The sequence below is a fragment of the Populus nigra genome, chromosome 17, assembly GCF_951802175.1.
Source record: "Populus nigra chromosome 17, ddPopNigr1.1, whole genome shotgun sequence".
Taxonomy (NCBI): domain Eukaryota; kingdom Viridiplantae; phylum Streptophyta; class Magnoliopsida; order Malpighiales; family Salicaceae; genus Populus; species Populus nigra.
This window is the reverse complement of record NC_084868.1, coordinates 12,307,211-12,434,858: the sequence shown is the minus strand read 5'-3', so window position 1 is coordinate 12,434,858 and position 127,648 is coordinate 12,307,211. Positions and strand designations below refer to the sequence as shown.

Here is a 127,648-nt window from a genome sequence, read left to right as displayed (position 1 = left end):
TCAACTTGGTGATGGTGGTGGCGAGGCAGGGGGTCAAGTTGTAGTCTGTGAAGGGCCCTTTCTCAGGTGAAGTTGGGTTAGGTTGGAAAATATGCCATGGAATGTGAGTGACTGCTAGCAAACACAAAACAACAGCTACAGCTCTCTTTTCCACTTTCATGCTCGGAATAAGAAAGAAAAGAGACAAACTTTGACAACAATATCAGCAAGTAATTATCTATATATTTCTTTCTACACAGGAAATAAATTAAAATTTGAGCTGAAAGAATCAGGGCACAAACACAAAACAGGCCACACAAGGTAAAGTCGATCGTCTATCATTTATCAAAAAAACAAAGCTGCAATTTCAGCAGTATATGATTGCATTATTTGCTTGAACGCTTACACTTTTTCTTTTTCAGTGATGTCTTGCAATCTACCCTATCAACTAGTGCATTTCTTTGGTTTGGATTCAATCTTTCACTCATGATATTGAAGGAGCCGTTCTTTTGTGTAAGAGGGGGAGCCGTTCTTTTCTTCTTTTCCTCTCACTTGCTTTTGAATGAACCTTGAAGCGAAATGCTTACATGTATTAATCTATGAAGAGGTCCTCCAAAACCCTTAAATGCTAAACTTCACAACTAGCAACGTAAATATCATCTTATATGTTACAAATAATTTCATGAAAAAAATCTAAAAAGGAGTAATTAATATGTTTCTGCAAGTAAAAACACCAGGACAAGTCAAGGTGTGTGTGTGTTTATATATAATTAAAAACATGGCTATTCAGACCCTAGTCAAGGTAATCTTTTGTATCTTGCATTCTTTTATGATCTGCTTTTAGGAAAATCGAAGCCGGTAAAAACTAGGCATTAGTCTCTTTGAGAAATGCTATAGCTTAATTAATGCATTATAGTTGTTTGCCTGGTGAAATTAATTCATGGAATATTCTTTCATAAATTAAGGTGCTTCTGTAATTGAAACTTATTCAAGTTATCAACCCTATTGCTATGCTAATTTCTCATGTTTGTATTTGCCAAAAATTTAAATTATTAGAGTTAAGGGCAGAGCCAAGAATTTTTCCTGTCCTGGGTTATAAAATAAATATATAAATTTTTTTAGGATAAATTATTAACTCATGTACATAAATTTTTAAAGTTAATAGTAAAATTTTAATTGAAATACACTATTCAAAATATTAAAAAATAAATTTAAAAATATATAAAATTAAAGTCAAAGTAAAAATAAACTCACTATAAAAGTTATATCGTTTGATGTTTTGTGAAATATAATTAATCTATAATCGAATCTGAATCGATATTGTAATTAACAACCTTTTAAACGGGATAAAATAACAATCTCATGCCAACTGAAAAACAAAGTAATTAAATTTTTTTCCTCTCTCAATTCCTCCTTCCTTCACTTGATTATTCTTTAGATTAGTATTCTATAAATTGAACTTTGTATATTTACAAGGTTATTATCTCACTTTTCTTATTTTTTTCTTGGATTTTTTTTTATGTTTTTCCCTTACTTTTCTCTCTTGCCTTTTCTTTTCTTTCTTTTTCTATTATACTTTTATGAAAAAAAGAACTGATTTGTTTTATTTTTTAATGGAAAATAATCATTGTACCCTTAATGAGTTGTTTTGCTTTTATTTGATTTTTTTTTGTTAGAAATACCAAACTCTGTTCGTCCTAAAATTTTAACCAGATTTTATTCAGTATATTTTAAGATCCCTCATAAAATTTCAGCTAAATCTGATGGTCGGATTGAAAATTACACCCAATAACGTAAAACTGGTCAAATTATGATTTTTTATCAAATTTTTGAATTTCTTCAAAAATTATGAAATTTTAACCCAAGTTAAAGTATCATATTAAAAGGCTTGTTGTAAATTTTTAGAATTCTTTGATATCTCAATTAAGAATTATAAATTTTCTTTATATAAAACTAATAAAAAATTATTGATAAAATCTTAACATGGGCTAGAACCCACCCTAGCCCATGCATGCCTCCTCCCTTGATTAGAGTTTGTGTTTATCTGACAATATTCTATTCAATCATCTCTATTTCATGTCATTTTCAATATTTTTTTCTAAAGATACTTATCTATTACAATGTCTATTGTTCTTTTCTAACACACCAACAATATAAAGATGCATAGTTTCTTCTTTTTTTATGTCACATTCCTTTCATATCCTAATTTATGACACATGAACCAAACAAGAACCATAGATCGATGTTTTTTTCCCTTCCTGGGACGTGTTCTTTAACTTAGAATGATAATCTTCCATTAACTTACGTACGAAACTATCCTATTTGAGTGGAAAAACACCTTCTATAATTGAACCGAGTGAAGTCATGTAATTCCAAGAACTTTGATAAAGAGAACTATGATTGAAAAAAATTTGAAATAATCTACTCGAAAATGTTCTAGTCAAAGTTTCATTCCTCCAAACCTTTTGAAATTAATCTTTACATTGAACAGTCAATTGAAGCCGGTGCTTTAATTTGCAGATTTTTCCTGTGATATCTATGTATTGTATCTAATCAACTAAAAGTATTCAACATGCAAAGACATGAATGCCTGCTTGCTTTTCATGGAAAGCTAATTGAGAATGAATGTGAAAAACTTTTCAGTTTTTCAAAAAAAAAAAAAAAACAATGAATAAATTATTCGAAACAAACAAAAAACGTGTTTACAAATTGAGAATGGAAATTATTATTTAATTTTTCACTTTTTAGAGAATTGAAAAAATATCAAAATGGTTGTTCTTCAAAATTTCAGTACTATATAAAAAAATAACGACTTGTTTGGTTCATCTAATAGTTTATATGGTTATTCTTTTTAATGTTTTCAATTTAAGTCAAATAAGGCCCTCGTTTTTTATTTCTTAAAAAAGTGTATATAAAAGGGATATTTTCTTACTTTTTCATGAAAAAAAACTTTAGGATAAATAAGAAAATTAGAGATGAAAAAAAAACTATTTTATAAAAATAAACACAAATTAAATGTTCAATTGAAAAAAAGAAAAGCATCCTATTTTTTAAAATCTATCACACACGGTTGCTGATGGACTCCTCTCTGAAGCGGGATATTTAGCCATTGATTGTTGATCTTTTCTGTTTCGATGACAACTTATACGTAGTAGAGACGTTGATGATCACTATAAAGAAATGGCAAGGATAAAAAGGGATTTTCTTTTTATCATTTTGGTCGAGTGAAAACTTGTTGCGACAGACTTTCATGAAGATTATGGCCTACTAAGTTAAATGATCACGACAATCTTTTTTTTCCCTACGTGCTTTCTCTACACGAATGGAGTTTCTTTCCAAAAAGATGTAAGCAAGGAAAAACTTTGTGAAGTTCGACCAAAATAGTTGATCTTTTCAATGATAAACACAACATCTATTTTGGACAGAATTGCATGCATGCCCTCTTTTGAGACGTTAAGATGTTAAAATCTCAAAAGTGATCAGGATAATGTTAAGAGTATCTAATTAATCTTTACATGTTTGCAAGATAGCTAGCCATGGAAATGATTGATTTAAACTATATGTTAAGTGGTGCATATGTATTACTTTCCCTTGATTTAATCTTGAATAGGTTACATAAAAGCTCCAATATGTAAATATTCCAAACAAGTTACATAATCGCAAAATTGACAGTTTGGCTGATAGCAGCTGAGCGTGAGTAAAGGTAGATACATTGGACTTCGAAGGGAAAGAAAAAGAAGAGCAAGACATTTGAAGGGGACAAATTAATTTGAATATGGTGGGTGCGAATATGAAAAACATACTAAATCACAAGGACTACACTGAACTTTTTGAGAATTTTTGGGGCCATAGCCCCCTCATCAGAGGCTGATGCGCCGCCCCTGGTGGCTGAAATGAGCGGTGATAGCATAGTTGGCTCTCATAGTAAATTTCTCCTATCTAGATTGAGCAGAGTGTAGAGCACTCCTGTCTATGCCTTTGTGGATTGGCTTGCCCATGGTTTTGACTTCTGAGAACAATCTAGCTCCAAACTGTAGCAATGCTGCCTTTGGATCGAAGGATATGCATGCTTGCCTTTGGATGGGAGGAGAATTGTGGTTCGAAGCGGACAAACTCGTACATGAGATGGAGATTGTTGAGTGCTTTTATGAGAGTGAAAAATCTTATATTGGTAAGTAATTTTAAAAGAAATTAATGAGGTAAATATTGTATATCATATATTTAATATAAAATTATTATTAAGATTTTATTAAATATAATAAATATTTGGATTATGATAATCATTTGACAATATAAAATAGTATAAATTATTATTCAAAACTAAAAGGACTAATAAAATTATAAAACAATATCCAGAGATTAAATTATTCTATATATAAATTAAATCATCACAAATCAGATATGCATTTATAAAAATTTCAAGCTCAAAAGAACTCGTAAATGGCGTGATGGTATATAAACATAATAAAAAAACCTCATTTAACATCTTAAATGTTTAGAAGTGATTCCTGAAAGGTACTTTCGACCTTGTGAAAGATTGTAATACTGAAGTTCCCCCTATGGTGAAAAAAAATGATTAATTATTAGTATTAACTGAACCGTTTAAGAAAAAGAAAGGAAAACGATAATCATGGCTAAATTGTTTTTTAGGACGTTATAATTTTAGCAGTGTAACTGTTATATTTTTTAAAAGTGTTAAGGGGTGGATAACTTAAGAAAAATTAAAAAAAAATAAGGTTTAGGTACACAAGCTGTTCTAAGTTCGGATATCTAGATCTTTTTCTGGAGACCCAAAACCCTAGGTCTTTATATATTTTCAATTAAATAATATTTTTAAAAATATTATGTAACACAATACAAAACACATATTCAACCAAACTTGATTTAAAAATTTTTTATAATAAAAATCAATTCAAACTAATAACAAACTTGATAATAATTATATTACCAAGAGGTAGGTGAATGGGCTTAACTTTGAAGGGTTAATCTTGATTCAATTTTTTTAAAATTTTTTTGAGTTTATTATTTACCTAAAGAAGTCCAGATACATGTGCTTACCTCCTTTAATGAACTGTTCTTGACCTAGAAGTACAGATGTCGTAATATTAGATCATACTTCACAACAGCCAGAAGAAATTAACATAGACGTTCCTCCACATATACTATCTGGATGCTTATCCTAATTAGTCATGATGAACTCCATTAATAGAATCATAATAATTAATATTTTTTTAAACTTTGGATTTGGTACTAATGAGTAATGACTTTATGCGCGTGGGGATAAAAATAAAGTGATTAATTTCTCGAAAACAATCAAGTTTTCTGCATTGGTTTATGTTTGTTGTCTAATCACCAATCACTCGTTGATCCAATTAGCTAACAGCATATTAGTATTCCATTTAATTTCTTTTAATTCAATTGATCAGTCCCATTCTACCTAAGAAAACATGAAAGGAGAGAGAGATTAAGTTCATTTATCCAATCAGATCAAAAGCAAATTATCCATATTATAATTTAAAAACTTGTAAGAAAACATGTTCCATAAGGAAGTGCTTGATGATGGACTAGACATAATAATTTTCTTATGAAGTTGTTTGGTATACCAGATAATATAAAAATCAATTGGATAATATAAAAATTAATTTTTATCATGTCTAGTGTTGTCCTATCCAATGCTATACTGTTTTAATGGAGAATTTTTTTTTCTCCACTAAAAAAAATAAGAATAAGCTTGTCTAATTATATGTATAATAATTAACTGAAGTAGATCCAAGTCAACATAAAAATAAAAATAATTATTATCATAGTTTTAAAATCCGACTCGGGAGTCGATCTAGAACAAGACCCATGTCACAGGTCGGGTTGACCATCGATCTGAGTCAATAGAAAGATACAAATAATTATTATCATAATTTTAAAACCTGACTCGGGGGTCAACTTAAGATTAGAAATGATTATTATTATAATTTTAAAATTTGACTCGGAGATTTACACAGGTCAAAGCCAGAGTCATCGGTCAAGAGGGTCAACTTGAGTTCACCTAATTGCTTTGATTTTTTTTTTTAATTTGGGTCAACTTGAGTTGATCTAAATTAAAAAAAATCAAAATAACCTTGTTTTGACAAAAAAAATAAATAAATGAATTTTCTGTCCGTATTTTATCTCAGGTTGACTAGATTGCAGATCAACCAAGGTTTTTGATCGGTCAGGTTGGAACAATTCTTCCTCTATGTTTTTTTTAAACTAGAACCAATCCAAGTCACAAACTATCCAAGTTCTTTTTAGTGTTTATTAAATATAAAATAAAAGAAGTTATTCAGTCCAATCCAATCAAGTCCAGTTCAATTAATATTATCTAGCATACCAAACATTATCAAATTATCAACTTAAAATCATTAGATTTAATTTAAATAATTCATATTTTAGTTTTAAGGTATACTTAAAATAACATCGTTTTGGACAAAAAAAATTTATATATATACACATACTACAACAATATTTGGTTTGGATAAAAATTTATTTCATTGAAGTTAACTTGGCTAGGTATCATTCAAATTTAATCGGGTCCAAATCCAATCTGATGAGCTAGATTTAATTAGATTAACATCTAATTCGGTTTTAAAATAAAATTTAACCTGGATTAGACTCCTTGCCGACAGATTACTGAGTTTGCCTACCAGAAAAAGCTTAACAACGATACTAAAGCATGTGGATAGTGACCCAAAATCTCTTAAATAAGATATTGCCGTGTCTGTTTCTTTCTTTTTAGCTAAATTTCTGACCCATCTAGAAATTGTACTTCTTTTTATGTGGATTGGAGGATCACCTCTAGACTACAAATGAAGGAATGGTTACGTATGTTAGCTTGAGAATATAAGTGGAGGACAGCATTATCACCAAGTGACCATCTATTTTTTCACGTTTGATAAAATAATTTATTTTTCAAAGTTCGAAGAGGTGTTTTTGCATGATTGACAATTACAGAAGTCATTTCAGGGGTTTCTTAGGAGAGAAAAAGTCAATTTAATTAACAAGGGGTAAAAACGTGTAATGTTTTAGGTTTTTGTTTCGAGAATTCGATTCCAGCTTTCTTTGATACTAATATATTTTCCTGCAGATTCATTAATCAGATGATGACTACAATTGTATTTACTCACTAGTTTTATGGATTAGCTGCCATCATCTCAAATTTATACCTCACCAGTACTGCAGCAGGAAACTGATATGATGATATTAATGTTGAGAAGTATTAAAATGATGATGATCGTATGTACAGAAGTTAAACAGCATGTATAACCCCTTTCAAGCAATGATGTTAGCAGTAGAAATTCCCTACCAGGTACTATCAAATTCATCTGTATTCCACCACTTGAAATTCATGAATGTCTCAAAAGCAATCCATTGGAGCAAATTGATGGAAACTTCTTACAAAATTGTATGAATGGAGAGTTATGTTGTGTATCCCAAAAACAATAGATAATCTATTGTATGAATGGTGGGCACTTGCAACTGGAAAGATGCAGAAGAAGTTTTGGCAGACCTTTGTCATTTGGACTTGCCTGGAAAGACAGGCAGGAAGCGTGCAAGAAATGAAGCTTAGATTCTGATGTTACTGATATACTTTAATTAAACTTGTTTCCAATCCCTTTTTTTTTTCTTGATTTTCTTTAAACTCATCATGTTCTCCTGTCATTTATGAACGTTGTTTCATTAATAAATTAATAAATTATTATATATATAAAAAAACTTTTTACAACATGAAAGAAACTGAACATCTTAAAAGATGCCCCAACAACCCAATAAGTTGTTGTCGACTGTATTTAACAACGTAACTCTATTGATAATGTCAGATTCCACTGCAAGTCCCCCTCACAAGTTAATGAACCGACCGATCATCACTGGAATTCCTTCACGCTAAGAGGCAAGATTAGCGAGAGGTTAAGGAAAAGATAGTGGAATCCATTCACAGAACCATAACATTAAAGCAAATACGGTTTATTCCTTAGTGATGTTAGTCATTAGCACAACAAAGGTCATTGACAAAGAAATAATGTGTATAATATGTTGAATATGCATGGAATTTGTACAAGTCAATGCAAATAGACAAGATCTTTAGAGGTTGAAAAATATATATGGCATGCAATTAATCCTCTTTTCTTGATCAGCTTTTTGATGGGACAAGTACTAGTGCATACTCTTTTTTTTTTTTCCCATAGATTTGTAGAGAAAACCATCTTTGCTTAAAGCAAACGGCAACAATTTTCCACATATCCACCTTTTGGTGTCCAAATTGCATCAAATAAATTTTAAAAATCCAAGCTCTGCTTCTACTCAGATACCCACGTACGTCACATAATTAGCAAAAGTTCATTGAATTAATGAGACAAATAGTGAAGGATCCTCGAAGATGTAAGCAGAAAAGATCTGAAATGAAAAGAGAAAAATATATGTATAATACGTGTATGTGCATGCATCATGGAATTCATGAAGATATTATGTAATTTGAGAGAGACAGAGAGAGAGTGCTTTCCTTTTTTCTCTCTTGCTCATTTCTTTATCTGAGCAAGACTCTATCTCTGTCGAAAAAACTTTTCTAGTAAATATGCTAGTTCATAGAAATGGAGCTATGGAACTGATGGGAGCCAACCTTGAACTCTATTTAAAGTTTAATAGGTTTTATATATATAACATTTGCATCGCATTCTCAAATAATGTCTAAATATAAATATAAAAAATAATTTTAAACAAAAAAATAATTTATAAATTTATTTTTAACATCAACATATCAAAATAATTTAAATATAAAAATTTAATTTTAAACAAAAAAATAATTTATAAAATATTATTTGGATCGCATTCTCAAATAATGTCTAAATATCCAAGAAAGTGTTATGTCATATTGACTTTTTTATATATATAATAACTCTATATCATGATACATGGAAAAAATTTATTATACCAAGGGATAAGTAGTTATATTTTATTAATTATTCATTGAACTCATTTTAAAAAAAGAGATAGACACAGAGAGAAAGATAAGACCTATTAAAAGTGATAAAAATATCTTTATCTAATAATTTATTTTTTTAATTATATATTTTTTTAAAAAATATTATTTACTCCATAATAATTGTTTTTTGATATATGCTTGTCGCTAAGCTTTTTGAAAATTTACACGGATTTAATCCAGAGTGGTTGTGACGAGGTCTAGTTTGCTGAGGGCTTGAACGAGAGGGCTGGAAAGGCTATTCTCAATGGACAATAATCCCTGCCATTTAATTGTAGACTATCCTTCCTTGTCGCTTGCGTCTGGCCCAAACAGCTGGCAACCATGTCTTTCGTTTAACGGCAAGTTATCCATCATTCTTTCTTGGGCCAGGCCCAATCGATAAGCAATTATCCATGCTGTTTACAGCTATGTATGTTTATTGGGCTTGGCCCACAAGAGGGCTATCCATCACTGCGTTTAGGCATGGCCCAAATGACAAGAAGGTTTTTATTCTTTTTTGGTATCATATAACAGGACCCGAAGATAGATGTGATTCTCATTTATATTTGGATACATTGTTTTTTATTTTTTAAACAAATTAAATCATATTAATTTTAATAAGATTTTTTTGGTATCATATAACAGCTATGTATGTTGTTTGTGTTTTTTAAAATATTTTTTGTTTGGAAATCTATAAAAATATTTTTTTATTTTTTAAAATGAACACAATCTAAAATTGTAAAAATAAATATTTTTAAAATATAAAAAATAAAAAACTCAGCAATTATTAAAAAAATAAAAACACAACGCCACTCGAGAAACACGGGGTCAAGAGGGGCGGGATTTCTTTGTCATATCCGTCGAGTGGGTTCCACAAAGTTAAATGTCTGTGGAACACCAAACACAGTCTTGGCTTGGAGTGGGTTGGCATGTGGCGTGGAGACATTCTCATATTTTTGCATGCATAGAGTTGATCTCTTTTTGGGTAATCAAAACCCATATAAAAACTATGTGTTTCAAGTTTTTCGACTAAAACATACTAAATTCAATAAATATAATTATACCAATAATTAATAAAATTATATTTCACGCCTATCTATTCATATGTTAATTATTAGAATAGTACATTGGTACCAGATTTATCCCTTTTAAAATTAAAATGCATAATGATTTAAAACATTTGAAGTTAGATTATTATGAATTAAGTCTATCGAGAAATCATGGTAAGAGTGGTTGACCGGCAAGTAGAAAACCTGCCCCCTCCCATTATAAAGGACACATCCATCCTACGCTACCAGCCATAACGATTCCGGTAACAACATTCGGAAAGGAAGCTGAACTAGCCATGGCTTCCAACAAGAAAATTGTTGATGAAGTTCCTGGTTGGATTCGAGTTTTCGAGGATGGAACTGTGGACCGAACTTGGACGGGTACACCAGAGATGGAGCCCTTGTTGAAACCAGTCTCGCCCCACGAAGAATTCATAAATGGGGTGGCTGTTCGTGACCAAATTATCGATCCAAAAACAGGCCTTGCAGTCCGAATTTATGTCCCAGAAATGAAAAGCAATGTCCAAACCAAAGCTAAGATACCATTGATCCTTCATCTTCACGGCGGCGGCTATTGCATATGCCAACCTGACTGGAGCTTATACTACCACTTCTGTACACGACTGGTGAGCTCGGTTCAAGCTGTTTTGGTCTCCGTCTACTTTAGGCTGGCCCCCGAACATCGGCTCCCAGTTGCCGTCGAGGATTCTTATGCTGCGTTGCTCTGGCTCCGTGCCAATGCTCGCGGCGAATTATCTGATCAATGGCTCACGAGCTATGCTGATTTTAATCGAGTGTTTCTGGTCGGGGATAGCTCCGGTGGGAATTTAGTGCATCAAGTAGCAGCTCAAGCAGGGTTCGATGACATTGAGCCTTTAAGGCTAAGAGGCGGGATAGCCATACAACCTGGCTTCATATCGGACAAGCCGAGTAAGTCATATTTGGAAATACCTGAAAATCCATTATCAACAAGAGAAATGATGAAAAAGTTCACGTCATTGGCCGTGCCTATTGGTAGCACTGGGGAGCACCCAATTGTGTGGCCAATAGGTCTTCAAGCCCCACCACTAACCACTCTGAAACTTCCACCTATGCTCGTTGTGATGGCGGAGATGGATTTGCTTCGAGACTATGAATTGGAATATTGCGAGGAGATGAAGAAAGCTGGCAAAGAAGTAGAGATTTTTATGAATTATGGAATGAGTCACAGCTTCCAGTTTAATAAGCTTGCCATTGACACGGATCCAGAGATAGCTACCCAAACTAATAAGATGATTGAGGTGATTGTAAGTTTTATCAGTAGGAGCTGAGGGTATTGATCATCATGATGTTTTCGCTTCTAATTTCATTGCTATATGGCCATTTTGCCATGTTACTTGTTGCAAAAATGCCTAGCAACTCCATCTTTTAGTATTGCTGCTTGATCTTTTCCTGTTTTTGAATTGAAAATCATTTAACATGTTATTTGACGAATGTTTTTTTGGCAAGTGAATATTATAGGATAATTGGCGATTTTTCGTGAAATACAATTTACATTTTATTTTTTTGAAAAAAAAGCCTATTGCAATATTATCGTCATAATTTCTTAATTCTAACCTAACAATCTCTTACTTCATGGCTCCATAGGCCAATATATATATAGATTCCATCCACTCTGTTCCTATTTAAACGATTTTGTTTAATTAAGCCTTCAAGGTAACACTACAGGAAGGAATTTATTGTTTAGGATCTTAAGTGCGCGCAAGTGGCAATGAAACTGTTGGGAAAGTTGCTTATTACCCTCTATTGAATAAATTACAGTTTAGCAGCAGGAGGCTGTCTGAGAAGATGCTTTCTTACACCTGGAATGTGAACGCTTTTGATGTAATGCTCCCAATTTATGCTTTCTATATCGAAATTGAACCTCTTCCTCTCTTCAATGGACATGTCTTCAATCAATCTCTTCGTATTTGTAACATCGAACCTGACGACAAACCATATATAGATTAATTCCCACACTTTGGTTAGCTTTTAACATCAAAACAAAACAAAAACCTCGTTTGGTACTGTTGTGCTAATAAGTTAAGCATTTTCTCTCAAACTTTTAAAAGTAGAACGGTTCGGTAAGAAACTTGTTTTAAATATGTTCATGTGAAGTCCCATGACAGGATTAATCTTGACATTAGTATATGATTAAGTGAAAGTAAAGCCCTTACCTTCCTTTATAAAACATATAGGCCTTGTATAAATTAGCAATCCGCATAAATCTATGCACCGTCTTGAAACATGCCAATTGCATTCGAAGATACCGCTTGGGATCCGACATGTACACATTATCATCAGGTGTAAGTCCACTTCGTTGCGCTACTTCATTCTTTATGAAATCGGTAAAGCTATCCATCGAGACCAAAAACTTCATGGGACGGATAGCAATCTTCTTCCCTTTTGAGTCTAATAATGGTGAAGAAGAGAAATAATCATATGCGTAGTTGAAGGCATCTTTAAACGAATGCGGATTTGCCACGGATGTCGCGACGTGGTAAACATTTAGTTCTGGTTTTCCATCAATCCCATGCTTTGCTAAGGCTGTCAAAGTTGCATTCACTACCATGTCCATTGGAATCTACAATCAATATTGTTATCAAAATATGAGAAAGAACAAAACACTAACATGGGTTGGAGAATACACACACACACTCTTACTGTATCTGCAATTGTATCAGGGTCTCCGACAAAACCTGGCAGCTGACATTGTCCATAAGCTGCTAAGATTGGCACCCTGTTGTTTTCTCATTACATATCAAGAAATTGACTCATGGAGCACTTAAGAATTGATTAGAAATACACAAGTGGAGTAATATTACTTAGAGACAACAGAATGTCAAAAAATGGAAGCATACTTGTATCCTTGGATCCATCCCGGAAAAGGTTCTCTGTAGGTGCTCTCAATCAAGCTTGGACGGATGATGACAGTAGGTATGCTAGATCTCATGCTGTCTATTAGCATCTCTCCCATTGCCTTGGTCATTTCATAAGTGCTGCACCATCCATGGATTCTCGCCCTATATGAACAACCAGTAGTGACTTCAGAACAGTCCTATTTATTTATTCATGTTTTTGTAAGAAAATTCATGATCTGATATTATCTGTCACGTGAGAACTTCTTAGTTATGAATCTACGGATGCATGAGGTCCTAAAAATGATTTCTTTTTTTACTTTCTTCAATGGTCATGCATGTATATCAAGTTGTAAACCTTCTACATGCTTTAAACAGCTGTGTGCTCTGCATTGCAGGGGTTAATCTTCTAAATATTTTAAATATTTCTATGCCCAGCATTGCGGGATGATATAATTTTAGTCATTCGATTATTCATATACAATTAATTATTTAGTAATTCCACTATATGGCTATACTTTTTTTTATGTGTTATTATAGTTGTTATAATTATGTATATTGAATAAAATTATTAACAAATCACGTACCCATAAAAATATTTAACCTTAATTTAATATAATTTTTATAGTTTTTTTTATTTTTTCCCCAACTTGGTATAATTTTAAATTCTTTTATTGATTGAAATTAAATTTAGAAAATTTTTATCCCGAAACTAATATCAAAAGGTAGTAATTTTTTTAAAAAACTACATAATATAATTTATTTTCTCAAAGCACTTTAAATTTAATTTTTTAATTATAGCTTATTTTTAAGAAAAATACCATCGTATTCATTTGTTTTCGTAATATTATTAAGAAAAATGTTGTAATTAAAAGATAATAAAGAATCATATTGTACAGAAGTGATCTCCTCTAGTATCATAAGCTTTTGAATAGCTTGAATTAATGATCTTGATATTTATTGATATCGAGGTAAGAGATAGTTTCTAGATTTTTATGCTTTTATTTTTTACCAAAAATAAACGTATATCAAGAAATTGTTATTCAGAGTATTTCATTAAAAAACTTCTCATATTATTGTTTTCAACTTGATATTAATATTAATATTTTTATTATTTTTATCTAAATTTTATTGGTTAGATTTAATTGATGCATAAGCATTTCATATGTCATCATCATATCACCCTTACCCTTATAAATTGCATACATTTTAATAATTTTAAATGAGAAAAAAAAAGAATAATATTATATTGTATACTTGATATATATATATATATATATAGAAAGAAAGAAAGAAAGAAAGAAAGAAAGTGAATAAGATATCTAATTTTGATGAATTCAAGAAACATGTTATAGTTTCACTGTATGTATAAAATAGAAGATAGATGGGAACCTTTTAGCGCCTTTAAATGCATGGAAAGGACAATCTACGAATAAAGAACAATTTTTGAATGGTCTAATCTTATACGTACTTTAATGTTCTTCAATTTTAATTGATTTACTTTTTCAAATTGAGGAATTTCAACTTTCACGTGTCTTCATCCAATTAAAGGACTCTCAGTATTATATTCCTCATTTTAGTGACAGTTAACAGATAAATATTATATATATTGCATCTCATTGGGGTTTAATGGAAGAAAATGAATGTCTAGCTGGGGCTCATCCACTGCCTAAATCTAATGAATATAGGGTTAGATTGATGGATTTTACGTCACTGGGGCTCGACTGCCAATTTGACACAAACATATGCAGGTGCTCGAAGGGATTAAATCAATACCTTTCCATTCCCAACTCTCTCATGGTTCGATCTGCATTTCTGTCAATAGATTCGACTGCAACAGAAGCCAACTTGATTTCAGCGTCGATATCCAAAAAGGGGACAGAGATTTCTTGAGCTTTTGAGGTGATTGTGTCTCTCCTTGCAGTCCTTAGTTCCAAGCAGAAGGGCTTCTCAAAGAATACTCCTTGTCTTGTTCCGTTAACATAAGCTGTGTAATACATAATATGGTATATATTTACCCCCTTGATCCAGTTATTAATTAATAAGATTATAAGAATAATCAAATGAGGCTATTGATCTCCATTTGTACGCACCAGATGATACATGCAAGAAAAGTCCAAGTTTCTTGCATTTCTTCCCAAATTCCAAGACACGAGCAGGCCCTTTCGTGTTTATGTTGATAGCAACATCGTACCTACGTATTCATGTTCATGTAAATATACAAAAGTAAAACTAAATTTGCTATAGTAACATATGAAATTGAAAAGAAAGAAAAAATAGTGAACAACTTGGATGGCTTGGAAGATAACGCCATAAAATTACATGGCACTTAATTTCTTAAACTTTACTAGACATAAAATTAATACTCAGAATTTAAACTTTACTTATACAAAAAATAACCTCTTAAAATCTTTGATGACATCAAATTATAGTCTAATAAGAAATCTTAATTAATATTTTTGTTGTTTGATATAGTAGATTAATTTTTTTCTTTTTTTATATTCTTGTATTTTTCTTTGATTATTAGTTTTATGGCATTTTCAATATACTCTCGATGATTATTAAAAAAAAATAAAAATTAAGAAAACTTTACCTTGTATCCCAAGTTGTATTAGCTGCTGAGTTGATAATCACATCAATTTCTTTGGCAATTTCATTAGTTGTGTCAGCATCAATCCCTAAATTTGCTGAGCAAACATCCCCACACACTGGAACCAGCTTGCTCACCATAAAGGCTTCGTATGAACTTCCATGAATTGCTTTAAGGATCTTGAAAACTTCTGCATTTATGATCTAACTAAAATAGAGCAAGTCAAATTTCTTATCAAGAGTCTTCTATTGGAAATAAATCAAGAGTTTTGGGACTGAAAGTTTAATTTCGTTAAACAAGAATGATATACAAAACATACTTCACTTTTCAATCGCTTCATTGTAGCTTCCTTGTCTTTCCCCTTGATCAAGAGAAACAACTTTCCCACATCAGGAATTCCTCTCAACATCTTTTCAACCAAAGCTAAAAAAAGAGAGAGAGAGAGATTGAAAATACTCAACAATATGGTTATAAGTTTTAGATTATCAAGAAAGCATATTCAATTTAAGAGATTAAAATACGAGGGGGAGAAAATTATTAATGCTAGGTCCCTTACTGACCTTTTCCAAGAAACCCAGTTGCACCTGTAATGAAATAGTTCTTTCCTTGAAGAAACTCGACAATGCCAATACCATCACATGGTGGTGGTGATCCTTGATCCATGGAGTGATTTGTCCTCGAGGACTTTTAGCAACAAGGCAATGCTATTGCGTTAGTGTTTTTGAAGCTTGGCTGAGAAAAATGTGCCTCGAACTTACAGCAGGTTTGGAGGAGGATGGATTGCATTCAATACATTATGTTTAGATTAATTAATAAATTCCCATTGGTTTGCAAGTTCCAATATGAAAACAACAAAAGTGTACCAAATGAATAGGTGTGATTTCAGAATCCTTTCGCTGGTGCTGGTGCTGGTGCTGGTGCTGGTGGGGTCGACCACTCACAAGAATATCAGCTTTTTAATTTTTAATGACCAAAATATCCTTATTTTGTTTAGAATAAACTAGATAGCAGTCACGGGTCACTCGGCGGGGCCGGTCTAATTTTTTTCCTTGGTAAAATATTAAATATTAAGGTAATATAAGTGCTTTTTAAAAAATTAAAAAAAAATTAAAGGCTAGAGTTTTTGGCTCATCCATGGGTTTAATAAATTTAGCTAATTTAGTAACTTGAATAAAGCAAACTATATACCCAGTTTTTTTAAAAAAAATATATAACTCACAGCAAAATAAAAATTAAATGAATAGTAATTTATATTAAGGCAAATATTTGTAGGTAATATAAATTGAGTACTTAGTACAGAAAATAAATATAAATAGCGAGGTAATATAATGATAATTTTCTGACAAATTAAATAATACAATTTAATAATGTTTCATTTCAACTACAATAATATTAATTAAAAGATAATTAATTTTAAGAGATGTAATCAATTAGTTATGTTCTAAGTTTGTTCTTTAAAGATCATTGAATCTTATAAATTTTAAGATTATTGAAGATTTATATGATATATTAAATTGTACTATTTTTCTGATTTTTTTAAAACAGTTGTGTTGACTGTGCTTAAAAACAAAAAAATGGCCTCTGAAAAAAGTGTATTGTGCGGCAGGCATCTTGAAAGTGAATGCTATTCCTTTAAAAATTGAACAGCATCAAATCCTATCTCATATCATGATGTGTCGAGTACATGACAAAAATATAAATCTGTTGTTTTGTTTTTTTATTGACTTAGATAGTTTTTGAGAGTGCAAAAGTATATTTCACATAAAAAAGCATTTACTTAATTTATATTTTTAAATACTTTTTATATTTTTGATAAGTCAAAAATTAAAAAATTATTTTAATATAATTTCAAATGATAAATTCTTGAAAAATGGTTTACAATATTAAATACGAACTTAGCCTTACATCTAAAAAATGGACTGTTGGTGTATTTGTATCGGAATAAGACATAGGGTTTGGTGGAAATTGAACCTACTTAATTGTGTTTAGCATCTAGCTAGGTAAATTTATGTGGGGTGTAGCGTGGTGGTAAAGAGTTTAAAATTTGCACAGCATATCTCGAGTTCAAATCCGGACGTGCATCTTTTATAAGAGCCTCGGATAGCCGGAGTTTTACTCACTCATCTGAACCAACAAAATACGCTTTTCGAAAAATGAAGTTTTCTCGAATAAAAAGAAAATAATCTAACTAGGTAAATTACAAGTCCAGATCTCCAAACTTGCATGTAATTATAGACATGTCTTTTTCCCTTCGGTGAGGGCTTTATTCCTTGAAATTGTACAATAACATATATCTTTAATTATGCCTTATAATCTAGAATATGGCCATCCCTAATTTAATTTCTGGGGCCATGTCTATCAATTTTCTTATCGCAATTGAATATTATAGGTTAAGTGTCCATTTTACATAGAAAAATGTGTTATGATATATTTTTTTAATTAACATGAATGTTTAAATCAACGTGCACATTGATAAATAATAATATAAAAATTAACTAATATATTAAAAAATATATATAACTTTTACGGTATGATTTGGTCATTGTTGATTTTATTGTTCAGACATTACACTGTTTATTGAGCACCGTTGATACAAAAACATAGCCCCATTCATTCGGTAGTAATTTTGTTGTTTTTTTACTTTTAAGGACTAAATAGTAACTTTATTTTAGGATGTTTTCAGTCTTTGTTTTAGTCCTTCGATTTTATATTTGTTGCCTTTTAGTCCCTCATTTTTTTCCAGAGAGGGGTGAAACTGAGGAGAGAGAGATTGCACGATTATTACATTCGATCTATAGCCATGAAAAGCTCATATATATAGGTTAAGAAGATGCAGACTGAAATTGAGATCCTACAAAACCTATTGAACTCCAAAACAATGGTCAAAGAGAAAGATGACCAAGTTTCGAAGTTCAAAAAATACCTCTTAATTTCCTTTCGTGTCCACTAACCATCCATATATTATATATTTTCCTTCTTTCATATTTTCCGAGGTTGATGTTGATTCTTTTATATATATATATAGGGATGAAGGCTTCGAAACTTTATATCTTTTCAGCCAGCAGCATTAGTCAACATATTTTATATAGCAATTCGATCCTGTCCTTTCCATCTATAAAAAGCATCTATAACGGAGATGTTAAATGGAAAGTTAAAAAAAAATAAAAAATATTATTTTGATTTTTTAATATTATTTTACATGTTTAAGGAAATTGCTAAATAAAATGTTGTTTTATTAATTATTTTTACAAAATGATATTCCCACGTATCTTGAAAAAAAATACTAAAATACTATTTATTATAATGGTATTTTTTTCACTAATTTTAGTTTTTTTCCTTTAATTTATTTTTAATCTATGTTTTTTTTGTTATTTATAAGATTATTTTTGTCTTATGGCCCGTATCATGGATTTGACAGATTTATTCAAATTGACTCTGATGTTTTTTATTTTTTTTCTAATTGAGATTTTTTTAATTTTATTTTTTAATACTAGATTTATTGAGAATTATTCGGGTTATTTTTAGACTAGTTAAGTCAATTATATTTTATTGAGTTGTTAAAATAATTATGTATTAAATATTTTAAAATATAATTAATTTTTCTAAATAACTTTTTTACAATTAGAATGTATATAAAAAAAATACCAATTTGGATTTTCTAAATAGTATATTGAGATGCTTTAATAAAAGCCTGACATCGAACACATATCTTCAAGTTGCTAGCAAGCGACCACCCACCACAACTCATACGTCTTCTTGAAAATCTGTTGCTGCCGCGTTCACTCTCCCGTTTCTAACCATGGAAGTCTTGTCCCTTCAAATTCTGCTGATACTTTTCTTTCTTTCCCTCTTTTTTTACCTCTACGCTCTCTTCCCTTCAAAGAAGAACCCTGCGAACAAGGGCTTCAAGGTTTATCCCATAGTAGGGGCCTTACCGGAATTCTTAAGAAATCGACACCGGTTCCTTGAGTGGACTACAGAAACACTCAGTCATTGCCCCACCAACACTGCTGTTTTTCCCCGTCCTGGCAAAGTCCATGGCATCATCACTGCAAACCCTTTGAATGTTGAGTATATTCTCAAGACGAACTTTGAGAACTACCCGAAAGGAAACCGGTTTATCAAACTTCTTGGCGACTTCCTCGGTAGAGGAATCTTTAACTCGGATGGAGAGCTATGGAGAGTCCAGAGGAAAACTGCTAGCTATGAGTTCAATACAAAGTCACTCCGAAATTTTGTCATGGATAATGTTGAGGTTGAAATTTCGACAAGGTTAGTTCCGATTCTTGCCAAGGCTTCGAAAACAAAGCAGGTGTTGGATTTGCAAGACATATTGGAAAGGTTTGCATTTGATAATATATGTAAAGTGGCTTTTAATGTTGATCCTGCTTGTCTTGGCGGCGATGGGACCAGTGGTTGTGAGTTTATGCGTGCGTTTGAAGATGCTGCCACACTTAGCTCTGGGAGATTCATGTATGTTCATCGAGTTTTTTGGAAAATTTACAGATTTTTCAACGTTGGGACAGAGAAAACATTGAGAGAAGCAGTTAAAATTGTCCATGAATTTGCAGATGAGATGATACGGTCTAGAATGGAGCAAAAGACCGGAAAGAATGATGAAGATTTTCTTTCACGGTTTATAGGGAAGGATGAGAATTCAACTGAATTTCTCAGAGATATTGTCATAAGCTTTATTCTGGCAGGCCGAGACACGACATCCTCTGCTTTGAGTTGGCTCTTTTGGCTACTATCATTAAACCCGGATGTAGAAGGGAACATATTAAAGGAGCTTGAAACGATTCGGTCAAGCAACGGAAAAAATCTCGGTGATACTTACAGTTTTGAAGAGCTCCGAGACATGCATTATTTGCAGGCAGCTATTTCAGAGACATTAAGATTGTATCCACCAGTGCCAGTGGATTCAAAAGCTTGCCAAAGTGATGATGTATTGCCAGACGGTACATTTGTGGGAAAGAAATGGTTTGTAACCTATCACGCGTATGCCATGGGAAGGATGGAGAGTATCTGGGGCAAGAATTGCCGCGATTTTGTTCCTGAAAGATGGCTAGAGAATGGAATATACAGGCAAGAGAGTCCATTCAAGTTTCCTGTATTCAATGCTGGGCCAAGAATGTGTCTGGGGAAAGACATGGCCTATATTCAGATGAAATCCATTGCAGCATCGGTGATTGAGCGATTTGAGATTGATGCGCAGAACAAGGAAAAGTGCCCGGATCATTTGTTGTCCTTGACACTAAGGATGAAAGGTGGATTGCAGGTTAAGGTGAAGGAAAGATGAGTGGAAATGAGGATGAGCTCGACAAAATCTCTCCACGCATGATTAATAATGTTGACTAGCTTCACGGCAAGCTAGTATTTGGGTCAACTGCACTGGCAGCTAGTCCTATGTTCGTTTGTTTTCCCTTTCATGGTGTTTATGCTTTAATAGTACCCATAGAAATTTGCTGAATTTATATTTATTGTTGGATGTTTTTATATGATATTTAAACTCACTCCATGTTGGGCTCATGCGACAAGAGGAGGGCTGCATGTAATTATCATTAATGTAATTCTCTTTAAAAAGATATCAAGATTTAACGTCTACTTGAGAAACAAATAAACAAACAAAAATCAAGCCAAGATCATATTTTTTTATAAAAAATCAAATCAAATTTTATTTTTTTTACCCAATAAGTTAAATTCACGATTCAGTATCCTTATTAAAACTTAATTTAACTAACTTAATTTAACTTAAAAAAATTTCAAACCACACTTAAATTTTATTGATGCATAAACATTTCATATGTCATTGTTATATCACCCTTTTAAATTGCATCCATTTTAATAATTTTGCATTAGAAAAAAAAGGAAATTATAATATAATACACTTATAATATATATATATATATATATATAAAAAGAAAGTGAATAAGATATCTGCTTAATTTTAATGAATTCAAGAAAAATATTATAGTTTCACATAAAATTTTAATTCTGGTTAAATGAGGTTGCCAGAAAGAATCTCAGGTTAACCAAACCAACACAAATTTCAGTTTTGGTTAAAGAAAGTCGCCAAAAAAGATTTCAGGTTGACCAATGAACTATTACTATACTCAACATAGATTTTAATTTTGGTTAAACGGAGTCGCCAAAAAGATTACTCGACATATATTTGAGAGTAGACGATTGTCGTGACACGCCGCACACATGCAACAATTATATTCATGATATTAATTATAATCAAAATAGTAATATTTTTTTTCATTTTTCTTCTCTACAAGGTATGCAGACCCAGCCGCACGGGTCTGTAACCTCTCAGGGGGTCTGCAGACCCCAAGTGTAAGTCAGTAGAGACTCAAGCGTGCGGATTTGCATCCAACACGCAGTTCTACAGATCACAGTGAGCAAGTCTGCAGACCAATCACGTGGGCCCGCAAACCCACTCACATGGATTTGCAGCTAGGCGTGCGGGTCTGGTTCTAGCGCTCAAGGCATGGCAGCCCCAACACCAAGTGTCTACAGCCTCATCATGCTCCACCAAAATTTGCACTAACTGTTTTCTCCCAAACTATCATTTCAATGTCTAATTCATTTCAATGAAAAAATAACTTCACCTTGGTCTTTGTAACTCTGTGTGGCAAGAGCAACTCTGTCATTACACTATTTCAATCCACAGTGTACGTTTTGCGTTTAGACAAATAATAAATGGACATTTTGCTCTTTTAGTAAATTATATATTTTTAATATTAATACTTTTAATTATTATAATAATAATAATATTCAAAATAGAAAGAATAATATTTATTATATTAAAAATAATATTAAACTTTTATTATTATTTATAGTAATAGTTTTTTTTTAATTATTAACGATAAGAACAACAACAACAACAATAATTGTTATTATATTTTTTTTTCTTTGCTAGGTTTGTAGACCCAATGGCACAGGTCTCCAATCCCTTGGGATTCTACAGACCCTAAGTGCGCGGGTCTGCAGACTCAGGCATGCGGACTTACAAGCCCGCTCGTCTGGGTCTGCAACCAGGTGTACGGGTCTGGTCCAAGCGCTTAGGGATGGCAGCCCCAGCGCCAAGTGTCTATAGCAGTCGGATGCATATCTCATTTTATATTATGAAATATCTTGATCTTACTTGCATAGACTTTTTAATTTATATTTTATTTTTTATATAAAAAACATATTAAAACAACCTACATACTCGGTATTTAAAAAAAATTATAATCCACGGCTAAATGCAAGTTAAATGACACATTGAAGTAATCTATATATCCGTTATTTTTAAATAAAAAAATTAATACCCGCGGCTAAACGCAAGTTAAATGAGTAGTATTGTAGATGGGATAAATTGGGTAATTAGTATAAAAAATAAAAATAAATGGTAAAAAAATATATGATGAAATTTTTTTGACAAAAAAATACAGTATTCTCAACCGAGACATTAATTAACAAACCAGATATTTCAGAAAGCAACGGACATTTACTAAAAGAAGGCAAGATAATTTTAAAATGTTCTATTTCATCAAAAATAAAAATAAAAAATTGAAACAGTTACGTTGACTGTGTTAAAAAAAAAAAAAAAAAACTTTGGCGGTGACCTCTGAATAAAGTGTATGGTGCGGAGAGGCATCTTGTAAGTGAATGCTGTTCCTTTAATAATTGAACATGAAATCTATCTCATATCATGTGTCCAATACATGACAAAAATATAAATTTGTTGTATTATTTATTTATTTATTTATTTAGGTAGTTTTTTGAGATTGCAGAAAGTACTGTATTTCATATAAAAAAATAATTTAATTAATTGATATTTTTAAAATATTTTTTTTATAGTTTTGATATATTAAAAATTAAAAATAATTATTTTAATATATTTTTTAAAAAATAGAGTGTTGGTGTATTTGTATCGGAATATCACATAGGGTTTGGTAAAAATTGAAGCTACTTGTGTTTGACAAAGAAAATAACCTAAAAACATCAAAAAATATATATTAATTTAAAGTAAAATAAAAGAAAAATAAATAAATTTTTTATCCCTAATTTAATTTCCGGGCCCATGTCTATCAATTTTCTTATAGCAATTGAATATTATTGGATAATTGTCCATTTTACATAGAAAAATAATGTTCTATAGCCATGAATTGAAATTGAGATTCTAAAAAACCTATTAAACTCCAAAACACCATAAAATCGGTCAAGAAAAAAAAAACAAATAAAAAAACACCATAAGTTGTCATCACTAGAGATAGCCATGGATTATATTATATTTCCATGTAGGCACCCAAAAAAAAAACCCATCTAAATGAGAAAGAATGTGGGAAATTATTTATCATGTTTGTGGGAAATTATTTATCATGTTTTTCTTTATTTTTTTTTTATCTTTTGGAAACAAGCAGATGAATCCAAAAACCTTAAGCTCCGTATAAAGTGAGAGTATGCATGAAAATTAACACGAATATCGACACAAGAGGAGCCATACAAGACATGTGAATACAGCCAACCCTTCTTCTCAGAAAAGAAAAAACTCAGAAAGAACAAAGAGAAAAGTTTTTTAAAAAAAACCAGTAAGGCATCTACTTTCATGTAAACGGCAGAACCTTGAGCGCCGGCTCAGTACTTCCGACGCTCGGTGAAGCATACTTACAAACTGGTGGTGCGCGTAGGTCGAGGACATCACAAACCATATATTGCCAAATGGTGTCTTCATGTTCATATAAATATATACATGTATATATGTACTTCATTGTTTTTTAAAAATCATATCATAAAGCATCGTGAGGTTTTAAAAGACTTTTTTTAGATATCATTTAAGTATGTTTGGTATGGTAGAAATTACATTTCAAATAATTTTTTATGCCGAAATACATGTAAATGAATTTTTTTATTTTTTAAGAAATTATTTTTGACATCAGTACATCAAAGCGATCCAAAATATATAAATCATATTAAATTTTAGCATAAAACATTTGAATTTAAAAAAAAATGATTTCTCTAGGACTCAAAACCAACCTTTATACAAAAATATTCTTTGTATTCTAATAAAACTCGTGGCTCCAAGAAGGTTTTTTATTGATAGAAAAATTCAAATTTAAAACCTCGTAGCAAACCTCCGAGCCCCAACTCATATATATTAGACCAACACCTTGATGTTATATACAAAATACAATCATGCATAAATATCAAATATATATATATATATATATATATATATATATATATATATATAAACTTCTATGGCACAAGTGAATTTAAAATGGCTACTATAATTCTCTTAAAAGAAAAGGTCCTATGTTATGTTATAAAAGATCACGTTAATTAGTTCTTGCTTGTGAAATAAAGGAAAGGTAGTTTGCTCTACAGTGAAAACCCGCAAACCTGACGTGATTTCTGGGTTCTTTTCTTTCGAGTGATCCCCCAAATAAATAAATATGTGTATTGCACATAATTATTATCCGAATCATATCAAATCTTAACAAGTTTCTTTATTTTTATTAAAAAAATAATATAAATAATAATTTTTATTTTTATTTTTAAATTGAAACAATTATTTAACATGGTATCAAGATTTTATTGAATATATAATTATAAATTCAAATCTCATCCATCTATATAAATTTTAAATTAAAAAAAAATATCAAAAATATTAGCAACAAATTAAAATAGTGGATTGAGATTTGATTTTTGGTTGGCAATACATCCGCATCCCTATACAGTACTGTCAACTTCAATTGTGAGAAAAATTCAAGCCTGGAACACACGTGCTGAACAACAAATGGTGGTTTCCAAAGTTAAATTGATTGAAAACTTTTACGAAATAAATTGAGGGCCCAAAGAAATGGAATCGAACCTCTTTCCTTCCTTGTCCACTAACCATCCATATATATTTTGCTAAATGGAAAGTTAAAAAAATATATATATATATTATTCTGATTTTTCAGTATTTATTTTAAATGTTTAAGGAAATTGCTAAATAAAATGTTATTTTATTAATTGTTTTTACAAAATGATATTCCTTGTAAAAATACTAAAATAATATTTATTATAATAGTAATTTTTTCATTAATTTTCATTTTTTTCCTTTGATTTTTTTTAAAATCTACGTTTTTTTTTGTTATTTATAAGATTATTCTAGTCTCATCACTTGTATCATGAATTTGACAGATTTATCCGAATTGACTCATGTGTTTTTTTATTTTTTTTTTAATTAAGTTTTTTTAAAATTTTATCCTTTAATACTGAGTTTATTGAGAATCATTCGGGTTATTTTTAAACGCGTTAAGTCAATTAGATCACATCAAGTTGTTAAAATAATTATGTATCAAATATTTTAAAATATAATTAAAATTTTTAAATAACTTTTTTACAATTAGAATGTATATATATATAAAAAAACCTATATCGACACTGTTAAAAAAATTATATTACCATTTTGAATTTTCTAAATAGTATCTCGAGATGCTTTAATAAAGCCTAACATCGAACACATATCTTCAAGTTGCTAGTAAGCGACCACCCACCACCACTCATACATCTTCTTGAAAATCTGTCGCTGCCGCGTTCACTCTCCCGGTTTCTAATCATGGAAGTCTTGTCCCTTCAAATTCTGCTGATACTTTTCTTTCTTTCCTTCTTTTTTTACCTCTACGCTCTCTTCCCTTCAAAGAAGAAACCTGCCAACAAGGGCTTCAAGTTTTATCCCATAGTAGGGGCCTTACCGGAATTCTTAAGAAATCGACACCGGTTCCTTGAGTGGACTACAGAAACACTCAGTCATTGCCCCACCAACACTGCTGTCTTTCACCGTCCTGGCAAAGTCCATGGCATCATCACTGCAAACCCTTTGAATGTTGAGTATATTCTCAAGACGAACTTTGAGAACTACCCGAAAGGAGACCGGTTTATCAACCTTCTTGAAGACTTCCTCGGTAGAGGAATCTTTAACTCGGATGGTGAGCTATGGAGAGTCCAGAGGAAAACTGCTAGCTATGAGTTCAATACAAAGTCACTCCGAAATTTTGTCATGGATAATGTTGAGGTTGAAATTTCGACAAGGTTAGTTCCAATTCTTGCCAAAGCTTCGGAAACAAAGCATGTGTTGGATTTGCAAGACATATTGGAAAGGTTTGCATTTGATAATATATGTAAAGTGGCTTTTAATGTTGATCCTGCTTGTCTTGGCGGCGATGGGACCAGTGGTGGTGAGTTTATGCGTGCGTTTGAAGATGCTGCCACACTTAGCTCGGGGAGATTCATGTATGTTCTTCCAGTTTTTTGGAAAATTAACAGATTTTTCAACGTTGGGACAGAGAAAACATTGAGAGAATCAGTTAAAATTGTCCATGAATTTGCGGATGAGATGATACGGTCTAGAATGGAGCAAAAGACCGGAAAGAATGATGAAGATTTTCTTTCACGGTTTATAGGGAAGGATGAGAATTCAACTGAATTTCTCAGAGATATTGTCATAAGCTTTATTCTGGCAGGCCGAGACACGACATCCTCTGCTTTGAGTTGGTTCTTTTGGCTACTATCATTAAACCCGGATGTAGAAAGGAACATATTAAAGGAGCTTGAAACGATTCGGTCAAGCAACGGAAAAAATCTCGGTGATACTTACAGTTTTGAAGAGCTCCGAGACATGCATTATTTGCAGGCAGCTATTTCAGAGACATTAAGATTGTATCCACCAGTGCCAGTGGATACAAAAGCTTGCCAAAGTGATGATGTATTGCCAGACGGTACATTTGTGGGTAAGAAATGGTTTGTAACATATCACGCGTATGCCATGGGAAGGATGGAGAGTATCTGGGGCAAGAATTGCCGCGATTTTGTTCCTGAAAGATGGCTAGAGAATGGAATATACAGGCAAGAGAGTCCATTCAAGTTTCCTGTTTTCCATGCTGGGCCAAGAATGTGTCTAGGGAAAGACATGGCCTATATCCAGATGAAATCCATTGCAGCGTCGGTGATTGAGCGATTTGAGATTGATGTGCAGAACAAGGAAAAGTGCCCGGATCATTTGTTGTCCTTGACACTAAGGATGAAAGGTGGATTGCAGGTTAAGGTGAAGGAAAGATGAGTGGAAATGAGGATGAGCTCGACAAAATCTCTCCACGCATGATTAATAATGTTGACTAGCTTCACGGCAAGCTAGTATTTGGGTCAACTGCACTGGCAGCTAGTCCTATGTTCGTTTGTTTTCCCTTTCATGGTGTTTATGCTTTAATAGTACCCATAGAAATTTGCTGAATTTATATTTATTGTTGGATGTTTTTATATGATATTTAAACTCACTCCATGTTGGACTCATGCAACAAGAGGAGGGCCGCCAATGAACGATAATGTAATTATCATTAATGTAATTCTCTTTAAAAGGGTCTCAAGATTTTACGTCCACTTGGGAAACATATGAACAAACTAAAACCACAAAACCTAGTGACCCACCATCATATCCACTAGCCAAGACCATGATTTTTATTTTTATTTTTATTTTAAATCAAATCAGATTTGAATTTTTTTTTGAATCAAACATGTCAAATTCACTTCGGTAGCCTTATTAAAACTTGATGTAACTTTTTAAAAAAATCCTTCACAGATGGGTCTTCATCAAAGATGAGTGTTTTAACTTTGACACTGCAGATATCGGTTCTATAGCGCCAATGATTCCATTTCTTATATGGCACAGCAAAATGTCATTGTTGAACAGGTTATTGATATCATAAATGATGGAAGATTAAAGATGATGATAATGAGATAATTTATATTTTCCTTCTAGAACCAAACTATTTGCAAGCTTCGGATGACAAATGACACATACCTGCCCATAACAAGTGACTCAACAATACACTTCAAATATTTTCTTTCAGATTCCCATTTCCAGATTCATGATTGAGGTTAGTTTTGTTTTTCTCTTATTTTCTTAGCAAACATTTGCATACAAATTCTACTTGAGCAATCTAACCTTAAAAAGTGATGAACGTTCAAGTTGAGGATTCATCTCTGTAGATGAGGTTTTCCAATTCGAATGTGATTTTATGCAACAAAATCATAAAGCTCAATGAAAAATCGTAAGTAAATAGGATTCGGTATGTGTAAAGGATAACCATCGAAAAAAACAAGCAGACAATGCATGATAATATTGCAGCCCTAACTTTTTGCACAAACCTGCCTTGATAAACACTTAAAGAAACAAGACGGGTTTGGCGAGAATAGCAGAAATTATAGCAGCTAAATCAGACATCCTCTGAATGAAACTTTCCCCCCCCACAATGACAGGGTGTATGCTAACTGTTTCTACAGAAAAATCGAGTTGTCCTAGACCTATTTTTGCGACCTTTTAAGTAGCCTACAAAATTGAAGTCTAGAAAGTTTGGTGATATACATTACTATCAATTGTTGGGTGCCCTTACCTTCAGAACCAGCAAGGACATCTCCCGTTTAGAGTTAGCTTTGCCACTTGGTGCACTTCAATGCCTCCATGACCAGTATTTGTGTTAAACACAGAATAAAGCCTAGGAATCTGCAATACCCAACGTGATCAGAAAATTTCCATATTAAACTGAAACAGCTTTAATTGTTAACACAAAATTCATTGTTAAGGACAAGAGTATAAATACAATACATGATGGGTATGAAGCAGTGGACGTGGGAATCCAAGTAAAAACACAACTTAGTGGATCCACCCAAATGATCTCAAAAGATAATTTTGTAACCCATAGAGATTCAGATTATGGACTGCTGGTGATCCAACAAATATGGAGATGACCAAAAAATAAGTTACAGATACAAAATTTCAAGTTCTAGCTTTTTATGATGAGAATCCCATTAACCCTGAGTGCCTTTGTCAAAAAATGGAAAACCAGGTTTTATGTCTCCTTAGGTGTTGACATAAAGCATAGTTTACCTAGCATGCTATAGTTTTATAACAATTGCCCTAAGTGTTGCATGGTAAAACCCTAAGTGACTTGTTATTACCCCTGATTATTCTTAAAACCTAGAAAATGTCATAGTTTAAAACTTTGAGAATGCCATGTTGACCTTCTAATTCTATTTACCTTGGCCCTCCCCTTGTTTCTGTTTCAGAGTTATTTTGGTTGAAAATGAGATAAGGTATTTCATCCCCTGGCAATTCACTTTTAAAAGTAGAATTGTGCTTCAGTATAGGCCTGAAAAGGAAGCCCCCATTCGCTCAAAAACAAAAACAAAACAGAAAAAAAAGCAAGTGCCATCCTGGTGTAATTACTAGAAACCAAGACATTGTCTTCTACTTCTCATCCATCTGAGGCAGTAGTAAGTTCAGGCCCACCTCAAACAAACATCTACAGGTGGATTCAGTGGGGTACGGGTGGGGGTAATAAGCCACTTAAATGAATTTAGTTGCCCACTTCAGCTCCTTTAATAGTAAGCAAAGCACTCTCTCAGTATCAGGAACGTCCTTAATCAACTTCATCCAAATATTAGGTACTACTGCTTACCTACATGATCACATTGAGCAATGACTTGATATTTTTCCAATGGGAGATACCATTTAAGAACTTCAAAAACTTTAGAATGTCTATCTAAAAATAAGGGAATTCAATTACAAAAGGCTTGCTTTAAGTTGTATTTTGCACCCAAACCACATACCTTGCTTATTTGGCAAGAAGGAATGGCACAGAAGTTCACTTCAGGGATGAATCATTGTTATGACCAGTACCAGAATTTTCTCCATTGCTAATGGCATCACCTGTCTTCACCCTTCGATAAAAGAGAACATACGCGGCAGCTGACTTCACATCTTCTTCATTTATGGGTGATATGTGAGCATCATCAAAGTTGTACCACCTGTTCTCCTCCAGAAGCTGCACAACACAGATATAAATTAAGTTCAAGAAATGAACCAATCTATGGATAGCCCACTGCCCCAATATTAGATCTAGAAGCTGAAATTGGACTTATAGTAATGTTCAACAAGCTGTAGCTTCTAAACCTACTATCACAAAAAAATAAGGACAAGAACAGACTAACTTATCAAACACATGAATGAGTTGTAGAAAGGTCTCAATGCCCAAACATTTTATTTAACTCCAAACAATTAGTACCAACTATTCAAACCTTTCTTTAGCTTTTAACGAAGAATAATTACTGGGAACCACCTATCCATGGTCATGTATATAGTAATCCATGCAAAAATCCAAAATGTCCATGAACTGTCAATACTAGCCAATAATATGAGCTGCACACCAATCTTCTAAATTATGCACCTATTGCCAGTTCCTTCTATGCTCACCTTGATATGTGCAGTGTAGTGCCCACTTCCCATGCCACCATAATGGTTGGTCAATGCATATAGCTCATAGAGTTGACGTTGAGTGTTGTTCTTGTTGGCTATGTAATTTGTCAAATCAAAGTCACGGATAGGAAAGTTGACAAAAGTTTCTAGTTTATGCTTCATTGATCTGCTATAGGAAAACCTCTTCAAATGGATGACTAACACTTCTGGAAGCCTCCATAAATCAAGCTTTTTACTTGCTTGCCTCCGCTCCTTGCATTTTGGGCAGTACCTGTGTCAGATTTATTCACACTAATCTTTTAGCGCAACTTCTTTCCCTTCAACATGAAGGATAAATAATTCTGACATCCAAATACATAAGGAAAATGCCAACCAAAGATATATCCACTAAGGATTGGTCTGCATTGGAATTAAAAATTGTACGTTGGGGAAGAATAGACACTAACCACATATCTTCAGGCACCAAAGGCTCTTCACGCAGAAAACCTTCTAGACAGGTGTACAAGGAGAGAGGTTCAGTACGAGCTTTCTTATTCACAGGTCCATACTTGAACACTTCGGGCAAGTTTTCCAGATAATGAATGTCATACTTTTCTAAGAGCTCCTGTGACCAATCAACATATACCAACATTGATGTTGATGTTGAGGATAATTTAATTGTTTTGTCTTCTCCCACGGACAGATCAATGCATGCATTACTTTCCTCAACCAACTGAAGCGGTAGTTTGAATAATGTTACTGCCCTGGAACCGCTACTATCCTTGTTCATTGAATCTGATACAGGGTTAGTACATGCTTCATCAGAACTGCTGTGGTGGCACATATCTGATGCCACCAATGACGAGCAAGGCTCAGGAATGTCAGCTTGTCTCAAACTTTCAGATCTCAGCAAAGGTGAGAGCATTGTGTGAACTACTTTCTGTATATCACCTCTCGTAATTACATCATCATGTGAGATCAAAGAGACAAGAGGCGTTCCAAAGGGTTTCAACTTCTGTGCAGCCTTTGTATCACCTGTTTCCCTGTCAGCCAAAAATAAATAAGAGATCCAACATACAGATACATACATGTGCATGTACAAACAGATAAAATATAAAGCTATGTAATGTACAGCGCATTCCAAACTAACAAAGGCAATAATTGGTGCAAGGTATGAATACCCAAATCAGATAATACATACTGTTCTTGACAGCGATGAATCAACCTAAGCAGAAGTGTTTTCTTTAGCGACTTCGCTGTCTTGTAGGCAGCTAGGTGGTCATCATCTTTAATCGTGGAGAGGGATATTAAGGGGTCTTCTAGAAACCTTTGAAATAAATGGTTTCGTACCTGTGAACAACATGTTCAAATAGGTCAAGCCAAGGAATTGCACATCCATAAGTTTATGAACATGAGTGACAACAGTCAATGTCATAACCTCAGCAAGTTTAAGCTCTTCGCTATTCTTCAAGGAACAAGCACAGCTAAGTGCATTGATCAAGTCCCTGCATCGTCCCTGTTTCGGAACAGTCACTGTGCAAGCAAATGGCAAGGCACTTCCATCACATGTAAAAACCGTAACTGTCATAGAACGTGTAGTGGTGGATTGAAGTGGCAAAGAGAGGTACATGAAAGGATCAAATGTAACAGAGATTTTATTGCACTCTGGACAAACCAAAGTCGACTTGTATTGGCCCTGTGAACAGTGAAACAGTCAACAATTTTAGCACAAATACAGAACTACAAAAACAGTGGAAAGACAGCAATTTTGGCAAATGTGTCAACATAGAAGCATAACAATCAGCACATCCTTAATATGAAGCAAGAATACCAAGTTTCATGTCAAAGAATTCCACAAGAATTTAATAAAGGTTGGATCTTGTGGATTTTGGAATGACACTATATGCAATAACTCTGCACCAGTGCATCCTCATATGGCCCTGTCTTAACCTATCTTCAATGAGGGTTGCCTTGGCATATTATCTTAATATTCTCACTCTTCCTACAAATTGCAGCCTCTTAGTTGACCATTTCAAACATTCATCTTAATATTCCTGCATTTATATTTCATAACAAATTGCATCTTCACCATGAATCATACATTACCATATCAAGAATCGAGCTACAGGCCTCATCACAATGATACAGAAAACACCCTTCAACCAACCAGGATCCATGCTTGCATAATACTCCAGTAATGTTTCTTCATTTCACCACACTGAAGCACCTCTACTTAAATCAAGCTAACACCTCCATTCATGTTGCTAGTATTACAATAAATGCAGTCCATTTTATTCATGTTTAAATAAAACCTTGTACTATAAAGTACTTTTCCATAACTCTAAATCTCTAGTTTTCTCCAACTTTGGTTTCAGGGTTATCAAAACTATTTCATAAGAAAAAACCATGCACTATTTTTTGGAGTGTCTGTGTGGGTGGGCGGTGGGTGCGTGTGTTTTAGTTTTGCACCATCCAACATCATCCTAAATATGTCTAGTCAGTTCATCCAAGACCCAAAAAAATGAAGATTTGATGTAAGCAATCTTGAATGATCATTATAATACGCACCTGGCACACATCAACGATTATAGAATCATTACGAGCAATATGACTTGCCCAATATTCATCAGCAACTTCTTCATCTGGGCGACCATCAGCATCTTTTGACTTTTTATATGGCTTATGTTTAACACGATTCAGATCTTCATGAAGACCATCTAAAAGAAATGCTAAAAGCTCCTGCAACAATACAGACCACTTAGCTTATACAAACTGCACATAATCCATACAAAATGCAACACCACAGACCATTAGTGAAAAGTTTGTTGCCCTTGAGAACCTGAGAATCGTGCTGATTGTAGCCACTAAATTGAGGTGCAAATCGAGCCAACTTCATTTTAAATTGTCGAGGAGCAATTGCTGTTCGCCCAGGTGCCCATAACCTTCGAAGTAACTCACCAAATGCAAGAGCAAGCTCACCCTACAAAATTGCTAACTCAATTCAATAGAATATAAACAGAAAAGTTCAACAATGACTTACAATACTTAATATAGCTAAATGAAACTTCCATCAGTAAAATCACTCCTAATATGATCCATCTGTTAAAATAATTTTCATTCAGTCATTCTTAATGATAGATGAACTTCACATCTCAAGATTTGGCCTAGAGGTCTATTGATTGGCTGCAACTCATTTCCAAGGTAAGGTAAATAGGTATTCCAACAGCCATATCAATGTAAAGGAATGTGCTCTTCTAGGTTCATTTCAATTGTGTGTAGAAAGGCCAAGAAAAAAAGAATTCAATCCAGGGTGAATCCTTACAGCTTTTAAAATCAGCCTTTTATATTATCATTGATGTGCAATATCTTCAGCAAGCCAGAAAAGTGTACTGGACAATCAAAAAACAAGGACTCAGAACATCAAAATTTACGCAAATAAAAGTACTACTCAAACACTAAGATCTGGGATGGACAAAGAAATTCAAACCTATTCTTGTAGATTGCAGTGCACATACACGTACAAAATTTTGAGTGAAAACATATGAATTCCCTTTATAATTCCTATTAAGTAATTTAAAGAGTAGTTTGTATGCTTAAAAACATTCTATGTTGCTGCACTGATCAAGTTTGAAAGGGGCTTGAGTAATTTGCGATTAAAATTAATTAACATATAATGAATTCAAATTTAGTTGAGATCTTTGAAACCCAATTAGAAATAACATAACAACAGCTTGCCTGATCATCAGCATCAATTACAAGCTCTACTTGTGAACGGTAACAAATGAAAGGTTTTATCAGTTTTATACCTGACATAAAGTACCAAACTACAAATCAGTGCCACAAAAGATCTGATTAACAAACTCAAGAAAGAATAATAAATGTAAACAAGACCTGAGAAAGAAACAATAGATTGTACTTCCAAAAAAAGACAGTTATATCGATCCAACAAAAAATTGTCCCTCAATCAACATCTGAAGTCAGATCTTGCATGGCATGAAAGAAACTGTAATATATGTCAACAAACACACTTCCAAGACCATATCATTTAGATGAAATCGAATAAGCTCAAAACCAAGAGAATTTTAGCTATCCAGTGTGCCTTTACATTCAGCAAGTGTTTCAAAATCATGCTTAGAAGAAAATAAGCATAATTTATATTGTTCATCAATAATCAAACTTACCACCATACCCAGTGGGTTTTTCCAATTTATCTCTTGATGATAATCCTCTCGAAAATATTCAGCAAACTCTGATGTGTGAACAAGACATTGTATTGCACTATTCATAAAGCATGTGTTCCCTAGGTTCTGCAACCCAATCAAGCCACCAGAAGACCCCCTTGTAGTAACAGTACTGGTCCCATATGCATTATCCAGCTCCCTACCCTGATATGTCAGATTTGGACCCTGGGATGTCAGATTTGGACTTTGAGATGGCTCTGCACTGCAGCCTCTAGAAGCACCCTTGCTTGCAGATAAACCTCCTGCAATTGATAAGCTTGACTTAGAAGGCTCTAAATGAAAAGAACTAGCGTCCTTCACAGTTGGCCCATTGTCCTGAGCAGATCTTATAAAACGACTCAATGCAGTACCATTGGCAATGTCATGAACCTCCACCAGAATCTGTATACCATTATAAAACAAAAGAAAATTCAAATTTAAAACAAGAAAGTAACATGTATTTACACCATGGCACAGTACAAAAAGACTTACATCCTGATCCATCTGTAAGTTGGCATCATCAAGTGTTTTATCCATGTCATTCATCAGAGCATGTTTACGGTGGCCATAGTAATCCCAAATGCATACCTGTAAAAAAAATTACTAAATGATAAGAAATTGAGTATGAGGAATTGTTCAACAAATTTTAAACTAGAAACTTTCAATCTATATTTCAAAATATAAAAATAAATAGCTGAGGTATTTTCAAGCCTTGCCTGCTCTAAGTTCAGATAAAAAATCTCACAAGCTCTTTTGTGAAGCTCTCCAATTGTCTCCTGCGAAAATGATTCAGTTTTTTATGAGCAAACACAAGATATACTTGGAGAACATTTCATAAAATGGAAACTTACAGTTGAAACTTTAAACTATCACCACTCAAATTTTTGTATTCAGATTCTAAACACCATTTAGAGCTGATACAGCGGCCCTGGTTACTGGTTGGTTTTAATAACTCTTGGTTGAAACTGCATTTATTTGGTCAACAAGAGATGAATTTCACCACTTTCAGATTTATGCCGATATGGCTGCAAACAATCCAGCATGGTAGCTGTTGAGGTTGTCATGATGATGAATTTGATGGAGAGTGCGCAATTTTGTGGCAGATTTAGGGTAGCAGTGTTAGGGAAGTGGTAATGTGATACTTTCACAATGAGATAGGGCAACTTTGTGGTGATGACACACTTTTTAACGATTTTCTTCTATTTACTAACTTTTAAAGGGTTCCTTTTCTTTTCAAGAATTAGCTTATTTTCTCAAACACACTCAATACTGATTGCGGAAACATTCTCAAAGTTACTTAAAAGGTTAACAGTTGAGATTTTGTCAAGTCAATGCTAAATTGAGTGATCAACCATGTCCTTGGGTCAAGTTACAACAAAATAAGCTGCTCAATAAAGTAGCAAATCATGACAGATTTCAAGTTAATACCTTCTTGCTAATTCTTACTGCACTACGATCACCCTTCGGCATAACCAGTAGCTGAAGACGGAGAGGATATACCTCTACAGCAAACTCTGTCTGAGAAAGACCTGAACTGATTACTTTCCGTGACAATGCTGGACCACCTCCATACCTGTACCCAACAATACCATCACATTTATAAGAGCATTTCCCCCATTTAAAGATATAATTTAGCGATCCCTTATTGCCTGCGAAGAGAAGGCAATAAAGAAAACTCCTACCTATGTTCTCTATTCATGTTGGAAGTAGCTATTGAATATGGTATTGAGCATAAAAATCCTACCAAAAATTAAGGTTATAACTAACGGTCCTTGTGTCAAAAATGCAAAAAAGAAAAGCTAAAAAATGAGAAAGTAACGTCATAAATTCTATTCTTCCACAGTTTCATAACACAACTCACCAGGAATACAACTGGTTCCAAACTTCTTGCGGAAGCAATACATAATCACGGCCTTCTAATAAAGTATCATGAATCTCAATGCCAACATTAGACTCCTCCGAATTCACATCATATATCAAATCAGAATTATCAATACTAGCAGGCCTTTTTGAAGAACTAACTGTATCATAATTCTCTAACATAGATGACCCATCATTAGTAACATTTGTCTGGTCTTGGTTCACATAATCAATCCAATGTTGCCACCATCTATTATAAACCAGCAAAACAAAAAATATCACCAACATTATTATTCAAAATTTTAACAGCTCATTCTCAATGAAATAATAATAATAATAATAATAATAATAACTTCCATTCTCTACCACACACACACACAATGAACAAAATTGCTGAGTAAATTACTTAGTTCCCACTTGAAACTTGAACAATAATTGTCTCTTAATTCAGAAAACAAGAATTGAGATTTGCATTCTTTAAAGATTTCAGACAACTAAAAACCTTTCTTTACAGTAGAAAAATCAAAACTAAACAAACCCACTTTGCATTTTTACATTAAAAACTTGTTAACACTCTAAAAAATCAAGACATGAGAAGAAAAAAAAAAGACTTCAACTTTCACTCTAAAAACAAAGCTTTGAATTTTTTGAAGTCACGAACCTTTCAACACGAAAAACCCACACAGAGGAAAGAAAAATAAAGAAATTAATGTTACCGTTGAGTGATTAAATAAAAGCTATCGCCTTCTTTACTCTTAGATTCTGAAGTAATCGCAATGTCTCTAATCAAAACCCTCTCTTCTTCTGGTGTCAGCTGTGCACCGCCGCTGCTGTTGTTGCACGCCACCCTCACCTCCGTCATCAGAGAAGAAGAGAAGTGATTCTTTTCCTGGATCTACAGATTTGTGAAATTCTCTCTTTTGTTTTTGGTTTTCCTGAATTTTGTTGAGTGTTTTCTCGAAAACCAAACAAGGAGGGAGAAAAAAATCAGGTGGTTTTAGTGTAATATCTCAGCTAAACCCTTGATAATTCATTTTTTAAGATTGTTAGAAAACTTGTTTGGATATCTAAATGGGTTAGTTTTTTTCTAAATGGGTCGGTTTAGAGTGGATGGTTTACGAGTACTATCACACCCGATCCAAATGCAGCTGACATCCGTTTTGATTCATGTGAAAACCAGCATTTAAAGGATGGGACGATGAAGAGTTTCGATTTTATTAGAACCTTGTTATAAAACTCCTTCGAAATCGACTCGTTCAAAAAATGGATACCATGAATCTAAGTTTTTTAAAAAAACAAAAAACTTAAAACAAAATCATTTTAAAAAAAAAAATAGACTTTTTCTAATATCTCGGATTGATGAGTAATGATTCATTGGGCTAAATTTCAAATTAATATGTGAATTTATAAAATAAGCTTTGAATTAACTATCGTCAAGTTCAAGTTTTAAAATCTAATTTGGAATTTACTCAACTCAAAATATAAATATATAAAACTCAAGTTTTTTTTAAATTACTTTAAAATTAAATTATTTTAAAAAAAATCGAGTTTTTTCTATTAAGGAAGGGAGATTTGCTTGGATATCTAAATGGGTTTCCAAATTTGGAAGGTGACTCTAAATGAACCCTTAGGTTTTTTATGAAAGTTTGATAAAAAGCCCAACATAGTATTGCTAAAAATATATCCATTAGGCCCATATAGAACACCCTATTGGGCCCAAATGCTGTCATATTTTAAGAAAATTAAACAACAAAAGAGTAACAAAGAAATTTGAAAAGAAGATGATTGTTTTTATTTTCATTTTTTCCTTAAAATGAAGTTCTTTTAAGAGTGATTTTATTCATCCCCGAAATCATCTTGAAAATTCTCCTAATGAAGATACTAAATATATTGTAAATATAGTCTTAACTTAGAATTAGTCGAATTGGAGTCAATTAACGTGTTGATAAATTAACTTATCAAACCGAATCTTATAATTATAATAATAAATACTTATTTATTTAATTGGAAAATGTTTTCCTTATCCTCAAAACATGGTGAATGAAGGCGGTTTAAATTACATTAATCCATTACAACTAAAATTTACTAACTTCATCAACACCACTAGACTGAATCTTCTTCCATGACCTCGTCCAAGGGCTTGTAAGTGTAACACCAAGCACAAATCACAAAATACACAAAATTTATAGCTTGGATCCCAGTTACAAGCCAATAATAATAGTCCAACTTTCCTATGTTCAGGTTCCTGTCAGGTAACCAATTGTTCTTGTGTCCTGTGTACTCATGAATCAGTGACACCATCAATGTGCCCAAGTAATCTCCAACAGAACTTGCTATCCAAAACAATCCCAAGGCAATACTTCTCATGCTTTCTGGTGATTGATCATATAGAAATTCTAACTGTCCAACAGCCATGAAGACTTCTGACATTCCATGGAGGGAAAGCTGAGGAACAAGCCAGAACACACTTATAGGAACGGTGGCTTTAGGGTTATCCACTAAGTTATGATTTTCTGCCACTGTTCTTCTCTTTTTCTCAACCAATGCAGCAACAACAGAAAAGAGAATGTTGAAGAGTAGGCCTATGCCCATTCTTTGTAGGTATGTGATGCCTGCAGAATTTCTTGTGAATCTACGCACAAAGGGCACGAAGAGGCGTTCGTAAAGAACAAGCCCTATGATCACGGTCATGATGCCAAAGAAGGACATACTAGCAGGAGGAATTTGGAAGGAATTCGACAGACGACGATCCATGGTGCGAGCCTGTTGTGTATTGAAGCTGCCACTATGTGAATTTGCAGTGACAAGTAAAATCCCTGCTGCCCAAACTGGAAGCAATCTGAGGAAGGATTTTAGCTCCTCTACTCGATGCACGGTAGCTAGCTTCCACAGATTTGGTGTACTGGAATCTGTTGCCTCACCATACTTCTCTACTGCTGCTTTATCAAGCCACCTGCAAAATGAAAAGGCCAGTTTAGAAATTTTTCTGCAGCAAATTTAAGGTCAGTGACCACATGGTCGGCCCAGGACAGCTTCCTTTGTTATACTACGTCGTGAATTTTTGTTTTAAAACATAGCTTACTTGAACTGAGTGGTGTGTAAAAGCCTTCCATGGACAGATATAGCAGCATCAAGTTCTTGGTTTTGGTACAAGAGACTTGGATCTTCTGGCGCCACAGCTTTTCTCTTCCTTATAGCAGCAACAATCACTTGAATTACTCTGACCAATGGGCTTCCTCCTGGTTTCACTTTCTTATAAAGTGGAGAACCGGATAGAAAGACCATGAAAGCTACAGCCATGGCAATAGTTGGTATTCCAAGACCCCAGCCCCAGCTCACATTATCTTGTATGTAGACCACAATAGTCACTGCAGCTAATCTTGCTAATCCCAAGCTAAAGTAGTACCAATTGAAAAAGTTCCAGCTTCGAGACTCGACACCTGATTTGCTCATGTCCAATTGGTCTGCAGCATAGGTCATGACACAAGGCCTGGTGCCACCCAAGCCAATAGCTAAGAGGAATAGAGACAAGTAGAGGGTGCTTAGTTGGAAACTTGAAGCCTCTTTGCAGTCCACTAGTGATGGACAAGGTGGAGGATGCAGTGATTTCAGTAGTGCTGTTGTGGTGATGCTAATCAATCCCTGCGAGAACCAATTGCAATGTCAAATTAATTTTCAGCTCCCAGGACTAACTGGTTTGGACCAAAGGGTTTGTGTCATATAAAAGCCTTTCTATAGTCCGTATTTGAACTAGTGCATTCAAGCTAATTTTCTTTCTTGAAGACTCCTTAAATTCAAACCCGAGATGACGATGTCGAGAACAAAACCACATCTATATATCGACACATTCGAGGAAGATTCGATCTGAAGATTATATTGAAAGCCACAGGATATGCAAGTCAACACATGCATTAGAATTAGAAATATCATCTGGACCTTGAGATACGAAATCTGTACTGCAACATTATAGAAAATAAATATGCCGAGAGAGTGAGAGGGACGAACCAGTTCATAGATGATGGAACCAACGATGATGGTCCAGAATCGGCCAGCAAATGAGTCGGCAATTAAAGCACCGATCAAGGGTGTTAAGCTGGCAGTTCCGTTGAAGTTGGAGACAATATTAGAAGCCTTTACAAGAGGCAAGTTCAGCTGCTGAGTAAGGTATGTTATCATGTTGGCATGAAAACCAATGGTAGAAAATCTGTCGCATACTTCAGTTACTGCCAAAACATGAAGGTTAATTAACAAACAGTTCAGCACTTAAGCTCATAGTTTCAAACTTAATTAACTTTGGTAATGTAAACATCTGCTAAGTCCAGAACAAACTCACCAAGGATGAATGGAATTGCCTTCATGCCTCCAAGTTTTTTTTTCCTCTTATCATATTCCTTGATCTTCATCTCCTCCGGCTTCTCAGCTTCATGAGATTTGTTGTTGTCCTGAAACTCCATTTCTGATCCAATTCCCGGTCAAGAATCCAACCAAGAAAATGGATATGGGCAGGCTACTGTAGTGGAGACTGCTTATGGGTGGGGTGAGGTGAGGCTCATATATTGTATACTTTTTTTAACTATTTTTGTCTGTATTCATCATTTCCTAGGGATTCCTCATATTACCCCATCCTCCACTTGAGAATTTATTTCCATATCTTATCTTAAAATTCGTGTATTACTAGGTAATTGATAGGCAGTCTCGTTTATGGCTTTTTTATTTTTATTTTTTAATATTTTTCTTTTCAATACATATGAAAAGCTTAGGGAAGGTTTGCGTGACATAAAAATTAACAAAAAGCTAATGAAGAAATGATAAGTTACTGCATGCAGCTACAAGAACAAATCATTATTTATTGAAATAGTGATTTTAAAAAAATTGTTCTTGTTCAAACAATCTTTATACTATATTGTGAGGGAATAGTGATCTAAAGAAATATTAATTTAAAAATTATTTTTCTCTTTTAACATTAAATTATTTAATAATTAAATTTTATGATTTTATTCAATTTATTTTTGAGTTTGGTTACTCTAGTATAATAACTAGGTCAAAAACTTTACATCAGGTAAGGTCGGATCAAGTTTTTTTATTTTTTTTATTATATTTTTTTTCTTGATTTTTGTCTTATAACATTATTTTTGGTTAAAGATAGAGCTTCAACATTTTCTTTTTCATTTTACTTTTTATGAAATTATTATATTATCGTATGATTTATTAGGAATTGGTCCTTAAACTATTTTTTTATTTTTTTTTTCATGAGATTATCTCAATTTTATACTCGTGTCATGGTCATAAAGTTTAAGAATTAACCTAATTTAACTGAATTTTTTTGTTGTTTTTTATTATTATTTCAGTTTTGCCTTTCATTACTTAGATTTTCTTATGCTTCAAATGAACTAATGTTGGGTTCTTTTTATTATTATTTTTTGGTTAGTTTATTTATTATTTGTATATTATTTAAATTAACTCAGGTTTTTTTAAAAAATTCTTAGTATTTTTTCTATATTAAAAAAAATTGACCGGCCCGACACAAATCTAGTATGCTCTAACCACCTTTTTTAAAGTTCAAAACTTTCTTGAGATTAATTTTCGTTTTTAACGGTCTTTTAAATTGATCTTCAACGAACAAATTGGTGTGTTCATTAAAAAACAATGTTTCTCATAATCTCTTTTTAAATTCAAATAAAAAATAGTAACGTGCAATGAATTGATGTGAGCTAACTTGTAATTTTCCTATTTATAATATGTACTTAATTTAATATTTATGTATCAATATTTATTGTTTTTATTTGGATATGCCTCAAGAAGAATGATGAGAGAAAAAATAATAACCTCTCATTTATGGTCTTAATGCTTGCCAAATGGATCAACATTTATTATATCTATGGGTTAGTAGAATTATGAGACTCATTATCTTGGATTCAATTAAACAATAAGCATAGATATATATAAATTTAGTGAATTATTAGAACTATTATATTCGGGTCTAAATGACATTGAACCCAATTATATGTGAATTTGATAAATTATCAGATCTATTATTTATGAACTCAGCCAAACACTAAATTTTTACTCTTTTAATGTCATAGATATTTTATCCTAATATATTAGAAATATTTTATCATGAGAAGTCAGAATTTTTTTTATTAATACTTGAAAAGGAGATTCAGTTTTTCTTCCAAAAAAAAATGCAGGGGTGTTTTTTTAAATTATAATTGTTTTTTCCTCTTAAATGATACTAATTTAAATATTAAAAAGTTTCCAAATAAATAAGAAAGAATTTTTTGTAGGTATAAACATTATCCACCAACTATCTCACCAAAAATAAATAAATAAATTAGATTGTCAGAATAAAAAATTAATCAAATATTACAATACTTACTTAGCCCAGAAGCACATATCATAAACTCGGGATTCATCAGGAATGATCTTCCTTCTAATTTTATTAGATTTTCCCAAATTGATATTACAAGTTGTATATCATAATTGGATTGAAATAAATAAATATTTTTTGTAAATTTGTGATAGTTTGTTTAGTTTGTTGTTAGTATTTTATATATTATTTAAAGTGATTTACGTTTACTTTATCATCTTGTGTTTCACGTAAACTTGAAAGAAATGCTTGAAAAAACTAATAAAACAAATCTAATAGCCCACATAATTTGAAACTCTGATTCTACACTTGAGGTTATATTATCTATGTCCCAACTGTTTTCATTTCTTTTATTTTAAGACAATGAAATTCGAAACTAAGGAAGGTGCATTAACATCGATGAGACTCCGTTGAACAGTCAGATGAGCCAAAACAAAAATGGCACCATTGCTTTCTTTTTCCAATTAGGTGAACCATGGAATCCTTCTGGATGTTTGGACCTTATCGTTCTTTCTTTTTCCAATTCTTGATGAGTAGCCGCCATGGAAGTCTTGATCCACAGCCACAGTGGAGGTCACAAGCATGGCCACTTGGTTCTTAAATTGACAGAGACATCCATTTCCCTGAAACAACAGTAGTGTGCTTGGCTCAGTCTTTCCCTTTTTCATTCATCAACTTTTACATAGTCAGCTGCGCCACTTTGTGGGGCTCGTTTGTTCTTGGGATTTTTTGTGGCCCACTATAATTTTGGTGATTTTTCTTTTGGTGTAATTAAATTTGTTTTTGCAATATTTTTAAAATACAAAATCAAAAGAAATATATTAATTCGCGTAAACAAAGCATTCTCAATAGAGTTGTTTTCATGCCTAAGTTTTTTTCCTCTTATCATCTTCCTTGATCTTCACCACCTCCTGCTTCTGAGCCTCATGAGATTTGTCGTTGTCCTGAAACCTCATTTCTGGTCCCCTTACCTGTCAGGAATCCAACGAAGAAAATGGAAATGTGGGCAGGCTACTGTAGTGGAGGCTATAAGGGGCTAGTTGTAGGTGAGGTGGATCCCATATATTGATTAATATCAATGTCTGTATTTGTATTTGTACGAATTTTGAGGTATTATTGCCTAGGGATTGCATCTGACTTCCTCAGATTATCTCATCCATACACTTGAGAATTTAATTCCATATGTTGTCTCATAATTGGTGCGTTACTAGGTTGATAAGCAGTCACATTTATGGCTTTTTTTCAATATTTGTCATTTCAATACATATGAAAAGCTGAGGGAAGGGTTGTGTCACATTTATGATTGTTGTCGTCCTGAAACTCTATTTTTTAATTATTTATTTTTGTTGCAAAAAAATAAAATAAAAATGAAGATCTCTTTCTTGTTTTTTTTGTTTTCGAGAAAGATACAGAGCTTTTTAATAACAAGATCATAGGAAGAATATTGAATTAATTTTAACTAAGATCAAAATTTTGATGAATCCAGATTTTTGTGTCAGTTTTTCATAGTTTTCGTAGTTTGTAAACAATGTTTTAGGACATAAAAATGATGTTGCCTGTTATTATTACAGAGCTATCTGGATTGCAAACACTGAGGGATTCCTCTCATAACTATGATCAGACACTGTCCGCGCTAGAATAAAATGAGCATACCTTCAATAAGAAACAGAGAAAAAGTGGTGAGCAGAAGATCTTTCAGTTATGCGTTCGAGTATCGTCGAGGCCCTGAGAAGATCTATGTTGAAGTATGGGCAGCTGCGGCACCAACAGGACACATGTTCTTCAGAAGATTTTTTGCAAACTCCCTTTAGCATGCATACCACTCATGCATTGTTTCTTATACGTTCTACCTAAGAAAAAGCAAAACCAGCAATTCTTCAACAAAATACAGCGATAGGAGTAAAAACAAATGTAATGAAGGGTTAGAATGACATACAAGAAACTCGTACCATAGATATAATCTGGAAATACTTACGTAGAGATCTCTGATTAATTGATGAAGAGCCAAGCAAATGCAACACATCGCAGGGTAAGAAGGCAAACCTGAAGTATTAAGAATATGGAATTGCAAACGCAGAACGCTCTGGTGCTTCTCAAAACAATTGACTCTATTTTGTTTCATTTTAGTTTCAACAAGGAAATAATATAAATAAGACATGATGCAACATTGTGTTGTGTTAACAAGTATAGACATCCTCGCTCACAAGGTCAAAGGTAAATATAGAAGCTTTATTATAAGAATTTAATCGGTACAAAATTAAAGAATCCATTTCATTCTAAATCACAACAATGAGAAAAAAAAAGGGTAAAAAAAGGAAGAAAGAAGAGAACGTGTAATTGGAAGGAGATAGCCTAGAAAATTAACATAGAGATGCTACTTCTAATGCAGACAGATCCTGAAGCCTTCTCAATTGAAGTCCTTCAATCTTTTCTTCAGCATGTCCATTGATTTCTTCCGTGCACTTTGCTTCGTATTTCTGGTTGAAAGGCTACCAAAGATTCCATCAGGGGAATCCTTGAATTTCTCACAGATGCTGCCCACCTTCTTATAATCCAATGCATCATAGTTTTTCTGCCTTATCACAGGATTCATGAAGTTCTCTGGCTGGCTGCTTGACAAAAGGTTAATCAACTGTCGTGCTTCTATCAAGCAGCCTCTAAAGCTATCTTCCTTGTGTATTTCACTCAGCCCAGTGCTATGAAATCTGTCGTCAGCAAAATCCTCTAACAACTTCAAATCAATGTTGATAGATAGGACTGCATTAGCATTGAACCTCTTTACACTATCACTAAGAAATGCCCCAACAATGGAATTGGAAATGTGCTCAAGGGCACCACTCCCAACCTTATGTAGGGCATCCAAGGGCAGAATTTGTTGTGCTGTTGACAAAATGGTTTCCAGGTAAATAACCACCTCATTAATATAGTCATTACCATTTTGTGGCGTTTCCTCTGAGATCCAATTGATATTTTCAGTAAGTGCCATCAATCCATCTAACTTCTTGTTCACCAGATCCAGCAGAGCAATATAAGCTTCATCCCTTGAAGTTTTTAGGACCACCTTGGCAGTCAAACTAGCTTGAGGCCTCTCAACTGATCGGATAGGGATTCCACATAGTTGGGCTGCATGTCGAAGAAAAAAATCACAAGCTCTCTCAAGAACAGATATGTTGGCGGCAATCTGCATGGCTTGAGACACACCAACTGCACCACCATGGATTGTGCCAAGTATAACTTCATTTAACACATCAATCAAGAGCTTGTCCAAATATTTTCTCACAACGTCATAAATATTAGTATGCACCCCATATGACAAGTAATCAACAGAACCTTTGATGAAAGATCTAACGATGCGGCAAGTATCAGGTACCATGGAGGAGAATGGTGCAATATATGGGAAAGCAGGCATTATATCGGAGGTCTGAAGATGAAATGAGAGGACATTATTCTCATAATCAGCATCCTTTTTCATTACCATCTGCTCATAGGTGTCATTTCCAAGAGCATTAACAATTTGCTCCCGACATTCTCCCAAAAGAAGCTCATGATACTTATCTCGACTACTATCAAGAACCTCAAGAATTTGGCCAACTTCATACCCATATTGTCTAAGAGTTGCTCCGAGAAGAGTGACATAATCCTTCACCAGCAGAAGATGAGTCGCAGAATCCATATGGGAAAACTGTTCATCCAGAACAGATGTCAATTTAGCTACAGTAGTTTCCCACATTGTCTCAACCTGATTTGCTGACAAAAGATCCCTAGCAGTTCTTAAAACCCGATCCTCCACTATGAAGTAACCAGCAATTTGAGCCAAATATGTTTGATAATATTCAACAAATGGTTGAGTAGTAGAGATTTGCAAATCTGAATTGAGTTGCAATAACCTATTCTTATAGTAGTATTCACGGAACTGCTCTTGGATTCCAAGGCAAGCATGAATATGATAAACCCGAAAAACAGGAGTAAGATCAAACTTCACAACAGAATCTTCATCAGTTTCCACAACGTCCAGAGAATATACAAAATCTCCTAACCCTGGAATGTTCTGTTCCTCAGCTTTTCTCTGACGTTCCAGCATTTCCTCATCTCTTTGACGGGCTGATGAAGCATGACCTATTGCTGTTTGTCCAATATCTTTAGCAGAACTCCTTATTTGAACTAGCCATTCATTAAACTGACTAGTAACTTTCTTCTCGATATGCAATTTTATTACTGGAATTGTCTTCTCTATGGCCATTTTAAGTGCCTTCATAGGGATGTTGTGCAAGTAAGTCCTCTCAATCAGATCCACTGTTTTCAATGCTGGGTAAAACTGGCTTTCCAACATGTGGTTGTTACACTTGATACAGAGTTCCAGAACTTGAATGCATACCTTTGACATTTTAATAGCTTCGGCCACATTCTTCTTAATCGAATAAGATTCAAGGAGTTCCTCGAGTTTGATCAAAAGACCACTCCCAACTTCTTGCAATCTAAAATTCTCACTTGCAAGCTCACTTTTTAACTCTTCAGCATCAACCAATACACCACGAAGTTCATCAACCGCAAGAATGAATTCCTCGTAATGGCTTTTGCACAGCTCCTCAATTTCAACTTCCTTCTTCCTCACAACAGACTTGAGCTGATGAAACAGCGATTCAGGCCGCCCCATTTCAAATGCATGCCTGACAATCGGACCCAAATCCTCCCCATTTCCAATCAAAGTCGCAAGCACTAAGTCCTCTCCTCCATCCCCATTCTCTACAAAAGTTCTCCTCTTAGATTTCGCATCCATTGCTTTTATTAAACCCTGAAACAATCAAAACAAAAACACAAACACAAAAAAGACATCCACAAAGGTCCTTATCAACCATCTTAGACAAACAAGAGAAAAAAACTACAATAAATCATATCTAACAAAATTTATGCTAATTATCCAAATGCTTCCTTCAATAAACATTCTTGTATAAAGATTCAAACAGAAATAAATATTCAAAGACAGCACACCATGCAAAACATCTCAAGAATTGTAAAACCAATCTATGATTAATCAAATATAACAAACTATAACCAAATAAATCCACTAAACACAGATTTCTTCAATTCATAAACACAACGAAGATGAAAAACAAACCCACATTTCAAATTTAGCTAACTTCACAACTAATCAACCAGATACAAAAATGTGATCAAAACAAACAAATAAAAAAGACCCAGATAGCAAAAACGAAAACCCAGATGCAAAATCAAAAAAAATTCAAAATTGATACTTACAAAGAGTTACAGAGAGGCCTTCCTTTCGGGTCAAAATTGCTCTCTTTCAGCAATGTTGTACAAGAAATGAAATGGGTTTTCCTTGGATTCTTCACTCCTTGAGCTGAAACTGTTGTTTTCAATGAAATTTGTAATTAATTAAAGTACTTTTATTGTTAGTTACAATTCCTGTAAGAAAATTATGTCTTGTCTCCTTTCTTTCGCCGTCTGTCCTTTGTTCTATGGGGAATTGATATTTCCACTCCTCAGTTTGTTTTGATTCTTCCACGAAATGGGGTGTGATAGTTTGTTTTGGTGTACATTACTACTCTCATGCACCTTCTTTTTTATTGGCTTAATTATTGAATGGTGACGTGGCCGTATAATGTTGATTAGAGTTTTATCAAGGACGTAATTATGGGAACGTTAATAATCTGAGAAATATTTTGGGATCTTCCAGATTTGAATACCGAGACCAATCTAAAATATTTTGATTTTAAATATTTTTTAGAGGATAAAAAAATGAAAATATTTAAAATTAAAACCATAATAATTATATTTTTTTAATATTGTTTTTATCATGTCCTGGTCCGATAATCAAATGATTTTTTAATTATATGATTTTTTAACATTAATTCTATTTCTTTTTTAATCAAAATAATTAATTCACTCCTGATGAATTTATAGTTAAATAGTGCTCTTATAAAGTAAAACAATTGAGATTTCGAATTAGAATTTCACATTTTTCAATTTATTACTTGACTTAAAAAAGAAAAAAGAAAAAAAAATGCATTACTTTGCTAGAAGTAACATCAAATATTCATAGGGATAGGGGTTTGGGAGACACAGGGTATCATGGCTTAGAAGGCTAGCAAACTATGGCCATTATGTATTTGTTTTATTCTTTTCGATATTTATTAAGCAAACCATGCAATATTCTATTTTAATTTTTAAATTATTATTCTAATTAAATATTGTATACAAGGGGTTAAGGTGATGTTTTGCTTTTTATCCAGAGAAAAAATTATTTGATTAATTAAATAATTTTTATTTTTTTATTGGATTTTGTATATAATTACATTTTAAATTTTGATTTTGTAAAATTTAAAATAACTTATTTTTTATATAAAAAATCCAACCGTACAATCTACCACCACCTGTGTTGGTTTTTGGTGCCATCACTGTTCTTCAAAACACAATCAAAGTACCTAATCGGTCGCCAGAATTCCCTTTCAAGGCAATAATCATTTTTGCTTAGTTACTCAAACTCTTGGCTGCATCTTCATGTCTTATTTTCTTATGCAAGATTAAAACAATATGCTGTCAGTTGCTACTTTCTTCATATTTCTTTCTTTACATGAAAGTTATTCAGTGCACTCAATGTATTGTTTTCTTTCTTGTTTCTACTTTCGTTCGGACAATAATTATGATAAGTAAATTCTAAGAACAAAACATTCTTTTTTCCTTACCCCAATGTATAAAGATTTAGACACTAAAACTTGTTTAAAGCATATCGATATCAAAGCATATATATCAACTTTTGGAACATAGCCCAGTATTGGTATATATATACACAATAAATATTTGCAGAATCAAACTCATTACAGCACTGAGCAGGGGTGTGAGTGTGTGTGTATGCAGAATCAATCGTATATGTATAAATATATTCAGAATCAAAGTGACTATTGTATTGTTAATCCTGGGCAGACGACTGTTATATTATGCAGAATTCGGAAAAATCAATAACAACAAAAGTATTATGCAGAAATTAAGAGTGTTGTTGCAATGCTGACACGCACATGTAAAAGTAGGATCGGTGTCATATAGGCAACGGCCGTCAAGAACAGATTGATGAAGGATATTAAATAAAAGACTGCGGGGCAAAAGGAATTGTCTTTCAAGACAGTTCAATCTTTCATATGTATTCAATCTGTCAAAAAGAAGAGTGCTTATCTTTCTTTATTTGCCTTGCAATGCCTTTAACAGATGAGATTACCAGATACTGTAACATTCTATTTCACAAATACAAGGAGATGGATATTATTTGGTAGCTTTTGCCTTGTTTTTCCAACTCGATTCTGTCTAGACTGCTTGCTTTAGTGGATCAGTCTATCAAGACAATCTGTTTTTGTCTTTTTAATATATATAAACATGCAATAGGGTGGCAGATAGTTTTAAACAACTACTGGTGCTACTGTACAGTAAATTCAATTCAGTTTTAGAGTTTTTGACTGTCTCATGCTTTACTCAAATCTATAATTTGTAAATTTTGCTTGTGTAGCATTTTATTAATGAAACAATTCATAAAATTTTAGTCAACTGGGGCTGCTTGAACTAGTTTCTTGTGTTGGAAAATTCGATGCAAGTTTTCGTTGAAGCCATGGAATGAGGGTATTTTCTTGATGTTGGTTAGAGGGTATCTAAAGAAGATAGATTCAGCATCCTATTATTATGTGGACTGGCCTTACTTGCATGCCGGCTTAATGCTTGATTTATGGGATTGAATTGACCTGTGTCTAATATTTTCAGTCTCCAGTCCATGCCTCTACTCTCGCTCAATTTAATTTAAAACCCAATCCAATTTAAAGATTGAATTCGTGGGTCACCAAGTTATTTTAATAATATGTCAAAAAGTTTCTCACGGTACTAGCTAGTTATAATCCAGTGAACGTGAGCATACATGACCTGTGTCTAATACTCTTCTCGCTTCTAAAGAAAAATGGTAGACTAGGAAATACAAAAGGGAGAACCTATTGAAATATGCTTTGGTTCGAGCATCCTGCGTTGTTTAATTGTAGGTGAAAGCTGTTAAAAGCTTGGAGTTCTACATATGCTACTATGGCTGGGGAGACTATAAACTGAGACAAAATACCTGCAAAACCAATGATGTATAAAACACTTTCTACTTCATTATTGATTCCCTACTGGTCTCGTCTTCTTCAGGTATCAACTTGTTTCTAAAGTTCTAGATGCTTTAAAGACTCTTATTTTAGGCATTGGCAGTTGCAATTATCGTATTTCAGTGTCTTCGACGCCTTTATGAAGACAAGGACAAAATGCAGGGATATAATGGGCTTAAATTTTTCTGCACAATTGTTGCCATATGCCCAAGGACTGCGCTGGAAAATACTAGCCTCAATATTCTCAGTAATTGCTACATTTTGAGACGTAGTCCTGGACTGGGGGCTTTTGCAATCTCAGTCTAGGAACTGGTTATTAAGAGGCAAACTCCTTATCCCTCACAGAAGTGTATATTTCAGAGAAATAGTGAGTAAGAACAATACATGACAAAATCAAACTGAGACTGTGGATCTTATTGTCTTAATGAAATGAAATATGAAGAACAACTGTATACAGATCATAGAAATGTAAACCAGGTTTACAAATTATATGCATCAGCTCCAGATTCAGTCCTGACCAATTCTTATGATGCTGGTGAAGAATGCAGGTCCTGAATTTATTGTTGACATTTGCATGGTTGCAGACTGTCTTGAATTTCCAACTGCCTTCCCTACACAGGCAATCCTTTATTTCAATTGTAGCTAGCCTCGAGATTATTCCCCGCGGAATATGGAATTTTTTCACGTACTACTGGTTTTATTCAAATGCGCATAGAATTCTCAAATTCCTAATGAATTGAGTTTTCTGGATGATATAAAGAACAACATTGCCGATAGCTAATTTGGTTCACACTCTGTTTCGTTAACTAGGTTGGAGTATGAACATTTGAACAACGTTGGCAAGCATCGCGCATTCAAGTCTGTACCTCTACCTTTTGTCTACGACGCGGGCAATGACAAACATGAGTTGATTATTGCATCCGATCAAAACCAATAGACATGATCATGAAGTTAGTTAAACCAACAACAAAGAAAGATATGCAACATTGATAATCATCAGGAGGACATCAACTGTTTTTTCACTCATTTTTTTTGTTCGTATATTTAGAGAACATGTCCAAATTAAACTCAAAAGATTTTGTCTGGGATTTTTTTTTTATTTTTCTAGTTGTTCTGGTCTTCCTTTTCCTTTCTGGCTTAGGTCACTTTAGCTACTATTTAAAGCATTAACCTTTAGAGTTTATACAATCTGAGTTTTCTCTATATTTTAGGGCTTTAATTTAAGTTTGAGAAACTCTTGTTTCCTATCGTTCATTATATATATGCTGTGTCATTCAGGGATAGGGAGCGGCTCATTACCTTATATTTGTAATATTCTTTGGTGTGGATGCCATTAGCTTGTTATTGAAGTACCATGGAAGAATTTCCAATCCAGAACTCCAACTATTTCTTAAGGGCAAATGATCATTGGAAGTTGGAAAAACACGACATAAATAATGGCTAATTTGATTCTGTCCATAAAACTTGACAAGAAAAATTGGAGACATCAAACTCAGGAAGCAGTAATGACAACGATTCCTGAACTTGCAGCATAAACATGCCAGACTCAACAATTTTGGCCCTGAAAATGCAATGCCCTATTAACTACTTTTTTTTTTTTTTCAAAAATTGAAACTAATCTCAAGGATTAAATTCTAAAAGATTCTACCTATGTTTCCTAAAATCAATCGGATTTCTGCTGGGATCCCCATTTTGTAAGGATTTAATTGGAGAACTCCCACATACTCTCCGTTAAGCAATCGGATACAGGATCAAACTAGGATTGACCCTTCATGCCTATAAAAAGAAACGTTTCCATCACATGGTCCTCCATCTCAAAAGAAATTAAACCTACATTTTCAGTTTAGTCTTCTGTCTTGCCTTTTTTGTAGTTCTTTAGATTAAGCCCTAGTTGATAAGACCAGTTATCAATGGAGAAACAGTTTCTGTCGCTGTTTGAGTCAGCAAAAAAATCTGCAGCCATTGTGGCCACTTCTGCTTCAATATTTCCTGAAGTATATCGATGCCTAGATGCTTTGGACCAGCTTAAGAGGTTCCCCGTAACATCATCCAGGGTTCTTGTCTCCACTCCTGTTGCAAAAGAAGTTCAATATCTCACAAAACACCGTGTAAAGATGATCAGAAATACTGCTTCTTGCTTGCTGGATGCTTGGAGTAGGAATCTGTACGCAAGAAACCCTGCCATTGATGGTAAGACTCAGCCAACAAAATCTACAAGTGGGTCAAGAACGGGGACCCTTATTGTCAAGATACAAGGAAGAGTAATAGGAAGGGTTAAAGTTAACATGCCTATTCAGACAGAGAAGAAGATAAAAGAAGAGAAAGAAAATGGTTCCAGTTGTTTCAAGAAACCACCACAAGATCCTGCCATGCGCTGCACAAATCCAGGAAAAGTACAAAGTATCAGGCGCTGTTTCAAGAAACCATCTACCAAGCGCATCACGCAGCAAGAGAATGTGAAAGATTTCTGTAGTTTCAAGAAACCATCAGAAGAACCTGTCAAGTGCAGTGATGGCTTGCGTAGCAAGGTCAGGCACATTCTTGTGGAGTCATTGTGCAGAGTTGCAAAGGAGGTTAAAGAGGATTTGATGGAAGCAGTAAGATTGCGTGACCCAATTATTGTTGCTGCTGATGTTGAATCGCTGATGTTTGAAAGGATGGGGCTTTTCAATGGCACCAAACAATTGAAGTACAGGTCAATATTGTTCAACATGAAGGATCCAAAGAATCCAGATTTGAGAAGGAAAGTTCTTCTTGGACAGATTAAGCCAGAGAAACTCGTGACTATGACAGCAGAAGAGATGGCAAGCAATCAAAGGCAATTCGAGAATGATCAAATCAGGAAGAAATCTTTGTGGAAGGAGATGAATGCAGAACAACAGCACAAGTCAGTGGATCCAATGGAATATTGAGGCCTTAATTTGTTACTTGTAATCAACATTGATACAAGATTTAATTCTTATGTACAGACAATTCAATCCTAGTTCATGTTAGTTATGCTCTAGCTGCTGATGTAACTGAATCTCAGTGAATTTTTTTTGGGTAAATCATTTATTCATTCATCAATATAGTTCAATTACATAACTTTGTCAGTTTAGACGAGCTTAATTAACTTGTGGGGTATTGATTCTTTTCAGTTCTCACATTGTTGACAAGCCAAGTTATTTTTGAACTAGTCTGTAACCGGACGCTCTTTTGGCTAAGCGATCGTATTTTTATCCTCCAGATATAAAAGTTAGTCCAACTTGGTAACGCTGCCTAGAGCATTTCACCTTCTAGTCCCTTGATTGCCTTCCATGAAATGGCATATAAACAAAACATATATCCCAGTCACAACCCATTTGAAGGTATTATAAGGATTGAGGATCGGATTATCGACCATATATGAGAACAGTACAGTTATGGCAAGGAAATGTTAAGGATGATAAATAAGTTTTTGAGAGTACATGAGGTTAGAGTGGCTACTGATACTGTTATTCTCCTATATACAAAACTGGGTGCTGAAGTTGGGTAAGTTTACAGTAAACCCAACTTCTTGCCATCCTCAAGTTGTAACTAGGTGAGGACCAATGCTAGGAAGCACGCACGAATAAGTTACATATTTTATGCTGTCTACGAGCACGACTACAAAAATCCGAGAAAGTGACTTTGGGGTGATTACGCCATCAACGTCACTGTCGCCAGCCTCTCTAGGATCAACAAGGACAGAGACAACCATTGGAGAAACCGATTTATTACCCTGAAAGCTCTCCTTATGAGTGTTCCTTCCCGCGTGTTCTCCAGTGATATTGAGATCCGATCCCGCGAGAGGAATTGGAAGGCCACGGAGGATCCTTCTATTCCTCCCCTTGTTGAGGCGAGTAGAATTGTTCTTCTGGTGCTCTGCTGTCACATTGGCAACTGAGGACGCAGGAACTATGGCTCCTGGTGTTGGTGAGACATCAAACTGGAACACTTCAGTGCACATACCTGAACTCAACAATGGCCCTGAGAAGAAAATTAAGCAATCACGCACTGTTAATAAGTAGCAGACAAACAAAAAATGGAGTTACAAACTCCAGTTTCTTTAGTCCTGCAAGGTGCAAATAAATAATGTCCAGAGAATTGTCAAAAAGGAAATAAACAATCTTAAATCAATAAGCTGTGATTTAAAGGCAGAGCAAAGGTGCAGTAACTAAACACTCAAGTCCAACAATTCAAATTTCAGTCAATCAGTCAACGGAATTGCAAATGCATTTCCTTTAGAGCTCCCAAGTTTCCAGGATTCCCATACAGCCGCTCTCACATTCTGTCTTCTCTTCAACTCATCATCTGCCATTACTACAGCCGATCCTCTAATAACGTCCATTTTTCATTTTTTGACTTCTTTTTTATGAGCGAGAATCTATTGGTATCTTTGAACTTGAGAGATCGTAAAAGCAAAAATGATTTTGAATGTCCAAAAACCACCAAAATTAGGTTTGATCCATTGTTTGGCGCATGATAAACAGTACTACGTGAACAATGACAAGAAACATACATTAACCAGAATGCCACTGTCGAAAACAAAATTTTAAATTTCAATGGACAGTTTATATTAAAAACGTAAAAAATAGAAATTTTACTGGCAGCCTATATGCATACATGAAGGGAATAAAATGAGTGACAGGCATAATAATTACCTGCAAGGCCTTCACGGAACCACTGTTGCAGTTTGCCTTTAGCTGCAGATGACTTCACATTGTCCTTTGAAGTGTCAGCAGATCCAGAAGCAAGGGCCTTCTGTCGCTCAGCATGAGTTCGGTACACATGAGAATGCCTCCCTCTATTGTTACCAACATCAGGAATAGCCAGTGCTGTCTGCTTAGTGATATTCACTTCAGGACTTTCATGAGAGGCCATAGCTCTCTCGCTTGCCAGAATAGAATGAATTATCAAGTTTCCATCTATCTTCACAAGCTTATCGTTTCTTGGCACATATAAAGATGCAACGAGCTGTTCACTAGCATTACCAAACTGACCAAATTCATCTGATCCAGGTACATGCTCAGCAGCCCCTTTATTTGCAGAATCATGCTCTGGACACCCTGTACGACCTCTCAAACAATGTATTTTTTCATTAGACAACCCAACACCGACATTTTCATGCGACCCATTTGAGTGCCCATCAACAATCAAAACCCTTCCCTTATGCTGATCCAAAAACCTCTCACTACCAAAACCAAACCCACTAATTCCACTCTCTCTAACTCCTCCAAACTTAACATCCACCATAGGAACCAGCCCACCAAACAACAAAATAAAAAATATCAAACCAACCAAACTAACACTAGCAACCTTCTTAGTTTTACCCTCGCCTTTCTTACTCTCAACCTTCTTAGTCTTTGCCATAGGAACAGCTTGTTGCGGTTTCAACCTAGGAATCGGAACCAATGGCACTTGAGACCCTTGAGGCTTAACAACATAAGGCGCACACGGCACCCATGGATAAGGCGCCATGGGTGCATACATTGGTGGCGGGCACGCACTGTTCCCATTCAATTGTTGTCGCAAAGTAGCATTTTCAGCCATAAAATAGGAAACTTTACCATTCAAATCAGCTATAGTCGAATGCATTGCTCTCACCTTATCTTCTAATTCCTCAACATAATGCTTCTTCCTTTGCCTAGACAAATGCGCACTCTCCCGATTCCTCACCAACCTCGCTTTCCTCTTCTCCTCTTCTTCACTCGAAACCACACCCCCACTAACATTAACACTCACATCTTCACCCTCAGCTTTCCGGGACTTAAAGTTCCGCATAACGTCTCCATTTTCTCCATCACCCATTTCTTTTTTCCTCTTAGTCAACGCAATTTTATCATTTTTCAAGTTTCTCGCACTTTCAGTTTCAGTTTTCACAACTTTCTGATCAACAACATAATTACAGGGATTGCCATTCGTACCTGATTCCGGCGAACCCGCATTCAACACACCCGACCCAGAATTCCCAGACCCGTGAGACGAAGCAGGACCCAAATCAGAGCTTCGACTATCAGACCCACCCGAATCACAACTCCCAGCCTCCGACGGTGAAGGATTAAGATACTTATCAACCTCCAAGCCGCCCTGATCACCACATATCCCAGATCCACCAGACTCCGGCGACTCCAAATTCACGGGATTAGAATCAAAAACCCCTAAACAACCTTCAAGAGAACCGGATTCAAAACCCAGGTTATCTGATCTACCCATGTCCGGGCTGACCGCATTGTTGTCAGGGATAAGGAACTGCTCGTTCTCGGAAGGGAAGTAAAGGTCAGTGAGATCATCAAAGGTGATGTCAAAATCGGACATGTCCTCGAAATCAGAGGACAGATCAGGAACGTTTAAGTTGTCGTTTTGGTCAGAATTTTGATTGAAAAAGAGAGGATCGAGAGGAGGAGTTGGGAGTTGGGAGTTGAATTCCTCCTCCATCTTCTAAGTCGCAGGAATTTGATTCTACAGTGGCGGATTTTACTGAATAACAATAAGGAAACAGGGGTTGGGTTTGGGGTTTTTATCGAAGAGGAAGAGGAGTTTCTGTGGGATTTAATTTCGGTAGGTTTTGAACGGGGCAAAGACTCGGATTCTGTTTCCACGTTTGGATAAGGAAAGTGGGGGTCACACGCTCCTTTTGTAGATTTTGGAAATCTAGGATTATTTTTTTCTAGCTCATGTCTTCATTTGGTCCTTTTATTTTTATATTTAGTTAATGTTAGTTTTATTATTATGATGCTTTTATTTATTATTTTTCATAAAAATAAAATAAAGCTAGTTTTTATTTTTTAATGAGATTGATAAAAAAAAATTAATCTTTCCCAAATAAATTATTACTTTTTGCTCAACTTGAATAAAAATAAGTTTAATTGATTGAATTATCATAATGATAAAACTAAAATTAACTAGTTATATAAATTGAGGAACCAAATGCATTTTAAATAAAGAAGAAAAAACAAGAAATAGGTTGAAGTATGAGTGAGAAAAAGAAAAGGAAAGGAAAAGAAAGAAAGAAAGAAAGAATAAATGAGATACTAAAAACACACTTCAATAATAATATTCCTGAAATCTTTAGAAAAATCTTAGCGAAATAAATATACAAACACCAAGTAAAGTTATTTTTGTTAGAATAACATGATAATTGTTTTACAAATGCACTCGTTAAAATATGGATGGTTTATCCTTAACCCAAACAAATATAGATTTAGTATGTATTTGGTATTATGAAATACAGTGTTTTTTACATGTGTTTTTAAATTGAAAATGTATCAAAATAATATTTGTTTTAGATTTTCTTTTTATTTTTATATCAACATATCAAAAAATCTAAAAAACATCAATTTATTGCCTTTTCAAATAAAAAATGATTATAAAAATAGATTATAAAATGAAAATAAACACTTAATTAGTCTTTGATGGTGAAAAATACTCTAATTATCATAATAACAAAAAAAGGTTTAGAAATAATTTGATGTTGTTGAAGTAAAAGGAAATGTTAAGAGTACATTTACATTAGCATTAAATCCAAAAAGTAGATATTAAATCAATGTTTTATATTCCTTTTTTAAACCCAATTAGAGCTCAAATGTCTTATACTATTCAAAATAATTAAATCTATATCAATTACAACACAAAATATCATTTTAAGAACCAAAAAAGCCATTATATGTTATTCAAGTTTGATTCAATAAATTGTTTTGAAGATATCATATATGTTTGTCAAAGGATGATTATGTTTTTGATGCATTGTATCATGCGGAGGGAGAGCATAAATTGCATCAATAATGAATATTTTAAAACCTTGTTGAAAGTCACAAAAATATGCTAGAAAAGTGATTGCCAATTCTTTGTTTAAAGTGGCATGGTCGTAACCTTGTATGATAGTACTATTGTAGAAATAGATAGACTTCCATAAATGTCATTAAAAATGTTCTCTAAAACGCTATGTTTCATGATTTCCATGATTAATGCCCAAATCCTTCTCACCTAACAATTATGCAAGCAATACATGGTCGTTTTATGTGATTTTATTCCTAACAAAACTTTTAACAAATGGTTAAACCAAACACTTTTATATTACTCGGGTATTTGACATCATTCTCTTGTATTTTTCTTGTAGTTGTTATACTTGTTTGACTCGGTGGGTTGATTTAAAAAAACTCACAACTTGAAATCAACGCGGATCAAATTTAAATTGAATAAAAAAATATTGATTTTATAAAATTTAGATGACCTAATTAATTTTTTAATAAAATGATTGACTTGGTCAAATATAATTAAAACTTATTTCGAATTAAATCTGATAATTTATTTTAAAAAAACATATAGACTAAATCTTATCAAAAATAATTTATTAGGATTGATTTAGTAATCCTTATGACTCATACCTTTTTTCTAGATTAGTTTTAGGCACACAACCATGGTAGTCTCTCCTCAAATCTTTGTAGTCAAGTTTAAATAGAAAAAAACTAAAATATACAAGAATAAAATATATTTTATTGTTTGAAAATTAATCCTCTAGAGGAGAGAGATGCGTCACAATCTTGTTAGGCCAAGGGCAACATTGGAGCTATTAGGAGTAAGGGTACCAAATCAAAACTTTATTATGGAGAAGTCGAGTCCCATGTTCGAAGTTTGCCCTAAAAACCTCTAATCCGTCTTTTGCAAAAGCGTGATTACACGCGCCATTGAACCTACTAACACGTACCTGCTTCTGTTAGAAAAGTCAGGGTCATCGAGAGGCTAAAACAGATAAAACCCGCTGAGAGCGCGTGCCCATACACGTGGTAGCAGATAAAGGAAAACCTGAGGAAGTGGGGCCCCGTTGAAGGATACTGGTGGATAGATTTCATTCGTGCAGTGTACAGACGAGGAGAAAGAGAGGCACGCGTGGGGTTGGTTTGACACGTTTAGAACGGGAGATTCCTGGTAATTGCTCCCTCGGCGTCTGGAAACCTCTTTCTTTGTCATCATGGCGGACCACTTCCATCTGCTTTCTTTTCTGCCTCCGACCTGTCGTTGAGTCCCGTTCCCGTCACGTCAAACTTTAAACGTTTTTCATTTTCTTTTGTAATATTTAACATCTTCTTAAAGCCAATCATAGTTGTGAGACCCACACGAATATTGATCTTAAAAAAAATAAAAATAATAATAATAAGTCATCGACTTATTTAACCAACTTTTAAGTCATTGCGTAAGTTATTTTTATAGATAGAAGGAAACCGGGATTTTGGCTCGGGGGTGGGTGCTTGCACGAACAACTTTGGAGTAGTATAGAGCTATTGTGTACATTAATTATCTTTATAGCTTCAAGCCTTCACTTTGGTAAGATCCGGAATCAGAGTTGAAACCTACTGGCCAATATTGTTTCTATCCCCATACATTCTGGAAGAAAATTCATCCTCAATGTCTTCCGCATCAAACCCAGAAAGTTAAAGGGTCTGCAACCCCAATAGATGGTGGAACTATCAAGAAATGAAATTGTGTGCACATATAATATTCTAATGGCATCTTAAAGGTTTGGGAGGTAAAGATAATTATAGACATGGAGTCCGATAACGTTTGTTTCTCTTATAATCTCAACATTTGTTCTGTTGTTATTCAACTTGCTCTGAAGGTTTGTTGTCTATCCACAAAGCTTTGTTTGGGCTGTGCTGCTCTGTATTTGTTGTTCTTCAGGGGGTGTTCGTGTTGAGGCTTTGTGATTCTGTTTTTTGTGTGCTCGGTTTGTCCTGCGCAAATTTATTCTTTCATCAGGTTTTTCCCTTTTCACTTGCCTTTTCTTTCCTGGGTCTTTTAATGCTGCCCTGCTGCATCCTTTTCTTCTTCTTCAGGTTGTTTCTTTTTTTCTCTGATCAATCCAACTCTGCTGCCGATGACGCATTTATATCCCTGCTCATTGTTTTCTGTTTCTCTCTCTTTTTATTCATGGAAAGTCAGAGAATAAAATCTTACTTATAGTTTTAAGCTAGTTTTTTGACATGGTATCATAGTCTTGATGACTAATAGATCACGGGTTCGAATCTCATCATTCTTATTTATTTGATAAAAATTAAATAGAAGGTAATGTAAGCTTGTGCAAATTTCAAATTCAAAGGGCTTTCACTTAAGGGAATTTGTTAGAAAATAATATAAATTATATCTTAAAATTTTACCTAACAGCTTAAACTATTAGATTAAGATAGTTTTTTGACACACTGAGTTTTTTAAAGATATTCATGGATGCATCCTTGTACAGATATTGGTTCTTGGTCCTTTGCTAGAACTTTCAGAGTTGGAGATAAAATTTGTAAGCTAATTTTAAAATATAATAAAATTAATTATGTTCATATATTTTAATTGATTAACAATAAACAAACCTAAATCAAATAATATGCTTGGAATTGAAATTCAATCTCTTATTTAAATTTTTTATTTTCGAATTAACTCTGTATTCAGTAGAGAGATGAAGAGATGTGGGACAAGTATCGTTGAGGAGAATAGTTCAAAAGCACGGGGCTTGAGTACAGTACTAACATTGAAATCTTTTAGTTGTTTTCTACCACCGTTTGAAAGGTTTGGTAAGCAAAGACTTTTTCTTTTTTTGCGTGTTTTGGTCAATAATTAAGTGGAGGAGTTTGACTTTATAGTCAATGAAACCTTTTAAAAATATTTAGCAGCTGTTGTGGCCTCTCTCACCGCAGCACAGCCTCTCTCTCTCATCACATCAGCCATTCAGCCTCCCAGCCAGGCAACCACCACCACCATTGTCCAGATCAACCATAACTGCCCAAGTCGCCACCACCTCTGCTCAACCAAGAGCCACCACTGAAGCCTCCTTCCTCTTCTCTTGAAATTAATAGCCAGTCAAAACAACCAGAAAATCCAACCACCAAAACCAACCCGTGAAACCCACTATATTTTCTATTCTTCATGCCAGCAATCTCAACGACAATGATTTCATCTCCCACTCTTGATGTTGACCCCTCCACCACCCATAGCAACCTTTTTTTAATTATATTTAGTATTGCATTTGTAATTATATTTCAACGCGTTTTAAACAGTATATTTATTTTTTAAAAAATTAAATTAATATATTCTTTAATGTTTTGATATGTTGATTTTAAAAATTAAAAAAAAATCTGAAAAAATTTATTTTAATAGATTTTTAACAAAAAAAAAAACTTTTTAAAAGTATCATCCACCGGATAAAATGAATGAAAAATTATTCTGCACATTTACCAACTTGTCGATTATCTCCATCAACACGCATCTATCTGCATCAGCTGCAACGAGAAGCATAATCTTCTATAAATGTTATTTTGCCTCATCACTTTGTTCTTAAAGGGGGCAAAGCATGTTCGCATCCCACCTTGCCGCTCCTCTTGAAAATGAAGACAATAATCAAGCCAATTTAGGAATCTATACCGTCGTCATCTACCTTGGAATGAACCAAAATGTATTTAGGAAACTTGCATTGCAAGGTAAGAAACAAAATCTAGAATTAAACAATAGCCATATGGCGGCGGGGGGGTTTTGTATTTCCAAAGGCGTGACAGCTCCTCCCCTCTCCTGCGAGCCTTGTGACGAAAGAGAGAAAGATTAGTATAACTTGCGGTGCAAGAAAAGACAATACAAAATTACGCGTGCAAGAGCACTCCTGACAGACAGATGTTTGCCAGCAGTATTTGTAAGGGATTGGGCCTGATCTATGTATTTTTCATGGCCTTAAGCCCATTAAGCAACTTGGCCCATCTCGGTCTCTTTTATCAACTAATCCCACAATACAATTTTGTAATCAAACCATACCTACAAAGGAAAAAAAAAATAAAAAAATAAAAAAAAAAAATCCAGTGAGCATCCAATACAACCGAAGGAGCAAGATATCTTCATGCCTTGTGGATCGTGACCTTGAGTGTGTCGGCTGAGCTGTACAATTTACTTTTTTGTTAATTTTTTTTAATGATTTTAGATTGGTGGGATATTATAGTATAAAAATTAATTTAAAAAAATAAAAAAATTATTTTAATATATTTTAAAATAAAAAATATTTTAAAAAATAACTATTATTACACTTCAAACACTCTTTTTTTTATCCATTGATTCCTATTCACAGCGGCAAAAAACCAAAAAATCCACGACATAGCACTTAAGATATTTATAGTGATTGAGAATTAATAAAAATTTGAATTTATATATATATATATATAAATTATTTTAATATATTAATATTAAAAATTAATAACTATCACAAGAACAAATTCTGCATTATAGCTTAAGGCTTAAGGCTTTGATTTTTTTTCCTTCTTTTCCACAAAATAATATAAGAAAACGTAACAACTACATAAAAATAAATGAAATAAAATAAATAATATTGGATTTTTTTAAAATAATAATAATAATAAAAGTAATAAATAAATACACCAATATAAAATCCAACACAAAGCCATCCTGTTTCTTCCTCTTCGGTTAGAAAACAGAGAGAGACAAAACAAAACAAAACAAAGGGTTGGCTTATCTCTCTCTCTAAAATCTATCAATGAAACCCTTTGTTTTCTAACACACACCTCTACTCCTTCTTTGACTTCTCCCTTCCCCTCCCTTCCTCTCTATACACACAGGGAAGAAGAAGCAAGAGAAGAAGAGGCTTGGAAAAAGGAGTTTTTAGAGAGAGAATCAAAGAGAGTGGTGATATATTATTATTATCGTCATCATGGAGTCAACAACACCACAAGCAGTGGCAGCCATTAATGAGAAGGAGTCAATGATGGATCCTTTCTTAGTTGAGGCTCTACAGAACCCACGTCACCGTCTCACCAGTTAGTTCTTTGCTTCTTTTTTTAGGGTTTTTGTTGGTTTTGCTCAAAATTTCTGTTTTTAGCTTATTTGGATCTGTTTGGCTATTTGTCTTTCTGGGATTTTGTTGATGTGTTTGGTGAATATTGTGTTTTTATGGATTTTTTAGGGTTTGTGATTTTGTCTTTGACTTTGGGAATTGAGGTTTGGTTGATTTGGAAATTGGTTTATCTAGGAGCTTTTAGACAGATTAGATCTGCGTTTTAAGTTTTGGGAATTATAGGTTTGTTTTGTTGCTAAATAATTGAGAATTATAGATTTGTTTTGTTGCTAAGGAAAGTATAATGTGACATGAACAAAAATTATAACTTTAGCTTAGCTATCTCTAATCCTGTCAGCTACTAACCTAAGTGTCTTGATGTGATAATTTCTTTTTGGCAAGTGCTGCTGAAGGGAATGGATTGGTGCTGAATGTGGCTTAAATTCGGTCCCGACTTCTTTAATAGTTTTCTAATTAGTGACGATAGGCGTGTTATTTATAATGAATTAGGTACTGACCGGAGTGTCTTAATGCCCCTAATAAGATTTGCTTTTCACTTACTTGGGGTAAGTGATGTTGTAGAATGGAATAGTTTGCTGCTGAATGTAGAATAGATCAGGTGTTGATTTCTTAGTCTTCTGGATTTAAGTGCGATTTGATTATTATTGTAGTTCACTACTGCATCTCACAGGGCTTTGGTGCAGTATTTATATTACAGATGCAGAGTCTTATTTTAGATATGGAAATGACTACTCTGTTATCAAGGCATTGTTATTGCCACTAACTAAATGCCTGTATTTCTGATAAATGAGATGAGTTATGGTATTTTAACTAACATCCCCCTTGTTGTCTGACCCTGTGACTCCAATAAAGTCCGAGGCCTTCGAGCACTGGACGTGCCTGCTCTTATGTAAACCTGGCGTATTTTTAGAAGTGGATGCCTTGATTAGGATTAAATTGTGTTATGGATTTTTTTTACGTTTCCAATGCGAGGCAAAGTGATTGGATTAAAGATATCCACATTGGACCTTGACAGAATCAGGGCTCTGATATCACATTATTAAATAGAATTCAACCTTACTTTCCGTTTACTTTCTTAAATCTCATGTGCCTGTTATGTTTAACAAATTAGGTGCTGTTGAGAATGCCCTTTGTAGTTGGGCTAGAAGAGAGTATTTTATTCTATTTGAAGAAAGACAGTTTTGATTGTTTAGGATTATTAAGTAAAAGTGCATGTTGCTGCTGTGTAACACAGTTTTGGTCCTGGAAATAGGGGTGGAACTAGAATTTCATGAGTGGGGTGCTAATTTAGAATAGTACTAAGGCCAATTTGAATATGAAATAGCCCAAGCCTTAAAATTTTCAGAATTGTTAGGAATAAAATGGTAATTCCCAACTGTTTTTTGGTTGGGGATGGGGGGCCTCCCTTAGCCTCAATGTAGTGCCACCACTGGTCTTGGTTAGACACTGGTAAAGCAGAGAAACTGTCATAGAATGAAGGGCACTCCTATATTTCAATGGCCTGCATAGGTGCTCCAGGATCCAACTCTCAAGGGAAAAAATGAGAACACTGCAAAATCAACTAAGATAGCGGCAACAGGGTTTCAAACAAGATAGATTCAGGATTATGACCCTTTGTACACAGACACAGACATTTTTGTTGAGTGCATATATGTCTGTTGGATGTCCAACCATGGCAACCTTTGAAATCAAGACACTGACAAGAACTATAGGAGCAATGCATTAGCATGAAAACCTAAAATGCTAGATGATGTTAGGGCTATCATTGTACTTGAAAGTTCTAGGCATCAAATCTCCCCTCTGATATTCCAATTGATAAGAGAGCGGGGGTTGAAGAAAAAAGCCTGTATTCTTCCCTGAGCTTTTTCTTCAAACCCTTGCAATTTTCTTAGGATTTGGATTGTTGGATATATAGTTTAATTGTGTTTGTCAAGTACAGAATTCAATTCAATGACAGTTGTTTTTTTTATGGATAGAAGAGTTTTTTTCTCTACTCTCTAAGCATACTTTTGAATAGTTATCTTGTTTTTAAGTATTGAATAGGGCATGGTCTTTTGCACCCATGAGCATATCGGCACATGCATTTTGGTTTTCTAATTCAACAGTTTTTTCTGTTATCAAGCTGCATCAAAACAAAACTATAGATTAAGGCCAAATGAATTCAATTTAGTATGCCTTTTGGCTTACTTTTGTGCTAGCTGAAATGTCTGCTTTTCTATGAAGTTAATGTAGTTTATTGGTTAATTTGTAGTCTTATTTCTAGGGGCCTTGGTGGTAGTCAGATTTTCCTTTTTAGTATTTTGTAGTTATTTTCCTTTTCTTCCTATGAAAACTATTATGGTGTTCTCTTGTCTTTTCTGTTATTCTTTATGGACTTCTAAGATTTATTTTGTTTCTCAATTTTCTGGATCAGTTTTGCGGATGGAACTTGATATCCAGAGGTTTTTGCAAAACCCTGACCAACAAGTATTTGAATTCCAGCATTTCCCTACCTCCTATCTTAGGCTTGCAGCACATCGAGTTGCTCAACACTATGGGCTGATAACCATGGTACAGGATAATGGCATTGATGGTCTGGCAAATAAGATTCTGGTGCAAAAAACAGCTGAATGCAGATATCCCGCGGTTCGCCTATCTGAAATTCCTGCTAAACAGTCGGGAAGTGATACACCTGAGATGATTAAGCTTGCAATTAGGCCTCGGCCTAACAAAGGGTCCATAAATGACCCTAACGGGTTCGGGATCAAACGGAGTCCTGTGAGAAGTGTGGAAGAGAGGAAGGAGGAGTATGATAGGGCACGAGCTCGCATCTTCAGTAGCCCTAGCAGCCCCACTGCAGATGATACTGTGCCCCAGCTCCCTACAGATAGCAAAAATTTAAGTTCAAGCAAGGATGAGAATGAAGAGTGCAGGATCTCTGTAGTTGATCCAGAAAAAAATGTCTTCGTAAAGGATGGTATGTCATCTCGGGTTGCCATTTTCAGAGATAGGGAGAAGGATCGCACTGATCCAGATTATGATCGGAGTTATGAAAGGTAAGGAATATTTCATTATATTTGTGGGCTGATTGCTAGCTTGTGATGATTTGAGGCCTTGATGCATTCTTAGCTGGTCTCCCTATTTGCCGTGTAGAAAAATTGTCAATAAACAAATTGTAACAATCACACATGGAGAACAAGACTTCCTCCAAAATGAGATCGGACATAGATTGATTCTCAAAAAAATTTCAATTCTTAAAATTATTTTTGAAACAATTGAATCTCTTGTTACCTCAATTGCATTTTCTATTTTACGGAAGGTTGCTTTTTATTATTCAAACTAAATTGCTTTTGAACGTTGTGCAGGTATGTTAGGAGCCTTCCAGCTAATCAGAGCTTTAGCTTGACACCATTCAATATGCAGAAGATTCCACTTCCTTATATGCAGTATGATCCCAGTTTTCCTCAGCTGTGTCAGATGCCAAGGACACAAGCCTCCCTTGGCTACCACCCCGCTGCAAACCCAGCTATGAGCCCCTTCTGTGCAATGGGATCAAATCAGACTTCAAGGGATGCTGCATATGTTCAATGGCCAAGCACTGCAATGATGTATGCACATTCATACGATCAATTTAGACATGCTACTTTCCAGGTAGAGCTATAATTTATTATTTACAATCTTGAATTTGAATATTTATTTTTAGAATTTCTGTTATTTGTTTCTACCCTTATTTTCGCCCCTAGGGTGGTGGGGCAGGGGTAGAACCTCAAATTTGACCATATTTATTTTATTTAAAAAAAGGGGAAGAAAAGTCTACAAGCTATTGTGTGGGGCAAGTGACCCCATAAATCACTTACTCGCAGTCAAAATATTTGGCTCGCTAAATTACTCTTTCTTTTTTTGCAGGCTCCATTCTGTCAGCAACCTCTTAGCTTTGATTACTCTCAAAACCATTAATGTCACAGCCAGGTGGGAATTGCTGTGTTACTGATTTACATGCAGATTTCTCTATACTAGGAAACTCCCTGTTGTTAGGATTGTTCAAAGATCTCGTTATAAACCTCTTTTAATTCCAGTTCTAGGTGGTCTCTGCTTATATTTGTGAATCATATAAAAATTAGTAAGTAGTGTGTGTAATGATGAGACTATTTTATTTGCTCATTCACCTTTCCAGCATAATACTTAAAACTTAAAAGGGATAATGCTTAGATCTAATAATAATTGGTTAGGCATTAAGCACTGGCAATGACCAATATGGTGATTTGCTTAAGTCTAAAGCGATGGCCATCAGCCAATCCAAATATCTAATACGTTGACTAGGGAAATAAAGGCAATGGAATCACATGGGTTAGGGACATCATTGCCAGCTCAATCTCATCATGCTTTGGTAACTACCAATTAATTCCATGATTATTGTCTTAAACAAATCCCACAAGTCGTCTTTGTAGATAATGCACTGTTAGCTGCTTTAATCAATAGTCTGAACTCTGAACTGTCACAGTGTTGGAGGTGTTCTCTTGCTGTCTGACAAGAATACAATATAAGAAATAGTGTTTTGTGATCTTGAGTTGCCATCAGATCAGATCATCCCAATATTAAAGTTCAGAAATTAGGTAGGGGTATCTGAACTTGCCTTCCATTTGCCAATGATCCAAATCAAAGTGAGATAATTATTTCTCACAAAAAAAAAGGGTGAATGACGTATGAGAACCTCTTGCAGTTAAATTAATTAAATACCAAGTTCTTTATTTTGTTATCATTATCATCATTGTTTTGCTTCAATTCATGACCTAACATACTTTGTACTATATAACAATGATAACCCTGAAGTTCTTACCATAGTTGTTGAACCTAGACTAATTCAACAAATTGAACCAGAACTTGATTTCACAAGAAAATAAAAGGGAGAATAACTATATAAAAATTCTGAGTTGACTTGTAATAATTTGATCTGGGTTAAAAACCTCATTGACTTATTTTTTAAAAGAAAAATAATTAGAAAATTATTGGACATCTAAAATTGTATAGCACGTCCTTCTAGGTATATAAATATCAAGGCAAGCTTGAAAACCAATCGACGTAAGGAAATGGTGGAAAGAAATACGTCAAGTATTGGGTATCGAATGCAAAATCATTATGAAATAATTCTGAACGCAAGGACCAAATTGGAACATTTTAAGATTACTGGTGTTGACCAAGCCAAAACCACCAATGTGACAAGTATGGGAGGGGGGCTACGTGGCAATCTTCTTATTCACAAGAACATGAGCAGGAAACTGGGAGGTAAGAACAAAGCAAGAATGGGGCAGCCTGTCTTTGGCATACTTAACTTTTCTTTCCACATCTGATCGGGACTTGGTACCTAGTAATGCCACTGTTTCTGATAATATCTAATAATCTGGTGGGATCCAGGTTGTTGTTTACCTGCTACATGGAGGAGAAGGAAACATGCCTGCAGGCTTTGGGAGTCACACATGAAATTGAAAGATGATTTGGTGGGCCACATCCCTCTCTAGCACAATTCATTATAAAAAAATATCTCAGTTTTTTTTTTAACCTTTTTCTTTTTCTTATAATCAAATGTATAGATAGCCTGCTCAGATTATCTTGCCAAAGATTAACGTCATGCAATTTATAATCAGTGGTTAGACAGCTATGAGATTATTGTTAGCAGCTGATGAGAGTAAAGGAGTCATATTAGCATGATATATTGAATTGGATCATCACAAAATAGAATAAAAATTACTTTTAAAATATATGGTTAGATTCGGATTTGAGAAATGAGAGAAAAATATTTTTTAGCTTATACAAAAATTTTATCTTTGATCAATATAAGATTTTGGGGTTTAGAAGACGTAAGATTTTAAGGGAAAAAACTTGGATGATTTGAGCTCTGAAGAAATCATGCGAGTCACGAAGCTCAAATAAGCGTCTTATCCTCAAGAAGAGCAGATCCGATCCCAAGACTAAAAAAATACACCACAAAACCTAAACAGTGCTGACTTCACCGCTAATTAATCCTGTAATTAAAACAAAAACCAATTAAACCTATGACTAACTACAAACCTAGGTAATGCATACGCGTGACCTCTCTCACCAGCTTGTCCATGTGCTCTTGTTTTTCCTTCAAGCTAGGTACTTTAGGGTTTTCTTTTTTATTTAGCTTGCTCTGAACCTCAACGTGCTCCATAAAAAAATCATGGTAGCTAAGAGCATGCTCAAGTGCACATAGAAACATTGAATGCCAGCAGTAAAATAAAAAGGGCACTATCTTAGATTAAAGAATTCAGCAATGGCATGCAAAATGCATCTTTTATGCCTGCTATCACTTCACATTCTCAGCATTAGAAAAATATCAATTATGTTTCCCAACACAAATAAGATTCCATGGCATCTGTTTCAAGGAATATGGGGGGAAAAGGATGGAGCCTGAAATGACACGGTTATGTGAGCTACATGTAGGCCTAGCTAGACATGCTAGTACATGCACTAACAAAATCCAACAAAGTGGAGAAATGAACTGGCAACTTGGATGAAATAATAGACAACTGGAAGTAAAGAAGAGCAACAAAGTTAGGGTAGGCAATGAAGATAAGATCCCCCAACAGATCAACCAGCAGCCGAGGAGCTTATTAAGGGAACAGGTTCTCAGATCTCTTAATGTTCTGATAAGTTGGAAGAATGGGAGAAGCGATTTGATAAAAAGAAGCATGTTGCTGTCTCTGATACAAGAATAGTATCATTCAAGAAACCTTTAAAATCCCGATACACTATACCTGTAAGATATCATGAGAAAAATGAAGGAACATAGAAGATTGTGTGAAGTTGTGGGTGGGAAGAGGAAATCAGAAATGCTAACATTCACTTCAACTGAAACCCTCTTTACATTCCAAGTCTCCGCATATTTTCCAATCAATTTGTAACAACACGTTGGCCAATATGATGCAACGTTTCCTGTGACGACCTACTGATTTAAATGGGAAGTTCTTACATGGAGTGTCGAGAAGTGGAAAATTGTAATGGCTACAATTTCAAACTTGAACAACTCCTAAGAATGAGTCAAATTTTCTTAAGAAGATCAAACAAAACCATTGAGAGGGACAACATGCATGAACATATTAGATTGTACAGCCTCGACAAGCCAATTAAGGGTCACCAAGAACAGTTTATATAACCTTGTTGATGTTGAGAGCGAGCACACAATTTCAGGCATGTCACAAGAAATTGTTAAGTAGCTCCAGCAAAAAAGGCTGGAGCTGGTCGGTAAAAATATAAGTGAAAATTCATTTTGCATCAAAATCAAAAGCATGTCAAAGGAAGTTTCTCAAACCTGGGGACAATTGTGCTGATGGTTTAAACAATGCATGTCGAGATTTAATCCACATTCTAAACATCAGAATCCATGGAAAATTAACTTTCAGCTGCTGAGAGTTTATATAGAAAGAAATATTGGTGTTATTCAAAGTTTTTGAAACTGAAAAGAACCATGCCATAGAGATGCAAAGTGCACACTCAGCAGAAAGAGCATCCGAGAAGAATCTTAGCAAAATTATAAACTGAATAATGACTCTTATCTTAATATCCATAATCTCAGCACCGAAATCTTCGATCATCTATTCTCTAAATTCTTTAAATTCAGTTGAGTACAAGGGAAAAGAATACTAGCTAAGTTGTTTCATACCTGCTGCTTGTTTTACTGTTCATCTTTCAGTTGTAAACAAGAGCAACAAGAGTAAAAAAAGGCAAATCAGAAATATCTTAGCTGATAAGCAGTTGCATTCTTTAAATGGGGAACAAACCTGAGTGCCTAATTCATGCAACATGAAACATATACAAGTTAACACAATAAACAGAGACATCGTCATGGGCACAAATAAACTCCAGCCACTTCAACTGGGACATTAAATTAAATTAAACATTATAAGAACAGATTTTAAAAGAACCACTCTTCAGGGTCTTAAGTCTTCTATGGAGTCACACAATGTACAACAAGACCACTCAACTCTACAACACAGGAGTAATAAACAGAAAAAAGGCCGGAGGCTCTAATAGTAGAGAGATTTTTGGACCTTGCCAAGAAACCGAGTACCAATGTGCTAACCAAGGATACCAATTACCAAACCCATGCTTAGATTTCTGAAGATCATAAAATGCACTTGCCACCATTATTTATCCTCATCAGCAAGCACAAATGCTCTAGCTGCCCATCATGAACAATGACAATAGAGCCTCAATGAAGAAGAAGACTAAAAATAGAACAACATCGCGCCGACTCCCATACAACCTTGGGATGTAAACCCTCTCCGAAATCCAGGCTGACCCAATATCTCAAGACTGTAACAACTGTTGACATGGATTAAGCTTACATTATTTTCCGCCAAGAATGACATCTCAATCTGTCAACAGGAGCTGACAGGACATACAGACTGCTACCAACATCTTAATTACACATGTAGAAGCCCGTAGAATTGAAGACACCATAAACGACACAATCCATCACTCCCAGTTACCCCCAAGAGACACCGATATTACAATGAATTAAGAAGGAATTTTTGGGATTTGTAGATGGAAGCCCGAGACCAATATCTACCATTAAGATCGCTAACAACGACAGCGGCGGCGGCGGCAGCTAATGCAGTAATGACAACAAAGTTTCTAAATTGAACTCTAACAAAACTACCAGCAAATACCAATTTAACAAAAACCCAGGAGCCAAATCAACCATAAAGAGAAAGATCAATGAAGAAGTCACAATTACCCAAATTCAATCATCCCCTGTTGGAAATAAAGTGAGAACTTTCCTTCCTTCATTCCCATTCGCTGACTCCAAATCCTCCACATATCCAGGAACTGCATTGTGCACTGGTGCCCCCATTCTATGCACAGGCTGCTGCGTTTGCCTAGCCAAAAATGGATGCTCAAACTGACCATTTGTTGGCGACCCAAAGTGCCCCATCGGCCTATGATACTGACCCTGCAATTGGGGATGTCCCACTGCAGCTGCTGCAGCCGCCATCTGTTGCTGGTGATGGTGCTGCTGCAATGCAGCTACAGGCACAAACGGCAAGAAGTGATCCGAATTAGGCCTCCCTGGATGCAAAAAATGGGCTGGCACCGGCGAACTCGCAAACAAATGATCAGTAGCAGCATCAGTGCCACCAGTCAATCCACCTCCACCACCAACAGCACCATTACCAGCACCACCACCACCAGAAGACAAACCCTGCATTCTTTTCAAATAAAGTCTATATTTTTGCAAATGACTAGCAACATTCTCTCTAGTTAACCCATCCACATTCATTAACTGCATTATTGTCTTAGGGACAGCATTCTTTATCCCCAAGTGTGCCACAGCATCCACAAACCTCTTATGAAGCTGTGGAGTCCAAACAAGCCTTGGCCTTTTAAGGGTTCTTGCAGGCTCATCACCACCAGCCCCTGAGCCCAATTCCCCAGAATCCGTTGCAAAATCCCCTGAATTAGGCTGTGGTGAGGCCAATGGATTAGTTGGGGTTGGAGAAACCGCAGCCGGTGGTGGTGGGGGTGGTGGTAGAGGCTGGTTTTGATGCAGAGAGGAGTTATGGTTATTGGTATTGGTGGTATTAGTGGGGTTTGTAATATCAAAAGCAAGAGCAAGATCAGGAGTGATTAGGGTTTGTGATAAAGGCATGAGTTCTTCAAGTGATGGGAGCTCTTCTTCCCATCTTGAAAACCAATTAGAATCATCCTCTCTCATTTTTTCAAAAAAACCCAATTCACTATTTTCTTCCACTTATTTTTCTGGCCTAAAAAACACTACAAAAAGACTTGATCTTTCTATGACAAAATATGAGATATTAAATGGAACACAAACAAGAACAAAAATGAAATAAAAAGGAAGGAAAATAAGGATGTGGGAACTTGTGTAAGAAAGGAATAGAGTAAGATTCCATACAAAGATGGGATTTTTATTTGTTTTAGTGCAAAAATATTGGATTTTCAAGATATGGGCACCTATTTTTATCTCCCTAGAACAAATTATTGACAGGAGAGAGAAAGACAGTGGTGGAGGTGGAAGTGGTGGGGGGAGAGGGGGGGGGGGATTGGGGAGGAGGAGGAGGAGGGAGATGATAGAAGTGGAGAGAGGTTCGAGGTGGATCTTGTTTGCTTCTTTTCAGCTTTTATTACGAGTACTGTTGCTGATGCTTAAATTTTATTTATTTATTATTTTTAAAGGTTTTATGATGATTTTTATGTGTTTATTTTTTAGTTTTTCCGGGATTTGAGGCTCTTTATTTCTTAACTTTCTTTCCTTGTATGATACATAACATACTTCTTGAGAGTGAGTGTTACAAAGATTGGATTTTTAAGGATTTTTTAACCTTTTCACAAACTTTTTGGTAGTGTCACGTGACTCTCACGCGCAACTGTTAATGTGGAGCTGTTCAGCCAGGTGGGTGTTTGGTGTGTTAAGACTGGCTAGTTGAAGCAGAGAATCTCTGGGCTTCATTTTATCCATTAATGTTCTCTGCAATGCTTTGTAGATCAGGCCGTACAGGAGAGTGAGGTGTACTTGCTTTAGGGTGAGAGTGGAGATATAGGGAACTAGAGAGAGAGAGAGAGAGAGAGTGTGTGTGCAAAGTTTGGTCACTTTGTAAGAGATAGATTTCTTCGGATTTGTTGATGAGGGAATCAATCTCCTTTAGTTGCCGTTTTTCTGCTGTCATGATAACTCAATTTTTTGTTTGGTGGGCTCTTTATATTTTCTTTTTGCCCTAACAAATAATCTGTAAAATGCATTATTGCCTATGATGAAGGTCTGGTTAATTGGAGTTTACCAATATATATATATATATATATATATAAACATTTTGTTAGTGATTCAGCTTCATCTAGATCCATATTGATTTAACATGTTATTGAATTAATTGTCTGCTGAGCTAGGTTTCATAATTAAGATAAAACATATGAAATATATATTTTTACTACAGATTTTTTTTTAAGTTTATTAAAAAATTAAGAATCAAATTTGACAGATTAAAAAGTTGAAGAATGATAAAATTAAAAAAAATAATTTCATAAATTATTTTAAAATAAAATAAATAAAAATCAAACAAATGAAAAATCAAATCTGATAGTTAAAAAAAATTTCAATTATGGAAAGGATAAAAAATAATAAAAAATAATTAAAAATAACCAAAGTTGATATGTAAATCAAATTAAATCAAGTTCTATGGGATGAAATTGAGAAAAATAAAACATTCAAAACAAAATATAAAACAATTAAAAGATTAAGGATCAAATATCATATAATCAATAAATAACATGATATTCTTGAGTTTTTTTACAATTCCTGAAAAATATATTCCATCCAAAATATTAAAAAAATACTTTTCTAGAAAATAAATTAATTTTTTTTACTGTATCTAATAATAAATAAACATGATAAAGTTTTAAAAATAATTTTCAGAAAATAATTTTTAATGAAATAAAAGTGCAGGCATTCGTATCATTTTATTATATTCATAAAATCTTAACACACTAATCACAAATGTAATAAATTAAAGAAAAAAAAACAAATTTTTGTAACCAATATATGAAACAAACCCTTTGAAGTTGATATTTCTCAACAATCAAGATATTCTCTCATGAACTCTCATTTATAGTAGATATATACTAAATCTCACTGCAATCCTGTTTTAGTCAAACTAATCACTTTCAAATTAGTGGTTTAATGAAAGATTTATTTGTGATAGCAAATTCTTGGATCAAATCTAGGATAGTGAGGTGGAGGATAGGGTGATTAGGCATTGGAGCCAGATCTAGGAGATTCTATCATAGTGTATTGATGGGTGATCATAAATGTTGTGGGGATAACTAGACTTGACTTTGCACTTAAAAATCCAAGAGATTCATCTACAGGGTGTTGTGTTTTGTTCTTGGCGCATTTTAGCTAAGAAATGGACAAATGGAAAATTGCAAATGAAAAGAAAGGCAGAAAGCACCTTTATGAGATTCAAACAAAACCACAAATTGCTTAGTCAAAAATTGTCTACTTTGTTTGCTTGCTGGGACTAAATACCTTCTCCTTTATCAGTGTACATTTCTGTGTTGCATCCCAATGGGTCAGTGTTAAAATGCATGAATGTGAACATGTTCGTATGTGTTCCTTTTCTAGCCACACAATCAGTTTTTTTTTTTTTTTTACTGTTGTTGTTAAACCCGGATTGACCTAATAAATCATTCAAGATCTTGATTCGGGTTAGGTTTAGAAAAAACTAGGTGAAAGTTGATTTCATCAAATAAAAAAATCTAGTGGGTCAACTAACAATCCAGTAAAAAGATTGATTTTAATTAATTTATTTTTTTTAAAAAAATAATATTATTTTAATTTATTTAGGTTAACTAATTCAATTCATGTATTGGGATTTGCATTGTGTCCGACCAACTTTAACTTTGATTTGTAAAACAACATGGATTTTGCTCCATGTATTCAATTCTGAATGTTATTAGAGCTCGTTTGGTATTGTAATGATGGTTATTTTTAAAATACTTTTTATTTGAAAATATATTAAAATAATATTTTTTTTACTTTTTAAAAATTATTTTTAACATCAACTTATCAAAACAATAAAAAAACACACAAAAAATAAAATAAAACAAACTAGTTATTAATTAACCTATTAAAAAGACTTGATGGATGATATAATCCTCCTGTTCTCAAGCTTATCATCATCATCATTATACCATACTTCACCAATTTGATGATTTGTTTTTAGTTACATCAAACACAGAGAGTTTGATGAAGGAAAAAAAAATCATAATCACTCACAGCAATAAACACAAGTTTATGGTGATTTATAGGAATTAATAATTTATTTATCTATTTTCCCTTTTCATTAATTGAAAGATACATCAAACTTTAGACCGAAGACCGTTGGATCATATATTAATTAATTAATTCAATCTTAATCCCTTCCATTCAAACCCACACCAAATGACATCTCTTTTAACTTTAATAATGTATCTTGTTATTCCAGCTTGTAATTGAAAACATCAAGCAATAATTAAGCTGTTGAATCGTTTCCATTGGCAGCAGCAGCAGATATTTTTGACCTGTCTCCATCTCCATCTACAAACCCTAACTAAACTCACAGTTGCAGGATTTCAAGACCCAATCATACAACTCATTAAACCTATTTAAAATATAAAGACGAGATTATTAAAGCAGTATTGAGAGGCAATTCATTTTTATGACCATGGCCCAGCTGAAAGAAACAAATAATGTAAAGAACCAAGATTCCAAATCCAGGGTTCCTAGTGGCATCGGCCCTGCCCAGCTGACCTGCCTGTGAAGTGAAACAATTTATCTTTTGAGGAGAAACAACAGTAAGATAAGGAAAACTGAAGACAGAATTTTCCATACCTTTACCCATTTCTTCATCATCATGGATGGGAAATGGAGATCTCAAGGGAAAACATAAATTCCACCCTAAACTTGTTGCCCCATTATCAATATACTGTCCCTGTGTCCCATACCCTTTGATTTTATCAATTTTTGTCTAAATAAATGGCTCCCTATGAGTGATTATTAAAAGATTTATTCCAATTTTAACACTTTCATTAAAACATGCGAAAGAAAAAACGTGGTAGTAGCTCATGTTGCTGCTGCTTATGAAAGAGTTGTGGGACAAACTTGCTGCAGAATTGCAGGTATCCATTCGGAGATCAAGATTTTGAGCACGATGCAGAGAAGGGATTCAGGAACTGCGTTGTTGAGTTTATCATTGTCTTGCCATGTCAACGTGACAGGAAATATTAGGTCAACTTGAAGAGACGAATGTCTGCACAATACTAGAGTGAGTTTTTTTAACAGAAAAAAATGAAAACCTTCCAGCATCCTTTTGAAATGAAAATCGATGAGCATGAAGTTTCATGTTTCTTGATTACACCATTAAGAGAGAGGGGGTAGTTTATAAAGTGCATCCAAGCCAAGTGGCATGTTGCTGCTCCAGTTTGCAGAACAAAATGAAAGAAAATAAGAGCATTTTCGGAGAAGAAATATCAACCTGATGGACGTTGAGTTTTCCAGTAATTTTCATGTTTCTTGATTACATCTTCTCATCAAATGATAAGTTACAACTTTCATCATGGCCAATTCAAAATCTTCAGGAACAATGATCAACATGGATTCTTCTTCCACCATAGGTTCCTCTTCAGGACAAGCAATAATTCCATTCTCTATCTTATCTTCGATTTCTGAGACTGTTCCATTGCAGCAAGAAGATGGCGGGTTCTCCACGGCAACAGGCAAATATGAGGTGCTTGAAAATGCAGAATCTGCACTATACCTCAACATGTCTCCTACCCCTGTTGAGCAATCGCATTCTTTTACCACACTGTCAGAACAACCTTCATATGCAATGGATGATCCCTTGGAATGAGAGCTATAGTCAGATTTTTTGGACCTAGCATAATGCTTCAGACAGACCAATGTGTCCCATAACTTTAGTTTTCCAGGCAACGTGTTTGTGTTACCTATTTCTGTTTCTCTGCCAAGTTTTCCAGGCCGCCTCAGTGCAGGGTCGATACTATCAAGCATCCCATCAGTTCTACTAATCCCATCCATCAAATTCAATAATGTAGCTACCATTATTTGAGATATAGTTCTTCACCTTTGTCTTTCCGTGCAGGTGCAATGGCATCCAACTCATCAATGAAGACCTTTGAAAGCATAACCATCATTTAGCCACCTAGGAATAGAAGTTACAGTAAACTGAGGCTCAGAGAAGCATAACAGTTTATAGTTCCAGACAATAGATTTCAAATTTAAACGTGATGAATCAGTTTGTAGACAAATGATAAGGAAAGCCAACTGTAAAGGTCAACACCTTCATTTTTGTTTTTATGATCTTGGTTCCTGTGCATTGTCGTCAATAAGTCATCTAAGTGCTGCAAATTATCTGAAAACACTACATTAGAATGAACGTTTTTCATAGCTAACCAAAGGATGCCACTTTCTAACAACAACACCTTGAACCTTACTATAAATTTGTTTCTTTTTAGAACAAGTGTATTCAGCAGCTTGTTTGGTTTGAAACAGGGCGAGACCCTGAAAAATTAGAGAAGAATGAAGAAAAAATTCGAAGAGAGAAGATATCTAACGACGGCAGGTGCAGATTGACAGGCCAAATCAAAAACTTTCTCCATCATACTGATTTACTTTTGTCCAAGAACCAAATCAATTCTTAGATTTAACATGTTAGGTAAGATCTAAGATATGATTTGTATTATTATTTTTTTCATATCCTTTCCAATAAAGTTAATAAAAATTTTGAACTCATAACTATATGATTAACACGATTCTAATATCATGTTATAAAAACAGTTTAAATCAAAATTTTAAAAGATCTAATTTATAACTTTTCCTTGCCAGGCTGAAACCTGGAGAAAAGAAAGCGTAAAAGAGCAGGACATCAAATGACAGAACAACTAATGACTTCACGAGGGAGAGGGTAAAAACTATACTTTTCTCTCTGTAAAACTGTTGGCTTGAATAAAAAAATCATTAGAGCTTTAACACTTATTATGAATTTACAAATTCAATCATGATTTGATGTAGGCTAAGCTCTATGTATAATCACCCTGTAACTGTAAGTACTCACTTTCAAGAAAAATTATCCTGCTTTACAGAAATCATTTTTCAACAATGCCTTTCCTGTTGAAGGATTAAATGCTCACAATTCGAACCTCCTAGAGGCTTAAAACCAAAATGAAATAGGTTTCATATCATAGGTCATCCAGGACAGATATTTAGAACAATAATCGATCCTTGCAGAAATATAATCTGATTATCCTATGAAATTGCATCATTCACATAATGTTCAAGAACACAAATACGCCAATGCCAAGCTTTTGCGTGTTTGCTTTCAAACCTCATAAGAAGGAAAAACCATCTCAAGAGCAAAGTAATTCCCTGCTTCATTAGCTATTTCATCCACAGCTTCCACCTCGCACTGTGTGGTCCATTCATGGGATAACGAGCTGAGAGGAAAACTTCTACTTGAAAATATCCTTTCCACAGCAGCAAACGAAACCTACAATTTTATCACAAAGACAACTTCAGCAACAAATTTTAAACCTTCATTAAAATAATTACTGATACAATGGAACCAGGAGCAAGGGAAGAAGAAACCATGGAAGATTCGGAAAGCCTAATTCTCAACCTCTGGCAGCAGTAGTTGACTCCGGCTCAACATCATTGATTCTACCTGTAAAAACAGATTTCCTGATCAAAGACGGATATTTACTGGAAGCTTCTTCTAAAGACAACAAGATATCTTCTTGTTCACTAGCCTCTGAGTCTACAGCAGATGCCAATGATGGTGTTCTAGGAGATGAAGCAGACTCATCAGCATTCGATAGCCTCGATAGCGTCTTCGAATTCTTCTATGTCTTTGGAGGCATCTGTTACTAAAAAATCTCTAGAAAATAAAATAAAAGGTATTTAGTATCATTAATTCCTTTCATGGATTAATGTGATATTCCAAATTACTAAAGATTAAATATTTTGGCTGAACAAAAAAGTACACTTTTCTCGCTAGAATTCCTGTAAAACATGTTTTGCACTATTTAACTCTTCATATATAAGAAAAATGTTGTAAATTGAGAAACAGGAGAGAAAAAAATTGGAGAAGAGATGAAGAAGGAACCTGATTTCTTGGTTTTTGAGTTTCTTGAAAACCATGAAGGAAACGGTTAGGCTTGAGAGATGGGAGGTTGAGTTCCCCAGTTCGGCAAGAAGCTGCTCGGTATTCCTCCGGTAACACAAGTGTGGAGAGACTAGGAGAGAGAGGAGAGGGAGAGAGACAGGGGAAGATTAAAACCATTGCTGACGGGGAGCAGGGTTTTCAGGTCTTCTTTGGCTTTATTAGGCCTTAAAAGGCAATAAGGCCTATCCTCTTTGCTGATTACTCCAATGATTTGGCCTGAAGGAAAAGCCTTAAGTTTTTTTCTTCTAAGTACTGAAGGAAGAGGTGAGGCTACAAAGAACATCATGATATAGCTTTCCTTATGGAACAAGTCTATAATTTTCTTTGATCCATGCAAGGAGTTTGCCACAAGCCAATGTGCATTACCTGATCTTTGCCTCACAAACCAATTAATCTGATGCTCTCAATAGTCTATCCTTGTGGACTCTGATCCATTACAATCCTTAACAGTTGCTTGTTATTGTTTTTATATACGGTTGAGAATCTGAACCACAATCCTTGTAAGACCTCTTCCAACTGGTTTCTGATTGGCATGCATCTAATTTTGCAGAGTTTTATTTATACCCTTATGGGGTAGGAAAATTGTCAGTTGATGGGAGACAAGGCAAGCAGAGAATTTTTCCTGAATAGTCCAATAATGAACTGGATGATTCTGACAAGTCGAGAAAATGATTCCTTCAAAGCAGGAGGATTGTGAAATATATGCTAAGCTTGGAAATGAAGTTTTGTTTTTATCTCAAGAAAATTATAGTTTCGAAAACAATATAACGAGACAAAGAAATGACAATACTAAGGGCCAATACATCCAGGCTACCTTAGATTATTCCTAGAGGAAAATCTGAAAGCAACCTTTTCTTTTCGACAAGGTACTTTTCATTGATTTTAGTGTTCCCCAGATCTTTGCACTAAGAAGGGTAAAAGGTCAAAGTGTGCGGTGCAATCTTAGTCTTAATCAGTTTCTGTTGATTGTTGTGATCATATATATGCTGGCAGTCAAAAAGTTTTGCAGATTGACTGACATTCTTTGCTATTGTTTGTTATTGAAATCTTCTAAAACCACTGTTTCAAATGCATGAATTTTCCCTAGTTACAAATGATGTCAAAAAGGAAGTCTATTTCTTCGATCCAAGAAGGAATTCGACACGAACTGATGTTTGCCTCACATGCCAGTCTTGTAAATCTGATGCTCTTAATAGTCTACCCTTGTTTTGTCAACTTGGGTGTACAGTAACTTCTCCACTAGAAGTAAGGTGCGTAGAACATATAGCAATGGCTGAACACAATCCGGAAAAAATTATAAAAGCTATAGATGCTACTGATAATGAACCAAAGAACACTGCGCTCCTGCGGAATATAGAGGCAAAGACTGGAGACCGAAGACACTAGGAACAGGCTACTTCAACTCCATAAGCCAAGCAGTATGCTAACAAACAAGTGAGGCCAATCCACATGTTAATGGGGTGAGTTTCAAATGGAGAATAGTCCTTTCCTTGATACATCAATTCAAGAAAGTTAAGGAGGACAGGCATGATGAAGGTGAAAACAGCGTGTAGTGAATTTGGGGTGGTGAGCTGATCTTGTTGATCATAATTTCTTGCAGTCATTAACGCAATGTTCAGTGAAACTTGCCTCTGTGGGAAGAACATTTTTGAGGAGTAAGGTGAGGAAAGTTAGACTACCTTGGCTCAGAAATATGCTTTTGTTTCACAGGTTTGGTGGGTTTGGTTTAAGAAACCAAATGGGTTGATGTGTAATGTTTCAGAGGAACTCTTGTCTTCTAATTTATAGTTGGTATCCAAGCCGTCATTCAAGTTGGAATCCCAGGCATTGTCCAATGGCCACTAACACTAACTTCAATGGTCCCTGGACCAGGTTTGTTACTTAGATTTCACCAATTATTTCCATGGGATATGGATCCTTGATTCCTCTAGAACGACAAGTTTTTTGGTCAAAACTTTAGAAGGATAAGGACAATGACAATCTTACAAGAACTTGAAAAGCAATTGATGCTAGGTATTCGAAGAAACAAGTGGACAGTCTGCATAGATATCTTACTCTAACAAGAAATGGGTGTTTCTTGTTATTGATTACTTGAGAATATTGCAACCTACAAGAATGTCCCAGATTGGTCTATGTTAAAAGGGAACTTTGCCCAGTGTAGATGCAAAGCTTCTGTTGTTAGAAAGACGAGGAGGAGCAAGGTATGAAAGTTACCAAGTCTAGATGGTATAAAACATAGACAAGTTAATGCCTTGGTGGCTCAGCCCAACCTTGCAACCAAATTTCCAGAGCAGAACAAGCCTATATGGCCATGTTTAACTACACTGTAAAAAACATAATACCAAAGCGCAATAGCATCAGCGACAGCAAAAAAGAAAGAAAGAAAGAAAAGAGTTCTATACTTCGTAGATTTGAACAACCGAATTGTAGTTGAACGGATGTATTGAACATCCGTTTGAATTTCAGCCGAATATTCGCAGTAATGGGGCATGAAAAATGTCTTTTTCTTTAATTTTGTTTCTCTATCCTACCTTACATTTGCTAACCATCCAAACACAAAGCCTTTGTGATTGGAAAAATCCATTGACGAAAACTACATTGGATTTGATGTACAACAGCATCAACAATTGTTAAAATAATTGCATTTTGCTTGCATATTAAGTTATGTAATTGAACTATATTGATGAATGAATAAATGATTTACCCAAAAAAATCACTGAGATTCTGTTACATCAGCAGCTAGAGCATAACTAGAATGAACTAGGATTGAATTGTCTGTACAAAAGAATTAAATCTTGTATCAATGTTGATTACAAGCAACAAATTAAGGCCTCAATATTCCATCCACTGATTTGTGCTGTTGCTCTGCATTCATCTCCTTCCACAAAGATTTCTTCCTGATTTGATCATTCTCGAATTGCCTTTGATTGCTTGCCATCTCTTCTCCTGTCATAGTCAGGAGTTTCTCTGGCTTAATCTGTCCAAGAAGAACTTTCCTTCTCAAATCTGGATTCTTTGGATCCTTCATGTTGAACAATATTGACCTGTACTTCAATTGTTTGGTGCCATTGAAAAGCCCCATCCTTTCAAACATCAGTGATTCAACATCAGCAGCAACAATAATTGGGTCACGCAATCTTACTGCTTCCATCAAATCCTCTTTAACCTCCTTTGCAACTCTGCACAATGACTCCACAAGAATGTGCCTGACCTTGCTACGCAAGCCATCACTGCACTTGACAGGTTCTTCTGATGGTTTCTTGAAACTACAGAAATCTTTCACGTTCTCTTGCTGTGTGATGCGCTTGGTAGATGGTTTCTTGAAACAGCGCCTGATACTTTGTACTTTTCCTGGATTTGTGCAGCGCATGGCAGGATCTTGTGGTGGTTTCTTGAAACAACTGGAACCATTTTCTTTCTCTTCTTTTATCTTCTTCTCTGTCTGAATAGGCATGTTAACTTTAACCCTTCCTATTACTCTTCCTTGTATCTTGACAATAAGGGTCCCCGTTCTTGACCCACTTGTAGATTTTGTTGGCTGAGTCTTACCATCAATGGCAGGGTTTCTTGCGTACAGATTCCTACTCCAAGCATCCAGCAAGCAAGAAGCAGCATTTCTGATCATCTTTACACGGTGTTTTGTGAGATATTGAACTTCTTTTGCAACAGGAGTGGAGACAAGAACCCTGGATGATGTTACGGGGAACCTCTTAAGCTGGTCCAAAGCATCTAGGCATCGATATACTTCAGGAAATATTGAAGCAGAAGTGGCCACAATGGCTGCAGATTTTTTTGCTGACTCAAACAGCGACAGAAACTGTTTCTCCATTGATAACTGGTCTTATCAACTAGGGCTTAATCTAAAGAACTACAAAAAAGGCAAGACAGAAGACTAAACTGAAAATGTAGGTCTAATTTCTTTTGAGATGTAGGGCCTTGTGATGGAAACGTTTCTTTTTATAGGCATGAAGGGTCAATCCTAGTTTGATCCTGTATCCGATTGCTTAACGGAGAGCATGTGGGAGTTCTCCAATTAAATCCTTACAAAATGGGGATCCCAGCAGAAATCCGATTGATTTTAGGAAACATAGGTAGAATCTTTTAGAATTTAATCCTTGAGATTAGTTTCAATTTTTGAAAAAAAAAAAAAAGTAGTTAATAGGGCATTGCATTTTCAGGGCCAAAATTGTTGAGTCTGGCATGTTTCTGCTGCAAGTTCAGGAATCGTTGTCATTACTGCTTCCTGAGTTTGATGTCTCCAATTTTTCTTGTGATGTTTTGTGGATTATTCCAACTTCCAATTATCATTTGTCCTTAAGAAATAGTTTGTGTTCTGGATTGGAAATTCTTCCGTAATACTTCAATAACAAATTAATGGCATCCACACCAAAGAGAATAACACATATAGCTAGGGTAATTACCCTCTCCCTATCCCTAAATGACAGATAGGAAATAAGGGTTTCTCAAACCCTAGATTATAACCCTAATCTGTAGTGAAAACTTAGATTATATAAATTCTGAAGGTCAATAATATCAAACCTATTCTAGATATAAGCTACAAAATTATTTAAAAAGTGGCAGAATTGAAGAAATGAAATCTCAAAACAACTAGGAAAACAAGTAAAGAAATCCCAAAACAATTAGAAAAATACTAGACTTGTTATCCGTGCTTTGCTGCAAGTGGAATAATAATTTTTTATATAAACAAATGATAAATAAAAACAAATTTAAGTCTCAAGTCATTAGTTAAATTGACAATTTAAATAATATATATAAAAAAACAATAATAATGAATAAATTGACCAAAAAACCAATGAAAAAGGATAGAAAAAAAAAAACCACATTCAAGTCTATCCAGATTATCAAACAATTTAATGTTAAAGTAACTAAAGGAAAACCAGAAAAAAAAAAGAGTCAAACTTTATAAAAAAAAAAAGAAGAAAACATTATCTTTAAAAAAAGGAAGGAAAAAAAACAATCTCAGGCGAACCTCCTAAGTCTAATCTAATATAAAAAACTCGCAACTTGGTAGATCATGAACCTGAGTTCAATAAAAAAAATTTAAATATCCTCCAATTTAATTTTAAATGATGGAATCATTAAAAAAATATCAATAAAAAAATTTGTAAAAAAAAGAGTAGCAAAAAAAAAAAGAATGGGCTTAAAATCTAAAAGGAAAAAACCTAATAAGGATGAAATTTGAAGAAAACAAATTATTCCAAAAAAATTTGCAATTAAAAAAAATGGGACCAAACTTGAAAGATTAAAAAATCATAGGGGTGAAATTGAAAATTATTTGTAATATAATTGATTATTTATAGATTAAAAAATGATAGTGAATGAAATAGAAAAAAAATTATTAAAAGCAAATCGAAATATTTTATCCATATTCAATCAAGAAGCATAATCTCCAACCAATTTAATTTTAAAGGATAAGATCGCTAGAAAAATATTAATAAAAAAACCTACAAAAGCAACAAAAAAATTAAAATAATAAGGAGCAAATTTTAAAGATAAAAAAAATCAAGGGGTGAAATTGAAAACATATGTAAAAATCATGCAAACCCGGACAAACATCCTAAATATGATCAAATCTTAAAAAGCTTGTAACCTATGAAAACTTGGATCCGTCTTATCAAAAAAATATTATAAGCCAATTTAAAAATATAAATTTTAAAAACTTGTCAAAGCAAAAAAAAAAAAGATAAAAAAGAAAACCTTGAGCAAACCCGGCAACCAACCTCGACCAACAAATCAAACACATGACCTAGGACATGAGACTCGAATGACGCTATAAACAAGAAAACTTTTAGAAATGAAAGATATTGACTTGAGCTAATCTTTTAGATCTATAACCCGGGTTATGAGACCGATGTGACCCCATCAAAGGCAAACCCAAAAAAACAAAGAAGTCAGATTCTTAACTAAGCAAATATCGAGAGATGAAATTGAGAAAAAAAAATCAATAAAAAAACAATGCATAATAAAAAGAAAATAGCAATTAAAAGAATTATGACTAAATTAGACATAAAAATTAAATAAAATTAAATATTCAGGGATGAAATTGTAAAAAACCCATCCATTAAGAAAATGATTAAAAAATAGTGATTAAAAAAAGAATGACTAAATTTGACACAAAAATTAAATAAAAATAAATGCCTAGGGGTGGAATTGTTAAAAAAACAAATCAATCAAGAAAATGATTTAAAACAAAGCAAATATCAATTAAAAAAAACAAATCTAAAAACAAATTTCAAAAATCAAATGACCAAAGATGAAATCAAAAATAAAATCCAATTAGAAATAATCAATGTAAATAAAAAAAAAATTGCAAATAAGAGAAGAGGAATTGAATCCAAAGACAAAATAAATTGAAGGGCAGGTATGATTTTTTGTATGATTAGCACACAATCCCAGGAAAAAGAGAAGGAAAAAGAAAAAAAAATCATTCATGGCCAAACCTCGCTGAACCACCATACACATGTCATTCAGAGGGGAAGAGGATGTTGAGATGAATCAAATGATGCGGTGGAAGCACCATTACAACCATCGGCTTCAACCACACGCGCAGATGTGTGATTTACACACCCTAGAAGTTTTTTTATGTTTTTTGTTTTTATTTATCCAAAACCAAAAATGCCCTCAAGACCAATCAATAATAACAAACAAACCGTGAGGAAATTACCATCAAGCCCCTAAATCCAAGGCTAAAAAATTGGAATGACATGGGTAATGTAGTAATTTCATTGTTCTAACAAATAAGAAAATACAAAAACATCCTTGTGCAAAAGGTATTAGATTATTTTTTTCTAGAGTTATATTAATTATTTTACTTAGCATTTTAAAACTCAATTATCAAAATAAGCCCTCTTAATTCTCAAAAAATATTTATATCATGGGAAAAAGACCATTCTACCCCAAAAGCAAAGGCAAATGAGCAAATGATCAAGGGGTAATATAATAAGTATACTATTATAATAAATAGTAAACTATGTCTTTAAGGACAGTAATATTGTAATGTTTTGAATATAAATAGATAGGAAAAGGCTATAGAGCCCTTGGTGGTTTAGAAGTGGGTATAATTAAATGAAGGGTATTGTAGTAATTGTATAAATACATAATATATATAAATAGAAGAAAAAAAAAACAAGAGATCTGGAAATTTAGAGTAAAAACTGACGGGAGAGAGAAGGGAGAAAGAGGAAGAAGAAGAAGAAGAGGAAAGAGGGGAAAATAAGGGAAAAAGGAAAGGAGTTTGAGGAAATAAGTAAAAAAAAAGGGTAAGATTATGCTTTAATGTATATAATATGTTTTCTTGAGCTTTTAATTTTAGTTTTGATAAATGTTAGGGTTTTGAAAATTTATGTTTTGGGTTAATTGGTGAATTAAGTTGAATGTTATAGAGTTAATTGTTGTGGGTATTTGATTATTTGGTTGATTTTGAGAGATTGAATTGAAAGATGATGATTTTGAGTTATGAATTGTGTAAATGGTGAATGTTGAGTTAGAAATTTGGCAAGAACAGTAGGTAACCTGTGAGAATTCTGAGTTGGAGGTTGAAGATGACGAAAATTCAATTTGGTCCCTCAATTTTGGAAAATTACAGTTTAGTCCCCAAACTTTGGAAAATTTGCAGAATGGTCCCTGGAGCCTATTCCGAGATTCTGAACAGAATAACATATGAATTATGGACAGAATTACTGTATAGATAAGAGAATTTAACACTTTCAATTTGGTCCTCCAATTTGACAAAAATTACAATTTGATCCTAAAAATTTGGTAAAATTCCAGAATGGTCCCTGGAGTATAATGAGATGATCTGGACAGAAATGAGGATGAATTATGGACATAATTTCAGTATATTCATGGATTTATGATAAATTTTAGTTTGGTCCTCCAATTTGACAAAAGTTGCAATTTAACCCTTAAGAATATGATAAATTACAGATTAGTCCCTAGCTGTAATATTACTTTTTTTCAGATTATTTTGATGAATAATTGAGGGTTATTTAGTGAATTATTACCAATTTTATTAATTGTTTTATTATGGATTAGATTTCGGGAAAACCGTTAAATGTTGGGTTTTTAGGGAAGATAACTAGTTAGTTCAAAAATATATAGGGTTATGGAATACACCCTTAGATAAGTGTATTAAATAGGTTATATATATTCTTTTGAGTCATTCTTAAATATGTCTCCTTTATATTCAGATAATCCTGATATTCTACCGGCGGGACGTCAGTAGGATTTTCTTCGATATCAGCTTTGAGTTTTGTTGCTTTTGAGTCAGGTGAGTGGATAATTTTCCATATGCATGAGAAATATTATAAATATTTGATTTGCTAATATGAATTGGATCATGCTTCTTGATAATATATATGTTAATTATTATCCTTGTTTTGATAAAGCATGATCAATTGTTGAATCTGAATTCTTGATATGAGCCAGTATATATTTTGAATTGAATTCTGAATTGATAGCTCCTCATTTGATTGATGTCATGAGTTGAGCCTTGAGATATGAATATGTCTGTTTGATTATGATTATGAACCTATGGTATGTCAGTCAGAATACCCATGCTAACAGGGTAGTGTTAGTCTTTGTGCACATCGTATCTGAACCCTAGTTGGTCGGGGGAGTCACCAACCTGTGTGGACTGATCATCCCACAGTACGGAGCCTCATGCTCATTGCATTTTGATTTTCTGACGAGTTTTACCATATGATCTTCTTGTTATGGCCAATTTGAGAACACTTCCATAAGAACCCAAATCCATACTTGTATATATATTTCTCATTGCTGTATTACCTCGTGTGTGTATATTGAACGTTATCTACTCACTGAGTTGTTGAACTCACCATCTCATTATTTATCCTTTTCAGGCTTATAGCTTGATAGCAGGTCATTTTGTTGGACCTTCAGAACCTGCTCTTTTGGTAGTAATTTGTACCTTTCCTTTATGTCCAGTTAGTGCTCCAAAACTCTGAACTTTTATAAACTTTTGTATTAAGACAATTCAATTATATTATGAAGTTGATTTTGTTATTAATGCTGCGTTGAACTCTGATTGAGTTAGGATAAGTTTGTGTGTAAGTTTGGGTTCGCATAGGTATGGAACCTTGGAGGGGAACCTTGCCTATGTGCCGGTCATGGATCCGGGGATCGGGTCGTGACAAACTTGGTATCAGAGCTTTAGGTTAAAGAAACAATAATATAATTAAATTTCATAATAAGTGGAGCATTAGGATCCGTATCGTCTTGTTTGTTGTCTTTGAAATTTTGTATTCTCGTCAAGCATGTGTTCTTTTGTTGTGATAGATATGCTTTCTTATAATTTTGTGATAATTATCATGCTATTTGTTCTAGCATGACTTAAATGCTCTCATTTATTAGAAGATATGCCGAGGAATAGATGAATAACTGATACTATTAGAGTAGATGACAATAAAGATGATGTCCCTATTGTACAGTTTAGAAATGTAAGGTATAGGAGGCGGGGTAGTACATCCGCACCTCAATATATTCTTGTTGTTGTCCTTTTTTTGAAGCAAAAAAAAAATATTATTTAATATGGGTACAACTCATTTGTTTGTGTCCCTATATTTTTGTCATGAGCTTAGATAAGCAACCAACTTTATTAAGATCCTCAATTTCAATTGCTACTCCCTTATATGAATTAATATTAGTGAAGTATGTGTATCTGGATTGTGAAATAGAGATTGGAGATAAGATCTTTATGAGAGACTTAAATTTCTTAGATATGGTTGATTTTGATGTGATTTTGGGAATGGATTGGTTGGCAAAGCATAGGGCTTCGGTAAATTATTGGGGTAAGAAAATAATGTTTGATCTAGATAAAGAAGTTGGGTTGGTATTTCAAGGAGATAAGATTGGGTCTCCATCAATTATGTTGTCAGCTATCTCGAGGAAAATGGCTAGAAAAGGGATATAGTGCTACCTAGCATATATAGTGGATGTAGAGAAAGAAGTTCCCCAATTAGACCAAGTCCTTATAGTTAGGGAGTTTATTGATGTCTTTCCCGATGACTTACCTGGATTGCCTCCGTATAGGGAAATTAAGTTTTGTATTGATTTGGTTCCGGGTACTGAACCTATATCAATGGCACCATATAGAATGGCACCAGCAGAATTGAGGGAGCTAAAGGAGCAACTGCAGGATTTGTTGGATAAAAAGTTTATCCGACCAAGTGTGTCCCCTTGGGGAGCCCCAGTGTTGTTTGTGAAGAAGAAAGATGGGTCATTGAGGTTGTGTATAGATTATAGGCAACTGAATCGGGTGACAGTTCAAAATAGATACCCACTCCCTCGCATAGATGATTTGTTTGACCAATTGCAGGGAGCTCAATTCTTTTCTAAGATCGATCTTCGATCTGGGTATCATCAGTTGAGGATAAGAGATGAGGACATTTTAAAAACAGCTTTCAGAACTCGGTATGGTCATTATGAGTTCTTAGTGATGTCTTTTGGGTTGACGAATGCACCAGCAGCTTTTATGGATTTGATGAATAGAGTGTTTGGCCAGTTTATTGATCGATTTGTGATAGTTTTTATTGATGATATTTTGGTGTATTCGAGGTCTAGGGAGGAGCATGAGCAGCACTTGAGAATGGTGCTTCAAACTTTGCGAGATCATCAGTTGTATGGCAAGTTCTCAAAGAGTGAGTTTTGGTTGGAGAGTGTAGCATTTCTTGGGCATGTAGTGTCAAGGAATGGGATTGAGGTTGATCCTCAAAAGATTGAGGCAGTTAAGCAGTGGCTTAGGCCTATTTCGGCGACAGAGATAAGAAGTTTCTTAGGGTTGGCCGGCTATTATCGAAGGTTTGTGGAGAACTTTTCTCGGATTTCTGCACCATTGACTAAGTTAACGCAGAAAAATGTTAAGTTTCAGTGGTCTGAAGCTTGTGAGAAAAGTTTCTTAGAGTTGAAAGAGAGATTGACTACAGCGCCTATTCTGGCAGTACCATCAGGTTCTGGTGGTTACACAGTGTATTGTGATGCTTCGAGAGTGGGGTTAGGATGTGTTCTAATGCAGCATGGCAAGGTTATTGCCTATGCTTCACGGCAGCTGAAGAAGCATGAACAGAACTATCCTACACATGATTTAGAGATGGCGGCTATAATTTTTGCCTTGAAGATTTGGAGGCACTACTTGTATGGTGAAACTTGTGAGATCTTCACAGATCACAAGAGTTTGAAATATATCTTTCAGTAGAGAGATCTAAACCTGAGGCAGAGGAGATGGATGGAACTGCTGAAGGATTATGATTGTACCATACATTACCACCCAGGTAAGGCAAATGTAGTTGCCGATGCTTTGAGTAGAAAATCATCAGGGAGCTTAGCTCATATTCAGGAGGTACGAAGACCTCTGATTAGGGAGCTGCATGAGTTGGTGGATGAAGGAGTCAGATTTGATCTTAGTGAAGCTGGAGCAATGATTGCTCATTTTCAGGTTAAGTCAGATTTGTTTGATAAGATAAAAGCAGCTCAGAAGAAAGATGATTCACTACTCAGGATTAGAAATGAGGTTGAGCAGGGTAAAGCTGCAGGTTTTGTGATAGGTGATGATGATGTGCTGAGATATAGGGATAGACTTTGTGTACCTGATGTAGATGATCTGAGGAGAGAATTGATGGTAGAGGCACATCAGACAGTTTACACAATGCATCCAGGTTCCACCAAGATGTATAAAGACCTTAAGGTGTGTTATTGGTGGAATAGGATGAAGGCTGATGTAGCAGATTTTGTTTCTAGGTGTTTGATCTGTCAGAGGGTAAAGGGTGAACACCAGAAACCTCATGGATTGTTGCAACCATTGTTAATTCCAGAATGGAAGTGGGAAAGGATCACAATGGACTTTGTGACAGGATTGCCTAGGAGTCAGGAGGGTTATGATTCAATATGGGTGATTGTTGACAGGTTGACAAAATCAGCCCATTTTCTGCCAGTTAAGATTACTTATGGATATGCAAAGTTGGTGGAATTGTTTATTAGTGAGATTGTACGGTTGCATGGAGTGTCAATCTCAATAGTGTCTGATAGAGGTCCACAGTTTACATCGCGGTTTTGGGTGAAATTCCAAGAAGCTATGGGTACTAAAGTGCAGTTGAGTACAGCTTTTCACCCTCAGACAGATGGTCAATCTGAGAGGACTATTCAGATCTTGGAGGATATGCTGAGGGCTTGTGTCATGGATTTTGGAGTTGGTTGGAGTAAGTTCCTACCATTAGTGGAATTTGCTTACAACAACAGTTATCAGGCTAGCATAGAGATGGCACCTTATGAGGCTTTGTATGGTCGGAAGTGTAGATCACCAGTTTGTTGGTTTGAGGTTGGTGAGAAGAGGCTAATGGGACCGGAGTTGATTCAGATTACCTCAGAGAAGATAGAGGTAATTAGAAAGAAGCTTCAAACAGCTCAGAGTAGACAGAAAAGTTACGCGGATAGAAGAAGGCGTGACTTAGAGTTTTCAGTGGGTGATTGTGTGTTCTTAAAAGTATCACCGACAAAAGGAGTATTCAGGTTTGGGAAGAAAGGCAAGTTGAGTCCTCGATTCATTGGACCGTATGAGATTCTGGAGAGAGTTGGGGCGGTTGCTTATAGGTTAGCATTACCACCAAACTTGTCTGCTATTCATCCGGTATTTCATGTTTCAATGCTAAGGAAGTATATGTCAGATCCATCACATGTGTTAGAGGTTCATCCCATTGAATTGAGGGATGATATGGTTTATGAGGTGCAACCAGAAGCTATAGTCGACCGACAAGTGAGGAAGCTTAGGTCGAAGGATATAGCCTTAGTGAAAGTGAAATGGAAAGGTCATTCACGTGAGGAAGCGACCTGGGAGCTCGAGGATAAGATGCGTGAGGAGTATCCTCATCTTTTCGATAATCTCGGTAAGTATTCAATCTTTTTTTATTAAGTTTCGAGGACGAAACTTTTATAAGGTGGGGAGATTGTAATGTTTTGAATATAAATAGATAGGAAAAGGCTATAGAGCCCTTGGTGGTTTAGAAGTGGGTATAATTAAATGAAGGGTATTGTAGTAATTGTATAAATACATAATATATATAAATAGAAGAAAAAAAAAAACAAGAGATCTGAAAATTTAGAGTAAAAACTGACGGGAGAGAGAAGGGAGAAAGAGGAAGAAGAAGAAGAAGAGGAAAGAGGGGAAAATAAGGGAAAAAGGAAAGGAGTTGGAGGAAATAAGTAAAAAAAAAGGGTAAGATTATGCTTTAATGTATATAATATGTTTTCTTGAGCTTTTAATTTTAGTTTTGATAAATGTTAGGGTTTTGAAAATTTGTGTTTTGGGTTAATTGGTGAATTAAGTTGAATGTTATAGAGTTAATTGTTGTGGGTATTTGATTATTTGGTTGATTTTGAGAGATTGAATTGAAAGATGATGATTTTGAGTTATGAATTGTGTAAATGGTGAATGTTGAGTTAGAAATTTGGCAAGAACAGTAGGTAACCTGTGAGAATTCTGAGTTGGAGGTTGAAGATGACGAAAATTCAATTTGGTCCCTCAATTTTGGAAAATTACAGTTTAGTCCCCAAACTTTGGAAAATTTGCAGAATGGTCCCTGGAGCCTATTCCGAGATTCTGAACAGAATAACATATGAATTATGGACAGAATTACTGTATAGATAAGAGAATTTAACACTTTCAATTTGGTCCTCCAATTTGACAAAAATTACAATTTGATCCTAAAAATTTGGTAAAATTCCAGAATGGTCCCTGGAGTATAATGAGATGATCTGGACAGAAATGAGGATGAATTATGGACATAATTTCAGTATATTCATGGATTTATGATAAATTTTAGTTTGGTCCTCCAATTTGACAAAAGTTGCAATTTAACCCTTAAGAATATGATAAATTACAGATTAGTCCCTAGCTGTAATATTACTTTTTTTCAGATTATTTTGATGAATAATTGAGGGTTATTTAGTGAATTATTACCAATTTTATTAATTGTTTTATTATGGATTAGATTTCGGGAAAACCGTTAAATGTTGGGTTTTTAGGGAAGATAACTAGTTAGTTCAAAAATATATAGGGTTATGGAATACACCCTTAGATAAGTGTATTAAATAGGTTATATATATTCTTTTGAGTCATTCTTAAATATGTCTCCTTTATATTCAGATAATCCTGATATTCTACCGGCGGGACGTCAGTAGGATTTTCTTCGATATCAGCTTTGAGTTTTGTTGCTTTTGAGTCAGGTGAGTGGATAATTTTCCATATGCATGAGAAATATTATAAATATTTGATTTGCTAATATGAATTGGATCATGCTTCTTGATAATATATATGTTAATTATTATCCTTGTTTTGATAAAGCATGATCAATTGTTGAATCTGAATTCTTGATATGAGCCAGTATATATTTTGAATTGAATTCTGAATTGATAGCTCCTCATTTGATTGATGTCATGAGTTGAGCCTTGAGATATGAATATGTCTGTTTGATTATGATTATGAACCTATGGTATGTCAGTCAGAATACCCATGCTAACAGGGTAGTGTTAGTCTTTGTGCACATCGTATCTGAACCCTAGTTGGTCGGGGGAGTCACCAACCTGTGTGGACTGATCATCCCACAGTACGGAGCCTCATGCTCATTGCATTTTGATTTTCTGACGAGTTTTACCATATGATCTTCTTGTTATGGCCAATTTGAGAACACTTCCATAAGAACCCAAATCCATACTTGTATATATATTTCTCATTGCTGTATTACCTCGTGTGTGTATATTGAACGTTATCTACTCACTGAGTTGTTGAACTCACCATCTCATTATTTATCCTTTTCAGGCTTATAGCTTGATAGCAGGTCATTTTGTTGGACCTTCAGAACCTGCTCTTTTGGTAGTAATTTGTACCTTTCCTTTATGTCTAGTTAGTGCTCCAAAACTCTGAACTTTTATAAACTTTTGTATTAAGACAATTCAATTATATTATGAAGTTGATTTTGTTATTAATGCTGCGTTGAACTCTGATTGAGTTAGGATAAGTTTGTGTGTAAGTTTGGGTTCGCATAGGTATGGAACCTTGGAGGGGAACCTTGCCTATGTGCCGGTCATGGATCCGGGGATCGGGTCGTGACAAATATCACCATGAATTTTAGCTTTCTCGTTGATAAAAATAAAATCCCAACAACATCTTTTGAGTTTAATTAATTTGGACATGTTCTTTAAATGTATGAATAAAAAAATTGAGTGAAAAAACAGTTCATGCCCTCCTGACCTCCTGATTCCTAGTTTTGAGAACATCAATGCAGCATTTCTTTCTTTGGTATTGGTTTGGCTAACTTCATCAGGTCCATTGGTTTTACTCTGATGCAATAATCAACTCATCTTTGTAGTCAAAAGGTAGAGGTACAGACTTGAATGCGCGATACTTGCCAACGTTATTCAAATGTTCATACTCCAACCTGATCAATCACAAGAATATGAACAGGATTAGCCACAAAATGCAATTTACAATGAAGTTGGGAATTTTACACAAAATCAATGTTACCTGAAAAAGTTCCATAATCCGCGACGAATAATCTCCAAGCTAGCAACAACTGCAATTATGGCTTGTCTATGTAGGAAGGGCACTTGGAAGTTCAGTACAGTTTGCAACCAAGCAAATCTCAGGAATACATTCAGAACCTGCAATTTTCGCCAACATCATAAGAATTAGTTATCAGGAAAGACTGGTGCTGATGCATACAATTAATTTGTAAACCTGGTTTATGTTTTAATGGTTTTCATTTTATGTAATTGTTCTTCGTTTTTCTGTTCTAACTCACCATTGCTCCAAAATATACGCTTCTGTAAGGGATAAGGAGTTTGTCTCTTAACAACCAGTTCGTAGACTGAGTTTGCAAAAGCCCCCAGTCCATGACTAGGTCCCAATATGTACCATAGACAGCTGCAATTACTGAGAATATCCAGGCTATTATATTCCTGCCCAGTCCTTTTTCAAAACTATATGCAGTCCTTGTGCTTACAGCAATAATTGTGCAGAAATACTTGAGCCCATTATATCCTTGCTTCATGTCCTTTTCTTCGAAGAGGCGTCGAAGGCACTGAAAATTTGAAAAGAGAGCTGTAAGTGCCAACCCTAACCTAATAAGTTACAATTTGAGAGCGACTCATGCATACCTGAAGGAGACGAGACCAGTAAGGAATCACAGCAACAATGAAATAGAAAGTGCTGTATATATCACTGGTTTTACATGTATTTTGTCTCCGTTTATAGTCTCCCCAGCCATAGTAGCATATGTAGAATTCAAAGCTTCTAAGGGCTTGCACCTGTATTCAAACAATGAGGGATGCTCATTATCAAAGTGGCAGTACTTGTATGGTCATTTAAGGCATATAAAGCACTGGTTTCTCTACTGACCTCGCTAGTTAACTGGTCAGCCAAGAAGAAATCTTGGAAGGAGACCTGCAATTGAGAAATCATAGATAAATAGGTTGATCCCTTTTATATTTCCTACTCTACTGTAAGTGCGACTAATTACCTTGTATAGAGGAGCACAGATGCAGTGAAACAAACTTGTGATAAAGAAGAAGCGACTTGTACGATATATAAAGTTGAAAGGGAAGAAGCATATGATAAGTACAAGCTGCAAAGACCAGGGAAAAAGGAACTGGTTGAGCATACTGCACATGCATTTATAAATTTGGCAGGGGAACTAGCAGGTATGTTGGATTGCTCCACTTTTCTTACCACAACCAAACCTAGAGGTACAAGTTCTGTCAATGCTTCGTAATCTTTCGTTCTGGGATCCATTTCCATGTCAAGGTTTGCAAGCACGCTGGCTAGCGCCAACACTGCTAGACCAAAGCCTAACATCAGAACATCTCGGTAACCCAGTTCTGTTCCTTGTTTGAAGCCAAATATGAAGGTATAATTGATCCGATACCGCCTCCAGAAGTATATATTGGCAGCATACATAAGCATATGTAGAACAACAAACGCAAACAGGCTGCAAACAAGTATGAAATGACTTGTTAAATAAACTGCTAAGGTTTATCATGAGAAAGACAATATGGGGTTCTGTTAATTCTTGATTCCCATAATTTGCAAAGGTGGTGTATAAATTTGGAAGCACAGATGCTTCGAAACCCCTCTCTGTAACATACCTGTAAAGAGGAAACATGTTTTCCATGTACTGGTGTTTCCCTTCCTTATTCAGAAGATCTCGAACTTGTATGATTAATACAAGAGCTAGAATGAGAGCCAATGTGCAACCAACAAATAGGCCTGGAAAAGTTCCCACAAAACAGATTCAGTAACAAAAGTATTCACAGAAAATTGGCCTTGAAAGTTCAGATTACTTTTATTTAGACTCTTACCAATGGAAAATGATATCCTATGTCTTTCTTTCTTAGCTTTTGGTCTTAATGTGTCCATAGCTTTCCTTCGGTTTGAATTGGAGAAGTGTTTGGTGAAAGTTAATTCAACTCTCTCCATGAGCTTGATTACCTACAATAGCACATCCACAAATCAGATTACAAAGGTTTAGAACATAGAAGAATGAATTCATGGATATTGATTCTTGACCGACATGAATAGATATTATCTTACATCATCAGAGCTGCCAAGATGGGAGAAATCCATCATGTTCCTAAAGCTATTTAATGTGCGATTTGACGTAATCTGCAATGACGAGATCAAAACAGAAAGTCAGGTTGGGGTTCACTTCTAATTACAAAGCTTAGCATATGATGAGAGGGAGATCTGTATTTTAACAGGGAATCTACCTTGTCATATTTCTTCACTATTTTTGAAAATGCTTGGATATTCAAGTAGCTGTTTTCAAATGCAAACAAGAGAATTTAGTAGAAGTTTATGAAAGAGGAATAGAGCATCTCCGGACTATAATCCAGATAGCCAAAAAAGCAAGTTTATGAACAAAATTTAATACCTATAGTTCTTTAGAAGCTGAAGCTTGTAGTAAAATTCATTGAAAGCCAGCTTGAGTTGTTTTTCAGCTTTCTTTAGATTTTTCATACTAAACTTTGGCTCAGTTTGATTAGAAATGTCAAAGAAGCCTTTGATGGTTGAACGAGGAGTTTCAGGAGATCTTTTCAATTTCACATGATTAAGTAGTTCTGATGAAGCTGCTTTCCATCTACTGCTGTTCTTTAGTTTCTTTTCATGAATCTCTCCACGCATAGAATTGGTATGCTTATCATTTGTGCCATCCTTTAAGTCATCTAGTTGCCTTCGATTCGATTGTCCAGCCTCTATAACATCCATGGAGATAATTCCTGCAGATGGAGCAGAATATATCAGTTCAAATAACCGAAAAGGAACCAATAATTTTTCGATTGAAAAAAGTAAAATGCAGAACTGAAAATTGCTAGCTCCATGATAAGAACTTACTACTTGATCCAGCAACAGCAACATCAGAACCGAGACGATTCGAGTCACCATACTTATTAAACAATCCCTGTAAGTTCTCTGCTTTTACACGAAAGGCAATCAAAGCATCCATTTGCTTACTCAACATTTCAGCTTCATCCATCACCTCTTGCACCTTAGACTTGTAGAACCTGTCAACCTTATCAAACTCATCGCCAAGCCTTTTCAAGAACACTATTTCAGGTTCACCTCCTCCCTCGGCAGCCATGAGAAAAAATGTTTCATAACTTTCAAAGGCATTTCGTTTCAAAGAATTCTCCCGAATGGCTTGGTTTTCAATGTCCTCAGAACCTGCAGAATGCTTCTGCCTTTGTATTAGACCACTGAAAGTTCTGTAAAGAGTTAAAGCTCGGTTCAGGTCACCTTGTTGCCTCTTTCTTTGCTTCATACGCTTGATGTCTTTCAAAAGGGTCTTTAAATCATCATAATCCATGTAAGCTTCTTCCCATTCTGGCACCATTTGGGAGGCAAATTCCTTCCCAAACTTCATGTTTGAAAAACAGACGAAGTTTCTTGAAATTTAATTGTCTATATGGATCTTCTTGAAAACGAATGAAAGCAACCTAATGAGAGATGTTGTGCTCAAGTCTCTATCTTATATATTCTCATATTTTCACTCTATTTCCAGCTTCCATGAATCTGATGTACAATTGGATCCTTTGAGCATCGATAATTTGACCATCTTAACAACATTTCTGACCTTCAACTAATAATATTTGTTCTTCCTTTTTCTCGTACTTTACACCATGATTGACTTCCTGTCTCTTTCCTTCATTTATTTTAAATGAGGCTTGTCCTACCTAATACATTTTGTGTTGATGGGCTCTCTCCAAGCTTCAAACAAATTGCACACGATTGATGTTCCTAGAAATGGACAATTGTGTTTCAAAGACCTTTTGATTCGGTTATTTTTCAGGTTTTTTACCCCACTGGAGTGACCTGTCTTTTGATTCGGTCATTTTTCAGCTTGTTGACAGGTTTTTTACCCCATCTGGGTGACCTGTCTTTTACTTGTAACCTTCCATTATTAGCATCCTCGTCCTTACATGTGTCCTCATCCTTATCAGGTGTTGCCTACCTGTGAGCATTTTTTTACATTCTTCCAAAATCTTTCTTGCCGTCAGTGGGCCAATATTTCATTGAAAATATATGCGCAGCTTGTTGACAGGTTTTTTACCCCATCTGGGTGACCTGTCTTTTACTTGTAACCTTCCATTATTAGCATCCTCGTCCCTACATGTGTCCTCATCCTTATCAGGTGTTGCCTACCTATGAGCATGTCTTTTACATTCTTCCAAAATCTTTCTTGCCTTCAGTGGGCCAATATTTCATTGAAAATATATAAGATCGTCGTGTTTTTCTTTTGTTTAAGGAGTGGCCTAGTGCTTGTCACTGCGCAAGTGATCAAAAAAAGAATATGATTGGAAAAGCCACCTGCTCCTATTATACCCATGCGCAGCTTCGTGGTGCAAAAATGGATAAAAAACATAGCTACACTATTTATTATGTTATGTATCTGGTCCACTTGCAAAAGGGTAAAATTTGTGGAAATAAATTGAAATGGTCAGCTTGCTTGAAACAATCAATGACACTTTCTTAAATTTGAGAGTAAGAAATTTAAGAGCAGAAAAGAAAAAACATAGCTACACTATTTATTATGTTATGTATCTGGTCCACTTGCAAAAGGGTAAAATTTGTGGAAATAAATTGAAATGGTCAGCTTGCTTGAAACAATCAATGACACTTTCTTAAATTTGAGAGTAAGAAATTTAAGAGCAGAAAAGAAAAAACATAGCTACACTATTTATTATGTTATGTATCTGGTCCACTTGCAAAAGGGTAAAATTTGTGGAAATAAATTGAAATGGTCAGCTTGCTTGAAACAATCAATGACACTTTCTTAAATTTGAGAGTAAGAAATTTAAGAGCAGAAAAGAAAATTATTGCTCACAGGGCGGCAACAAACAAATTGATCTACTAATCCAACAAACAAATTGGTTCATATCTCTTCTATGCTGCTCACATAAAGCAAATGTGAGAATTTCCAACTAAAAGCTTTGTCAACTTCGTTGATCATTTTAACTCAAACCACCAGGCAACAGACTTTTGGCTGGTGGAAGCAGTGCAACTGCTCCTCGCTCAGGCTTTGAGTACTTCCTGTACACAGACTGAAGTCTGTGTTCCGCGGCTTTCGAATGGAAATACACCAGCAATCCAGCACAATCCCTGATTTTAAGACAAAGAAAGATACCAAAATCAAAATGAAATCAGACTCTGGACCAGTGAAATCTTGCTGGTGGATAAGTTAATGAAGACTTACTTAAGTTGTGGTTCTGAGAAACCAGTGTGCTTCTTAAGGGTGTCAGTCCAGGAAGGGGTTTTATTTAGAGTGCATCGAGCCACATATACTGCTGAGGCAGCAACCATTGATGGACAAAACATGACCGTGTCATAATGCATCAAGCCCAACTCAGCTAGAAAATAGACCATGTTCTCCATCTAGACAAGTCAAAAACAGCAATTGCAGATATATAATTAGTAACCTTGCATATGGCCAGATAGTAGAAAATATTATATTAAAAGGGAGTATAGATTGTAAATCATTAGACTTGGAGTTTTCTAACTCACTCCCTTCTCAGGAATTGATGCCTTAATGAAGCGAGCAAGGAAAACATAGTGTGTAGGCACTGTCAGTGTCCATTCCAGGTTTGCCAATATAGTCTTCTCCATAACTAGAATCTGTTCATGAGTGTAAGCTCTGTCTGAAATGCACACCAAGTCATTGACCTGAAAGTTTCAATTCATCAAACACTTAACTTCCTGGAAAAATAATCTACTTGATCAATTAAAGAACGAAAAGATGATAACGAGGTTTATTACCTCAGGAGCCCATATCTCTTCATACTTTGAGGCCATAAGTGTGGCACTCATGCCCACAAGCTGCAATTCCTTTCTGGGAACAGTCTTCACAGAAAGGAATCTATCAATGATATTGATTGTGAGATAAAGAGTTTCGGGTGAGAGCTCAAACTTGTGCTGCACGTCAATCAACCAATCCACAAGAATGGCTCTCATTTTCTCATTAATCTCGGGCTGCCTGTCCATGTAGTCATTGGGCCGGCTCTCATTCTGCATCAGAATATCAACAAACACCAGAACATTATGCAAAGATGTACACTTTATACAAGCAGTCAAGCACACACAAAGAAACTTGTAAATGCCATGCACTCTTTATACAAACCTCAACTAGCTTGTAGAACTTGTAGATGTCCTCGACGTATTCCACCCCAGCCAAATCATTGTTAGCGTCTGCTGCATCAATATCAATAACCAGCCCCTTTGGTTTGTTTGCAACACCACAAGCAGCCTGAAATAAGTACCAAGTTAGCAAAAGAAAACCCTGTATACTAACAAAAAGTTGCAATAATAATCACCTTGCTTCTAGCAGTGAGGACAGAAGAAAGAGTTGGCTTGTTCTTCTTTGTAGATCCTTCTCCTTCCTTTTTCTTGTTCCCTGGCTTCTCTTCAGTATCAGGGCTTATCTCAGTCACCTCTTCAGGCTTTGGTTTCACAGTAACTTTCTTCTGAGCTGGCTTTCTCACTGCAACTTTTCTAGCCTCTGCGGCCACTCCATCAACACCAGCAGCAGGCACTTTTTCCGCTTTGACACATACTTGTTTCTGCATTCAAAGAAAACCCAGAATCCTACTCAGTCCAGAAATCAAACACACCTAGAATCTAAAATCTGCAGTCTATCAATTATAACACTAACAACTGGTCTAAAAAGATTATTGAACCTTGTTGTTCTCTGCAGCTGCCGCAGCTTGAGCATTGGCAAGCAGTTGAGCACCGAAACTCCTAATAAAAGAACAAAAATATCAGCCAAGCAGGAGCAACTTGGACTACAATTGCTCTTCTTTTAGTCTAAAAAGATTATTGAACCTAAAATCAGCCAATTTTGACTACAAAAAACACCAAATAGATTACTGAAAGATAGAGAGAGGAACCTTGTGACGGGGCGATTAGGCTGCTGCTTGCCTTCTATTCCTCGAACTGTAACAAGATTACCAATATCGCCAAGAACCCGGCGGTTTTTTACTTCAGCCGCTGCTGCAATTTTCTTCACATTCTTGTTTACACCTACAACTGCTTCACCTGTGACAGATTATCAGTCATTAGAATCCATCATCTACTCATTGTAAACCAGGATTCAACAAACATATAATAAATTATTGAAAGAAATGAACTCAAGAGGGAAACAAAAAAAGGTCACTTAGTCAGTCTTTTGTTTTCTCTGGTGGGTTTCCTTTATTTTTCTCAGTAACCAAACATAAACTAGAGCGAAAACAAACCAAAGAGGAAAGAGAGAAACGAAAAAGAAAAATCAACCCCCAAGATCTAATCTTTTTCATCAAACAACAGTAGAAGGTAAATTAAACCCATATAAAGATTTTAATCAATCAATTATGTAACTTAAAACACCCAAAAGGAAAACAATAGATTGATTTTAAAAATAAACAAATAAAACGAGATAAAAATTAAAGAATCATCACGGATACCAAAAAATCATAAATAAATCCAAATTAAAAACACCAAGAAACAACAGATTTACATGTAATCACATCTGGGCCCAATCCTATTATCAAAATGATTAATCAAAAACCACTAAAGAGAGACCCCATTATGAAGAAGAATGAAAAGAACCCATTATTATTTTATTCAATCATTGACCAAGAAACAAAGAAGAAGAACCAAATAATGACAATAAATCAGAGAAAGAAAATCAAAATACCTCTGATTGCTTGTTGTTGCTGAATCCTTGAAGCCATTTTAGATTGATTAAAGAAAAACTCTTACTCTTCCAGCTTCTCTCTCTAAATAAATTTCTCTTCTTCTCTCTGAGCAATGTCTTGATTTCAGAGAAAATTTTAAGAGATAGGGAAATAGTAATAAAGGGAGAAAAACCCTTCTCTTTTTGAAGCTGAGGAGCCAACGCTTCACTTCCAACGGTCGAATTTATTTTGATTTTGATTCGTTGGATCAAGGTTTGATCCTACGATCTGGAGAGCGCCAGAGTTTTATAGCCGTTGGTGTGTGGGATAAAGTTACCTTTTGTGTTAAAATATTATACAAGGTAAGCAAGGAAGGATCTGCTAATTGCATCGGAAGTCTAATGTAAATTCCGTGCTACGAGTTATATTGGCCGACAGCGTACATGAATTTGACTCGTGTCCATTAATGGCTGTGGTTTGATGGAGATTCAGTGATATGAGTGTAAACGATTTTTTCAGACAAATACCGCTTTTACTTCCTTTTTATTATTATTGGAGAATGAGTTGTTTTTTGTTTCTTTGGTATTTTTTTTCCTTTTAGCCTAGAAATAAATAAAAATAATTCAAAATAATCTCGTAAAATATTTTCATCTTTATTTTTTTTTATCAATTTCAACTATTTTTTTAGCCATAAAATAGTGTACATTGATTAATTGAAGACTTTTTAAATAAATAAAATATTAGAAATGAAAAAAGTATTAAACAGAAATATATATTATGATTGGGACAATCTCCATCGAGATTGAGTCTTTCTTCAGATTTTTTAGCTCAAATTCCCAGCAAATTTATTAAATGAAATCTTAAAATCAAATTTACTTTTTCCCTTGGACTTTAAAGTTAATATTCAAAAAACTAAGTTGAACGAAAAAATTTATTTATTTTGATGTTTATTGTGGTTAAGAAAATATAATTTTGGTCAACTAAGAAAATATTTTTTTATTTTAAAACTATTATATTGTCAACATTTAATAAAAAATAGTCTTTTAATATATAATATGATATGCGCTTTTATCTTAATTTAATATCCTTTTTTTCCTCTCTTTTTTCTATATCTTTTTGAAGAAAAAAAAATAATTATTTTATAATAAATCATTAACCAAATGGGACATCCATAAACAAAATCTGTCATGGCCCATCAAATCACACAAAGCAAGCATGTCCCAATTCACCTAAATTGTTATTCAAGCCCATCTGAAATATATCCATGGCAGCACACCAACACTATCCAAACTAACATCTCCATGGCCCATCCTTGAAAATACAAAGTAAAAATACTTTTTTCCTTTGAAATCTAAAAAAAAACCACTTTTGTTAAGAGTTTTGTTCATCTGTCTATGCACTAAAATAACATTTATATCCTTGGCTATCCAGAAAAATAACCTTGCAGATAGGGGTTTATTTATCTTTGCATTTTTTTTTTACAATAAAATTACATAGTTAATCTTTAACTTTTCAAATTTAAAGAATGACTTCTAAGAGCATTTTTATCTTTGCGTCATGGTTGTTTTGTAATAATAGTATGCCATTGAGCTTTTTTTTTTTTTTGTAATTCACTTTATTAAAATATTAATAAATCAATAAAATATGTTAACGCGTGCCGCATACACGTCAGCGAGTCAGAGTCCTTCGTATTATTCCGGAGGCGCGTGAGAACAATTATGGTGGCAAAAAAAACTAGATCGTTGACTCATCCGATGCGCAAGGATATGGCACAACTGCTGGGGTGGCGTGTTTGCCAAGGCAAGCGACGGTTTGACAACGATGAGTTTTTTTCTCCTACCCTACATTTCTCTCTCTTGGGCCTTGATTTTCATGTCGGGCCTTTAAAAAATTAGTTTTGTCCTCCATTTTGTATTTGTAGGTTTGCTCCTCATTCTTTTGATTTATATTTATTTTAATTTTAATGCTTCTTGAAGTTTATTTTTTTCAATTTCATCCATCTCTGCATTTAATTTAATTTGTTTTTTATATCCAATCTGGTCCTATTTTTTTTTTTTTGCTATTTTTTTTATCCTTTGCATTTTTTTTATTTTTTTATTTTGTCCTTTCAAATTTTAATTCATTTTTTCAAATTTTGGTCCTTATTTTTTTATTTACTCTTCTTCTATCCTTTTCTTCATTTATTTGTTTTTCCAATTTCATCCTTGATTAGTTTATTTTAATAATTTTTGGTGCAAGATTTGGTCCTCATTGTTTGTTTTTTTACTTTTTTATAATTGAGGATTTTGCTTTGTAATTATTTTTTTTCCTTTACAGGGTTGTCCCATTTTTATAACCAGGTCCACTAGTTTCAATGATTTTTCTGATTTGAGTGCAATAATTTTTTAAGTCCTTTTTTCATTTTTTTTATTTGAAATTGACTTATTAGGCTATAATCTTTGTGATTTGTTTAGATTTTTTTTTTATGGAGTTGTCACTATCTCAGGTCACAATTTAGTCGGGTTAACATGGATCGACTCATTTTTTTTAAAATTGATTTTTTATTCAGTTTTATTCTTTATCATTAAATTATCAACCCTCGAGCGTTGCTATTTTTTCACCTTTCTTTACGCGGGGTTATCCCGAGTGCAGGATGATCAAGCATCTCAACATCTCCTCCACGAATAAGTAGCGCGTTTAGCTTAATAGTAGCCGGAGTGGCACGTGTAGCCTTTTGTTTTCTTTTCTCTTTCCTTCTCTCCTACTTGATTTTCGTGTTGGCCTTTAAAAAAAATCAAATCAACCCCTAAAGTTTGTAATACTTAAGATTTTATTCTTATTCTCTTCATTATAATTTTTAAAATTTAAAATAATTTATGGAATTGAAGGGTTTTTTTTAATTTTATCGTTGTTCTCTTAGTTAAATTTTTTTTATTAAAAAAACTTTATTAAATTAAGACTTTTTTTTTAATTTCACCCCAACAGATATTTTCATATATTAGATTTGGTTCTTGTTCTTTTTATTGCTATTGTTTTGGATGGTTTTTGCAATTGTTTTTTTTTTGGCAATTTCATCATTCTTTTGTTTTTTTCCAAGTCAAAACTAATCTTTTTTTTATTATTATTTTGACCTCACAAGATTTTTTTATATTTATTTTTTTATTTCATCTTTCAATATTTAATTGAATATGTGTTAAACTTTTTAGTTGAGTCCAAGTTTAGAATTTAACAGTTTACAGATTTAAGAAATTGACTCTGATTTATGAAGTTGACATGGACACGAGTTTCTGTGATTTTTTTGCTTTTTTTAAAGCTTTTTTTTCCATCCTTTACCATTATGTTATTTTTTGATTCGCCTAGTCAATTTTAAAATAATTGTCTTACTTTTAGTTTTTTTGGTTTTTGTTAAATTTTGATTTTCTAAAGGAATTTTATTTTTTAATTAAATTGAATTAATTAATTTCATGATCCAATATTTAATTTTTTAGGTTTTGAGCTCCGGGTCCGGATCAAGAATTTAATGGATTGTGAATTTGAGAGTTTAATCCTAATTTACAAGATTTGTATCATTTTGATATTCTTTTTTTTCAATGATAAATATGATTGGCTCTATTTTAATTTTTTATTAAATTCAATTTATTGATTGCATCTCTGATATTTTAATTTTATTGTTTAAAAATTAGTATTTTTTTATTTATTTAGTATCTTGTTTCAAGTTATAAATTCAATAAGCACCAAGTTTAACTCAATTTTTTTTCATTACTTTTAAATATTTTTAAATCTCGAGTGATTATAATCTTAAATTTATGTTTTTCTAAAACAATATAAATTTTTCTGATATTTGTTTTCTAAAAAAATTAAAATTAAATCCACAACGTAACATGAGACACGAATCTATTCACCACCTAGATGAAAAGATAAAAGCATTAGCGCCATAGATTTGTGCCGTGCAGGTTTTGGTTGGTATTTGTGCCGTGCAGGCTTTGTTAACCTCTCAAAAGTTGCAGAAAATATAAATAAGGCCTGCAAAGTGAACTTATGATCCTAACATGGTCTTTAAACGTTTTGCTTGTGATTGCTTTGAGTGGTGATTATAATTTGCATTCATGCTACAAATGACAAGCCAAATCCTGTGCACAGAGTAACGAAGCAAACAATAAAAAATGGTGAATTTGTTACAACAGACGATTAGGCAAACAAAAAACTATGCCTAAAACGACAGCAACCAGATTAGTAGAAGCCCAAATACAATCAGAAAGGTGTATTCTTCTTCGCCATGGCAAACACACACACATACAATCACTCAAGCTATGGCAACCTGAATAAACTCACATCTTGTTAAGAAAAAAACTTGGTCAGTTACATTTCCTTCTATACTTGATCTTCTGGTCCTGCGAGTATGACCTGTAATTGCAAGCTAAGCGTGAGGGATGAGAGCGTTTTCCAGCAAAAATATCAGGAAAGGGGACTGAACTTTTAATGCTGAAAAGATTGTGTTGGCATGTAAAATAGAAAGAATAAAAAGGTACCCCGTTGCAATCATAAGCGTATTTCCGGGCAAGCATTATCGCTGCATTCCTGTCTCGCTCTGATTCAAATGTTAATACAAATGAAAGGCCCTTCCTTGGTTGCCAAAACAAGGACCTTGCAGCGGTGTTGGCATTGGTTCTAACTCCACACAACTGCAGGTAGATAAGGGCAATGATCAAAGAGGTACAACATACTTATTGGCAGCGTTTTGAGTTCGTCAGTCATGTCATTTTACAGTAGTCTCGCGTAGGAAGAACAAGTACCTGCATTGACGCTGAATAAATTTCTCTAGCCTTTGTAATCCACCCTCTGCAAAGCTTTAGCCTCATCTTTCCCACATTAAACACATGAACAGAATGTGATGGATGATCTTGTCCATTCATCTGGGAAATAACCACCTGCATTTCATGAAATGCCAAAGCCAAGTAAAAACAAGTGGAACCCGTGAAATATCCTATGTGTGCGCATATTCTAATGTGTGTTTGCGTTTTGTGGTTGACCATAATACATGTTATTGCAATACAATAATAAGCATAAAATGGAAAAAATAGGAAAGGGAAAGAACAAGGCTACATACGCTGAATTCACAGCTAGATTTTCTCAAAAGATTCTCTACATGGGTTGCCAATCCTGCAGCTGTTACAAGTAATTTGATGCATTAGTATAGATGTTGCAAGCACCAATGATAATAGAGCCCTGTCTAGCAATCTGATACAGATTAAGAAAACAATAAGAACAGCAGGGAAGAGGTAATGGACAGCCACAGAACAATATTGTTTATTGACAGAAAAATAATTCATAACTAACACCAACCAGGTTCAATGGGACCGGAAGTTGTCACAATGACTTTCTGGCCATTTGAAACAATGTCTACTTGCAATACTCGGCCAACATCAAAGGGTTCAGGAGCATAAAAAGTTTTATTGGCACCTGTAGAGTCAAAATATTGAATTATGAAAGCTGGAGAGGGATGTAAGATAACAAACGTAAAGGCTCTTGAAACATCTCAACCGCCGTCTTTAAGATTAAAGGGAAGCATAAAAATTTAGGACTCGGATAAATACATCAATGCTTGGAATGCCTACTGAATTTCATCACTGATGACACCATCTAGGATTGTGCTTAAGGGGGGCTTAAGGCTTAACTGGACACCTAATTGTCCTAAAGAATATTCCAGATGAAGCACCATGGGCTATGGAATCATTTTTAATAGCAGTAGAGCACTCTGCTTCTGGACATACTTCTTGAACCTCGGTTAAAAGGGAGGAAACAAAGCAAAGCAAAACAAAATATATTACAAAATAATCATACACCTAGATGTGCTACAAAATCATGTTATATGCATTGAATACCTGAAATAACTTCATTTTGGCTGTCTTCAGATGATACACGGTACCACTGAACTGAACACTTGGAAAGGGGTGGAGAACTATCTGAACGAGGCTTGAGTTGTAGAGATGAACCTAGAGTTTCTGAACCATCTAGGACATATGGAGAGGATTTATTTTGCTCAGCTCTCTTGCTCTTTGCCAGCTATAAAGGAAAAGGAAACCATGCACACAATACACAAACTCAGTTTTCGATGATTTCAATATCATGTTAGTATGGAACAGGTGCTAATATTACACAACAAGTATGACATGAACTGAACATTTCAGAATTAAAAAATGTATAAGAAGAAATTATATCATATCAGCCAAAGCAAATAGTGTGAAAGAAATTGTTTTCATGAGAAATAAGTTTACGAAAACATTAAACAAACCTCTTTCTGAAGTTTAACTGAAACTAGAGATTTCTCCCGAATTTGATTTCGTAGAGCACGAAGCTCATGCTCCATGTCTATAACCTGCAAAAGCGTTATAAGCTTTATAGTCAATAAAATATTGTTAAATAAATCCATTACACTGTCACAACTGGATAATCTGAGCCATGTGCATAAAATGTGGCTAGAGGAAAGAACACGAGGCTAATATTAAATTACCATCAATAGATCCCTGTAATAATAAAACAGATCCATCAATATCCTATCTGCTATTACGGGTGAATAGAGAAAATTAATGCACCTTGCTTGGCTGATGCAATAATTTAATTCGTCTAGCCTCTTGAACCTCCTCGACTAGTTCCTCCACATCCTGCAATAGCAAGCATGTAAATGGATATTTTCATGGCATAATCGATAGTCATCTCATGTTCCAATTGATATTGCAGACCTTGTATTTATATGGTTATATGCAAAATGTTATTATTGTAGCTGTATAAAGATGATATAGCTAAGCTTCCAGAGGAAAGGTATTAGTTTATCAGATATCCATGATAAATTCCAGCAGTGTAGTGAACAAAATTATGCAAAATTTATCAGATATCCATGATAAATTCCAGCATTGTAGTGAACAAAATTATGCAAAATCATGTTTACGTGAAGAATATTCAATTATCACAATAAGGCAGTACAGTTTAGTGTGTTGAGGGTGCAACAAATAATTTAACAGAAGACATTTAATGATGAAAGAACTCACAGCAGCCTGGTTTTTTGAATTTTGAGCATCCCTTTCTTCTTCATCCAGGGCCTCTCCAATCCTTTGCACAACTGCTCTGGCACTTTCAATTTCAGCACAAGCAAAAGATTTCTCTTGGTTCACTAACTTTTTAGCATCTTCAGAAGCCTGTAGACATAAATAAAATATAACTTCATATAATTAAGGATTTTAGAAGGTTGGCGAGGAAAAGCTCCATAAGAAGTGCATTTACACAAGGTTTTCACGGGCACAAATTGCAGAAACTTCATCAATCAAAAGGGGAGCATTAGGACAGCAACTCTAAGGCATTATTCAAGGATTAAAGATGATTAGGCCATTACGATGAGAGAATCACATGGTATCCTAAGTGATACTCAAAGTCTAGACCCATCCTGTGTTTGATTTATTAAGCAACATAGGAAACTAAAGGGAAATGCCATGCTCTAAATCATGAAAGGCACCAGATGATATATCTATGGCAAAAAAGAACCTCTACGCAAATTTACAACACTATCAACTAACCTGTTTAAGAAAGTTAGCCAGCTTTTTCACTTCAAATTTTTCTTGAATTAATTCTCCTTCTTTTTGAGTCAGTTTAACTGCTAATGCCTCCACCTGCATAAAAGATTATAGTTGACAATAATTACCATATTGCAAATGTAGAAACAGAATAAGATATGCATTCAAGTGCACTTGCAAGAAGACTTCTTCGGGTATTTTAAAGAAACACAAGTGGTAACAAAAACACCAAAATACAATTGGAAGCTTAAATAGGTAATGAAAATGTAGAAGGGTGTTGAAATGCATGTTGAAAATATCAAACACATGTTACTATTCGAAACATACAAAAGACTGTCTGCCTATCAACTGCTTTTCTACAGAAAAGGAAATGGAAAGGTGGGGAAAATACAGACCATAGAGATGGCTTTCTCCACATCTTCTTTGTTTCGCCCTGCCATACGACCTCTTAAAGATTCCAGGGCATCTCTAAGCTTCTTTAAAAGAACATGTCCTTCCAAAGAAGCCACCTCTCTAAGCTTTGCCTGAATTTTAGAGAAACAACTACAATTAATTTTTCATAGATCCACATCAGAAGTTCATACTCTTTTAAGACAAGGCGAAAAGGCATAGTAAAAGCTAGCAGAAAGGGAAACGGCAGATGGCCTTTGATTAAGCTAAGCAAACACAAGATATAGATTTCAATTGCAGATTCAGGCTGTGTTTAATTTTAGAAGAGTATTCCTCATTTGTGCACATCCATGAGTTTGTGTCATGCATAAATAAAAAGAAAATGGATAAAGCCATATAGAAAATAGGGCAAAGTTCAAGAACCTCTTCGGCCAACTTTGCTGCAGCAGTCAAGTTCTTGTCGAATTTACAAGCAAGGTCACGAACTGAGAGTCGCTTGTGTTGATCTGACAGCTGCGTGGTTTCCTGTTCGACAACCTCCTTTAAAGATGGACCCTTGTTGTCCTCTTTTGGCTCTTCCAAAATCTGATTATCAGGTCCTAATTTATATTTTGGAAACCCATCAGAAGCAAAGCTCACATCAGCTGAAACAGGAAAAATTACTTCTCCCTTCATATTTTCCTCAATTTCGGGACTTATCTTCGTCATTCCTGCTAGATTAGGTTCCTGCTCACCATAAGCCAGTCCCAAAAAACATCATCAAACTTTAAACCTTGAATAAGAGAAAAATCTAAAGACACGTTGAAATTTCAAATCTCGTCAAATTTCATAGCACAAACCTCCAGATGATTGTGCAGATTAAGAAACCATAGAAATGCACTTTAAAGTATAACATGTTCTGAGAAGGCAGCGTATAATCTAGCAAAAGTCTTGATCAATCATATTTAATTGTATCAGAAAGAACACAAGCAAACCAAGGGAATTATTATTCAAATGCACGAAGGCAAAAGGAGTTGAAGAGAAGGAAGGGCCATATATTACGTTGAGTAAAGATGCAAGAAATCGATGGTTAATTTTACAAATTAAGTGGAAACTCAATTCGCTAATGCCCACAAGTACCAAGCCTCACAAATCAAATGCAATTACTAAGCACCAAACTTCAAATAACTTCATTTAAAGAACAGAATATTCATCGATCTGCAGCAACTCTGATCTCCAATTTCCAACACAAACCTTTCCAAGCTACTCTAATGATTCAAAAGAACATGATAGATAGACAGAAAATAAAAACCTCTTATTTTTCCAGCTCAATATTACTACCATGAAAAAAAAGGAGAGACTACAGTCATCCTAGTAAAGCTTTTAATAAAAGAAGGAAACAAATTAGTCCATAAAAGTATGTTCTTTACTTGTACTTGCAGTCACCAAGTGTACGTTCTTAACTACATTTCAAGAACTCCAACCCACATTACCAAATTTCTACACACAACAAATTCTTCACCAATCAAAACCTAAACTTTCTTCAGAAAAGTAAAACACATTCCAAATTATAAAGCAACACTCAAGATTACAGCCAAGATCAAAACTTTGCAACCAAAAAGCATAAATTGAGCACCTACTCTTACTCTATAAACCAAATGATGAAAACCCAGATGAATAAAACAAAGAAAAGAAGCTAAAAGAAGCACTTACAGAAATAACAACACAACGTGTGACCAAACCTCAAAAATATGCTTAACACCAGTACATGAAAGAAAGATTCTTGCCGCAAGTTGACACTGTGAGATTCTACAAAGAGAGCAAGATAGAGAAAGGAGGAGAATATGAAGTTAGAAAAGAAGGAGAAGAATCTAATGAGGGTTTTTTCTTTGCTAAAAGGAAAACACTTTGTTGGGTAGCCTGGCTGACTAAATTTCTATTCTTCTCTGTGTTCAGTGTTTCCTTCTCTCTCAAACAACAACAGCAACAACGACGACGACGAAAATGTCATGTTGCTGCAATGTAATATTTTGTGTTTTAAAAGACCGTGTGTGTGGTCAAATAGTTAAAAGTGAAAAGCCAAAAAGCCTGCTCTCTTCATGCGCTGGTCCCACTGGACCACCTTCTTGTTTTGGTCCTATCCCATCACCTTAGGGTTTGGGCCTTCTCCTTCTCTTTCCAGTGTGTTTGGCGGGTGGTTGGGTTGGTTGAAAGATGCTTATCGAAGAAAAGCAACCTTGTTGTGACCGTTCCTGACCTGATTCATGGGTTAACTTGGTTTCTTGACTTTTGCACGTGCAAAACCGAGTCCAGCTGAGGTTTTATATCGAACCGATTTTGAAATCTTTACAGTTAGATTTTGAAATATTTGCCCAAGATCCCTGAAATCCGATCCGATTCTCAATCTACAATCCGAGCTTTATCCAGAGTTAACCATGGCGGTATTTTACAACCGTGCTTTATACAAGAAAAGGAGCTGTAACTAACAACATATTCTATACAGGAATCATTACATCGACTGGCAATGATTTTTGTGATACAATAAAACGAATGAACATACATATGTACTGTTTGGAGGTCCCCATCGAAAATGAAGTTTAAGGTATAGGCAAAACGACCTCATAAAACATAGGATGCGTCCTGATAATCAGAAACCGCAGTAGAGGTCGGGGATATGCTATGCATGCAAGAGATTTAGTACGTGAGAGTGTGTGTGGTCGAGAGAAAACTGCCCGTGTCATTTGTTTTGCTGGACTCTCTTGGAATTTGGCTAAAACACAACCTCTGTCTTTCTCGTGAATGTTTTGATTTGCTTCATAGAAAGAATTTAATCAATCACACCATTATTTAGGGTTTAAAGTTTGAGATATTGGATTTAAAAATCAATATGGGTTATGCATATTTTTTCAAGTTAATTGAATCCATAATTTTTATTAAACATGTTATTTGAAATTTTTTAATGTTTAGTTTTGACTTGAAAAAAATTTATTAAATCAATCAGAATTATAGTTTAACTTAACCGGACATTATGGTTTGGTCAAGTTAATATCAATACGGGTTTGCCGAGTCAACCCGTGTGGCCCAACTAAATTTAATAATTATTTTATTTGGGAATAAAATAAAAGCTATAACCAAATACAAAAATAAAACGACAAACCATGCATGTGAAACAAAACGATATAATAGGCACTGAAGACTTGGTTGTTGAAAAGAAACAAAAGAACAGAAAAAATAACACATGGAAGAGACTTGAGATGAATGATTCAGTGTTTTCCATTTTCATTTCTTTCTTTAACTTCTTGCTCACTTTATGGGAGGCTCCATGATACATGCACAGGTACTGCACGATGCCATACAATCCAAACATGGCCGCAACAAATTTAATTACACAAAAAATAAAATCAAACTAATACTAATTAATAATATACATTAATTAGACTACAACTGTGTGTGTTTGTACTAGGTGGTGGTGGTTAAACAAGTCTTAATCATCGTTAATTAGATAGGTAAACAACCGTTTTGTTACTTTATAGGAGCTTATGCAAGAAACTTCTTTAAATTCAAAAGTGAAAATCATAATCCAATCAAAAAGTATCATTTGCGCGCATCATAGTTGTCAATAACTTATATCAACCATTTTTATTAAAATAAAAAAAATATTTTTTTATAAAATCCAGCCAAGTTTAATCAATTCGATCGAGTCACTAAAAATTCAGTCAAATTAATAAAATATTATAAGATAATATCTTCTTCGACTCAATTCTATGCCCTCAGTTTTTTTCATATTAAGTACCTGCCAAACTTTGAGGAGTTTAGTAGCTATGTTTTGCATAATATAATAAAAGGAGCATTAAAGTTCCTTGGGAGCTAAGGTACAATGTTTGAAATGATGTTGAGTACGAACAGATAAAATGTAACGGCTAATTAATTTGATAATGTGTGCTTTAAGCCCCAGAGCTTTATGGTAAACACAGAATATTGTTTGTTTATTGATGGTGAGTGGGGGAACAACTGGTAGGTGATATTGGAGAAGCTCGAAGGCCTCTGATCAGCTAATTAAAGTGGGAGCTTTGAAAGTATGATTAGGGTTTAACAAACTATACCCCATGAATCCCAAGGATTGTGCCCTAACTCACCCACTTTGGTGGTCTTGTGGGGCTCTGGGTCTTGGCTTCTCATTACCCATTATTCCCAATCTTTTTCCCCGATCCTTTCAGATTGTCAAAAGGTATGTAGATTACTAAACAAAACCATGGAATCATATTTTAAGAAATCTTTCTCTGATGATTGTTGATTAAGATTTTCTGTCCAAGATGGAATTACAAAGGTAATGCATTGAGTAAGTTTTTGTTTGAAATTACATTTTGAAAATGTGTTTGGTTTGAAAAATATTAAATTAATTTTTTTATAGTATATTATGATAATTTTGATATGTTAATATTAAAAATATTAAATATATATATATATTAATATATTTTTAAACAAAAAAATATTTTTAAAAGACATCTTGTATCTCAATACCAAACATGCGTAAATTAAATATTTGGCGTTTGAGCTTATAGTTTTTTAAGATTATCCTTTATTTACGGTAACTTTTTATGTATTAAATCTTTATTTTATTATTTGCCAAAGTCAATTTATTTTTTCAAATTTCAACCAACAACTAGAATTTAATAAAGCACCGAACTTTAAGTCAATCAAAATGTTAAGTTGCCGAAGTCTCATAACACAAACTATATTTTAAAATCCAAACCCTTAACGTCAATTAAAACTAATAAATATATAACTGCATGCGGTCCAAAATCTTTTTTCTTCCTCTAACTTTCATTATCTTTTTAGGTATTTTAGCATTGTAGAAAGAAAAAAAAATCATAAACAATGAATTCTAGAAGGGGATTGATTTGGGTTCGAGCTAGGAAGAACCAACACCACCTAAAGCAAGTCCCACCTTCAACACAATCAATCTTGCCAGCTATTTAAGCCTACGAGTCCCTTTCTTCCTTTTCCCTTTCACTTTTTTTTTCGGGTCTTGAAAGCAATTATGGAGGATGGATGCTAGATCGATGGGTTGAAGCAACAAGCTAGGTAGCCTCTTTTTTCTACTTACGAAGAGGAATTAAGTGCATTATCTTATTGCAAAGGCATCAAAATGTTCGTAATATATCCTCAACACCTTCACATGGTAGGGTCCAAATCCCAGCTTGCATGGGTTACTCCCAATACGTAATATATAGAGGCCATGCCCTCTTGGTGATGTTGGCACTTAATTGGCACCAGTTTTCCTGACAATTTGTCAATGATTCCTATTTAAAGTTCATGAAGAAGAAGCAAATTTCATCATGCAAAAAGTTTTTGGCCCTGTAGAGGTGATTGATTTTCTTTGAAAATCAAGCTGTCCATACCTATGCCATGCCCAGGGAAGCACGAGCTTGCACAGGAACGCATGGTTCTAAAAGTCGGTCTTTGTCTTTAAGACTTGCATTAAAGATTTATCCTTTTGAAGTGACCATTTGTATGGCTTAATTTCTTCTCTAAAAACTTATGGTAGTAATCATATCCATAGTTGGCATATGGGCAAAGGTGCTAATTAATTGGAGGTGATTTTCCTCTTCTATAAAAAAAAAAAAAAAGGTGCTAATTAATTGGAGGTGATTTTCTTAAAAAAAAAACATAATAGTCCTTATTAGTTTCAGAGCTTTTAGTTTGCCCCTTCTTTTTTTATATTTCGCTCGAAGCTTGCCCATTATTCCATGACATGTCTAAGAAATAATATTTTAAAAAAAAATGGTTTCATATGGAAATTCTAGCTCTACCTCTACGTATGGTGAACTTTTTTATCAACCTATAAAATCTTTTTATTTTAGGGTTCTCTTATCACCACCATACGATCTAATTAACTAAATAAAGAGCCAACTAGATTTCTGCGCGCATAATTTAATTAAAATTATGTATATTAAAATCTTCATTGACTGACATTTTAATTGTTGATTAATTAGGATCGTGTCTCTATTCCCTTACTCACCGAGCTTCTTGAAGGTGGGTTTAGTTCAAGTTAATTTCTCTCTTCAATACATATATAGAAGAGGAAAATAGCAAGAGCAGTTGACATAATTAGAGCATATATAACCACAAAACAGAAAAAAGATAATATTTATAATTAGCATCGCCTTATCTTAACAAATATTTAAAACAAATTCGCTGTCAGAATCATTAAAGATTGATAATATATATATATATATATATATATATATATATATATATATATATATATATATATTAAAGATTGATAATGTTTCCACTCTATCCTACATCGATCTAGAGGCAGACAGGTTCATAAAAAACTAAGGAATATATATCATGCTGAAGAACAAAGTCTTCACTAGAGTCCAGAGAAGTATAATTTCTAACGTGAAAAAACATTCACATGATAGGAATCTCAGCTTGATCGGCGCCCCCATTGTCAAAGGTTTTCCGTGCGCTGCACCTCTTAGTTTTCATCTACTTCAAGATTTTGCTTGTCTCGATTTTCAACACATAACATGTTATGGCTATTGCAACATTGAATTCCTTTTCTCTTCTCTTCTCTTCTTTTCTTCTTTAATTCTCATCTCCATTCTCATCTAGGGATTCTTTAGTCTTTTTATTATTTCAGCACGATAAAATTACTTTGCAAGAAAGGTTATTATACTAGTTTTCAGGGGGTTTTTTGTATTCTCATCATGGTATTTTTTTTATTATAATCAAGTTGGCTTAGAAGCAATTTAATATTTTGAAAGGGCCAAAACGTCTCCTTTAATAAGACAACATATGTGGTTTTTGGATGATGTTGTGTCGCCGTTGACATTTTTTATTTCTCTTTCTCCTCCCCTTGAATTTGGGTTATTTTTATTTTTTTGGTTATTATTATTATTATTATTTTCAATTTTATTTTGTTATATTTTGATTTTTGAGGATTTATCATTGCTATCTTTTTTTCTTATTATCATTATTACTTTTTCTTTTAAAATTCAATTCATGCACTCTGTTGTTGCTTTTATATAATAATCTTATTGGATTCAATAAAATTCATGACTTTAAGTCTTTTTTTTTCTATTTTTAAAATACACCACAACATCTAAGCATTGTTTCTTTTAATTTACAAAAAAATTCAACTTGGCCAGTAGTGAATCACGGGTGGCCTATCTAATAAACATGCACTATTAGGGGTATATTATGTCATGGTGAGCGATGCATTAGACAAAGAAGAACAGTTCATAATGCACGTACAATGAATCATTGACCTAATTTACAAAGGAATGCTTCTCCCAACAGCCATTGTTATTGACAACACCTCCTCCTCCTCCTCCTCCATTTTTTCTCCCGCTGATGAAGCAACAAATGTAGCTATAATGAATTTGACCTTAGGGATTAATCCCTTCTTCTCTCTTTACTTGTTGGATGCTTATTGTCTCTTCAACAATCAATGGTTTGGCCATTAAAAAAGATTTCACAGGAAAGTGGGACCAACTTGAGAATTAACCAACATCTTAAGGCTTCTGCCATTATCAGTAGCTAGCAGCAACTCTCACCTTTGCATCATTATGCATATACTGAAATAGACCCACTTCCATGCTACAATTGAAATTTTATCTAATTTTGTTACTGTAGTGGGTACTGTATCAGTGAAAAGAAAAAAATTTGATTTTTTATTAAAATATTATACAAAGAATAAGAAAATAGTGTTTCACGTAGCAATTACAACATTATCTTATTTTTCTATTATGTAAAAAAATATAATGTTTAGGTGTTATTAACAAATATATTCTTTATTATATTTTTTAATATGTAATCATCGACTTTTTGATTCATTATTATATTTTTTATTAGATGTCAAAAAACATATTAATAACATCTACACATTAATTATTTTGTATTAGAAAAAAAATTATTCGACCTGCAGCTAGGCGAGTCAAATAGACATGTTGACACTTTTTTTATAGACATGCTGACACTTTTTTTTTACATTTATTGACACATATAGTTCTCAATTTCATTTAATTAAATGCATACATAAAATTTTTAATTTAAAATTAGAATTTTTTTGTAAAAAAAATACATTTGAGAAGCTTACATTTTTTTCATCAAAAAATATTATCCAACCAAGTAAAAGAATTAGTAGTAACCTAATCTAGTTTGGAGTACAAACTAGAAAAAAAATCTAAGTTATTATGTCAATCTAAGTTAATTATCTTTTATCAAAATAAAGTTATTATTAGTATTGATCAAATCATGAATTAACTCCTTAAACTAACTAAATTAAACTAAATTAATATCTTTTTAATTCAAATTAAAATCTAACTTAGATTAAACTCTAGGATATATATATTCACGACCCACAACAAGTTTAATAACAACATTTTGCAGCTATGATGGAGGGTTGGCGAGTCGTTGGACTTCATAAATGGCGCTTTGGAGAAGAGAAAAAGAAAAGGGCTCATAGTATATTGCATGCCAAACTAATGGAAATTATTTCATCTGTTTTCACTACAGGTAGGCTCACATATTGCAATCAGTTCATTCCTCTTCCCGTCTCTGATGAGAGATCCAACACGCTGCTCCCCTGAAAAGCCCAATATTGCAGTGTTCCAAGGAAATGAGATCCTTGTCATGTATTAAATGGCTCGAAGCTCTCGTTCTATGGGCTGCTACGAAGTCTAGCAGTAGATCATCTCAGGTCCCCGAGAGCCTCAGGCCAGAAATTCCACAGCCCATGTAATCACACAGTTGCAGTTGTTTTGTGCAGGTGGGAGATAATATATGCATCATGAGGAATCAATCATTTCTGTGGTGGAATTCTTATGATAGGAAATATGTCAAAAAAAAAAACAAAATGTTAACATTTCTGTGGTGTTCTGTGACCGATTTCCCTGTACCAAGACGATGTTTTTCTCTTTGTTAGCATTTAAACAAGAGAGATTGTTAGACATTAATTCCACTAGTTAATCCCTGGATTAAGTCGATAGTTGTATGAAATATGTATAGAAAAGTAAGTGAAGTCTACATGACAATTATGATTTACATTTGATTTGATTGCTTTCATGTTGCTATGTAGGGTTTTTATATTAGAAAATAATATAAATTATATTTTAAAATTTTATTTAATAATTTAAGTTTTGGAGATGAATTAGTTTTTATATTTTATTCCATCTGGTTTTAATATTAGTTAATGTGTTATTTTTTATTTATTAATTTGTTTTTACACATGATTTTTATATATTTTTAACATATTTATTAACATAACCTGAAAAAAAAAGTGTAAATCCAAAAATGAATAGTTCAACTATATAAAAAAAATCTTTAGAGGGTGTAAATCAAAACGAGCACTAGTTCCTGTCATTTTTTTTTTCATGAACGTTGTTTTTAAATGCTCTTAACAGATTTATTAACAAAATCCGACGAAAAGGGTGTAAATTGAGGACTAATTAAAAACAAGTTACTAAAACTTTTTATTTTTTTTTGCCAGATATACATATTATATTAGGATATTATATTACGAGTGATTATTTTTAGTTTAGTTCGGTTTTTATATAAAAAAAAAGTAATCAAACCAAAACTATTTTTTTAAAAAATGAATTGGTTCAAACCGACCGGTTTTAGTTCGGTTTGGTTTTTTATGATAAAAATCGGTTCAAACTGGTTTAGGTCATTTTTTTCCAGTTTGAGTTTGGTTCGATTCGATTTTTTTAGTTTTAGACTTATAAAACCGAACCAAACCGGTTGGTATTTTCAAATTTTTAATCGGTTTTTTTTTATAATTCGATTTTATTGATTATTTTTTTTATTTTCTCGGTTTAATTGATTTTTCAGTTTTTTTATTTACCCTTATATTATACTCTCAACAATTACATTATCATCGATCATATTTTTAGAAAAACATCTAAAAAATCACAAATCAAATACCCCTTTGAAACCAAATTAAAGGCTGCTCTAGTTTTCAATAATTCGGTTGTAATTGTGTCTTATAACAAGAATTTGGGATGTCTCTTATCGGTTTATGGTATAGAATATTTGTCAAATTTGTGCACCAAAATTTTATTGCCCAGCAGAGACAGTGACGTTACGCCTGCTCGAACAAAGAAGTCCATGTAGATGCACCATCACCATCCACGATAATAATACATGTTCAATACAAAAATATATCTGAGAGGATGATGAGTATTGTATTTAAAGTATTTTTATTTAAAAATATATTTTTTAAAAAATTATCTTAAACATGTCAAAATAAAAAAAAAAACATACATAAAAATTTTAATTTTAATTAACCTCCACTTGAGTGGTACTTGCTTACATTCATATAATCAACAATAACAAAATCAAATCTTGAAAGGTATAATTTAACTGGTCAGATTATGAGTTTGTTATCTAGAAATTACTAGTTCAAGCGCTGCAAATTTTAGGGTCACTGGAGAATTACGTGGTCGTTAACTTCAGGGTCTCTAAAAATTAATCGATGTATGTATAAATTAACCCGAACATTCATGATTAAAAAAAATAAAAAATAAAAAAAACAACAATGTGATAGTGGGCATAGAGGGGAAAAAAAAATCTAGACAACCTATGTACTATTGATTTATTAGACTTGAACATTGATAGATTAATAAATGATTAAACGAATTTGATTTGTTGGGCATGAGAAAACATCATATATATATATATATATATATATATATTGATTTTGTAATTTAAAAGATGAGCCGTTAATTTAAGACACGGGACATATCCACAAAGAGATAGATGCTTAAAGTTTAACCCAAGCAGGCAAGCAATCAGTATCATTTTACACCATAGATCTGATCTCCATTTTTAACTAGAGGACGTGGTTACTGTTTAACTATGGTTAAAAGAGTGGGATTTGTTAACTTTCGCAAGCCTTTTCGGTGTGTGATTGGTTGGCATAATGGCAGGGTCACATGTCCTCGAGACTTGCTTCATGTGACTTGCTGCTATTTCCTACAACAGTTGTGTGACTTGTGTCCCTTTCCTTGTTCCTGGGAACAATAGCCCCACGCGCCTTTTCAAGGTGTAATTGTACGAAAACATAATTTCCCTTTTTCTTAATAAGTATTGATATCATTATGAAAATTACACGATTAACTCTCATAATTCAACTATAATAAATCATATTTTTTTTCCTGTCATGTTTATTATTTAATATTTCAATGGAAGATAATTTTTTATATTTATAATTTCTAATTAGGTCAAATTTTAAAATTATCTTATACTTTTATCTAATACTCTTTATTATTTTCTTTAATATTAATTACAAAAATTTAAAGGAGCAAAAATTTAATCTAATAGCTCAAAAAAATTTGTAAAATATATAGGTCAAATAAAGAGACTAACTAACATCTTTAAATCAAGATAATAAATGTGTCAACCCTTCTAATATTTCATTAACATATAAATGAGCCAAATATTTTTAAATTATTTTGCCTTATATTTTGGGGTGTTTGACACAATTTTTTTTGTTGATATTTTTAAAAAATTTGCAGCATTTTACCGCTAACTGTTTCCTACACGCGCTTGAGGCGCCGGTCTTTTTTCGTAGTCTTAATTATTTTATCAGAAAAAGAAGAATAAAAAAAGGAAAATTAGATTGCCCGATAGCATTGATTGCAGTTAAATATCTCAACTGTTTTTTTCTCCTGATTTACAAGAATGCCCTCTCATGGATTGACCATTTTGCCCGTATTCCTGGCAGAAGCTCGGGTCTGGTTTCCCCGTGGAATGACCATTGTGGCCACGACCATGATACCTTTGACGAACTCTCTTTCTTTTCTAATTTTTCTTTTTTCTTTTTTCTTATATATATAATTTTATAATTTTATTTATGTTTTCATGGTTTGATCACCTACATTATTTTATTTATTTTTTCATGGTTTGATCACCTATATTAATTACAATCCTTTTACTCAGGTATCAAGTCACACACACACACATATATCCCTTATTTATATATAAAAGATAAACTCTAGAGTCCTATCGTCAGGAATAGCCTTTTATAATAATTAATTATTTTTTATTTTAATTTAGCTTTTTAAAATTTTTTTTTCTTTTTCTTTTCCTTTTTTTCTCAATTTCTTTCTTATATTTTTTTTAATATTCATCCAAGTTATTTTTAGACCAATTAAGTTGGCTATATCATATTAAAACAATTCATACATGATTTAATTTTAAACTTGAGTTAGATAATAAATCAAGTAGGTTTTTTCTATTAGTTTCAATCTTTTTCTCAAATTTATCCTATATTTATTTTACTTAGTTACATGGATTTTTTGAATTGAACAAATTAATTGAGTTACATTAAGATAATTTTTATACGATTTAATTTAAAATTCAATGCGGACAAGAAGTACTTGAGTTGAAAGTTTTTTTTCTATCAATTTTATTTTTTAAAATTTTATTTCCAAACTTTTCTTACTAGTTGATCGGGTTATCTTTAGTCCAATCAAATGAATTGAATCATATTAGAATAACTCTTTAATATTCTCATTTTAAATCCAAATTAAATAAAAAGTTATGTTAAGACCAAATAATTCTTACTTCCCTCTAAACTAGTATTTTATTCCCTCTAAACTAAGTATTTTATGGCGGGAGCATTGTAAAAATAAACAAGACTAAGGGGCAACACGTAAGAAGCCAATCAATCTAACACTCCGATTAGCTTCTGGAAACACCTGAGTTAAACGAACATGCCAGGGCCGTCGGAGTAGGCTTGTGATGGCAACAATCAGAGGAATATAAGAACCCTCTGATGGATTCTCTTTCAATAGCAGCTCCATGACAATCTTAGAATCAATTTTCCAAAACAATCATAAAAAACACCTCTCTCCAGGTGATGCAGTCATAAGAAATCTTAGACAGTAATTGGACTTTTTAGGACTGTGATGATACTGGTTTGGTTTGTGAGCTTTCTCACATAATAAGTTTTTTTTATGAGCACAAAGAGCATTCCTATATGTTTAAGTTAGTAATATATATATATATATATATATATATATATATATATATATATATAACAATAATAATAATAATAAACAGTAAATGTAAAATTATCAGGACACTTAACATAAGAGAAATTATATATTTAAAAAATTATTTTTTTGGTGAATTCTAGAATTATTAGGAGGGTGACAAGATTGTATAACTTGATCTTTAATAAATGTTTATGGAGTTTTAAATTAAAACCCTCTTATTTTTATCTATAACTAGGGTATTTTTATATCCAGTTCTTAAACTTATATTATATATATAAATTTTTTTTTTTAAAAAATTGAGTCGACTAAGCTTGTTATTAGCGGAAATAAGTTTAAAATTTATTATTTTATTTATTTGATAAAATTTAAAATACAAAATAATATGCCTGTGCACGATTCAACCTATAATCTTATTCGGGGACATTATCGTAATATTGAAAGAAAGGACGTCGGTGAGAGATCCCTGTCTCGAAAAACATCCGTCAACTGTTTTTTTCTCAAAATGAGCAGTCAAAGGCCATTCCTGTCATTTCGGTGAAGGTCAAATCCGTCCAATAAATTAACACCAAAATTTAAAAACTCAAACCTTAATAATCACGCCCAAAAATCCCAATCTCAACCGTCCATTTCTACCATCCAACGGTACCAAACTAATCTTAAAAAAACAGGAGGGAACCAATGTATACCGTCCGATCTCACTCCCTATCCCTCACTCTCTTCAAATAACCATAAATCCTCTCTCTCCAGGGCTGTCCTTTCTCCTCACTCTCTGTTTCTCTCTCTCTCCCGTTCAAGTGTTCTCCATTCTCTAAAAATCTCCAGGTAATCCTCTCTCTCTAGATCTCCAGTTTTTTTTGTTCACATTGCCTTTACTTCTCGTTCATTAGATTTATCAATTTTATTTAATTCTTGCTTTATTTAGTGATTTTAGTGATTTTTTTTTTCGATTTTTCTGGTGAAATTTTTTAGATCTTGCATGCTCTTAGTCGATTAGATCTCTGGATCTTTAAAATTTTGTTTATTTATTTATTTATTTTTTACTATTTTTCACTGCAACACTGCCTTCTTATCTATGGATAGCGATTTTATTGATTTTTCTCAATGTTTTTTCAGTTATTTTAGCTTATTATGGTTACAGAAGTGAGATTATAGTAACAATTTTATGTAGTTTTTGAAATCAATTCAGTTATAGTGATATTTTTTTAGATTCGAAGATTTTTTTTATTAATTTTGCTTTTACGTAGTAATTATTTTAGATCTTACCTATTTAATTGCTATTTTCACTTCTTCATAGTGAGCATATAGTAATTCATGCGTTTTTTTTCTTATACGAAAATTTATGAGTGATAGATCTGTTAGATTTTATTTTATCTACTTTACCGTCATTGGAATTATAAGATTTGTTAGCTGTGAAATTGTGTGGTGCTGATTGATAATGGTTTTGATTTTTGCAGAAGCGACAATGAGAGAGATCCTTCACGTGCAAGGTGGTCAGTGCGGTAACCAGATTGGTTCCAAGTTCTGGGAAGTTGTGTGTGATGAGCATGGAATAGACCCGACTGGAAGGTATGTTGGTTCATCAGATCTGCAGTTGGAGCGTGTGAACGTGTACTACAATGAGGCTTCTTGTGGGAGGTTTGTTCCACGTGCTGTGCTTATGGACTTGGAACCTGGTACTATGGACAGTGTTCGTACTGGTCCGTATGGGCAGATTTTCAGGCCGGATAACTTTGTGTTTGGACAATCTGGTGCTGGAAACAACTGGGCTAAGGGGCATTACACTGAGGGAGCAGAGCTTATTGATTCTGTTCTTGATGTTGTAAGGAAGGAGGCAGAGAACTGTGACTGTCTTCAAGGTTTGGTGCTCTCCTGTTTTTTTAAGTTGAAATTTTTGTGGAAAGGATGTGCTGATCTGTCGTTATTTTTGCAGGTTTCCAAGTGTGCCACTCATTGGGTGGTGGAACTGGTTCGGGAATGGGCACCTTGCTCATCTCAAAAATACGGGAGGAGTACCCTGACAGGATGATGTTGACCTTCTCTGTTTTTCCCTCCCCAAAGGTTTCAGATACTGTGGTTGAGCCATACAATGCCACCCTGTCTGTGCATCAACTTGTTGAGAATGCTGATGAGTGCATGGTTCTGGATAACGAGGCTTTGTATGATATCTGCTTCAGGACTCTTAAATTGACTACTCCAAGCTGTAAGTGAAACTGAAATGACTGTAAGTTGCATCTGTCAATCACTTTAAATTTTGTCTGAATCTAGTTTATCATGTCAGCAGTTCATCTAGTTGGATTGTTTTTTTCTATGTATTTTAAGTATTGTTCATGTAATTGTGGATTTGTATGATTTGACACGTTCCTTAATGACTCATTTTGTTCTACTGATCACGCTTTAGTTAATTTTGTTGCTGGTTTTTGTGTAATGTATAATTGGTGCTCTTTACATTTGGTTTATGGAGATAGGTTAACATTATGGAAAATTATGGAGTTCTGTGATTTTAGTGGAAAATGATACCCACTGGTTCCATAACTTTGAATATTTGGTTGTCGTGACTACTAGTTTTAGGTTCCCTTCTCAGTAAGCATGGGATTGAAC

At 34.0% G+C, this 127,648-nt stretch overlaps 17 protein-coding genes across 28 annotated transcripts in view; 6 read left to right on the top strand and 11 right to left on the bottom strand.

The window, feature by feature from the left end:
* Positions 1–10,313: 10,313 nt before the first annotated feature.
* LOC133676981 (carboxylesterase 15-like) lies at positions 10,314–11,327 on the top strand. Its single transcript, XM_062098807.1, has one exon. It carries the CDS (start codon positions 10,314–10,316, stop codon positions 11,325–11,327), a length of 1,014 nt encoding a protein of 337 aa, XP_061954791.1.
* Positions 11,328–11,674: 347 nt separating this feature from the next.
* LOC133677670 (fatty acyl-CoA reductase 2, chloroplastic-like) lies at positions 11,675–16,345 on the bottom strand. Of its 5 annotated transcripts, none has more exons than XM_062099791.1 (9): positions 16,044–16,345; positions 15,803–15,844; positions 15,487–15,686; positions 14,987–15,087; positions 14,670–14,880; positions 12,897–13,058; positions 12,688–12,775; positions 12,213–12,619; positions 11,675–11,980 (listed from the first exon to the last, which is right to left on the bottom strand). In XM_062099791.1, the coding sequence occupies exons 1-9, from the start codon at positions 16,116–16,118 to the stop codon at positions 11,812–11,814; spliced, it is 1,455 nt and encodes a 484-aa protein (XP_061955775.1). In that variant the 5' UTR covers positions 16,119–16,345; the 3' UTR covers positions 11,675–11,811. The 5 variants fall into 5 exon arrangements, with proteins under 5 accessions (XP_061955775.1, XP_061955773.1, XP_061955774.1 ...); XM_062099789.1 differs by having other exon boundaries at positions 15,803–15,906; positions 16,044–16,344; XM_062099790.1 differs by having other exon boundaries at positions 12,700–12,775; positions 15,803–15,906; positions 16,044–16,342.
* Positions 16,346–19,190: 2,845 nt separating this feature from the next.
* On the top strand, positions 19,191–20,953 carry LOC133677045 (cytochrome P450 CYP94D108-like). 2 transcript variants are annotated; one of them, XM_062098886.1, is made up of 2 exons: positions 19,191–19,755; positions 19,897–20,953. In XM_062098886.1, the coding sequence occupies exons 1-2, from the start codon at positions 19,283–19,285 to the stop codon at positions 20,780–20,782; spliced, it is 1,359 nt and encodes a 452-aa protein (XP_061954870.1). In that variant the 5' UTR covers positions 19,191–19,282; the 3' UTR covers positions 20,783–20,953. The 2 variants fall into 2 exon arrangements, with proteins under 2 accessions (XP_061954870.1, XP_061954869.1); XM_062098885.1 differs by having other exon boundaries at positions 19,191–20,953.
* Positions 20,954–25,972: 5,019 nt separating this feature from the next.
* On the top strand, positions 25,973–27,752 carry LOC133676818 (cytochrome P450 CYP94D108-like). The gene has a single exon (XM_062098568.1). The coding sequence runs from the start codon at positions 26,078–26,080 to the stop codon at positions 27,575–27,577; it is 1,500 nt and encodes a 499-aa protein (XP_061954552.1). The 5' UTR covers positions 25,973–26,077; the 3' UTR covers positions 27,578–27,752.
* Positions 27,753–28,605: 853 nt separating this feature from the next.
* Positions 28,606–38,098, bottom strand: LOC133676817 (ubiquitin carboxyl-terminal hydrolase 5-like). Of its 4 annotated transcripts, none has more exons than XR_009835669.1 (16): positions 37,545–38,098; positions 36,830–37,078; positions 36,397–36,541; positions 35,685–35,744; positions 35,461–35,556; positions 34,938–35,370; positions 34,484–34,554; positions 33,588–33,728; positions 33,317–33,487; positions 32,187–32,444; positions 31,950–32,098; positions 31,216–31,791; positions 30,767–31,040; positions 30,124–30,338; positions 29,553–29,972; positions 28,606–29,017 (listed from the first exon to the last, which is right to left on the bottom strand). XR_009835669.1 is itself a non-coding variant. In XM_062098567.1 (16 exons), exons 1-15 carry the CDS (start codon positions 37,688–37,690, stop codon positions 30,159–30,161), a joined length of 2,841 nt encoding a protein of 946 aa, XP_061954551.1. In that variant the 5' UTR covers positions 37,691–38,095; the 3' UTR covers positions 28,606–29,017; positions 30,124–30,158. The 4 variants fall into 4 exon arrangements, 3 of the variants coding, with proteins under 3 accessions (XP_061954551.1, XP_061954549.1, XP_061954550.1); XM_062098567.1 differs by lacking the exon at positions 29,553–29,972 and having other exon boundaries at positions 34,938–35,231; positions 35,340–35,370; positions 37,545–38,095; XM_062098565.1 differs by lacking the exon at positions 29,553–29,972 and having other exon boundaries at positions 37,545–38,097.
* A 706-nt stretch (positions 38,099–38,804) lies between these two features.
* Positions 38,805–41,406, bottom strand: LOC133677435 (protein NRT1/ PTR FAMILY 3.1-like). The gene is made up of 4 exons (XM_062099493.1): positions 41,162–41,406; positions 40,834–41,051; positions 39,911–40,470; positions 38,805–39,781 (listed from the first exon to the last, which is right to left on the bottom strand). Exons 1-4 carry the CDS (start codon positions 41,280–41,282, stop codon positions 38,932–38,934), a joined length of 1,749 nt encoding a protein of 582 aa, XP_061955477.1. The 5' UTR covers positions 41,283–41,406; the 3' UTR covers positions 38,805–38,931.
* A 3,997-nt stretch (positions 41,407–45,403) lies between these two features.
* On the bottom strand, positions 45,404–48,725 carry LOC133677721 (exocyst complex component SEC15A-like). Its single transcript, XM_062099854.1, has 2 exons — positions 48,452–48,725; positions 45,404–47,987 (listed from the first exon to the last, which is right to left on the bottom strand). The coding sequence occupies exon 2, from the start codon at positions 47,970–47,972 to the stop codon at positions 45,603–45,605; it is 2,370 nt and encodes a 789-aa protein (XP_061955838.1). The 5' UTR covers positions 47,973–47,987; positions 48,452–48,725; the 3' UTR covers positions 45,404–45,602.
* A 4,515-nt stretch (positions 48,726–53,240) lies between these two features.
* On the top strand, positions 53,241–54,242 carry LOC133676980 (transcription elongation factor TFIIS-like). Its single transcript, XM_062098806.1, has one exon. The coding sequence runs from the start codon at positions 53,241–53,243 to the stop codon at positions 54,240–54,242; it is 1,002 nt and encodes a 333-aa protein (XP_061954790.1).
* A 487-nt stretch (positions 54,243–54,729) lies between these two features.
* LOC133677219 (bZIP transcription factor 17-like) lies at positions 54,730–57,923 on the bottom strand. Its single transcript, XM_062099118.1, has 2 exons — positions 55,992–57,923; positions 54,730–55,317 (listed from the first exon to the last, which is right to left on the bottom strand). The coding sequence occupies exons 1-2, from the start codon at positions 57,763–57,765 to the stop codon at positions 54,875–54,877; spliced, it is 2,217 nt and encodes a 738-aa protein (XP_061955102.1). The 5' UTR covers positions 57,766–57,923; the 3' UTR covers positions 54,730–54,874.
* Positions 57,924–63,750: 5,827 nt separating this feature from the next.
* Positions 63,751–68,302, top strand: LOC133677291 (uncharacterized). The gene is made up of 4 exons (XM_062099229.1): positions 63,751–64,124; positions 66,576–67,197; positions 67,507–67,792; positions 68,048–68,302. Exons 1-4 carry the CDS (start codon positions 64,019–64,021, stop codon positions 68,096–68,098), a joined length of 1,065 nt encoding a protein of 354 aa, XP_061955213.1. The 5' UTR covers positions 63,751–64,018; the 3' UTR covers positions 68,099–68,302.
* Positions 68,303–72,005: 3,703 nt separating this feature from the next.
* Positions 72,006–74,268, bottom strand: LOC133677251 (transcription factor MYBC1-like). The gene has a single exon (XM_062099165.1). It carries the CDS (start codon positions 73,875–73,877, stop codon positions 72,906–72,908), a length of 972 nt encoding a protein of 323 aa, XP_061955149.1. The 5' UTR covers positions 73,878–74,268; the 3' UTR covers positions 72,006–72,905.
* A 3,899-nt stretch (positions 74,269–78,167) lies between these two features.
* On the bottom strand, positions 78,168–81,401 carry LOC133677187 (uncharacterized). Of its 4 annotated transcripts, XM_062099056.1 has the most exons (6): positions 80,833–81,401; positions 80,347–80,604; positions 80,056–80,217; positions 79,166–79,232; positions 79,012–79,083; positions 78,168–78,873 (listed from the first exon to the last, which is right to left on the bottom strand). In XM_062099056.1, exons 2-6 carry the CDS (start codon positions 80,380–80,382, stop codon positions 78,866–78,868), a joined length of 345 nt encoding a protein of 114 aa, XP_061955040.1. In that variant the 5' UTR covers positions 80,383–80,604; positions 80,833–81,401; the 3' UTR covers positions 78,168–78,865. The 4 variants fall into 4 exon arrangements, 1 of the variants encoding a protein (XP_061955040.1); XR_009835712.1 differs by having other exon boundaries at positions 78,168–78,711; positions 78,796–78,873; positions 79,166–80,604; XR_009835711.1 differs by having other exon boundaries at positions 79,166–80,217; positions 80,316–80,604.
* Positions 81,402–83,716: 2,315 nt separating this feature from the next.
* On the bottom strand, positions 83,717–84,721 carry LOC133676979 (transcription elongation factor TFIIS-like). The gene has a single exon (XM_062098805.1). The coding sequence runs from the start codon at positions 84,719–84,721 to the stop codon at positions 83,717–83,719; it is 1,005 nt and encodes a 334-aa protein (XP_061954789.1).
* An 11,450-nt stretch (positions 84,722–96,171) lies between these two features.
* LOC133676845 (phosphate transporter PHO1 homolog 3-like) lies at positions 96,172–100,280 on the bottom strand. Its single transcript, XM_062098623.1, has 13 exons — positions 99,311–100,280; positions 98,850–99,195; positions 98,686–98,734; positions 98,510–98,581; positions 98,278–98,407; positions 98,065–98,185; positions 97,649–97,907; positions 97,440–97,544; positions 97,319–97,363; positions 97,078–97,227; positions 96,723–97,001; positions 96,446–96,582; positions 96,172–96,359 (listed from the first exon to the last, which is right to left on the bottom strand). Exons 1-13 carry the CDS (start codon positions 99,837–99,839, stop codon positions 96,257–96,259), a joined length of 2,325 nt encoding a protein of 774 aa, XP_061954607.1. The 5' UTR covers positions 99,840–100,280; the 3' UTR covers positions 96,172–96,256.
* A 946-nt stretch (positions 100,281–101,226) lies between these two features.
* On the bottom strand, positions 101,227–104,312 carry LOC133676865 (G2/mitotic-specific cyclin S13-7-like). Its single transcript, XM_062098645.1, has 9 exons — positions 104,142–104,312; positions 103,357–103,504; positions 103,147–103,207; positions 102,784–103,029; positions 102,591–102,716; positions 102,230–102,478; positions 101,978–102,136; positions 101,670–101,848; positions 101,227–101,575 (listed from the first exon to the last, which is right to left on the bottom strand). Exons 1-9 carry the CDS (start codon positions 104,176–104,178, stop codon positions 101,428–101,430), a joined length of 1,353 nt encoding a protein of 450 aa, XP_061954629.1. The 5' UTR covers positions 104,179–104,312; the 3' UTR covers positions 101,227–101,427.
* A 3,921-nt stretch (positions 104,313–108,233) lies between these two features.
* Positions 108,234–114,068, bottom strand: LOC133677602 (stomatal closure-related actin-binding protein 2-like). Its single transcript, XM_062099692.1, has 13 exons — positions 113,748–114,068; positions 112,479–112,781; positions 112,061–112,189; positions 111,669–111,761; positions 111,147–111,293; positions 110,694–110,762; positions 110,393–110,476; positions 109,983–110,163; positions 109,444–109,560; positions 109,208–109,266; positions 108,894–109,028; positions 108,630–108,782; positions 108,234–108,504 (listed from the first exon to the last, which is right to left on the bottom strand). The coding sequence occupies exons 2-13, from the start codon at positions 112,761–112,763 to the stop codon at positions 108,472–108,474; spliced, it is 1,485 nt and encodes a 494-aa protein (XP_061955676.1). The 5' UTR covers positions 112,764–112,781; positions 113,748–114,068; the 3' UTR covers positions 108,234–108,471.
* Positions 114,069–125,726: 11,658 nt separating this feature from the next.
* The window catches only part of LOC133677649 (tubulin beta-5 chain-like), a 3,364-nt gene continuing 1,442 nt past the window's right edge, over positions 125,727–127,648 (top strand). The window contains exons 1-3 of the mRNA XM_062099767.1: positions 125,727–125,872; positions 126,505–126,906; positions 126,981–127,250. Of these exons, the coding sequence (XP_061955751.1) occupies positions 126,513–126,906; positions 126,981–127,250 (664 nt within the window). The 5' untranslated portion in view covers positions 125,727–125,872; positions 126,505–126,512. The remainder of the gene's footprint in view (positions 125,873–126,504; positions 126,907–126,980; positions 127,251–127,648) is intronic.

Bases quoted from the DNA above. Each gene is read 5' to 3' on its own strand.
- LOC133676981 (XM_062098807.1), top strand. From the start codon at position 10,314: ATGGCTTCCAACAAGAAAATTGTTGATGAAGTTCCTGGTTGGATTCGA.
- LOC133677670 (XM_062099789.1), bottom strand. From the start codon at position 16,146: ATGGATCAAGGATCACCACCACCATGTGATGGTATTGGCATTGTCGAG. The intron at 15,687-15,802 runs GTATGTTTTGTA...TATTTTAGTTAG, and splicing joins TGAAGCGATTGAAAAGTGAA to ATCATAAATGCAGAAGTTTT. The intron at 14,881-14,986 runs GTGCGTACAAAT...TGTATTACACAG, and splicing joins TTTCTTGCATGTATCATCTG to CTTATGTTAACGGAACAAGA.
- LOC133677045 (XM_062098885.1), top strand. From the start codon at position 19,283: ATGGAAGTCTTGTCCCTTCAAATTCTGCTGATACTTTTCTTTCTTTCC.
- LOC133676818 (XM_062098568.1), top strand. From the start codon at position 26,078: ATGGAAGTCTTGTCCCTTCAAATTCTGCTGATACTTTTCTTTCTTTCC.
- LOC133676817 (XM_062098565.1), bottom strand. From the start codon at position 37,690: ATGACGGAGGTGAGGGTGGCGTGCAACAACAGCAGCGGCGGTGCACAG. The intron at 32,445-33,316 runs GTGCGTATTATA...CACTGTTCACAG, and splicing joins TAATCGTTGATGTGTGCCAG to GGCCAATACAAGTCGACTTT. The intron at 31,041-31,215 runs GTTAGTGTCTAT...AATCTGACACAG, and splicing joins TTGGTGCCTGAAGATATGTG to GTACTGCCCAAAATGCAAGG.
- LOC133677435 (XM_062099493.1), bottom strand. From the start codon at position 41,282: ATGGAGTTTCAGGACAACAACAAATCTCATGAAGCTGAGAAGCCGGAG. The intron at 41,052-41,161 runs GTGAGTTTGTTC...ATGTTTTGGCAG, and splicing joins GGCAATTCCATTCATCCTTG to TAACTGAAGTATGCGACAGA. The intron at 40,471-40,833 runs GTTCGTCCCTCT...TGGTTCTCGCAG, and splicing joins GTTCCATCATCTATGAACTG to GGATTGATTAGCATCACCAC.
- LOC133677721 (XM_062099854.1), bottom strand. From the start codon at position 47,972: ATGGATGCGAAATCTAAGAGGAGAACTTTTGTAGAGAATGGGGATGGA.
- LOC133676980 (XM_062098806.1), top strand. From the start codon at position 53,241: ATGGAGAAACAGTTTCTGTCGCTGTTTGAGTCAGCAAAAAAATCTGCA.
- LOC133677219 (XM_062099118.1), bottom strand. From the start codon at position 57,765: ATGGAGGAGGAATTCAACTCCCAACTCCCAACTCCTCCTCTCGATCCT. The intron at 55,318-55,991 runs GTAATTATTATG...TTTTCTTCTCAG, and splicing joins GTTCCGTGAAGGCCTTGCAG to GGCCATTGTTGAGTTCAGGT.
- LOC133677291 (XM_062099229.1), top strand. From the start codon at position 64,019: ATGGAGTCAACAACACCACAAGCAGTGGCAGCCATTAATGAGAAGGAG. The intron at 64,125-66,575 runs GTTAGTTCTTTG...TTTCTGGATCAG, and splicing joins CCCACGTCACCGTCTCACCA to TTTTGCGGATGGAACTTGAT. The intron at 67,198-67,506 runs GTAAGGAATATT...AACGTTGTGCAG, and splicing joins TATGATCGGAGTTATGAAAG to GTATGTTAGGAGCCTTCCAG.
- LOC133677251 (XM_062099165.1), bottom strand. From the start codon at position 73,877: ATGAGAGAGGATGATTCTAATTGGTTTTCAAGATGGGAAGAAGAGCTC.
- LOC133677187 (XM_062099056.1), bottom strand. From the start codon at position 80,382: ATGATGTTGAGCCGGAGTCAACTACTGCTGCCAGAG. The intron at 80,218-80,346 runs GTTGAGAATTAG...ATAAAATTGTAG, and splicing joins GTCAACTACTGCTGCCAGAG to GTTTCGTTTGCTGCTGTGGA. The intron at 79,084-79,165 runs GTAAGGTTCAAG...TAGTGTTTTCAG, and splicing joins TAAAAAGAAACAAATTTATA to ATAATTTGCAGCACTTAGAT.
- LOC133676979 (XM_062098805.1), bottom strand. From the start codon at position 84,721: ATGGAGAAACAGTTTCTGTCGCTGTTTGAGTCAGCAAAAAAATCTGCA.
- LOC133676845 (XM_062098623.1), bottom strand. From the start codon at position 99,839: ATGAAGTTTGGGAAGGAATTTGCCTCCCAAATGGTGCCAGAATGGGAA. The intron at 97,364-97,439 runs GTAATTAGTCGC...TCTCAATTGCAG, and splicing joins TCTGTGCTCCTCTATACAAG to GTCTCCTTCCAAGATTTCTT. The intron at 97,228-97,318 runs GTCAGTAGAGAA...GTTTGAATACAG, and splicing joins CTGACCAGTTAACTAGCGAG to GTGCAAGCCCTTAGAAGCTT.
- LOC133676865 (XM_062098645.1), bottom strand. From the start codon at position 104,178: ATGGCTTCAAGGATTCAGCAACAACAAGCAATCAGAG. The intron at 103,208-103,356 runs GTTCCTCTCTCT...TTCTTTTATTAG, and splicing joins CCTAATCGCCCCGTCACAAG to GAGTTTCGGTGCTCAACTGC. The intron at 101,849-101,977 runs GTGAGTTAGAAA...TGACTTGTCTAG, and splicing joins CATCAATTCCTGAGAAGGGA to ATGGAGAACATGGTCTATTT.
- LOC133677602 (XM_062099692.1), bottom strand. From the start codon at position 112,763: ATGACGAAGATAAGTCCCGAAATTGAGGAAAATATGAAGGGAGAAGTA. The intron at 110,763-111,146 runs GTGAGTTCTTTC...TTGCTATTGCAG, and splicing joins ATTCAAAAAACCAGGCTGCT to GATGTGGAGGAACTAGTCGA. The intron at 109,267-109,443 runs GTTGGTGTTAGT...TACTTGTAACAG, and splicing joins TTCCGGTCCCATTGAACCTG to CTGCAGGATTGGCAACCCAT.